The sequence below is a fragment of the Numenius arquata genome, chromosome 4 (genome assembly GCF_964106895.1).
Source record: "Numenius arquata chromosome 4, bNumArq3.hap1.1, whole genome shotgun sequence".
Classification (NCBI taxonomy): domain Eukaryota; kingdom Metazoa; phylum Chordata; class Aves; order Charadriiformes; family Scolopacidae; genus Numenius; species Numenius arquata.
The window spans coordinates 32,330,842-32,475,020 of NC_133579.1; the positions used below are offsets into that span (position 1 = coordinate 32,330,842).

At 42.5% G+C, this 144,179-nt stretch overlaps 1 protein-coding gene across 2 annotated transcripts; it reads right to left on the reverse strand.

The window, feature by feature from the left end:
• Nucleotides 1–31,988: 31,988 nt before the first annotated feature.
• Nucleotides 31,989–90,330, reverse strand: ZNF516 (zinc finger protein 516). Of its 2 annotated transcripts, XM_074146677.1 has the most exons (5): nt 88,428–90,330; nt 45,423–46,901; nt 40,394–40,498; nt 39,419–39,486; nt 31,989–32,940 (listed from the first exon to the last, which is right to left on the reverse strand). In XM_074146677.1, exons 1-5 carry the CDS (start codon nt 90,328–90,330, stop codon nt 32,881–32,883), a joined length of 3,615 nt encoding a protein of 1,204 aa, XP_074002778.1. In that variant the 3' UTR covers nt 31,989–32,880. The 2 variants fall into 2 exon arrangements, with proteins under 2 accessions (XP_074002778.1, XP_074002777.1); XM_074146676.1 differs by lacking the exon at nt 39,419–39,486 and having other exon boundaries at nt 32,102–32,940.
• Nucleotides 90,331–144,179: the final 53,849 nt, after the last annotated feature.

Below are 144,179 nucleotides of genomic sequence, written 5' to 3' on the forward strand. Positions count from 1 at the left end.
TTCCTCATGCACTGAGCTGCCCCTGGTTGGTTTGTCCCTGACATGCCATGCTCAGCAAGGAGGAGAAAGCAGCTTAGAGACGGACTTGACAGGTTTTGGTGCTATGCAAAGTTCTATGGTGCTCTTTGGGGCTACACTGACACCTACGTGTTGGAGGGGTAGGAGGGCTGTGAAGAAAACAGGGGGAGAAGATAAGGCAGAGGAGAGCAAGCCACTGGAACGGGGGGAAAATTTGGAGAAAGAAGGACTGCTCCATGACCCTCACCCATGGCTTCACTCTGGTTACTAGATTCCAGATGTAGACATGGTTTATGGGTGCCTCAGTTTGTGGATATCCATCTTGAGGTATTTGCTAGTATCCTAAATAAATAAACCATGTGTTAAGTAGAGGGTCTTTTTGTAGTGGTATCAGATTTTCCACCTAAAGCAAAGGACCTTACTTCTCTTGACATCAGTGAGAGTTTTTCCTGGTTTTTTCAGTAGGCAGAAATAGGGACCTCATTAAACTCTAATCATAGTCCGTTAAAACTTAGATGGACTTTGGGTAAGCCCTTCAGAGACAAAATTAAATACACATAGATAGACAGACAGATATAGACAAAACAGCAAGTTTTTGGCTGAGATTTGAACTTTCATTACAGATAGGCACTTCCAGGTTAAGCACATAAGCAAATGTCCTCCCCCCCTCCTTCTTCTGTGCAGCCCTGTGGGATAGGGCATAGCCTAACCTTACTCCAATTTCTCTGTTTTCAACTGCTGAGGGACAGTGAACAGATCAGGAAGCCTGTTATTCCAAATCTGAAATTCCAAGTGCATTACTTGTTCAAATTAAGCCATGTGATACTGTTTTAGTTCATTGATTTGACAACTGTGACATTTAAAACAATGTTTCTGATACAGAAACTGCTGGAAAAGCAAATGAAAAATGTCCCAAAAGCAAAGCATTGTGGAAAGTAAGCACAGCTGGACCCTAATTGTTTAATAAATTGGAATGAATATTCCCAGAACAGATTTTCAGTATTTAGCTGTGTTTTAAATTGCAAGACTTCTGAACTTTCATGACACCTGGAAAACATACCATCCTCACTCTCTCCCCAAACCGAATATTTCAAGACCTTTTCTTGTCTGTATGAAAGAAAAGCCTGTAAGTTCAAGCATGATTATCCCTACTTTTAAAGCATAAAGTTTAAAGCTATAATATACAAAACTTTGAAATAATTTAGGCATCTAGTGGTACAAACATTTATTTACTTAGATTTTCAAAACTACCAAAGCAGCTTGAAATGGCCCCAAAGGTGCCTTTTAAAATGTTCTTGATTATCTGCTTGCATCTCTACTTTCTGCCTTTCCATCTCCTGTCTTCTCTTCTTCCATTGTCTCTGTTTCCAGCCTGTCTTCCTTTATCTTCCTCCAAATGCCAGACTAAAAACCACTTCAAGTCTGCGTTCCCCACCTGTATCTCAGCACGTTGACTGTACCTTTGCCTGGATTTCCAAGACCATTAAAATACAATCGGTCAGTGAGGGGTGTTGTTGTACAGTTTGATCATGCAAGCAACAACGGTCTACTGTACCTGTAAGAGGCAAAGGCACCATAAAAATAGAATAAAAAAATATATTTATAACCGTAGTGCTTTCATTCCTCCTAGGTGAAGAGATTGGCACAGAAGCTCAGTTCTCACACTCTCTCCCTGCCCAATTTGTTGGCCATTCTACTCTTCCTTCCCCACTCATCCGTGAGGAGTTGAAAAGGGCAGAACCCAAGCAGCACGAAATGGGAGTGAGACTTGTAAAGGCAATGAAACAAAATGAATAGACATAGGTAAAATAATCCTAAAACAATGACAGTTCTCTTTATTGTAAAAACCGAGATGATAAAACGGATAGTAAAACTTTTAATCGCCTCTTTACCGCACTGTGCAAGACTGCTGCTGTCAGGGTCCTGCAGTCAAGCCGTGGCCAGGCTGAGCAGGTTTTTTAGAGTTTCATTCTTCATCTGCAGATTTCAGGAACGAAAGGATTGTTCCTAGGAGAGGACGTTAAAATTTAAATTGCCCGCTTTCTTCCTCAGGCTGGCGTAAATCAAAAGTATCAAATGAGCTAGGCTGGTTGGAAAATGCTGAAAATTTGGTCTGTAATCTTTAAAAGAAAATGCATTTCTATTGTACATTACTAGAAAATTAAATTTTGTTGTTTCCATAAGACAACCATAGGAAAGGAAGAGAAAATAAAAAGCTCAAAGTACTGTAGTAGGTCCCATGGTCTCTTTTTGGAGCATCAGTCAGTCATCAGTCCTAAAATAAGGTCCTCCAAGGCTGCAAAGGACTCCAGCTTTAAAGGAATCCCAAAACTGTGGCCAGAAGCCCAGGGTCCCAACAGCTGACCAGGAAAAAAGGGCAGACTTCCACCACAAACCTGTCAAACTTGAAACATTTCCACAAAGCATTTCAGGTTAAACTAATTGTCCCTTTTTGAGTTTTGTCTTGGCTCTACTCAGCTGGCCTGTAGTTGTGCCAGAAGACTTCTGTAAGTGAAGAACAGGAAAGCCTGAATCAAAACCTTCCATTTTTAGATACAGATGATCTGCGAAGCCCTGTCAGAGTCTGGCCTGAGGGGGGTTCCAGCTCTTCAGTTGCCATTTATAATTTTTTCCCCTACATTTATTTCAAAAACACAATCTTTCTCCTCTTAGTCTTGGCTACATTTCATGAACTGAATGCCAGCTGCCACTCCTGCTGATGGACTGATGAAGCCTGCATCTATTACTAAATTAGAGCTGGGAGTAGACTACAGCATGTCTGAGCCAGGCTGGGATGAGAGGGATGCTTGAATGAGAGGGATGCTTGAGGTAGAGAAAGAACAAGTTAGAGCTTTAGGCTCTATGCTTGTTCTCGGGTTGGTGATTTGGGACAGACCACGCTGCTCTTTACCAATAAAAGATGAACAAAACTATCCCTCTCCCTGTTGCTCCATGACACGGGAACAGGAGACGGAGAAGAAGGTATTTGTTTGGAGCATCCAACCACCCTATAGATCCTGGAGCCCACACCCCAGCTTTATGCCCAGGCCATGCTGCCACATCCCAGTAGCAGCCCTCCTGGGAGCTCAGGGAGCTCCAGGCTGCTGCTGTATGTCTCATAGAGCTGGTAGGCAAACTCAGATGGATTTGAAACTTCTCCTCCTAACACGGAGGAAAAAAGATTTAAAAAAATGGGCAACAGGATGGCTAATAGGACTGGTACAATCACTGGCAATAGTGGCTGTAATAGAGTCAGCCTTGGAGCGAGCTGCAGGGTGGTGATGTTACTTTATTCTTAGTAATGATCGGTGTTAACTAATATTTGTCTGCTGAATGCCTACAGGTCCTTGTCAAGGATCAGGCCCCCACTATGCCTGGCCCTGAATACAACCTAATAAAAAGCCGCCGTCCTCCAGAGCTTGAAATTGAAGCACAAGTCAAAAGACAATAAGTGAATTCTGCAAAGAAACAGGTGGACCCCAGGGTAAGAATGAGACAAATGTGTGATGACATGGCCTGAAAGTGGCCAAACAGTTACATGCAAGAGGATGAGAAATGCAGCTATTTCTGTTAATTTGAAGAGTCCCTCGGACAGTCTAGCCAAGTTAAAGTTGCCAGGTCTTTTGATGCTTTTTCAGAGTTGAAGTCCCCCCTCCTGGTAAGCAGCTGTCAGGGAGGCAGGGAAGAGGTAGCCTCTCTCTCGAGGTGACGTGAAGTGAATGTGGGAGCAGCAATGTTGATACCTAAGGCTAACTCTCTGCACATAGTCCATTTGAACTGCATCTTCCAGAAGCCAAACCAGACTTCTCAAGCAGCTAATAAAAGGGATTTGTCTTCTGTGCAAACTGCCTGCTGCCAAATGGCCACTGCAGACTGAGCAACCGGTCCTTCCGCAGGCTCCTGCTCTTCAGAAAATAATGATGGCCTTGCCGTCTCTGCTGACCATCTCTGTACTGAAATGGGAAAGGCTCCATACCTGCAATAGGAGCTCAGAGACCATGGTAATGAGTACGGTATAAAAAATGATAGATAAGTAGATGGACAGATATCTCTTTATCATTTCTCTGAGCCATCCAATTTCCCCAGGCACGGAGTACACCCTGGAGATTTGGGTTTAAGGCAGAGAAAGCTTTACACGATGGATTGAGTGTTGCGTAAATATGTAAATAAAGAATAGCTCTTTAATTTTTTATGAGGAGTGCATTTTAAAGCCCTGCTTTGGCCTCCTTACTCAGGCAAAATTGCCACCTAACAAAATGGCAGTCATACCTGAACAAACATAACTATGATCTGCACATAAAACATCTGTATTAAAAATTAACTAATGAAAAAATATTTGGATAATATTAAGAAAAGCAAAAAACTTAGGCTGAACATCATTAAGATTATCATGAAAAGATTCCCGGGGTATGAAGTGTATTAGGCTATGGAAGATTCCCTTCATAGGCCACATGCTGCATGCTCTCATGCTCAAATCCCAAATAAATGGGGAAGCTAACAGGGTTCAGGGGCAAGTAGAGTGTCAGAGCCACCCTACTGCCATGCGTGACGTGTCTCGAGGCAGTCCGTGCACGGCAGTGTACCAAGCTTTTCAACAGCAAGAAAGGCACCTAAGCATCCTGAAGCTGCTGGGCCCTTGATATGCCTACTGGGCAGGACTGTCAAGAAAGCCTTGAGACGGGGTTTAAGAACACAAACTCCCAAACTGGAAGGTGTAGTGCCACCGCGCCGGCAGAAGGAAGCAGAGGGCTAATCCTTAATAGGGTGCTGGGTCCCGGGTGGACATATCCACACCTGGTGTCTCCAACATACAGCCTGCCCCTCGGTATCTCTGGGGTGACCCTAGGTTTTGTGGTTAAGTATATCCCGCACAAGTGGTTTCGTCTGCCGCGGCAGCATCCCCACACAATCCCTCTGCCGGCATTGCAGTTGCAGGGGACTTGCCCAGCTCAGTTCCCAATTACGCAGACGAGGCAGCATGCTCCTGCCTGCCTGTCTTTCCCCATCCTAGTCTACCCGTACACACTGAAACCAGGAAGGGAAGGAAGCCCCCAAAGCAATGAAAGACAGCATTGCAAGCGATGTACATGGAGAGTGTAAAGGCAAAGCAATGTACCTGACTGGGAACAATCCTGAGCTGGTAGGAGGGCAGACAGGACAGTCCCTCATAATCACTCTATTCCCCCTCCAGGGTCTCCGGCAAGATATGAAAAGTTTCACTAATTGATCACCATCACACAAAGGAAATCCATATTTTTTTTTTTTTCTGGAGCTCTGGTTCTGCTTGCATTTAAGAAAAAAGAAAACTCAGAACTGTTTTCCTGCAAGAAGTCCAAGTGTAAATACCATTTATGAGGAGAGACTCTCTGCCATTAAAAACATCCTTGTTTTGTTCATACCACCAAAGACACAGTGTTCTGCCTAACTAAAGGTCACAAAACAGCAGAAATTTGAATGATTCTGTCCGCAATCCAAGAGATTTCACATAAAGCCTCTAACCCATCCAGTAAACATATATACATACATATTATATACAGATATTTATATACACATACATACATATAATGAAGGAGGAAATGTTTCCTTTAATACCGTGACCTTGTTGTTTGGTACCACTGTTTAAGAAAGGGGTTATTAATGAAGTCAGCAGAAGTGCAGCAGGGTTTGTTAAGGCAGGGAAAACACCCTTTCCTCCTTTTCCAGCCGAACTGAAACCCTCACATACCATCCACACTCTTGCAGTGTTTAGGTGTAAATAACACCCGGTGTGTACAAAGCTCCCCCTTTCATATTCATTACTGTCATAGCTTTGAAAGGAAAAAAGCAGAGGTCATTTATTAGAGGTTACTTTTCATGCAAAACACCCTGTGGTTGCTGTCATTCAGAACTACTTAGTCTACGCCCTCAGTCATCTATTAGCAGGGCTTCAGGTCATAACCTTTAGTGGCATTTGGAATCCCAGAACCTCTGATTAGTGCAGGATTTACATATCCTTCAGTAAAAAATGCTCGGCTATAGAAATGCATGAAGTGTTGTAAATTTGTTTGGCCTTTTGTCTGGAATACATATGAACTCTGCATTCAAAGTAGGGTGCATTAAACTATATTTGTTTGTCATGTTATAGCTTCTCTATTAACGTGGCATCAGTTAACCCATTAAAGACTAACTGCCCTTTCAAAATGGACTCATAATTGATCACAAAGAGGAGGTGGACGCTGGTGCAATTAATAGGTTCAGATTACGTGAGCCAACCGCTGATTTTTCTTTAGGCCTGTTATATTTTTCTTGGAGAAGTAGCCATGACTGTACCAAGTTTGATTTAATGGTCTCTGCTGGGATCCGTATCATGAAATTTTACTGGAAGGTGTAAGACTACTACTGAGTTGTTGCCTTGGCAGATGGGCAGCAAGGTGTAACCGATCATGCGCTTTTTGAGTTTCAGTAGCGCAGAAACATCATTCATTTGCAATACAGGATCAATACATGTTATTTTTTTGTTGCTGGGATTTGGAAATAAAGCCAAATTACACTGTTCTTCTAACAGAAATGTCATTAACAAGCATTAGCATGACTAATTGGTTGATTTAGCGCGGCAGGGAGGATTTGTCAAACAATACTAAGCTGGTTTCCCAGATATTCAAGTACTTGGGGTGCTCTTCTACATTCTCGCATATTTCAAGGAAAACATTTTAAAGGGTATAATACTCATGGTGCATGACTAGAATTAGTCATGTGTGCATTTGAGAGGACCTCAACTGAACTGAAGTTCTCTTAAGTCATACACAGTGAGAGACCATCTATGTTATATTCGGGTTGGTTGTGACTCTCTTACTTGGTCATGAATTATAATAGCAATAAAGTGGTAACCTGGTACAGTGTAGGCTTTTCTATACCATAGCAGAGTTTCACCAGGATGTCCTGACCTTTGAATCAAATGAGATTTCAGCTGGAACATCATTTAGCCTGTGGTCTTCCTGCTGAGGTAGTTAATTCGGATGTCAGTGAGCGCCAGTGAGTACACAGCAACCACAATACTTGACACATATTTTGACTTTGGGTGGTTATATGTCCCCTCTAGCTAAAGCTTGAGACATTTTTGCCCTAAATTTTCCAAAATATATATTTAGGCTCTACCTCCTTACACTAAATGAATACATGAGCATGAATGTAAGCTGGTGGACATCTTTGGCCCCCAGTTCCTTTCAATTTACAATCCAACTGAGAGGTGACATGCTGAACTAATTGAAAACTGTGAAAGGAGGTGAGAAACCAAGAGGCAGACAAGCCTGACACATAGCAAACTGGTGGTTAATGGTTTGAAGCATTTTTTGCGCTTAGAAGTCAGTCTCACAATCCTTTACTCAAAGAGTAACCTCAGCCACTTCCCTGCCAAATCCAGCGTTATTTCTGGATGTCTCAGTGATTCATAAACTCAGATGTGAGAGGAACTCCTTCGTGTCCTGCAAATATCAATGATACACACAGTCTGGAGGGATGCTCCCTGCTTGGACAGAGCTTTAGCAGACTGATTCGTGATCAATAAAGAGGACATCACATCTGGAGGTCTCTGACATGTCTTAACATCCAAACGATTGTCCAGTTCTGTTGGTACTCTCTGACCTGCCGGCAACAGCTTGAGCATGTCTGAATGGCCTGGCCTTCTGAGTATGAAACTTGATTTTTGATGTCACAGCTGTGCATTGTTTCATCTGGAGGCTGCAGTTCTGGAGGAAAGAGGTCAAGCATTTAAATATATCTCCTGGCTTAAGTTAAACTCAGTCATAAAGGGCAGAGAGACTCCACATTTGGGTGATTTGCTGCATTGGCTTGGAATCAACCCACCCTCCAGGGGAGCAGAAGGACACAATCTCACCATTAAATTGGCAGTGATGGGGAAAGATTGCCAACACATGAACTGTATCTCAGGTGATAGTAAACTTGACTTTTTCAATTCAGGAAAGTATTTCAAGGCACTAGGGGCTGAAATTGAGAGCACAGATCTAGTCATACCCCGAGAAGAAAGCCTGACCCTTTGGCTCTCTTTCTTACCACACAAGAGCAATACCTTTTCAATCATGAAAGACATCAAAAAGCCTACCTGTGGCAAGCAGAAGACTGAAGTACCAACTTAGGAAATGTCATTTACCTGCAACATCAGGTCTAGCATGGGCACCTTCATTGATCAGGCTTCATAAGCCCACAGGGTTACCAAGCTCAGCCGGGTGGAATCACACATACTCCATCTTATTTTACCTTTCACATATCCAAGTGCACAGTGGAACCAGACGAAAGGCAGATAGGAATTTTCCATTCTGCGGCATCAGAAAAGGGTATGACACAGAGCCAACAATCACATAAGCTCAGGAGCAAACCTGAGGACATTTTCTATGGGAATCTAAGGTGGAGAATGATCAACCACGGTACATATCCAGACTGCAAACAGCAACAAGGGTCTAGCAATGTCTCCCATTCATGTTTTGAAAGCCTGAAATGCTACAGATTCTCCAACATTGTACTCAGAAGTTGTGGGAGACAGGACACTGCCAGGTGAACATGGTGCCTGGTACACCTGATCCATGCAGAGAGAGCCTCAAATGCACAAGCGGGGATCTCACTATTCTCCTCCAGATGTGGCACTGCTCCAGTGCACATTAATACCTAAAGTAAACAACACATTGAAAGTGCATTGGTAGGTGTTAAGGTTGCTCTGCAGGGACACAGATGAGAGCTGGTTTTCTGAGCTTTCGTGGGATTTCAGAAAAAAAGTCATCAGTCATCCCCTGATGACAAAAGAAGCTTCGTGCATGGGACAGTGCTCACCACCCGCAGAATAAGAGCCCTGGGGGACGTATCAAGGGTAAGGAAGGATTAATAATGGGAAACAATGAAAAGTAATAGAGAATAGAAAGTAAGAAGCAGTAAAAGACATGGTGGAATGGGATCAAAGTAAAACCACTTTGAAAGCCAAGTTTCTTACATGGCTGGCTGAAAAGAACAGATGGCATAAGGCCACTCCTTAACTTATATAGTGGTTTGTCAGCACAAGTAAGAAGGCTAGCCTGTAGATACCTCTGAGCTGGACGACTTCTGGCTGCCAGTGGCATGCACATTTATTCAAATTTCAAGTGCACAAAGGGAACAGAATTCAAAAACAGAGATTTTTTTGGTAATATGAAGAAAGAGAACTGGACTGACACCACAAACTCTGTTCCACATGGACTAGTGATGGAAAAGATGACAAACAGTTTGTAAGAGAATTTGGTTTCTCCTAGTAGCTAGGCAGTTAATTCTCATTCATCAAAGCTTTTACACCAACTTTAGACTGTTGAACACTAACAGGCCTCTAGCCCACCTTTGGTTAAGCTGGAACACAAATATTTTGCTAAAATGAGACCCAAGATAACCATCTGTTTACACGGAAGTCAGAGAATGCTTTGTGACCAGCTTCAGCTAGAGAAGACTGAATCCCATGTTGTACGGTTACAAACTATATTAAAAAAATGAATTTAATTTAGAAATCATTTTATCAAGATAAATACTGTATTTGTTATCTCTTCCTCAAGTAAATCCTCTACCCTTTAACTATTTTCCTCAAAACCTAGTTACCTAAAAGTACAATATTCAGGAGTATATTTGATATATTTTTCATGTTTAAATTGAAGATGATAAATAAATTCAAGGGCTGATCAGTCCCTGGCATTGAATGGGAGGAGCCACTGTTGAGGTCAGAACTGAGAAGGGTTGCCACCAGATTCCTACCATGTCCCCTCTCAAGCAGTTTTGATGTACCAGACACCCACTGTGATTTAGTTAGATGAGATATTTTTAGCTTCTGTTGGAACTTGAACGTGAATCACATATTCTCAACTAAGTCAGGTAATAAATTAAATACCATTTTGGCCAACTTTCTAACATAACTGAAAGTTTTGGGTTTGTCTATACAGACATATATATCTCCATATGTGCATATGGTTTTTAGTGGATTATTCTGGTTATCTGCCTTACAGCTGCAGCACATTCACTGTGTTTAAGAACGCTGCAACCTTCCCCTGTTATAGGAGACTGACTGCAAGAGCACAAGATACACCCGTGTGTTCTCCCCTGTGCTTTTCCCTCCTCTGCTTCAGTACTCCCTCACATCCCGACACTTGCTCAGACAAGGAGGTCTGATCTTTTTCCCACTTCACGGGTTAACTCAATTTATTATACCACCATTCTTCAAAATTCGCTACTGCTCTCCGTGTTTGCAGTGCCTGTGCGCTACGGCTCCTTCAAATATAACTGTCGTCTGTCTTAGGTGCTTGTGCATTGACCTTATCAACTTCCCTTGGAACGATAATTATAAACAGCACTTTAAACACCAGATTTATTAAAAAATGAAGTGATCAAGTGAGCACAGCACAACCAGGGCTCAGGGAACATGGTTTTTATCCCTGGCTCTCCCACTGACTGGCTATTAAGACGAAGTTACTGAGTTTCTCTGTGCTTATGTTCAGCGCTCAGACACGTCTCTCTTTAAACTTCACAGTCTCAGAGACAAGGACTGTCTTTTACTCCAGATTTGTAAAATGAGTGGCACAGTAAGGCCTTGTTAGCAGCTGGGATCTGTAGCCATTATGGCAATACCGCAAATGCTGTTAACATTTTATAATCAAATACTGTACTGCAAATGTATTTAGCGCCCGACAGTCAAATAATGTAATAGGTCCCTGCCACATAATCAAGGTTAGATTTCACTTAAAACAATAACGCTAAAAAAGGCATTTGAGTGTGGAAGCTGGAGCAAACTTGAGATACAGCCTCTGTGATATTTTCCTGGCTTACAAAAGCATTTTCTGTCTTCTGTCTGAGTTCCCACGGCTTGACTTGCTTGCCTTCCTCACAGACCAGTGCGCAGGTGGGTTTATCAGTGCCGCACCGAGCAGTGGCTGACCTGCCTGCCGGGATGATGCGTTCAGGCTCATGGTAGCCACGGGACGTTTGGCCAGCCCAGCGCGTGGACAGCACGGGTGCTTCTGCCTGAAAAAGGTGTTGTGTGGAAATATCCTCACCCAGCAGATGGCTGAGAGTGAAGCAGGCTCAGCAGAGCAGGCTCTAGCATAGGTGGTCAAATGGAGATGGGGGGAGGAAATCACCATCTCCTAAAGCTGCAGTGCTGTGTCCAGCCAGGACTCTGCTGTCCCCTCCTGCAAAGAGGAGGTTGCAGTAGCTACGCAAACATTTACTGACCTCACTTCACGACAGAAACCTGCGGCAGAGATAAAGTAGGTGACAGACACCAAAGGCATGGTTTCTCAGATAGATGTGTTTATAATTTGTAGGCATACACACATACTGTAGAGCAGAACCAGGACCTAAACAATTTGTGTGCATTGATTTTTGCACTAGACTCAAGCTGTTCAGTTCACCTCTGACATCTCTTAGCAGAATTTTTTTTTAAACTATCATGTGACGCAAAGTGAAAAATCCCTGTTGAGTTGCCTCTGTCACAAGTGTCTCCACCTCTCTGAACTTTCCCAGTAAAGCGTCCATGAGAAACACAATAATGCCACTTTTAGTCATTGTCTCATTTTCCAGCTGTTGGTAATGGACACACTGTGCCTTAGCCTGTAATGATAAAACTGAAACCATGCTCTCTGTGTTTATAGGTCTCTGCTCTTTCCAAGTGGTGACATCTATGCCAGAGCAGCTCGTTTTGGCTACAGCTGGAAAAAATACACCAATGAGACACTTAGCTGAAATGTATTTTATCTCAAAGAAGTGAGAAGGATTATTTAAAAAATCCCCTAAACAAAATGGTGTACTTTTATGATTTTTAGATACTAAAGAAGCATTTGATTTATAAAGAAAAGCGAAAAACACGATTCTCTACTGCGTTTAGTCTTTCTGTATCATAGAGTGAAAATTCATAAAATCTCTTTTAGCTGTAAGTGCTGCTTAGTGAAATATCTTGAAAAGTAGTGGGGTTTGGGTTTGGGGTTTTTTGGGGGGGAGGGGGACTGGGGTGGGCGGAGAGAGAATGGAGCGAACCGAGCAAATCCAGCCAGAATAATGTATTCACATACTGTGCATGAGCAAACCACTGCTGCTGGGACTGAGACTGCCTGGTGAAGACCAAGGAAAAGGCCAGAGCCTGCAGCAGGGAAGGTCCCTTTCTCTGCTCCCGTGCATCTCACGCATTGCCATAAATGACCATCTGAAGACTTTTCCAGAAGTACAATCCTTAATTAACAGAGAGCCAAGACAGTGGGTAGCATTTCAAAACCAGGAGACTACATGGTCCCAGCTCAATGGACTCCAGCAACATGTGGCTGATGGGAGAAAGAACCCCCTGGGTTACTGGATCGCACATATGACTGCCCTAAAATATCCCAGTAATGAACTCTCTCTCGGTGAGCCAAGATTTGGGAGACCTCAAAGGAGCTACTGAAGTTTTTTTTGCTGTGTCCCCCACGGCCCCAGGCTGCCTGTCAAATGGCCCTTGGCTGGAAGCCCCCTACCAAACCAGAATCATTTGAAGGTGTGTTACCCACCAGAGTTACCTCCCACAAACCCTCTGCTACGCTTATGCCTCCATGTTTCGCTACCCACAAAAGCAAGTGCAAAGCATGCAAAGAAAAATCTTCCAACTCCTGTACAAAAGCAAACAATGGTAATTCCCAGGATTTACCCCTTCTGTTTTCCCATTATTATACCCATCACAGTCTGGATGACCAGGAGGCGGGGATGGGAGAACAGCAGATGTTTCCAAACCTCCTGGCCAAGCTGTCTGGAAGATGTTTCACATCTGGGAGGGAAACCATTCATGTATGAACTGCAGTAGTTACCTAATCCCTACACCCACAGAAAATTGGAGAAAACCGTGAAGGCTGGGGCAGTTCTGTTTGTTCCTATTGAGAGCCTCTGTTTTGGCAACCCAATACTGAGCCTGGGCTGAGATGGACTGTTTCCTTCTTACCTTGCCCCTCTCTCCACTCCCTCACCCCCAATTTAAACTGGAAACCAGTCAAATGTTTTTCTTAGGCCTCTAAGTCTAATTCTTTGTAGGTTTGGGTGGGTGTTTTTTTCAACTGAAAATGCCTAGTTATGTGTAACATATGGATTTTATAAAGGTAGCTGTGTATTAAAGGTAAAATAGAAAAAGAAAGAATTAAGTTTATTATTTTACACAGTGGAGTGGACACCCTATATGGCTAATTCTTGAGTTAAATGAGTTTTCCAAGAAAATGTTTAGTCTCATTGAACAATTATTTTAAATACTTTGCCACCAAGAAAGTAAGGTGGTGTAAGTTTTATGAACATATATTTTTTTCCTTTCACGGAAACATTTGCTTGACTGATCCCTTATAGTTCCAGAAACAAATATGAGAGTGCATTTGCTTAAAATAACAAAACCACACACAATACTTAACTCATTAGGATGATTTAGCGGTGGTTCAGTATTTCTTTTGGCTGAGTGCTCTGGATGAAATCCCATGTATACAGTCGTGTATTTTACACCAATACTTTTACTTCAGGTTACACAGTAATCTCTGTCAGATGCTGTGCCCCATGTACAGTATAAAAAGATATCTGCTTGTGGAATGTCTCTGTCTAAAGGGCATGTGCAAAATAGATTTTTAAAATTAAACTTGTTTAATGCATTACACTTTATGGGTGTTAGAACAGAGAATTAACTGAGGTGGTAAACCCATACTCCCCACTGCTTAAAAGATAAACACAGTTGCTGAGCAAAGGATATATTCGTAACTATGAGGAAAGAATTTGCCTCAGTTCTAGAAAAACTATCTTAGATTGTCCTCTTTCCTCTTCATGTCTAACACACGTAGAAATAAAATCTGTTAAACTGTAAATTTAATTAAAAGAAACCTCATAAAATATATTAGCACAATCTCTATGAGTGCTCCTCTGTACCAAACTTTTATTGGCTTCCCTTTTATGTGCCAGAATAATCCTTTGTGAAATTTCTTCTTAAATATCTTTAATTTATATCTCTCTGGCTGGTGACACACTTAGCATCCCTGCAGCACAGAGGCAGTTGGCTGTAGCCTAAGCGTTGTGTATCGAGTGTTGTGGCACAAGGTTCTCCAGCTGAAACTCGCCAAATGCCATGCTGTGACCCCAGACTGCCTGCTGCTCGGGACCATTTAGGTACCAAAATGTAACTTTGCCTGAGGAAGGGTGGCAGAATCCTGCCCTAAAGAGGAGCATGTGTTTATAGGTCCCATCCTGTAAACAGCCATCCTTCTGCAGATATGTCTCCTACTGGCTTATTTAGAGCTGCAGGCAAGCTTCTAATTTTTCTGGTCACACTTTATTATCTTCTGATTACTAGCCATTAGTCTTCATCTTTCTCCAGGTTTTGGGGTGGGGTTTTTTTGCTATTTTAAAGAATAAAAATTAAAAAATGGCCAGGAAAGCGAAATATGTTGAAAATCAATTTATCCTTTTGTCAAAGCAATTGCTAGCTGGGGATGATAATTTCTTTCTTCGAAGCAGATACAGAACTATTGTCTTGGCCTTCTAAATTGGTACGCCATACCCCATGCTGTCTGCAAGTATCAGTATGGAGCCATGCACAGTAGATGCTGAATATACTATATAACGGAGGTGTCCCTGTCTAACAAAAACTAACTCCCTTTTTTTTTTTTTTAATGGAAGAGAAATAATGAGACAACTGCACAGCATTTTAGTCCACATTTCTCTATTTCCTTCCCATAAAAGGTCTCAAAGAAATGCAAAGCACCATTGAAGAGTTCAAAGACATACCTCAGAATGTGACTGCACATTCAAGGCACACTGACATATTCAAGACTGGATAGCTCTATTGGAGGGGGGAAAAAAAAAAAAGAAAGAAAGAGAGAGAGAGAAAAGAAAGAAAAAGGCTCAGCATACAAAATACAATACACAATATCTAGTTCTACTGTGTGAAACTCACTGCATTCATTTTGCTCACTGAGCAAACTAGGTCCCAGAGTATAACACATACAATAAATCTAGCCATTTTTTCCATAGGAGCTGATTTCTAGAGAAGCTAAAAATTACTTGGTGTAAATGATGCAGAGGCTGATGCAGCTGAATTTATAAATCGGGTTGAAAAGTTTGACATGCTGAATTAGATTATACCGTATAATGCATCACTAAGTAATTGATATGTACATTACGTGCAAAGAAAGCCCCGCTAACTCAAGTGTAACTTTTTTTTTTTTCGTTATTGTGCAACTTGGCCATCAGCTCATTGTCAGTTGAACAAATTTTCAAAAGGAGATTTAGTCCTTTATGAGCTGAATAAAAATACAATTTTGCTACATTCTTGTATTCTAAAAATAAAATTCAGGATAAAGATATTTAAAAAGTAGAAAAGTAGAAATGCATCAGAGTGTTTAAAGCCCTTTTAGGAGGCCTTTTTTTATTTTTAGGAAGTTTTCCCTACATTTGTTCAAGAAATGTAAAAGTCCAGATGAAAGATGGGCAATACCAGCACCAACTGGAGAGATGATGGGGAGGGGAATGGAAAGAAATGGGGAATACACAATTTCCTCAGTTAAAAGCAAACAATGTAACACAGAGTTCACGGGGAGGCTCTGGGAGCACAATGGAATTTTAAAAAAATCCTACCAGAAAGAAATCTCAGTTTTATACTAGCTGTTCGGTATATTTCCAGTCTTCCACTGATGATCTGCATTTATTTTGAAGAGATGAGAGCATTTCCCTCTGCAATTACTAGCATATCTGCCCTGATCCAATGCTGATTACAGCACAGGGTCTTAAATCTCTGTAATCTGTCTGAAATGTTATTAAATATTAGATTTCAGTGTGATTTGTTTTCTTATCACTTTACTTGTAACTTTACTGCCATTCACCGCCAAGAGACCTTGAACTGGAGGCTGCGGCTTTAATCTCAATTTGTTATACTAAAATGCAAAATTAAAGAAAAATGAAGAAAGTTGAATATTACCAAGGAATGTGATTGATAACATTGTGTCATTTTTGAGTTTTAATATTATAAACTGAATTTTATGATACTCTACCCTAATAGTGACATATTTAACATTTTAAGACTGGATATAATAATTTTATGGGACAAAATGGGTATTGTTAGAAGATTATACAGTAGTAGTTTGTCAAATCCTTGTATATTAAATACCAAAACACTATGATAAAATAATGGTAAGAGTCTCACTTCTTCTCAGAGAAGAAAATCCGTCCTTACATCTCATCTCTGGTTCAAGACCTCCTGGAGGTCTCTGGTCAGTGAGAAGCACAGCGTGCAGCACGTGCCACCACACCTCTGTGCCTGGGGGTGATGGACAGCTAGGATTTGTAACATACTGGCAGTTTTAATTTGCAAATGTGAAATAAGGACTTTTTTATATCCCAACAACTTCTGATTTGCTTCCAGGCAAATCCAGTTCAGTAGATGCCAGCAGGACATATACCAAAGGGAACAGGCAAGACCATGCTTTCAAACAGCACAAGAGCAGCCAGGAATGGATCTCTTTGTTTTTCCTCCTGTGTTTGACCACCTCCCAAAAACAAAGTCCTCTCTTCCACATCACCAGCCAGGCTCAGAATCCCTTACACCCCCATCTCTCTAAAGTGTTTCTGGCACACTGCAGATACTGATGACTGTTGATTTGCATCACATTTTCCCCTCCAGTGTTCTTTTTCCCTGGCTTCCATCTACCTTCCAGCCCATCCTTAAGCTGAGGAGAACTTGGGATACAAAGGGATAAAAAACATGTAGAACTGCAAATCCATGCTCAGAGCGAGCTACCTTTCTGGAGTGTGGTAGGACATCACCAATGATTGTAACGTTGGTACACGTCTGTCATGGTAAAGGATGGTGACCTAATGGACTGAGAAGAGGGAATCATTCCCTGCTGTCAGGAGTCTGAAACTCAGACGATGTCCAAACCCAAAATAAAACCAAAGAAAAATATTATATTGATAACAATATTAGATGTTATGACTGCAGTATGCGATATACAAATGGCAGTAGCTCAGGAGATGAGGTACAATCATATGTGCAGGGTACAGATGTACGAAGAGGGAGGACAGCACAGGACTTGCAAGCATGGAAATCTGCAGATCAGGATGCAAACCGAGGAATTCCATTGTGCTTTGTCTGCCTGAATCGCTATTCACCGTCATCCAAGCAATGTTCCTTCTTAACAGTCTATCCTTAAAGTGCATATAATAAAATGAGGCCACTGAGACTTGTACAGTGCTGGCTCTCTCCACTGATTTTAGTTCTCTAAGTAGAAATGCTGCACAAGGTCAGTTTATGTGGCAAAATACATATGAGCACACACGTTGACTCTCCTTTCAGGAGGAAATGATATGATTTCAAATTGGATTTTCTGTACAGACGAGTAGGGTCCCACAATGAGAAAGGTGTCTATAGAAAAGAGTGGTGACTGAGATTTTTATACATACATATATAAAGGCTTTGAATAGAGATGTCACATTTTTGTTATTTATATAGGTCTCTTTGGGGATCTATAAAGATTGTGGATTCACAAATATTAAACATTTCAGAGCTGTCAAATGAAAAGTGTCAAATAAATGAGGTCTGGGGGAGTTTTCAAGTCCATTCTAACTGGGGGGACAAGAAAGAAAGAAAAGAAAAAAAAAGAAGAAAAAAAGGGCTTATACTTTGGATATCCCTAAATATGAAAAGACAATCTAGCCACATTTGATGTTGACAAAGGGGTTAGAGTTGACTGCTCTAGAAAGTTCTGTCCAACAACCTCTGCTGCCCCTGATGTAGCGCCCCAAGCATGATACTTTATTGCTTAAATTTGTCATCTCTTACTGGTGAGATTCAGGGACAGAGTTCTTTGCCTAAATCCTCCCCACCAAATGCAGGTCAACAAAGGTCTTACTAGCCTGTGTATTTTCCTGGCTTGCTTTCAGATTCACATCCCAGATGAATATCCTAACACCTCTACTGTCTTTTTCCCTCTCCCTCCCTAGTTTTTGTGCACTTAAACACAAAGTGAAACACTCTTCATTTTAGTCTGTTAGAGAACTGGATTTTTTTTAATTGTATTTATTAATTCTAGAGTATCCCGGGAGAGGAAAACTTTAGAGTAAAATGCAGGGAAACTCAGGGATGCCTATCCATAGCAGGAGAAATTAACTAGAGATTAGTTCCTCTATTGTATTCAGTTTAAACCTACTAGAAACCTTTGCAGATACTAAGGACAAACTTCATCCCAAACAGAATCCAAATAGATTCTCCCTCCATCTGTGGACAGTCCGAGAAAGAAAGGTCAGGACTGTCTTCCAAAGAAAAGATGATCACAAAATAATTTCTGAGACGTTAGTTTCAAAAAAGCATCGATGACCCTGCCTGCAACATTATCCCAGGGCACAGTACTGAATAGAAACATTTATTTAAACATGCCAGCTTTGTTTAAAGTGAAAGAGAATTCCCTTAAAAATACTTTCAAAACAAAAATGAACAGCAATTCCCCACAAAAAAAAAAAAAACCAACCAAAAAACCCCAAAACAGCCAACACTTACAGAACAAGAAGAGAAATAAAACCTGTTTGATCACACTGAAAAAGGATGTGCACATTTTGCAGCACAAAGCAAGGAAGTGAAGTTGGCTAATTTTCTCTGAGTTTTGCCTTTTTTCTTCTCAGAAAACAAAGACACACACACAAAAAAAAAAAAAAAAAAGAAACAAAAAGCAGGGATGAAAACGTGAAGGGAAAAGGCAACACCAGCTTGCGAGAAAACTCTCTCTAATTCCACTCTGAAGATGTCAGCCAACATAAAAAGCTACGGCGGCAGCAGGACAAAACATTACCAATATTAGGAGCCCCATATTTTGCCCCAGGCTGGCGTCCCTGGGGAGCCCTAACGCCTAACGAGGAGCAGCCGGCGCCACCACCGAGGTTTTACTGCCCACGGTCCGGGAGGGCAGAGTGGGCGCTGGAAGGGGCCAGGGATGGCACCGGGCTGGATTTTGCCCATCTCGGCGTAAGGGCGCTGGAGCCAAAGGAAGAGGACTCTGTGTACTTGCACGCCGTGGGGTGCTGGTCTAAAAATGACTCTTCCCGACACATGATTGCTGTGACTTGGCTCGCTGCTCTATCAGACTTAAAGAAAAAAAAAAAAAAACAAACCAAAAACCAACGCATCCATCCAAACCCAGTCTTCTAGAAAAATTCTGGTTACATTTCAACCTGGAGACATAAAAGCCCAGACACCCAAGAGGTCCATCCCAGAGCCGTAGCACCCCAGCAATAATCAAAGGCAACATTTTTATATTACGGCACAACACAGTCCTGGTGTTTGGACTTGTCAAAACAAACAAACCATATTCAGTGAAATCTGTGGCACAAAAGAGCTAAACAAATTATGGGGTAGAGGCAAACGTGGCCACACCATCAGCATTCAAGACCTGAAGAAAAGAGTGGAAACTTTCAGGGTCTGAATGCAGGAGTGGAAAAGCTAATTGAGCACAAATGAAAGGATCTATTACGGCTGAAAGAATAAGGGAGAGTACAGGCAGGACAATACTCTCATTTATGATTCAAATATCCATGGATAGTGGAGTACAGCTTTAAATACAATTTACAGCCTTGATTACAAATGACTATGTGCATCAACTTGGAAGGAATGTGAAGACTGTGAGCGAGAGAAAGAGCCTGCCCTGTCGGAAAGGAAGGAGAAGGGGATAAGTGAAGGCAGAGCTGGGCTGGACACTCAGAAGCAATTGGAATGTGCAGAATTATGAAATAGAGCTTTTAAAAACCTGAAGATGAACTGATCAGTGGGCAAGAAGGCTCACATTTAAAATAACTGAATTGCTCAGTGATAAGATTATAAAGGGAGATTTATGCTAGATAATCACAGCAAGATCAGGGGGAAGAGAGTATCATTCTGTCCCTGTGTCTTCCGAAAGCAAAATATAAAAATATGAATGTGGTAAAAATAATAAGTACTGGAAATGAAGAGCAAGGACAGGCTCCTACTTTTATGGAAAGCAGCAGCAGCTTTTTTCCTCAGCCTACAGCAGACCCAAAACTGGTCTGAAACCACCCAAGTTATAGAAAACTTTCTACCCAGAAACTGTCTGTATCCTCACTGCTCTTTTTTTTTTTTTTTTTTTTTAAACTGAGTTATATTTTATGGTCCGAACATTGGTGCTGTTAAATTAACAATTGAATTTTCCAAGAGTTTGAAAATTCTAAAAATCTTACGAAAATTGTACCATGATTCGGGTTGTGTAGCAAGAAAATTAGCACCAGCCTCTCATGGCTGGACACTGGCACCAAAGACTCTGCACCCTGAGGTTGCACAGACTGAATGTTCTCGTGCTTTCTATTCCACATCCATTCCGAGCTCCAGAGGACATTGCATACCACAGCAGCTAGCGATAGTCGGGAAACAGCCATCAGCCCTCCACAGGTCACAATTTCCCAGTTTTCCCAGAGCCTGCCTGAAACCAGAAACTCACCAAAAAGCGACTAGTGGGAGCTACACCTCAGCAACAAGGAGATAGGCACCACCAGAAGCAAACAGCTGGCTGAGGTTGTGACCTGCAGGACATCAGTACCTGAGAACTCTGCCCTGCTACGCTCTTTACTGGTATTGGCTATATAGTAAGGGTAAGGATGCATTTACCTCTTTCCCTAGGTGGCCCCAGGACATTGTTTCTTCCAAGTGGAAATCGCTTACTCAAAGTGATCTGTGCATCCATAACTGTCAGGCTTAATTACTGGCAGTGCACCATATGCTCAGGAGTGAAACCCAAATTTAAAAAGCCTCCATGCCTAGTGCAGTATGCAGCAGTCTCTCTCAACTGAATAAAATTAAGGAACTGTACATATATCCCTGCAATATCCCAACCGGCTCCCACCAAACGCTCTTCAGAATGGGTTTCCAGAATTTGCAGGTAGTGAGAATGATCAAACATCAGGAATTACCTCTCCTCTTGTAACCCAGAGCTGCAATCTTCATTATTATGTGCATGGGAGTCTATAACTGTGTAACAAGGAGGAAGAAAATGAGAGGCTTCTTGATGACTAATTCAAGATGACGGAGCCCTCATCTATGAGCCCAAAAAGTAACCGCACGAAGGACAAAACTGAAGTCACCTCTGTTTTCCTCATCATAAGCATTCATTGCAGAACACAATAATGCTGGGGCAAGTGTGTGTATTTTTACTTCTTTTGTTAGAGTTCAGCTGGCACCTTTTTTAAGCAAGGCAGTTAAGAGTGAGTAGCCGAACATAGTACCATTTCCCTACAATTATTCATTTTTTAAGGACATTGTTTTTGAAATGAAAAGAGAATGAAACTATATGGCATGTGCTCCCAGTCTCAGATTGGGTGTGGAAGAAAATAATGGCCACACACTGCTATACAATTAGGTCTGCCTTGGAAAGGAATTATACTGATGTTTTTCTAAGCAATGCCAGGTGGTTTATTCACCAAATAATGAGACACTAAATGATTCTAAAGATTCTTGGCAACTGGTAAATGCTTACCTTGGACTTCCTATTCCTCTCTTCAAGAAATGGTTTGCTTTTCCCAAGAGTTTTCTTAAGCAGCTCCTCAGCTGTGATTAAAAGCAAATAACAGTGGACTGAAGGTTGGTTAACTTATACTTGTTTAATGATACAGCTCAGGGAACTGCGAGTGCACATCAGATGTCTCTCATTGATTTAGTAAACAGCTTCAGCCATTGGAAGACCTTGTTTTCAAAGTCCATAACTCTCTTTAAAAAATCCCAAATCAAACCTGTTGTAGTTAATTTTTCTCCACTTGATCTCTGACCACAATTCTATGAAAAAAGATTAAAATTTTAGCTACACTATTAGCAAGAGCAACAAAAACATGCAATCCTTTTTCCCTACACTGCAGACAACCTCAGCAGCAGAACATTCCTGGGAGCAGGAGGTGGCCATGCGTGCACCTATGGTTAGTGGTGCAGTAAGGACTGGTGGTGGCCACAGCCCAGCATGGAGGACCGAGGGAGCTGGGCTTCTACCTGCCTTCAAAGCTGAGCAAAAAGGGAAAGGCCATATCTCAACAGGCTTACGGCAGCCTCACTGCTCCATGTTGACTGTGTAACAAAACTGCTCCATGTGGGTGAGGACTTGAAGGGACCCAGCTCCAACATCTGCCCAAGCCCAAGCACCGCTTATGGTGGGGCAGCCAAAGGCCTTGAAGACAATGGCACAGAAACTCTCAGGGTCATCCCACGCCCCCACGTCCAGAGAAGCACCAGCTGAATCATTCCATTGATCACTGGGAAACACGATGTTTCAATGGCTCTGTTCCCTCATATGTCTCCCCCATCTTTGAGAACTGGAAAGCAAGCGCTGTAGCTCCAAACAAAACGGACCTGGGGATGGTGCACCTCCTGTCTATATTCAGAGCAACATAAAGCATAAATAAACCTGGGGCTACTGAGATCAAGCTTAAGAGCAGGCTTCTCTGTTTCCCCTGCTGCTGCAGATGAGTACCCTGCATATGCAGGGGTGAACGAGGACTCATGGGCTGGGGTGGACACCAAGGTCAGAAGAAGCACCAGCACCCAGTGGGTAACAGCAGCTGGGCATCACTCAGGGGAAAGACTTTGCAGAAATGCGCCGTTTTGTAACCACCAGCAGATAGAAAAATCAGTTAGCTGATGGATTTTGCTTCCCTTTCTCTTTGTCAATTTAAGAAGCAAAGCACATTATAAAAAATATTAATGATTTAAAAAAAAATGCTGTGAATAATTCTTTGCTTATTGTTTCTCCTCCAAATATTTGGTATTTAGAATTAGTATTGCTTTGGCCATGTCTGTCCAAAGATTGCTTCCATTTCAAGAGATGACTATTCACAGCCAGCAATTCAAAATTTCATTTATGTGAATACAAATTGATATCTATGTAAAATCCTACATCTCAAATACATCTACTTACGAGTCATTTTCTAGAATATTCCACAAAACTCTAAACATACTGAACATTGCAAGGCTTCCCAAGAAGAACTAATTACAATGCCCAAATTAATATTTGAATAAAAACTTGAAGCAATAGCTCTGTTCTCATTTAAATATGTGACTACTGTCTTTGTAATGTGCAAAGCATTATAACCATTTATATATGTTCCTAGTGATATATTACTGAGTTGAACCTAGTTTCCCCTTCTTTTGTTCTGGGTTCGTAACCTTGCTGTATTATCTTCCATAACTCTATAGCTTGCTAATGCATAATTCAAGCCTCTCTTATTGACAAAAGGCGGCAGAAAGAAAGAATATTTCAATGCCACTTTCCCACGTAGATAGTATTGCTTTCACTTCAACTGGTATCATTTCCATACTAAAGCCAAATCTTTTAAAGTATATTAAGTATCATTTTCATTGCTTCCTCGCAATTGATTCACTGGGACAACTACACCTGTTTACCTCCATCTTCTGAGACTACTGTATTGCAAGTTTTTTGATGGTTTTTAGTATATTTTTTTTAAAGATATGTTCTTGCCAAAAGAAGAAATTTCAGTTAAAGCATTATGAGCTAACGTATGACATCATCTTCACACTAATCTCTTGATTTAACTAGAGCTTGGCTTTAGGACTGGTGTCACAGTTGCCCCAGATGGGTGTAGGGAGCAGGACCATTTTGCGCTCATCCTGTAATCCCTTTTCTAACTCCTTCCCTTCATAAAATAACTATGCAAATAGGCGTATATCAAGTTTCTGTGCATCACTGACTGGAGGTCAAATTCGTCCTCACAGTCAGCCGTGCAACTATGCAAAAATCCCACGGATGTTAATGCAGTTGCCTCAAATACACGCAGGTGGGGAGGAGAAGATAGTTTGCCCTTTTTCCATGTTGGAGAAAATGCCAAAGGCTTTCAGTCTCTTCTCAGAAACAGCTTGCATCGTTCCAACAGTACAAAGGTGACATGGACTCAGGGATAGTAGAATAATTAAAAACAATTAAAGGCTCTATAGAAACGGCGAAGTATCAAACTTTTCACATCATTATCTGAGCAGGTTAAGACTGTCAAGTTCTTGTGCCTCCACAGACCCTCAGCTTAAAGTCCTTCCATTGCAGCATCTTTTGGAAGCCTAAAAAGGATGCAACTTCTTTCTTTACAGATGGCTGTTGGGCAGTGAGCAGCTACTTGCATAGTATGGTATGCTGAGCCACAGACAGCAGGGAGCTGTGTGTGGAGAAGCTCCTCCGTTGCCTTCCTATGCATTTACCTGAGCTGTGAAATCCTGCTCTCTCACATCTGACCTGCCCTTCTGGCAAGCAATGTCCACCACCCAGCCAGCATTATTTGTTTCATATCTTGGTTGCAGTAAGAGCAGAAGTTCAGGGCAGACTGACTGAAACCAAGAGTGCCAGGGCCCATCCCCATGGCATGTAACTCCTGTAGAGGGCTGCCCATGTCCTCTGGGCATTGCACCTCACTTCTCAAAGCAGCAACTAGTTTGCCTCACAGGCAGCTTAAAGGCATTCAAGCAAGTAAGTGAGGTGGGCAGAGGGTGATTTTGCCCTCCAGCCCAGCTCAGGGTGACTTCCGTGTGGCAACCCACACACAGCTTTCGCATCAGGAAATGTCTCCTACCATACCATGCCCAGCACTGACAGACACCTACCTAAAAGGCCCTTTATATAATAAAAGAAACTGTAATCTTACAAAGAAAATTATTCTGCCAAAAGTAGCAAGAAAAACGATCAGAGGAGGGCCTACAAGGCACCTGTAGTCCTTGGAGTCACATTTACCAAACCAGCGTCAGTAATAACGTGGCCAAGTCAACATCTAGCTAGGTTTACAGCCTTGGTGCTTCTTCCCATGCCACCTCAGCACTCACTTGTTTCTTGCAAGTTCAAATTCCTGAAGCACTGTAATTCTGGCTACAGTCAAAATAATTTCTCTAAACTTAGGAGCTTGTTTTTCTTTTTCTAAAAAGTCTCAAAGACTCATTTGCTGCAAAATACTCAGAAAATACAATTTGAGAAGCAAAATTCAGGTGGGTTTAATGGTGCCTCCAGCTGTGCCTCATTTTAAAGTCACTGTTTATTTAACAGAACTAACGCAAAGGAGAATGAACTCAAGTTAGCAAATAATTTAGTATCATGCTCCGAAAAAGTAGCAGTTTAGGACAGCAACACTGCTGCTGCTTGGACTATTCCCCTTCTACTTGCCTCACCTTAAAAGCTACGTAATTTCTCACATCGTGTGCTGTCGGAGAAGGTAAAATGAAAATAACTTAAGTAACTTTGCAGGGAATTCCTTAGATGTTTGTAACCCTAAAAGCACTAAAACTTCCAGGGGCAGTGTAGGAAATGGAGCAGCCCATAAACAGTGTGCTGTGAAGTAATCATCAGCCTCTCCAGCAGCAAGTGAAAAGCCTATGTCATTTTTGACACTTGCTCACTACCTCTCCTTCCCCCTGCCCTCAACACTGTAAATGGCAAATTGCTTTCTCAAACATCACATACAACACTGAGCAAAGAACCAGATCTATAAAATCACCCATCGGATTACCTTCAGCAATAACGAATGGTGGATTCACTGGAATTTTGCTTGGGTCTGCTTGGATTTAACCCTAGCGCTGTACTCAACCTAGCTCAGGGAGTTCCCACAGGCTTCTTGCAGGTCACTTCTGCCCATAAATGACCTCTGGCCAAATGCTAGGCAGCCCTTCCTTGCAAAGGGTGAGCACAGAGTTGCAGTGAGCCTTTCCAGAAGTCACCACTCAGAGTGTCGGTCGCTCCTCACTCACAGGGTCCTCCAGGGTGGCCTGGAACATTTCCCCAGCTAAAGCAGCTCGGGGCTGCTGACTCCTGGGCTGCTCCCATTGCACGGTTGGTGCAAAACAAAAAAACTCAAAATACAGCTGAGGATACAAAACCCCAAAATACAGGGCTCAGACCAGTCCCAATTCCCTTCTTGACTTTGCCCTGGTGGATGTGGCTCATGGGATGTGAGCGAGCAGACCTTCCCCCTGCTTGCTGGCTGTGAGCTGGGGAAGCGGGCGGCTCGGGGAGGGGAGCCCAAGGAAGAGCCATGCATGTGTGTCACTGCCGGGGAAGCAGCAAGTGCACGTCCCCCCTCGTCACCCAGCGCCAATGGAGGCAGCCTTGCCCTCTGAAGGCAGCGATGGTCAGCAACCAGCGACCGAGCACCTGAGCAAGTTTCCACGTAATTCCACCTTCTAGTTTGTAGATTTCCACAAATCCACCACTGCAAAGAGCCTGCCAGTAGACTTAACGTTCCTACAGATATAAAATGTGTTTAATATCGCATCTGCATGAGGCTTCCTCCAGACTGTCTCTCTAACAATGCGGTTCAAGGATGCCCTCTACTCTGTCAATATTTGAAAAGAAAAAAAGAAATCTGGGGAAAACCCAATCATTCCCATATCCACAGCAGGCTTTTGTGCATTATTCAGAGCACTGATTTGCCGTTTGACAGGAGAGGTGGGAAGGAAACCCCAGCAGAGAGGACAGAACTCCTTGGCAATCCCCTTGATGTGTTCTTACAGACAGAAACTCTTCCCAGCTGCCTGTTCCCACCACTGCTCTGGAGATGTCAGCTCCTCCATGGTGCAAGCAACCACCTGCATCTGTGCTTTCTGAGGGAGGAGAGGAACACATGAAGACAAAAGGTCTGGGAAAGCAGTAGCCAGTAAACTGGTTACCACTGAAGTTCACAGTCCTGCATAGGGTGAGCTGATGGCAGTGACCTCCCACCGCTGGCTCCCATCTGGAAGAACAGACCCAGTGTCCCTGCAGCATCAGCATGACTTTTGTGAAAACTTGTGGTAAAAACAATAAATGGTTCAGTTCATGACCTGCCTTCGCCAAGGGAGAACCCTAGCAGAACTGTTTATTGGAACACTGCTCCGGCGCTCTGCGGCAAGCCGTAGGTCTCAGAAACCACTAGTGGCTCATTAATTGTCCCAGGCAAGGCACGACACTGCCCCGTCCCAGAAAAGTAAGCTGAATTCTGGGAGTAAGATGAACTGGAGGGCCAGCATTCCTTTTATTTTATGTCATACCGGAACAACAAATATTTAGAAGATAAATATATCATTTTTCTCTGCTTAAAAAAATCTTCTAAGATTCCTGTGGTACTTGGGTTGATGAGGATGAAATATGACACGCCGAGATTTTCACTTACAGAAAGGGAACATGGGTACCTCACATTTTCTAAACTCTTGACAAGTAACTCACCTTTGTAGATAACACTGATGACACAGGAACAAACAAATCAAGCCATCTGTACCAATCTTACATGAACTACAACTTAAATCTGAGATACAAAGGATTTCACAAAGGAGAGAGCCAAGTGTCTGAAGCCATTTTAACATTGGACATTTTTTCTTAACAGCTTTGAGCATCCCCATCTCTTTTATCCAATATACTACGAGGCATCTTAAAATATTCTGTACTAGAGAATGCTATCTGAATGCACCCTCTAGCATCCTCAAAGGATTGCTCCAGTTCAGCATCTGCTTAAAACACTATGCCTCCTTGCCTGCCTCGCTTTTTTTTTTTTTCCCTCCTGCTTGGGGCTAATCAGAGTCTGCTTGTTTCTCGAAAAGAGCAATATGCTTTTCAAAACCCCTTGGGTATTGGAGAGACCCTTCAGTCCAGCCTCAACTACTCTTAATTGTAATCCTAACTCTGGTTCACCCATCAGTCAAGAGAGTAAAGATCCAAAAAGGCATTCCCTTATTTTCTGTCAGAACGTCATTCAGGCTCATGCCACAAAAGAACATTTTTGCAGAATGAGTTTAAATTACACGCTTATTTTCTGAAGTTTCCAATCCCTCCCCCCTTTCATCTGAAAGGAAGCCCTTTGCAAAGGGCACAGACCTCTTCTTGTTAAGTTTCAGAGTTTCTGCTCCATCTCCACATCCTTTTGATCTCTCACACCATTGACTTTGCCCCTTTTGGCAACTTTTCCACTCTTGGTGAGTCTCTAAACCTCTTGCTCCGCTCCCGGCTTCTCCTTGGTCCTGTTCTCAGCTTTGGCCTTCCATCTACTTACTTGAATTGCCAAGGGTCAAAACTTAGCCCCTTACTGATCTTTCCCATGCTTTCTCCGTCTCTTTTTCTTATGGCCCTATGGAGAACACCCACCTCAGTATTCAAACCCATACAGCAGGGTCACGTTGATGTTCTTGACCCCTTTACCTAAGCCACAACAAAACAATCCCCTGTTCTGTGCCTGCTTCCTACTCCCAACACAACATCCTCTTCTCTCTCAATAGCAAAAGTGTCCCTCATTTTGACTAGTACGAGGTGACCAGTTTGGAAATACTTGTTTATGCCCAACACATACGGATTATTTTTTTTCCATCTACAGTTTGTCCTTTGTCCAGCAGCTTCAAAAGAAAAGCAATTTTTTTCTGGGGCTTTGGGTTGGTTTGTTGGTTTTTTCTTTCTCCTGAAAGCAGCACTAATGAAGAAAAAAATATAGTCAAATATATTTTTAACAGCTACTGTCTACCTTGAGACAGCTATGGATGTCATCACATGGTTATAGTCCCTCTCAAGGACACCAGCATACAAACATCTCCACTGCAAACAATTAATAGCAGAGTATGTTTATGCTTTCTCTGATCTTCAACTGTTTTACGTGCCTAGCTCTCCAGAAACAATAATTTCCTAGTTCATAATGAAAAACTAAAGTGAAAGGAAATTATATATATATGAATGCACTCCATTTTATTTGAGTTACTCTCTAAATATTGAGATCAAGCAGGCACTCCTTACCTATGATCTCCCAGTGAATCCACGTGAGCTTTTCCTCCCAACACTGGATTGCCCTGCAGTACGGGGCTGTCAAACACAGCAAGAGAGAAAGGAGAGAGCACGAGGGAGGAGGACTCTGCAATTCAGTGCCTTGCACAGAACTGCTGGCTTAAAAATCCTGGCTTGCAGGGAGAGCGGGAAATTTGACTTGACATAAAATGCAACCTTTCCTACTTTTAAACCAACACATTTTTTGTAGCAAGAACCTAATAAAGAAGTGATCTCTTGCTTTGTTCCAGGTCTTCTCATGACAGATTGGCTTTTCAAGGAGAGATCCGCAAATGTGTCAATGCATTCGAGCACTCCTGTTGGAGCTGCTGAGGTTATATGCTTTAAGCATGGGAATACAGCAAGGAAGGAAAACAAAAGCAAACACAGGCCTGGTCACAAACCATTTGAGCATCAAAACAAGGAAAGAGGGGGATACACTGCCACTAGAATGACACAATTTTGTAAAATGGCTCAAAACGTCACACATGCTCCAACGTGTCGAGCATGACCAATGTAAGCATGAGCTCCACGACATGTAGCACCCCAAAGTTCTAGAAGGTGGCAACACGTTTACAGGGATTACCATGAAATGCACATGACATCAATACCTGAAAATCCCTTCAGTGACACATTTTTATCTGACAGTCACTTAATAGCAGAACACTTCCTGGCACCAACAGGGGGATGCTGTTTTCCAAAGCGCAATTTTCTTAACTAGTTGATTTCATATAAGCAGAGTCTTCCACAGGATGGGGGCAGCAATTTACACTAAGGCTTTTCAACTTTTAAGTGGTTTTGAAATAACAAAACTTTTGTTTTGGCTTTCTAATTTGCTTTCCATTTTGCAGTATGTACCCATTTATTCATAGCATTTTAGACGGAAGGAATTTCAAGAATGCAAACAGCATGATGGCAATGCAGTAGCTGATTAGCTCCGTAGAAGAAGTTTCTCCAAGTTCGACTTTCGGTCAGCGCACAACATTCAGGGTACAAAAATACTCTGGCAAGGAATGTCTTCTTTCATTTTAGCTAGAATAAAAAAGGTCTTCTGCACTTTAGCTATAATAAACCGCACGAAAACCAGAGAGAGGGAGAGAGAAAGAGAGAGAGAGAGATGGCAGATACACTGAGAATCTGCAGCGTAGATAATCAAACCCTTTATTGTCTAAGTTACATTAGACTTGCAACACCATAAAAACCTGTAAGAAGAAGAAACAGTAGATTGGTAGAGGTAGTAGAAAGTCCCTGTAACAGTCATAAAAGGGCTTTACAGGAGAGCGTCATGCCAAAAAAAGTTATCACGTTGCTTAAAAGAGCTGATCAAAGCCCATTGACTAAATAAATAAGGAACACAACTCATTTTAAATACTATGGCCTAACTAAAATAACAAATCAATACAATACAATGATAAAGAAAAAAAAAGAAATTGTGGGATTTGCTTTTGAAAACAGATGGTCTTTAAGGTTGGTTTTCCCCCACCCACTCTTATTTCTTGTTTAATTAAGTGAAAATCTCATTTCTGTGCTATACACAGCATATAATTATTTAAACTGATTTCCCCTACTGTTGTTCTTCATGGAACTAAATTATGATTGTAAACTTTGCTGATTAGTACCCTGGTAATGGCAGTGACAGCACTAGTTTCTCTGTCAGAGATTCTGGAAGAAAAGCTCCAGAAAAAGCTTTTGGCTCTAAATATTAACTCAGATTTTCTAGATCAGCTTGCAAAAAAATACAATTAAAAAAAAAGAGAAATTACAAATGTACACTACACTTTTGTGCCATTTTGGGTACAGAAGAGTTTTTAATAACTAGAACACAAACAAATAGGCTAAGCAACTAGCTTTTGTGCATTTCTGAACTGCATTACTTTCACTCATGGAAAATATGACTCAGAAAAGCAACAAAACAGAAGCAAAACAAACAAAAAAACCCAACCCAAACAAAACAAACTGAGAAGGCTAGTGCAAACCCAAAATGATAATCATTAAGCAACACAGCAAAATATTTCATTTTTTCTTTTTTTTGTCCTTTTTTTTTTTTTTTTTTTTTTTGGTGTACAATGGAATGTGTCTATGCGACCTCCCTCAATATAACTTCACAGAACAGTTACAGTCACTTATAAGTATTTGCACAGACATTACTAACTACACCGAGACTTACAGAGAATTCTTGTATACATCTGGTGTAATAGCATAAGGAAAAACTAGTTTAAAAAAAATACATAAGAAAGTTAAATTTGCATTGTTGCAAGTGTTGCAAAGTAACAAAAACTGTCAAGTAATTTAAAACAAGTAACAAGTAGTATCCAGAACCAATTACTGACTAGATTTTTTTTAAAAAAAGCAACCCCCCGCCCATCAAAACTGTTGAAACAGAAAGATCACGCTTTTTTCTCTTTTTTTTTTAAACAAATCTTTGTGTCAGAAGCCCATTTCTACAAAAACAGCACTATTCTGTTATTGTATTAAGTAAACTGTTGCTCTCACCTGTATTAAAGGTTATCATCATTTCTGTACATGTAAAATTATTGCTTTTTTGAAAAATATATTTAGCATGCTAGGGTTTTTTTTTAATCCATTTCCTGCCTTTACAAAATGTTACAATTTAAAAAAAAACTAGTAAAGCTTTTGCAAAAATTTTCACAGAACATCTTCTTTCAAGGCAGCAGTAACTTTTGATAATGCATAAAATTATATGTGCAAAATCTGAAACTCTCAGAAATATTACTATCACACATAGTGTCACAGCAATAAGAAAAGAAAATATTTATATCTGTGGAATATATTTTTAATTGCTTACACTGCATGGTTTAACAACCTGTTATGTGCCACAATCCCACCTTGAAAACTTGCAGTTAAAGAGTTACTGTAGAAGAGGTATATAAAGCTTTTTTTTTTTTGTTATTTTTTTTTTCCTAACATCACCAGTGATCACCAAGTACAAGACATGACACGTTTATATGAACATTAACCTGCCACCACAAAAGAAGTTCCTTGTCTTTCCAAAACGTCACGTGGCCCAGGGAGGAGCGGTGAACCCGCTGAACCAAACGCAGGAGCAGAGAGTACTGTACGGGCCCACGGGCTGCCTGAACTTGTTCAGTGACACCTTTTCTCTTCTAAACATACAGATCAGCGGCGTTAGACAGCTGAGCGTTTTGTTTCATTTTATTATTTTTTTTTCTAAACATGAAGACTTCCTTTGTGATCAGGTCGAAGAAAGTAGCCCTGTTACAAAAAAAGGTCCTGAGAGTAAAACACAGAAGCCTGTTTTTTTTTTTTTTTTTCTTAGTGTTCGACTAGCTTTTCTTTTCCAAAGCAGAATAGAAGCTTTTCTCTGGAAGTGTTTCAATTTCCATATTCACATACTATTAATGGTGCGCAGTCAAGAGCAAGAGCACTAGAAATGCAAGTGGTCCCCAAACTGTAATGAAACAAACCATTGCAGAATGACGGTCTTTCTCTTTAGTCCCTTTAATCCTTCATCAAGCATTGCTTTCTCAGCACCGAATGCCACCTTTTCCCCGCACCCCCCCTTCTTCCTCTCCCTCTGTTTTTTTTTTTTAATTTGCTTTTCAGCATGACAGGCAGTGGCAGTTTCATTAATTAATACTTCTCCAGCCCTCGAATCCACTGCTGTTTTTCAAATGTATCAAATAGTCATTGTGAGCATCAGGGAGGTTTTTGTTACAGTGCTTAACTTCTTCATGCTGTCCAAATCACATAAAGTTTAATTTTTCCAGTGTCTCAAACTTCTCTTGATTAATACAGATGCCTTGTGCTGCCACAGTGCTTGCCAACTCCACTGTTTATTATAAAGGAAATAAGGAACCATGGGACTGATTAGTACGTCAATTTATATATATCTTGTGTAGCATCTTCATTTATTTTAAAATGATTAACAGCGCAGAGGCACCCCCCTCCTCGCAGAGCGCTGGTTTCAGTCCTGTGCAGCGGCTGCGGGCGAGGCGATGGCTGGCAGGGAGGCTGCTCGGTAGCCGCCGGGGCACGGGGGGCTGCCAGCTCTGCCAGTTGGGGTGAGGGCTGCTGGCCCGGGGGCTCCTCTGCCGGGGCTCTAGGTTCCCTTCCGGAGAGGCAGCGTGTGGGCAACCTCCGCACTGCCGTGGTCTCTCCCCTGCAAGAAGGACGAGACAAGGAAAAGCTCATTCTCGCCTCTGCTCCCACACGCAACCCCACAGCAAGCCCTGCTGGCGTTCGTTACCCTTTATAAGCATCATGTACATTCATTTTGGCCCACCACATCGGAAGGTTTTTTGGATTTTTTTAATCACCTCCACCAACACAAAATGTGTCAGGTCCATATAAAGTCCCCGACGGACTAGAAGAGCAAGTAACAGCGTCTGATGGAGCAGCTCAGAGAAGGCTGAGAGCAAGGAGGGGAAGAAGAGGCCTCCAAAAAGCAGAATTTTGAGCTAGCCCAAAGGGATTCATAACTAGACTAGCATTTTAAAAAGGCTGAAGTTTGAGGTCACAGAGGCAGCTAAAAGAAGAAAAACCAAATTCTTGTGCAGGTCTGTCAAATGCTAAGGCGGCTTTCCCCCCCTCCTTGTCATCTTCATTTTTTTTAGCCCATTTTCATGAATAATTACCATGTTGAAAAAAATAGCAGGGATATTCTAAAATCAAGTGAAATTAAAGATAACATCATGAATAAGTGGGAGCCTGCAGCTCCCAAGAAAAGCTTTAAAATGACATTTAGAACATCACTGTCGGAACAATACAGTTTACAATCCTGATCCTAAAACAACATGGCAAGATTAATCTTACATAAATGCATTATCCTTAAGCTAAAGTCTTGATGAAGTGAAACAGACCATTTTAAATTAATGCAACATAAAATACGGCACCCATGTAAAATCCAAGCAAGTTTCAAGCTGTGCCTATGGCAGCCCTCGAAATAGCTAAAGAAAGCCCAGCTCTGGTTGACATAATGTATTAAGTGCATCTCTTTTGTTAATAGATTTAGAAAATTCCTAATTAAACCTGGCCTGAGATTCATGACATTTACCAGTCAAAGTTTGGTTTAAGTCGGAAAGATTTGCAACAAAATTAAAGAAAAAAAAAGCTGCTGTACAGATGGCAGTATATTTGAAATGTAGGAAACAGTAACTGAATGAGAGATGTGATAAAACTTCCTTAGTTGGATGCTGAATTTCCTGCAGTAAACCAAGAAAGATGCTTTACATTTTTGCGCAGCTGCATCATGCCTGAGAGACAGAGCCACAATTCCAGGAGGAGGCATTCATCATTAAAACGTCTCATATCGAACCGGCTCTACGTACACCGGGGAGCACAGCAGGGTTTTGCCGAGCCGGGAGAGAAGGGAGGGAGAAAGGGAGGGGAAGGGGATGGCAGGCGCCTCTCCCCAGTTTCCCTGGGTAAGGACTGAAAAAAAGGGTGTCATTAGGGGTGCTTTTTGGGGATGGATAGCCTGCAGGGTGCTGGGTGGCAGAGAGGTGCTCAGCAGGTCCAGGGACCACCCACCCACGGACCTATGAAAGGGGTAATCGTCCTTCTCCCACCTGGCAGGGCGGCGCAAAGGGACCAGGGGTGGTGGGTGAGTGGGTGGCTGGACCCCTCTGATGCTCCCAGTTTCACCAGGAAATAGCACCTGAGCTTCACATGTGGTAAAACCCACCCAGGGGCTCAGCCCCTTGTACTCACACCGGCCCAAGGGGGCTGAACCAGCTGACACACAGCAGGACTGCATTCTTCCCAACCATGAAACATTTACCAGTCTAAAAAGTAGGCTTCCTTCACTTTCAGCATTTTAAAGGGGAAAAACAACAGATCTGTTTTTAAGTGAAACCTATAGCTTCCATGCCAAAAGCTGCTTTTCACCACTTAACAGGAAGAAAAATCAGTGTGCGTGTATGTTAGTATACTGGAGACAGATTATTGCGTGACATACTGAAATAAATTGCAATGGTCAGTTTGGAGTAGAGACACTGCTCCAGTTTGCTGGCAAGGGGAAAGTGTTGGGACAAGAACTACAGTTGCTAATCCTATCTATAATGCTCATGAACTAGCGGACATACAGTACATGGATATTACTCAGATGCCGGTACAGCAGCCTCCATGATTCCTTGATTGTTTGCATTATAATCTCCATATGTATGAACGAGACAAATTAGGTTGCCATTTATTTGTTCATTATCTATTATTTTGATTAATGGAATTCTTGTTCTCAGAATAACTATTTAAAAATAACATTTGCAATAATGAGGACTGAACTATTAATCATGATCTTTAGCAGAAACTCTGCAAGGAACTGGGGCAAAACATTTCATATGAACAAATGTCATAAATAAGACTTCTAACAGACAGTGCTAAAATTTCAAATGCAAAAAGAAAACCCCAAACCCAAAAAACCAACCAAACTCAAACCCAATGGTTTAAAGAACTTTTAAACCTGTTTTTATTCTTTTTGCTCCTCCTCTTCTCTCCAAAGTTGCTTTAGGACAACCAGGGCTGTAGCACTGCTGGACTATAAAAACTTTAGAGGTAACAGATGCCCCCAGCCTTTCCCCCTAAGCTCCTTTACAATTTGTGTATTTATGTAGTGTTTTCTTGATGGTTCTTTCCAATCTATCACCCAAATTCTGACAATTCACATTTATGCTCTCTCAAGTACTGAACACTACAAGAAATACTTTAAAATACTTATAGTGGAGATAATTAAAGCTTATGGACTCCTTAATGAAGGTAGTTTACTCCTGTCACGCAGGACCTACTGCATACCTCTCTTTTCAGTGAATGAGGCCCTAAAGCTGTGGTGTCCACAGTTCTTTTACAGAAAAGGACCATCATTGCCTTCTGGCATGGGGAAAGCTTCCGCCAGAGATATCTATGATACCAACAGTTCATTTTTTTTTTTCTGGGCTGTAGCTTTTAATTTATTTTCTGTGAGTAAAAAGGTGTTTTTCCAGAGAGGGCAAAGGTTGGAGTTTGGGGGATTTGCTTGTTTCATTCACACAAACGGCAGAGAACTTCGTGTCTCTGGCTCCAGCACTGCAAATATGCTTCATGTATTCTCAATTAGACAGAACTCTTCCTCCTTGCTAACCAGTAAGTCATGCCTTTTGAACACCCAATAACTTGTCCCTTCACATTTTTAGAGCATATTGTAGCACTGATAGAGGATAAACTATAATTCCTAAGTGGGCCAAGTTTTTATATGTTTTTAAAAAGGCAGAAGCAGAAGTTAAACGCAAGGCATATGTACTAGAAATTGCTACCACTGCTGTCACCATTTTGCAAAAACAGACTAGAGACTGACTCCTGTGCCACTGAAAGCACTTAGGAATTGGGCTTCTGGCTGCAGTGCTGCAGCATCAGGCAGGGTCTCTGAAACGACCCCATGCTTTAGGAGAGCTTTGCTTTGAGAGCTGCAGCGGCTTCAAGATACACGTGGTTGCAGGGACCCTTCCGAAAGGGAGCCAGCTTTTGTCTTGCAATGTATAAGCAATTGGAGTGCGCTCCCCGAATTCATGCCTACTAAATCAGGTCTTTGGATGCTGCTTAGTGTATTCCAAATTAAGATACATATTCATTGTGGATAAGCAAGTTTAATTATGGATATATTGGGATATTTAGCATTTATAAAAATATTCAGAATATTCAGTATGTCTAATATGGCAGCATTTCAAGAGAATCTACATGACTTTGCACAGATGGGATTGACTTCGGGTATGTAATGAGGATTTTCTGTCCTTTAGACAAAGAAGAGTAGGAAATATTCCAGAGTTCATGGGAAATTCATTTGATGTAACAATGTCCTCCTCTGTTTTTTTTAAAGCATTCAGGTAGAGGTAAGAAACCACAGTAAATTATGTTATGAAGGAAATTAACATCTTATTTCCTATGTTCTGTTTATATTTCATTTGTGCTGATAACAAAGTGTGAAACACAGCCCAGTGCTAATATTATCAAAACTGGGTGTGTATGGTCTTCTTTACGCGCCCCCATAGGTGGCCTACTTTTCAGTGATGCTGAACACCTGCATCTCCTGTTGGTAGTTCACTACCATAAAGTAGGTTTCCTATTTAGACATCTAAATATAGATTTAGCTGGCTCATTTTTAAAAAGCCTGGGTGCAGACCCTATTTTTAACACTTGGAATTAGAATTATTCCGTGAGAAAACTGCTATATAATGTAGCACTGTTGTAAGCTACTATGCTGGGGGATTTTAAAAGCCCTACCTAACACTCTTTCATAAAGGAAACCTTTAGAGATGATCTTCAGGTTGACTGCTGAAGGGAATGGGGGAAATGTGAAATACTAATGTTAATATTTTTACTCTTTAGCAAACTACTCAGGGGAAGATATTTTACCTGTGAGGAGGAAACATTATGTAAAGTGAATCATTTCCACTTAACATTAAAAAAACCACCTTTCATTCTCAAGCTACCGTACCTGGCAACTATTGTTTCTTGCTTGGAGCATGTGCATGGCACTTCTGTAACTTGAACTGACTTTACACCGTAAACTCTCATGAATAGATCTGTCCCCAATTAAGAAATGAAATGAAGACACGGAGTGACAATGTTTAAAGTGGGAAATCCTAACGTTACCAGAATGCTGCAGGCATCGTTCTCAGTGCAAGCTCGTTTCTGCGCTTCTAAAGGCCCTACAGCTGCAGGTAGAAATGAGCGTTACCTCTCTAACGCCCAGGGACTGTGCAGGTGGAGGAGTCTTCTGGGGGAGCACAAAGCTGCTCGTGATGAGAACAAGCGAAACAGCACACAACTGAATAATCCTTACCAACACAGATGCTGACAAACTGAGACAAGGGCTGATACTGAGAAGCAAACAAGACAAAAGAAAGGGAACTATCTCCTGCAGAAGTGATCATACTGCAGCTTCTGCGGAAGAAATACTGACTGGCAAGAGACGAAGCAATTCATGAAGCTAACCCCTACCCAGTATTCTGCTGTATTGAGAGATGCTGTAATTTAATCAAATACTTTGAAGACAGATTGACATGGACTGAGACTGCAAGAGCAAACTACGTTTGCCATGGAAGAAGTTAAGTCAATAAATTCTGGCATGGCAGTAGTTTACAGAGACAAGATTATGAGTAAATTTATTGTGCAGTAATATAACCCAAATTGCAAAAAGAGTCCAGATGTGGACTGAGCTGCCACATCTCTTTCTGGATAGATACAACCATTTCAGATTTCTTTGGAAATGTATTTCCAACTTTGACCTTACATTGACTTTTAGAGGAAAAAAGCCTAGATGTCTTCAGAATCCAATCTCAGCCACACGAGATAAAACCACGAGCATGAAAAGAAAGAGCATTCTAAAGATGCTTAGGTTTACTAAATCTACATTACTAAACCAATAAGAACCAAAGACTAGCTGCAGTGTTTCACCCTGTCACATACTTCTACTCAGAGGTATGTCCTTGCATAATTGTATTAGATAAGCATCACAAACAAGGAGAGCACTTCCATCTAGTTCTCTGACTATAGCATAACTTTGCTGCTGCTGCCCCACAAAAGCAAAGTAAACACTGCCCACAACAACTATTGAAGTGTTATGTCATCTTGAACTCTGAGGCGAGTTGTTGGCCACAGGTACTCCTACGTCAGAGGCTGGGTTCCCTGCATAGCCTTTGGGCCAGAAAGATGCAAGTGCAACAGAGAAGTTGCTAAGAGTCTCCATGAAGGCTGCAGCATATGAATTATGCGATGTGGTGGTGTGAGGATGTGTACTGAGCAAGTAGAAACCAACTCCTAAACTTCACGAAGGCAGAACTAGCATGGAGATGCATTCTCTAAGCATAGTGAAGCCATCTGCAATCATTTAGTATGAGACAGGAGGACAGGAAAAGTGCTGTAGTCAAAATTAAACTGAAAACATGGATGAAAGGAAAAGTGAGTGATGCTGGAGGCAGCTTCACAATGAAAGAAAACTGCCCATGAGAAGGCGTGCCCTGACACCCACCTGCCAAGCTGGAAGATGGTGTGGGAAGGTCCAGGTGATGACACTGGTCTCCAAAGATGTAAGATACATGAAATAAATTCAGTTTAATGGTTTTCTATGTAACAGCTTTGTCATGTGTAATTCAGAGCGCTGAGAAGTCTTAGTTAAGACGGGAAACTGTACACTAGAAACAGTAAAGCACACCACCACACAGAGTGCACAGAAATGGGAGGATGAGAGCCTTTCAAAGGCCAAACATGGGATATCAGGGTACGAATACTCTTCAGAAAAATACAGCCTAAGCGTCAATTGTACTGTTGCAGCAGAAAATGTCTTAGTTGTAATAGCAAATGATTTCTAGGAATTCTTTATGTACTATCTCACTATTGCATATCACTGTGCATTACAGAGTTACCTATCCCACCCAGTCCCCAGTAACATGTTTATTTTAACACCACCTACCTGCTCTACAATTAACTGACTCCTTATATAATAGACTTTGATAAAACGCTTAAAAAATTTAAGAGCTGAAAATCAAGCAACACCGTTATTATTTATACATGTTATAAACCAGTCAGTGCTTTAGTGATGAGTATCACTGTGCAACTTTTTCCCAGCTACCACATTAAAAACCAAACATCCAATTAATTGTAAAACATACTTGTTTTGGGGCATCTGCGGAGGTGGTGTGAACTTCAGTACCTCGGAGTCCATTAGACTCAAATACCACTGTGGGAACAAGGGGGCTTGTTAACAGATGAACATTCAAGCTTCGTTAGTGTGTGTACATTATTTGAGACCATTACAGATTAACCACGTTCAAAAAAAGACACCAGCTACTAGCCTGTGGCCGGAAAATACCAATTTACCGTAACACTTACTGTAAGAGAGTGTGCTAATGGCAGCCTAGGGCCACTGCCCTTTTTAATTCAGACTTCGGCGCTGAAGAAAGCAATCACTGACAACATTAATTATCAGTGTATGTGTAAAGGGACCCTCTTCTTGCATTACTTACCATTTGGCCTCTGTCATTTTGCATCAGACTGGCTTATGTATGCATCATTCACACTTTTCAGGAGGAACCCACTAGTCTCACTGTCTCGTGCAATGCTCGGGAGGTCTCTCGACACTGGTGGCTTTAGCCTCCTACAGCCTCAACTACAGACCACGCAAGGTTAAAAATGGCTGGCAGGGATTTCCCATTTTAGGGCTGACCGGTCTGTGGAAAAATCTCCTTTCCCGCAAAAATGTTCCTGTCAACAGCAATGATGAGGCAAAACAAAGCCTTATGTTGTGCTGAAAGGGGTACTTTGATTTCAATTTGTGCTGGTGGCAACAGAATTCATTAGCATATTCATTTCTGAGTACCCTACTCTCTAATTAAAATAAAGCATTTGCAAACAGACTTATCTTAAATGCATTGCAATTTTATGGAGTTCGGGCAGGGATCAGGTAAGCAATATCCGGAGAACAAGAGCAATAGTCATAAAAATAAAAAACCTGTCTATTAGATTTAGGTACTGGAATTACTTAGGTTAGCATGGTACGTGCAATGTAATTCTTGGCATTTTGTTAGCCAGATCCGAAAGCAGGCAAGCGGGAAAGGGAGAAAGCAAGAGGGAGTGTGAAAAGGTACCTGTGTGGGACCTTTGATGAGTCCTGAGGTGACTGGGTTGGGTAAAGCATTTTCCACATTCTCTGCAGACGCAGTCTCCTTGGCGTGTTTGTGTCCTGAGCATCCCTGTAGTCGGGAGGGAGGGAGGGAGGAGGGGGTGGGGGAGAGAGGAGAGAGGAAAGTTGAGAAGAAAACATTATGCCAGAAGAAAACATCATTAGTATGTCTAATGTGTCATTATGTGAGGCTACCTTCAGGCCCTGGATGACAACTGTCAGCCTTCATCTAGGCAGTGGCTGACAGGCCAGGCACACACAGGACTGCAAGAATGCATAAATTACATTGAATTAAAAAATGCTCCCCATGATGTGCCCGCACCAGGACTGGCATGTCAGGTGTGCGCTTTTCAGAGCAGCTGGATCCACTTCTCAGCCATCACCCAGCTTTGTCAAGCAGTACATCAGGCAAATCAAAGTGACTCCAGCGTGGCGGAGACAAGTCACATGGATAATAGGAAGTGAGTAGGACCAGAGCCCGACTGTCCCCCCCGGGCGGCAATACCTCAGAGACAAATGCAGAGCGAGCGGAGCCATCACAGACTGATCAAACCTTTCGCCCCTGCCTACCTGCCTGCCGGTGCTGCTTTGACCCTGGACCTCTGAGGCACAGACGAAAGACATCTGTGAATGAAAGTGTCATTCCGGACATTTTGAGCTGGTAGCAGCGCAGCAGCCTTCCCCCAGCCCTGGGTAAACATGTTTTCTAGGCCATTAGCATTTGTGGAAAACCGCTCAAACCTCTCCTTTTTCTCCAAAGGTCAGTTTACAGCATCTGACTTAAAGGGCTGGTCTTTGTCTTTTTGCTGCTGATCAAAAAAGACACATTTGACTTTTATTGGGCTTTTTTATTATTAAAAAAAAAAAATATGTTTGAACATCATTTTTTCTATTTTGGTAAAACGCCCTCCTCAGAAGGAAAGAGCTGATGTTTCCATTCGCTGCTGAAATACTTTGGCTTTCAAAGAAATTCTCGGGGTTGTCAGCGGAAGTGAAGTTTTTGCTTTTCCTTCATTTCTTCCCCCCCGTTACAGCATTTAAAAAGAATAAAATTCTGAACAAAAACGTGGCAACAAAAAAACCCAACCAACAATTTAAAAAATCAACTGCAGGATGCCAGAGGACTTATCTGAAATACAGACGCTGTATTTGAAAACAAATGGAAAAGAAGATGGGCTGCCATTTACCCGTATGGCACCAAGTGTCCTGCAATGCTTTTACCATAGCATATATTGAAAAGAAATGTCTGGCTGACAAAAAAAACCCAAACAAGCTCATAATTTTTTTTCTCTTTTTATAATAGCACCTCCTGCAGATGGCAGCACAGTCTGCATAATGTAGCTGAACACACACTCCCAACAACTATGTTCCTGGCAGTCAAATACAAGATCATGATTTAGGGGCAAATCCAGATCACGTATACCCACACATGCACACAAAAGGAAAAAAAAAAGTCACATAAATTTCAATGAGAGCTTCAATGTACTATAATGAGACAGATTTCCCTTGTAAGGCAGTCAAAATTAAAGCAGATTTTCTGGTCTGTTACTAGCCATTTCCCCTCACTGGCCAGAACTACAGCTGCAAGCTCAAAAGCAAAGCTGTGTGAAGTGTGTTGAGGGACTAGACATGGCCTGTGCTGGATCGCTGTGCTGGCCACCGAACCGGCAGGGACAGACAGAGCAGGGCTCTGCTACCAGCAGAAAATCTTCCATGGAGCACGGGAGACCTGGGTTCCTCAAGTGGCTTTCTGCCACCTCTGGAAAGACATTTAATCTCTCTATACCCTAAGTCTCCCTCTGCGAAAGGTGAATATGTTCATCTCAGCAGCCATTACGGGCCTGATCCGACAGCCTTCATGGAAGCACTGCTCCCTCCTGAGTCATGCAAGAGGGAAGGCTGAAGATGCTGTTGTAAGCCAGTGTACCCTGTACAAACACCGAAGATGAGCAGGTTAGGACTTTCATCTAACCCCTCCCTGGCACTCATTTTATTAAAAAGCACTCACTTATTTAAAAAGCAGGTGGAAAAAATGGATTGCTTCCAGGTATATTTGCCATTGTTGCATTTCCTAAGCAGCACCATAAGGCTTTTGATAGTTCAGAGCTTTGAGGGATGGGCATCACTGCTGCAAGGCAATACCCCTATGCATCATCACTCAGGTTATCCTATATGTGAACAAAAGAGGGTGGATGACTACAGGTGTTAGCAAATTAAGGTAAATGAACATGACCATCTGAATGGGAGCTTCTGTGAAACCGATGCTCAAACCTGGCCTCAAAGGAGCCCATGGAAAGAGTGCATCTGCTGCCATAACCCATCCTTTCCTAATCTGGTGATTCATGCAAATATAATGAATAAAATAAATAACCACTATTAAATATAACGGTAAGATCCTCTCTACAAGGATTTGGGAAGATTGGGCAGTGTGAAACAAACCTACCCTAAGCACAGCAAGCTTTGTGTTTGCAGCTGTGTCACAACAGTACATACAACTCTCTTTTCCAAGGACACACTGGAATAAACACAAATGTAAAAGAAAGGGTCCCATAAATAAATCCAGCCACTCTAAAGGAAGTTGAACACTGCACTACCACAGACTAAATATTCTAGTGTGATCCAAGATGAAGTCGTATACCAAACACCCAAGTAAAGCATATTGGGAACGTTCAATTGGAAAAAAAAAAAAAGTGACAAATAGTATACCCAAGTGGGATTTCTGGTTGTCGTTTATGTCATGATTGCCATACTCACATTGCCATATTAAGACTCAATTGTATGATGCATACTGACTCAGAGGGCTCAGTCTAGGGCCATGTGTTATTTCAGACAAGGTTCATTTACCCTCCTCTATCTGCAGTTGGTAGGATCTCGTTCCTTTTGCCTGCAGCAGCTTTTTATTTTAGTGCTATGAAAAATAGCCATCATGCCAATTGGTTTGGAGAACCATCAACAACCTGGAAGTTGTATATAAAATGAAGACAAGCTACATAAAAAAAAAAAAAAAAAAAAAAGGTTCCAAATTCTGAAAACTTGATTGCTATAAAACACTCGGAATGAAATAAGAGATTTCAAAGCAGAGATGGGCACTAAATAACTTTCAGTTTAAGTGTCTCTGGAAATCACTGCCCAGCAAAAACATTTTGGCAATAAAATCCCTCTTTTAAAAAGCAGGTAAATAGCGACCTCCTTGGAAACCCTGCTCCTGCTTTACTTTGCCCCAGTGGTCCTCACGGTCTTTCTGGTGTCTGCATTCACTAAGCCAGCTTCTAGTTCCTCACTTCGGAACATGGCTTAATATGGCTGGGAGCTCACTGGACCAGTAAGATTCCTCTGAGCAGGCTGACACAATGTAGTATTAAATAACATCAAGGAAGGCACCCACGTGCAGGTACCCCAAGTTGATGGTGGAACAATTAACTGGTATTTAGAACAGGAAGCGGGCAGGGAGAAACTTCAGACAACATTCCTAGGCGCTGGGATGGCAAAAGCAAAGCTGGTTGGACAAAAACAGAAATGCTGACCCTGCAGTTTTAGAAACCGAGCATGTTCTCCTCTGCTTCCTTAACAAAAAACAGGAGGCTGATGTTAGTTACAATCATCCCGCAGCCTCTAACCACCTGCAAAACAATCTACTCAACAAATAACAGTAGCTCCTACCCAGCATAACTTTTGAAATGATTGAGCAAAACTGACAACAGAGTGGCTGAAAGGTGCACCTCACGGACCATTTCAGATAGATTTTGCCCTCTTGTCTTCTCCAAATGGCCTTCCATCAAGATCTGACCAAACACTACGGCTCCTGCCTTGCCTCCCAGCTGCCAGAGCTGTCAATTTGCACCCACCTTCTGGGCACTGGACCATAGCTGTCCTTAAACTACCAGCTTCCAAATGTCCTGTGTTTCATCACACTTGCAAAATGGGGTCAGAAGCTCTATTTCGCATGTGCTTTTGGCAAAACAGGGAACACTATGTCAGGTGAGGACGCTAGAACACCGATCTGGAATGTGTGCTCTTTCTATGTGGAGTTCAGTTCTTGCACAGCTTCTACAAAGAGAAGCAGTTTATAAAAAAATGGGATCGTTTACAAATGGTGAGAGCTGGGACTATGGCTCCCATTTTGCCCCCCTACACACATCCTCATCTCAAGAATAATAAATCAGTGCACTTTTCAGTTTCCACTGAGACAAACTAAATCTGGCAGATCATCAAACGTATGGTTTCAAATGCAAATACCTAGGTTTCCCTTTTTTTTTTCCCCTTCTTCTTTTTACATGGCAGTCGACTGGCAAGAGGCAGAAGAACTCTGATACTTTTTTTAGTCCCTGAACTTTTAAACTGGTTATTTGCACAACTGCCTCCTGCTTACGTGAATTAACAGGCACATATTTGGCCCTATCTCTTTTTAATTATAAACATACAAAAAGATCAAAAGAATAATTTGAAAAATAGGATAGCAGTCTTTGATATGGACAAGGAAGATCTTAAGACTTTTGTCAAGAAAGACAAAGGACACTGACAAGTGATTATCTATCTCTATTGTTGGAAGACTTGTTTGCAGACAAAATTGAACAAAACCTCCAAAATAACATCACAGATAAGCCCCAGAGGATGTTTATTTTGCCCGAAGCAAAAAGATGATGATGTGTGCCAGCACCAGCATATCAGGGGGGATCTTTGTGACAGCACATCTGTGTAACTTGAGCCTGCTTGAAGGGAGGGGATAAAGGAACAGTAATACTCCAGGTGGAACCAGATACATTTAACCTACGACAGAAATGTCACACGGTGCATGAGGGAGAGCTCTGCAATGTTAGAGATCGGTAAACAAACCTATTCAAGCCTATCCAGAAATGATAAAAACAATGAACTTGTAATCCCGACCGTTAAAGGAAAAGAAGGAAGAAACTGTGAAACAGCATGTCAGGACTCCAGACGAAGCAGGAACAAGCAAGCCATGTCCTCAGCTATGGAAGGGCCTGTGAAAGTCTTACCTGTGTGATCCAGGACAGGGCTGTTGGCACCACAGGTTTGGTACAACGAAGCAAGGTCCTTTGGAATGTATGTTTTAAAGATATTTAAAACGTCCAAACATTTCTCATGCCCGTCTGATCCCAGATCCTGTTTGCTGGAGTGTAAAGCCGGAGAAACTACCGCGGCGCTAGGCAGGGGCTGCAGCAGTGGACTCGCTCGTGCTACCGCTGTGCAGTTTGCCAATGTCCTCATCTCATTCCCAGCCTTCACATGAGACTCCCTCTGAGGCACCAATGGCTCTTCGTGTTTAGTGTACTGCTCGCTTTTACACAGAGGATGATACTGCGGCGGTGGGCTGAATTTGGCCTTTATGGAGTCAGACGCACAGTGCTTACCTGGAGGGGCAAAACTAGCACTTCCTTGGGGAACCATGTACTTTTCCGCTTGCTTACTGTTGGTGGGCTGTGTGCTAGGCCTGGATATGACCGTCTGAGTAGGCGTTATGCTTCTGCTATAGGCTCCCATTTGCATAAGTTTGGAATTTGCTTCATATTTACTTTTTTGTTGTGCTGCTATGCTGTATTGCTCCTGGGAATGGTTTAACTTGGGCTGTCTGTACCCATCTAGACCTGATAAGCATGGACCACAGTGGCCGAAGGCATGACCGTCCTTTGACTGATGCGTACTCCCGGACTTCGCAGTCGTCCCAACAGAAAGAGAGCTGCTTTTGGACCCTGGCAATGCACTTGGCACTTGAGTGCGCATAAATCTGGCAACAGGCAAAGGCTGGCATTCCTTACCGCCAAGAACAGGAGGGGGCCCAGTACGCCCACTCCTCGCCAGGAAGACCAGGTTGTTTTTAATACTCTTGAATCCATTCTGTTGAACCCAAGGGGGGACCATCGAGTTACAGCTGATTTTGTGCAAAATTCTTTTGTGCATCCACAGGACTTCAGGGTAGTAGGTCTTGTGACTGCAGAAAGGACACGGGTAGACAATTAAAGCAGCCTGCAAGGACGTATTTAGATTTTTATTGCATGAATTATCCCTTGTTGACTTTTCACTCAAATCGAGTGGAGCTACCTCTTGAGATTCAGCACCTTTTTCTATCAGAGGATGCTCCCTGTTTAAGTCTAGCAAATTTCCTCTTGAGTGACTAGCTTGCACTTCAAGTGACATTTTCAAGTCCATAACCATGTTTGAAGATGTCTGGCCCACACCAGAAGCAAAGCTAGCAATGCGACTGGAGCAAGGAAGCCCTTGGCTGTGGTGAAATGCTGGCATCTTGACGTCGGCAGAACCTTTTAGATCTTGGTATTTCGAAAAGGGCTGCTTGATGACACTCTCCAGGGCTGACACCAGGGCAGGAATCTCTGGTTTAGATTCCCTGACCTCATTTTCTCTGGCATTGCGGCTTCCCAGCTTCGGGAGTTCATCCAACTGAGATGTTACCATTGGAGTTCCCTCTTTGGAAAAGTTGCAATGGTATGGCTTTTCATCTGAATGGGACAAACAAAAAAACATCATTGTGATTTTATGCAGAAAGGAGCACAAAAGACACAGAAAAATTCAAGACTAGAGTAAGACAGCAGGAGAAAAAGCAAACTTTGGTATTAGTATCATAATGACATGCTACAGACTGAATGTACTGTATAAGCAAGAAAATCTTGAAATAAGACACAACAATTCAATTTACTTTTAAAGATGACTGCAAAGTCTGGATAAACTCTCCAATGCTGCATGTTTACGACATTTTGAAGAAAGAACAATTCAATAATATACCCATGCTAAAATTCTGGGACTTCAAGAAAAACCAAACAAATATGCAACCTTTTAATGCTTTAACAAAAGCAAAGATAACGGAGCCAGATCAGACTGGCCCAGTTAAAGGTCTGTCAGTGCTTCCATTACAAGCTCCTATTCTCAAACGGTTTATAACTCAGCAATAATAATTGGCTCCATACAGAAACCAAGCATATAAGCAGGTAAAGCATATAGAAGAAATAGCTCACTTAAGAGGGACTTTCACAGTGGCCAAGTATAAAAGATGAGTTATGGAGGATGTAAATTTTGAATTTTCCATCTGTTAGTTGAAAGCTGATACTTCTTTTTTTTAACATATTTCTACGTTTGAATCAAACTTTAGGAAAATTTTATGACCGTTCAATCCACTGAGAGATAAGGAATTCAACATTTTCAGCAATTTAGATTACAGAATTCAAACCAGACTTTTGATTCTTCCACATTTTCTTCTTCGCTTCTCAAGTCTCCAGAATAAATTTATCTACCTAACACATGTCCTGGAGAGAGAACATACTGGGCAGTAATTAAAGCCGTTTAGGGGGAAAGAGAAGAGTAGCATTTGTTTCACTGGGAGCACAACTACCTCTGCTTGCTCTCCCGATCTCTCAGAGCCGCTGATGAAGCCATTGAATCCCTCCAAATCAGTTCACAAATCAATTCCACAGAGATTTTCATCACAGCAGTAATGCTTACTGCACTGAATCCATTTAACATGTAACTGAATTGAATCATCTGACAAACTTTCAGTTTCAATTAACATGCAGTTAATGAGCCACTGCCAGGCAAGTGTAAGGAGACCATGTTCCATCTAAAATGTCACCAGCCCAAAGTGATCACTGCCTCCGTAGGAGGGGCGAGAATAAGAAAGGAGTGAACTGCTCTAGAGCTGCATATCCTCTCGCATCAACTCATAAAAGCCAGCGCTTCAGAAAATCAAGTGCTGTTCGTTAGTGCAACGCAATGCCATGGGCATTATTCTGCACGGTGTAATGGAAGAAGCATGTCTTCAGCTGGAGTTTCACTGCAAATAAAGTCTACTTAGCCTCACCTTCAATTCAAGCAAAAAATTCTTAAGCTTTTGTTTAATTCGAGGTAATTAGGTTAAAAGTAACCCACAGATTTGCAGCCTTGCAGGGCTGAGGGATCACTCTGGTAAGATCGTTTTCCTTTCAAATTCCTGAAGTGGGTAAACTCAGAGGGAAAAAAACCCCACAATTCAGAAACTTGTTTTTCCTGTGTTGCAGGGGGCAAGGTTTTGGGAAAGCACATGCCCAGCACTACTAGCCAAATTTACAGTTTATAACAAAGACACTGCATGCAGCGGTGAAATCTGACACTGCACATCTGTGTTATTTTCAAAGCACATCTGTCAAAGCCCAAAATATTTGTGCTCTTAAATAAGATTTTAAGGCTTCTCTTTACGATCACAAGGAGTGGCTCCTTTGATCATCGTAGTAAATAATAAAGCAAAGCAAAACCAAATCATTCAGTCGTTGCAGTACTCAGCAGAGACTGAACCGACCTACTGGCTAGGCTGAGCAGAGCAGGCAGAGGAGGGAGGTGGGGGACCACCACCACCACCCCCGCCTCGGGAGGCTCTAGTTGCTCCTTGCTCCACCTGTGCAGCTGTGATGAAGGGGCGCAAGATGCTTTCTGACTTGGTCAAAATCTATGTACCGTGCTGTTTCAGCAAAGAGGACAAAGTCGAACAGAGTGTGAGGTGGCGTGGGTTAGGTCTGGGCTTGGTCTGGACTGTTCAGTTTAGAGCTGTAACTGGGGAGGGGAGGAGAAGGAACAAGCAGAGAGAGAGACCACAGTCCCATGTGCCTCGAGAACCATGGGTATAAAACTTGGGACTGCAAACCTAGAGGTGGCTACAGTCCTTTTAGCCCTGTTGCTTCAGTGCAGCTATCAAAGAAAAAAGGATTTTCCAAGTGGAAAATGTAGCACGGAGTAGGAAAATGATGAAGGCATTTCTGAGGTGTATCTAGGGCTGCAGTTGCCACAATGCTGAAGGCATGTGCTGTCAGTGCAATATATGAAAATTTGTAAGGTTATTACGAAACATAGCTTCTAACATCTCTTTGCAGCATCTTGCTAGATTCAATTCCTCTGATGTCTCACACGAACAGTACTGAACATTCTAGGAATAATTTTAAACGCTTAGATCATGAGTCTCAATAGCAATATTTGTGTTAATTGCTCAAGCTACACTTCTAGTAAAAAAAAACAAAACCAAAAACAAACCCAAAACCATACCCCTATCCCCCTCCCCCAGGATTTGGACAAACACGCTTTTCACCTGGAGGCCAACTCATGCTTCTTCACCAGCACAAAGCACAGCATAAGCTTTTCCCTAGCCCTATCCTGCTCTCCACCAGGGACCCGACACTCCAGATACATCAACACCCGGGCTGAAATGCTGCCATGTGCCATCCTTCCCCTCATAAGCGATGGTCCAGGCTGTGCTGCAAGCAGGTAGCAGAAGCTGGGGGGAAAGAGGAGACGCAGGCAAAAGCAAGAGGAGACAGTATGCAACCCAACAATATGGGCAGAGCCTTTTTAGAAAAATAGATTAAATTTATTTCTGCCTGCTCCCAGCCGTTTGCCCCAGCTGAAAAGGGGTACTAACAATCCTTTTAAATCACTGGTATAAAATATTGCTCTAACCAGCGCAGTGCAGGCATTACTGTCACCAGAAACTTTCAAGATTTTATTATGGCTAGGTCAAAGCAAAAAGCCATGAATGGGATGCCTTTTGCATGATCTCCAGGGACTATAACTCACATTCCCTATTGCAAGAGTTCTTGGCTAAGCATGTTCTCACTTTTTATCCTACAGTCCCTTTCATGGACCCACGGTTGTCTCAATTCCTTTATTTCTTACCCAAAACAGCCATTTACCTGTTGCATTTAAGAGTGAGAAAGGTCCTTTTATCACATCCCTGAAATGTTACAGTTCTTCTGTGTCATGGGTACCTGGCCAACAGCTGAAGTAGACGTAATTTACAAGGTGCCCAGCTAGGAGGTGGCTGCTGATGCCACCTTCAGTTTGGCCATAGCTTCAAAGACCGATGGCATCCCAGACCACAGGAGAGCAAAGCAGGACAGCACTGAACACTTAACTATATGGGAAGCCACAGTCTAGAAACACGGGATTTCAACCAGTTCCTCAGAAATATAACTAATTGCCATCACTTAGTTACATATCTAACACAGGCAGATAAAGGTGACTACCCTTCTTCCCCCACACACATATTCCTCTTCTCTCTTTCATGCATAAACTCTCACATGCATAAACTCTGCTTGTTTTCTCCTCTACTCTGTTTCTCCACAAAACAGCCACACAGCTGTTTTAATTCATGAGCCCTCCTATAAAGTAAACCAGGCTACAAGCCTGAGGACAATGAAACCATGATTTCTATTCAGAAGAGCAGAACAGGCTAGAAATTGGCCCCTTTTCTGGCTAGCATTACAGCACTAGGAGTCGAAGGAAAAGGAGCAGATGTGATGTGTTTGACTTTTAGTAAACATTTGATAGTGATTTGCACTTTGAGATGAATGCTGTGGCTCGATTTGAAAACTGACTGCAAATAAATCATGATAAAAGCAAAGGATAACATTGGAAGAAGGTGTAATATTGCAAAGACCCGTATTAGGTCCTGTTTCACTTGGTATTTTCTTTAATGGTCCAGAAGAGACTCTAGACAGCATGCTAACTTAAATCTCCAGGAAATATCGCCTTTGGAGGAGCTACAAAAATAACGGGGACAAGGAAATAATGCACAGGGATTTAGAGAGAATAGAAATGCAGTCTGAAAATAACCAAACGAGATTCATTCTGGGAAAAAAAGCAGGCTAAGACAAGTGAAGGGAAACAATCCAAAAAAACTCCATGCAGTGGGAGGGCAAAATCCGGGAAGCAGCAATGTTGAAAATAACAGATGTTACAATAGACAGCAAGTTAAATATGAGTATAGTAGGTAAGGTTCTTCAGCTTAGTTTTCACAAATGAAAGTATTCATTATAAAAATAAAACTAAAACTACCACTCTGAAGAAGATGCTTACATGATGCCCATGCTGGTTGCATTATTTTTTATATATATATTCATATATATATATATAAACAAGATATATATACCATAGTAATGGGCACTATGTAAAGCCCACACGAAGCACAATACAATGGGACACAGCAGGGGAAAAAAGGCAAAAAAGCAGGTTTACAGCAGAAAATTGAAGTCTTTTATCCTGTGAAAGGATGGTCCAATAAAAATACTCCATTCCTCCAGAATATCTGTGCAGATCTGCAAATATGGAAAAGTCAGAAGGAGCTCTGCAATAGAAAAGTAACCAACCAGAAAATAAAGATGATGAGTTAAGTGTCCCGCACATGACTGAGGGAAGATGGGAGGGTGACAGACTCCTGCAGCCTCCCCAGGAGTGCTAAATTCCAAAAGAGAGAATTATGTCATCCTGAGCACTGGAGTCTATCACAACAATCAGATATAATTGCAGGCAGGAAAACTCACCATGAACAGGAAAAAAAAAAGACCCAATTATGTGTATTTGCAGCTTGCAGAATAAATGCCAAGGGAAGAGGCAGAACACTGCTTGGACTGTAAAACCTGTATGGACAAAACATGGATTATCCAACGCATGACAGAAATCCACCCTTCTCACAGGGAGGCAGAAAGCATGACTTTCTCTTTGCTCTACCAGCACAGCAAACCAAAACCCAGTATCCCCACACTACAACTGCTTTGTAGTCATTGTAGACAAACCAGCCTTCATTTCATACTAATTCCCTACATGGTTAGCTAAGGAAAGGACTCTTGGAGCTTTCAACAGTGAGCCCACGACCCTCCTTAGCAGTGGGTTTATCACCTGAGTGCAGGTTGGGCTGTTCAAAGAGACCCGCTATCTGTTTTGCAGACGATAATTTGTCTTACACCAGCCATGCCCCCTGTCCTAGCTGCTTGCACGCCTAGTTTTTATACTCCACACGCTATCCACCACCTCCCCTGCTTTCTGCTCTGGCTGCATCACTCAGCAGATCCCAAATGCAGTGGCAAAGCAGGTGTGAGGTGAGCGACAGCTCCTACAAACCCTCTTAGCTTTTCTTACAGCACAAGGCCACATGCTGCAATGACAGAGGGAAGAAAAAGTTACGCTGTTTTGGTACGAAATCCAGTTTCTCATCTGCTTCTCATCTTGCTTTGCATTTTATTAGATATTTTCACATGCAGCTACACCAGCTCTACAATAGTTCAGAAAAAGAGATGACCAAGGATCAGACTGGAAGACTCAGTACCGCAGGATGGGGCAGGCTAGCAGGTAAGAGAGTGATGCTGAAGGGTAGAAACACACGATCAACTAATATCCCCGCTTCCTCTTGGACTAATTTTAGAACCGACGGTGTTTTTGGCTGAGGTTTGAGGTTTTTAACAGGGCAGAAACCCAACACAGCTCTTGAGATTGAGATGCTGCCTGATGCAGGTGGTTTATCAGTCAGCCAGCTCAACCCACCCTGCAGAGGTTTCACTTTGGCTGCGCAAGGAGGAACAGGGAGTAACGCCGTCCTGCGCTGCAGCCCAGGAGCACACAGAAAACGGGTCCCAGGCCCCCCAAAAAGTCCTGCCTTTGGTCCCGAGCGAGATGTTTCTGCTTTATACCGCACTGCCTTTCCTTATTATTTTTCAACTATATCTTTTTCCCCTACCGTTTTCGTGACTAGAAGTTGGGGATACCTTTTCACCTCCACACCATCCACCCTTCTAACACTATACTTCCATCTTTAGCAAATAAATCCAGATCATAGGTTTACCAATCCGAAGTAGCAGCCCTTTGGTATAGTCTGCATTCATGGTCTCCATTCTCCTTTTCTAAACCTTACAGGTCCTAAAATGACTGCTTATTGACTTTTTAATCTCACGGTTGGCAATTTCAGGACAAGGCTGCACGATGGCCACTGTCAACTTGCAACCAAGTACTCTTGGGAAACGATGCTGACTATGAAAAAGCATCACCTCACAAGCAAAGAGAGAAGAACTGCAGTTTTATATCCCTGGTTTTGGGGAGTGGGGCCAGGGAGGGGAAATTACTGTCCGACCAAATCCACGTTAAGGTTTTTAGGAACTTTACAGTAACAAAATTTAGCTTTTTTCCTTGTACTTTTCTTCCCAAACAGTACTACCACTGTTGCCGTGATGATTAAATGACTAATGCTTGGAGCCCTGGATTCAACTTCTCTTATGACCATGCTATTTTTCAGCTGTTTTTCTTGCACATTTGTTTTCAGGCTTCCCTCTATTCCCGGAACTACAACATACAGATTTATTCCGAAGACCTGTTTGCCTCATTTCACTAACTTTACCTTCCACAATTTCTAACTTTACCTGCAAGATGCTTTTTTGCCTTGCTGTTAAACGCTTAAAACACCAAACCACCATGCCCTGAGTGTGCAAATAGCTGAAAGGCCCCATTATATTATTCACCTCCTTCCCTCTGCAGAACTGGGGAACACTGCAGGGGATGAAAGCGGGACAGGCCAGCAGAGAGCACAGCTCCTTAACACTCCCCAGTCTCCATTTGACTAATCTCTCTGGCATTGTCTGGGAGGACACCTGCTGCTTGTGAAAACAAAACCCACTGAGCTCTTACAATCTGGGCAGCAAAAAACATGAATAGGCAACCATCAAACTAATTCAATAAAGTTTGTTCAGTTCTGGACTGCACATGTTGAGGTTTTTGAATTATTTCAGATTATTATTGTTATCATCATTGGAGACAGATAATGCATAATTTTGCATTTTGGAAAGAATCTGAAAGGTCATTGAAGTGATCGGGGAAAAAACCCACAAAAATTTTAGTTGATTAAATTTGAAACTTAACCTTTTAAGATGAGTGAAATCCGAGTCTGAGAACAGTTACGGTATAGCACACAAAAGACCCCTTTCTACAAGGTATTCCCTAGCTCAGTAAAATTACAAATTCCTTTGCACGGCAGAAATGCTTTAGAGTTATGTCACACTTCAAGGAACACTTTTTCTTAGTTGGGTTTTTTTTTTTTTTTAAAAAGGCCTGAAACCATCCCCCATCCGCACAGCCACAGATGCAAATGCCAGCAGCGTTATTGGAATTTCAAGCACAATCAGTGAATAGGCACCAACAAAGTAACTGAGGAGCTAGGTGGAAAAGGGTATCAGGTCCAAAATCTATCAGGCTCAACTGCATATTGTTAGGTATCGGAGGCATGCTGAAAAACAAGCCTGAAAGTTCACAGTAAACTTTTTTTTTTTAAGCTACTTGTATGTAACTTCTTCTTAAAGAGTATTTGGCTTTGTTATTATCTAGGGTACCAATGCTACAAGCCTTCCAAAGGCCCACTGGCTGCAAGAGCAGCTCCATGTGTAAATTACTCCACTCTTCCCTCACGTAGTATCTTTTCATCACCCTCAGCTTTGCACAGGTGCACATCAAGCGCAAAAAGCTTGGTGCCGAAGCCCAAATGCAAACTCTCTTCTAGCGCCAGGTGCTTTGGGAACTGTCTCCCAGGTATCAGCCCTTCCAGAGCCAACGCAGACTTTAAGCGAAGGTGAGGGAAGGAAAGCATCCACAGCAGAGCACGCAGTGAAGTGGAAGTGCACGTGTGGGTAAAATGGCTGCTGCTGGCAGCGTGCCACAGACACGACATTTCCAGCGTTCATCACGTCTCTCTGTACGTCCTCAGTGGGATTTCTTTTTTTTAAGTCATTATATACATGGTGCATAGGAATTCTGGGCAATGGCAGAGCTAACGACGATTTACCAATCCTTTCACCTCTGTTATTTCTCACAGAGGTCCATGAGGGTAATTCTCCACCCAGCAGCAGGGGAAAAAAGCCCCATGAAATAACGTGTACTTATCTGCAGGCGAAGTTGTAGCTCCCGTTACCAGAGTATTTTCACGAGGCTTTATCACCCTTCATCCACACTACCTTGACCCAAGGGTACTCAAGGCTTCAGCGGGGCTTTTGCTGGTTGAGAAGAAAGCTTATCCTTTAAATGAAGAGCTGAGGGGAGGTGACACCGGTCTGTCCAGCCTCACACAGCAAGGCTGCAACTAATGCATCCCATCCCCATGTTGTTGCTGCATCCCGCTGGCATCCCCAGCACAGCCACTTCTGGGACCAGGGGCCAGACTTCCCAGTCATGCCCCACAGCCCTTCTTTGCCCTGTGAGCCTCAAGAGCATCCCAATGTCTTCCCATCTCATTCAGGGCTGCTCCAGCTACAGCTGGGCAGAGCACAGTACCGAGAAACCAAGGTGAGTTGTCCACATCACCCATGGTTTTTGCAACTCTGTCCCCACCTCACAAAACTTCAAACCTGCTTTTCTTCCTTTAGGATACGTAACATCAAAGTGCCCGGGTGGGTGCAGAGGAAAGGGTCCTCCGTCACTCCCACACACACCAAACTAGAGCGAAGGCACTACATCGCGTTAAAAATTACAGGCACCTTCACAGTCCCACATCACCGTCTGGATCCTGGAAGGTGATGTGGGAATGGTACATACTTATCTATAAATTACAAGTAAAATAAAGGCAGAGATGAATACATACACAGGACCAATACAAAAACACTTGCAGGGACTGCTTGCCAAAATGAAAACTGTACAATTTGGCATTGCCTTAAATGTTGCTGTTCATAATATACTTAAAGAAAATTATGGGATATAAAACCCCTGGAATGCTCTGCAAAATTAGGAAGTGATTAGGCCAGATGATACCAATTTGACTCTAGCACAGCTTTGTCATAATTCCAGAGTTAATAGAATTACTGTATGAACTGGTCTAAAACCTAAGAAGAGTACTTCCAGCACACTCTGTAGCTGCTAGGCATTTCTGCACGTGTGGCCCTGCCTGCTAAGTTTGGTGCAGGTAGAACGAAGAAAAAGAAAGGGCCTAAGACCATTAACACAGCAGGATACATAATTAAATTTGAGAGGGTTGCATTTGACTAGGGGGTGTTATGTTTGGGGGGTTTAGTTGGGTTGGGTTTTTTTAGCTTTTTTTAGTTTAAGGCATAAAAAGAGAAGTGCAATTGGTGCATCAAAACTACTTGCAGAGAAGATGGAAAATTATGACTTAGATTTATTTTTTTTAATTTTTTTTTAAGCAAGTGGCAGCCTGCCTGTACAGACGCTCCAAACATAGGCCCAAACAGTTGTAAATCTTCCTGGAGATTTTCCCTTTCGTTCCAACAGTCAGACTTGCCACAATCTCTGCTCCAGAGCGCCTTCTTGACCACCACCTGTTCCTCTTCCTTCAAGTACTTTAAGGAGAAAGGCTTTTCAGGCCAGGACTGTGGACTGGCAGCCACCCCATACAGCTTAACATTCCTCATCCAATATTTCACTTCTCCTGTCATTTGTTAAGCATGGGTAGCATATTGTCATACATCATAAAGCCCTTTAGTAGAGCTGCTCAATCTAAAAACAGAGGCTACAGCTGTGCTGTGGGCTACGGTTCTGCAGAAATACCTAACCACAGCCAGCAAGCCCAGCGTGGTAACAGAGGTAGCACAGCTATGGAAATAAGGAGCTCTGCATGACCTCATTTACCTTGTTTCTCCTGCTGAAGGCCACACTACCATGGCTGGTGGCTCTGTTCACAGACTTAAGGCAGTCAAGGATCTCTAGTCTGCATGTCAGTCAGTGGCACATCACAGAAAAGTGAACTTGGATTATAATTTTAAAAGCATTACGAATATTTAAGGATTCTCTAGTTACACAGTACTTGCGTAAAAAAAAATATCTATTTCCTTGTCTTAACTTTTTTTTTTTTTTCAGGCTTTCAGAGGAAAGATGAGTTTGGAAAGAGAATGGAAGTAAGTAGGGCTGGAATAGGAAAAGAAGCAAGTCAGATCAAATCCAAGACACAGGCTGGGCAGACTGAACTATCATCACTGGAAACTGGATGGCCTCGATGAGGGTGAGATTGCTGGACCATAATTACCACCACTACACAGTGCCACAAGGATGTGGCAGGACAGATGAGGGGCTGAGCCTAGCAGGGTGTGGGATGTGCAGTTTCCTCGAGGTACAGGAAGGCTCTAAGCTACTGACAGATCAAAAGTTGATTAGAACAGCTCTGCTCCATATGGACCAAAGGGAACCAAAGCTACCAGGGAGTATGTAGTTGCAGCCATGAGGGCAGCTTCTGGCCACTTGGCCAAGGCAACCATCTCAGCACCGACTGCACCTGAACTGCACCAAAAGCGTTGTACACGTGGCACAAAACTGGCAGCTCTGAGCCGAAGGCCTCAACAGAAGATGCTTGAGGTCCTGCCATCCAGACCCAGCTCCCCTCCACCCAGCCTCTAGCTCATCATCAGCGATGTTTGCTCCTATCCACCACACAGGGCAGCGGCATTTGCAGGTTAGCTAATTGCTAGGTAAGCAGCCTTTCCTTTTCTCTTCCCTTTCTTTCCAGTGTCCTCCTTTGCTCTTTTGTGTAGGAACAGAGGAAACCATAACAATAACTATGGGAGGCACTTCCAGCAAAGTAAACGGCCTTTCAGACCTGGCTTGAAACAACCCTGTGACAGCCTTACGCAGATCACTAAAGACATTGGCCATTTACTGGCAACTTCCATAATCCCCTTGAAGAGCTAATAGACAAAGCAGGCTGGAACCTACCGCCACCAGCACGGCAGCAGAAAGGGCAGCTGCCTGCGGCCGACCGGCGCTCTAAAAGGGATTGGAGTTCTAGCATTTTTCCTGACACTTTTCCTTTTATACTGAAAGGTAAATTTAAGAGCTCATGAGAGTACCAAAGTTCTGGACTTGCTTAAATTCTTACTTTTTAAAATCTGGAAAATTAATAAGGGAAAAAATAATTTTCAAGATGTAATTCAAAAGATCTCAGAAATTCCAGCATCTATTCAGCTCTGATGTGTAGGTTTCCCATTTCAAAAAAGAGGAAGCCTTCTGTTTGGGAAGGAAGTCAGATGAGAATCACCCCACGGTGCATGATGTGGCTCAGGAAGGTCAGGAGGAGACAAGGGGATGTCTCAAAGATGTACTGAAAACAGCAGAACCAGCTCTAAATGTGTTTTAATGAATCATTCAAATAATAGAAACATTGTTATGCTAAAGGAGGATGGGGGGGAGAAATCAAATCTATTTGAAAAATCGCAATAGCAACATATCGCTTTTAAAATAAGCTTCAGAGACAACAAAAGAGTAATTCTGCACCTGTGAGTCATGATTATTTATATCACACACTCATTTCAATAAGAGCTCTGTTAAAACGCTAAAACGTTACGAAACACTGAAACTAACTATTGTATATAGCGCACAGGAAGCTTCCCAACTTTTCCAATTAGCACCAAGGCTTAAGCTTTAAATGCAGCAGAAGCAAAAGAAATGCTGAAAAACACTGCCACAGGCTGGCTTAATGTGGAATTTCTCCTTTTCAAAAGGATTTGAAAAAATACCCAACACACACACACATCCCAAAAGGCTAAAGAGTACTGTAGATTTTTTTCCTTTCCCCTGCCATCGTTCATTACAAACCTCACAAAAAAGTAGGAAAGTATGGTTAAGGGCAATTCACAAATTTGTTTGGGTAGAAAAGAGCTTCTACACGTGTACCTGAAGCAGCCTACAAACACCATTTTGGGCAAGAGGCTCAGTTAACCTCATTGCCATCTTCTGCCTCCATATTGAGAGCAAGCCCAGAGAAAGCAGCATGAAAAATCCCTGTGTCTGCCTCAGGATTAACAAAGGGAAGATTTTAAAATGTTGATGATTGGCTACGTACATGAGGTGTCCTTAAACAAAAAGATACCTGCCACTTCAGCATAAGCTCTCCTCCTCAGATGAGCAAACCTGGTGGGATGGAGGGAACAGGGAACAAGCTGCATTGTTTCTGTGGCCTGGTGTATTTTTGCAAGAAGTAGTACTGACACCTCTCTTCCTGAGGAGCTCAAGTGTTAATTATTCCCCTGTGTTCAGGTCTTACAGGGACCTGATTTTTTGGAAACTCAGGAAGGCCATCTGCTTTCTCAGCAGCACACGACGGGTCTGGTCAGAGCAACTCCAGCAGGGTTAAACAATGCACTGGGGAGGGACGAGGGGAACTGAGGTAACCAAACCATCTCCCCACCCCATCGTCTGAGCTGCGCATCAGTTGCAAGGTCTGTTCTTGTGCACATAAAACGCCACAGAAAAAATAATAATGAAGGATTAAGTCACCAGTAAAGACAGAGCTCCTCAGATCACCCACGTCACTTGCCATTTATCCACACCCTCATGTTACAAAAGGCAGGGCACCCCCCCCCAATCCCGAGCACAGTTGACTCCTTAAGACAGCTTCCAGACAGAAATAAAACTTGCCTAAAGAAGAATGGGCTTAAGGTATTAATCTGGTTAATTCAGATTCTTAAATAGCAAAATATCCTACAGAAAAACAGATGTTTGCCCAGATATTTCCAAAGAGAGAAGTAAACAATTGCATGGTGTGTGCATATGTGTGTGTCCCCAGCAGCATCACACAAAGAAGTACTTACTATCACAGCTACTCTGTGATACACAGTTAGGGGACTGTCAGGAAAACAAAAGATTTTGAATATCCTCCTCGAAGTCAGAGTCATTATAAATCTATTTACTAAGACACATTTAATCCGTGACTCAGTCCACCTGCACACCTGACTACACACGAGGCCCAGGTGGTAACCAGTCTTTACAGCACAGATATTGCATCAAGCCGATTTCAGTTTTAGCTCTTTCATCAAAAGAAACAGATAGCTTCCAAAGTGACTTAAAGCAGTTATGAGAGAGGTTCCATAGCTAACAGTTACCTATCCCCATCGATTAAGTAATATGCTCTCAGCACTACTAAGGTGTACTTCACCCTGACACCTTCATCTGCATACAGGTAATGCTCTCACTCGAAATCCCACCCTACTAATTTATTATCATGTGCAGCACATTTGACCTTTCCCTGCCACAAACACACCATCGTAGCTCCTGTGTCCCAAAGAGCACGGCTAAACCAAATTTTTACAGTGCACTGCCTACAAGAAAACTCTTGGCATTTCCACCGCTGTTATTTCCCCTGCGTGCCCATGTCAGCCCCTGGCTCAGCAGCAAGCAGGCACCGGGCAGCTGCGGAGTGCAGAGCTGGCGAGCAGGAGAAAGGAGGAGGAGGAGGAGGAAGGGGAGGGAGGAGGACTCGGCGCTGGCCGCTCCGCCCGCGGCCGCCAGGTGGCGCTGCCGCCCAGCGGATGAGCCCCCCGCCGCCGCCGCAGCCCGCCGGGGCCTGCAGCCGCTTTCCAAACCCCCCCCATCACCGCCACCCCTTGCAAAAGCGCCTCCTTGTCTTCGCGCCTGGGCTAGTCCGGGTGCTGCCTGGGCCTCCTGCTCCAAAACACTACCCACAGCGCAAAAAAACACCCCCAAACAAACCCTACCCACAGTGCAAAATTACCCCCGAACCAAACCAAACCAAACTCCTCACCAAAAAATCCCCACAGGTGACAGTGCTGCCACAGCTGCTGCTCAGGGCCACCAGCCCCAAGCATGGCTAACCCAGTGCAGGTGGCAACCTCCCCTCCATGCATATGCAAACCCTCCAGTCACCATCAGCACCAGTGGCCTCAGACGGGTCCTCTGCGGAGGGGAACACAGACAAGTTGGGGGGGGGGATAATAAAATAATAATAAATATATTAAAAAACTAAACAAAACAAAACACCACCAAACAAATCAACCAACCCAAAAGAAGGGCTCACCCTGCAGAAGCATCCCCAGGTGACAGCAGCGCCACGCAGGACACCACTCCCAGGAAAGGCAGTCTCCCGTGGGATTCCTCTCTGCTTCACCACCCGCTCAGGACAGCCCCGTTTCCTGCCCTGCATGTGAGCTGATTCCACAGACGGTGCTGGTGGAGTCACTGGTGTACCTGTGAGCGTCCACCACCGCACCTCGGAAGCACCTCACAGTGCCAAAAGAGAACTAGCCACTGGACCGGAAAGGGTCAGCCAGCATCCCATGGGATCTTCCCATTACACCTTTCACCAGCTGTGAATCTGGGACACCTGGTCCCCACTCCAGGGAAGTGTCTGAGCTGAGCTTCCCCTGCCATCCATAACCAAAACCATTCGTGCCCTTATGCCTCTGCATGATGGGGACACAAGTCATTCCTTGACCAGGCGCGGGGCGGAGCGGGGGCTCCATCCTCTCCAACGACAAACGCTTCCCGCAGGACTGAGGTCTGCCGACGTGTTTAACAGCGACAAGCAACTCACCCTAGGTCAAAGTGTTTGCAACCACCAAGAAAATAAAGAGAATAAAAACTTTCTCACAGCTGAAGCTGTGTCTGGGCCAGTGATCCGGGCTGTAATTAGAGAAACGCCAAGAACAGAGACAGTATTTTGATGGGCTTTTCTACATAATGTGCTATATTACACGTTCTTCTTCTTTTTAAAACCAAAACTCCCTTGAAATAAATAGACCCCAATAGGTTAATATAAGTTACTTTACAGGAAGCACCATGTTTGCAGATGGTAGAAAAGCATCCATTTTAGGGGAAACAAAACCTCCAACACAGGGGGTTTTGACTGCTCCTGCTATGTAGAAAGATCTCCATCAAAACAGGCTGGAGTTCGGGCAGTCAGCAGTAGGACGAGGTAATGCCAATCTCTTTCTTTTCCAAGAGTCATTCTTGGTGCATGCTAATCAGTTAGCCCACATGCATCTCTCACAGGAAAGGATCCTAGCGCAGCCACTGGGGAAAACACAGAAATGTGGGAGAAGAAAATACAAAGCCCTCACAAATGCAAAAGCCTTTGCCTGCCGAGTGCTAATTGAGAGAACATTCCTGCAGATTAAAAAAGTGCTGCAGGAGTGGGAGAAGTTTCACTTACATACAGAACAATGTGGAAAGTAAACCGACGAGCAGTAACGTGCACAAGAGAGCAGGTATCTATAGAGAAGGTAGCCAACATTTGCAACCAAGTCAGTTTTAAACAACTCCGGACTGCTGGTTTATGGTCAGAGGAGGAAAGGCTAAGATGCTGCAGCAACACATTATTAAATGTAAAATATGTGGAGAGAGCACGCGAATAAAAAACTTCAGATTTTGCCAAACGCAGTGAGGAAAAAAAAAATAAGTACGTATTTATGTTCCGAATTCAACTTCAAACCTAAGACAAAGACCTGGAGTAGTATAAAGGGAGACAACCGTTTATTCTCAGCAAAAAAAAAAATACATCAATGATTTAGGGGGAGGAGTCTCTGAAACAAAAGCCTACATTTGTTAAAGCAGTAAAGGATTTCAGGTACTCCTATTTTTTAGCACTAAAACATGCTTCATATGCTTTCGTTCATAGGGCATAGCTTTCAGAAGACAAGTATATTTCATCATGTTCTGAAAAACGTGGAAACGCTACCTGTCACTAGGCACCCAAGTGCACCTGGTACTTTGATTGGCATCTATTTTCCATTTCAGCCTATCAAGGAACGAGAGCAAACCACCAACTCTTCCCTGATACTACACAGTTCCATTTGATTCTTTGGGAATTGAAAGCAACAGCAGCAAATGCAGAACATGCAGTTTAAGGATGTTTTATGAAAGTTTAACAAAAAGCATCACTTTCAAGCTACATTCTCAAAAATTGCCTGGTTTAAAGATTTAGGTTTAATTCACATAATAATTCTTCAATTATTACAGAATGAAAGTTCCTCCAAAAAGTCAGAGCGTAAATGAGCAGAGAGCTTACCAGGGACTTTCCAAGGCTCTGGCTTAATTTTGCATATTTGTTGATGAAATACTGGCTTTCCCAAGCTCACTGTCAACAATTTCTTTTTTATTTTAAAAAGAGCCTTTAAAGTTTTCTTTTGTCTATAATTAAGAAATTCTATGCTGTGAGGTACCTCTTTTCATCTTATTTGGGATTTGCCAGCAGGCTTCCCATAAGAAGGGAATCCTTAGCATTGTTTCTAGATTTCAGTGGTCTGTGTTTCAGGTCACAGGTGTGAAAGCCACCCTCTACTGCAGCACGCAGAGTTCGGCAGCAAGCGCCTTCCACCAACTATGAAGCTGAGTCAACTTTTCAATCTCCACTGAGTTCCCACAAAAGGATTTTACCCTAACGCTTTTCTCCTTTGCCCTTCTTGTTTGAATCTTCCCATCTCTCTTTCTGTATTACCCAGGCCCATGGAAAAGCTCATTACACCTACTTTTGCTTTAGTCAAAACCATAAAGATGCCTTCTGGACCGCTTTCCCCCACACCCTTTCAGTATCTTGAGAACACATCCCTCTTGCTACCCACCAGTAATCTTTCCCTGTCCTTTGTCTTGCTTCATTCTCTGCTTCACAAGAAAAAAACTGAGTCTCAGAGGGTGGATGGTTTTGTAGTTAAAGACATCCAAAGACATTCCAAGTTACTGTTTTCAGTTTTACCACATACTTCAGTCTCATAAAGGACCATGAGAAAGTTTTCAGTCCCTCTGAGATTAAAGTTGTCTGTCCTCTGGAAGAGGAGCACAGTTACTCAGAAGTGAGAGTGTCTCTTCGCTCCAACTGAGATCTGTCCTCTACACGACTCAACTCTCCTCGTGAAAGTCTCTGGCTTAAGTTCAGTTGTGGTTTCTTGACCACCTGCCCTGGCCAGGACAGGGAACTTAATAAGCTGGTACACCGCCAGTTTTTGAAGATGTAACACATTGAGAACAGCCATACAGATCCTAACACCTCGTCATATCCAGTCTTCATCATTTACTATGACGGAGTATTTAGATCTGAGTTTGTAGCCTGGTTATTCCTTCTTTCAGCTCAAGTTAACTAGTGTCAGTGAAGCTCTGAGTAATTATGTAGGGGGAAAAAAGTCCCAGTCATTGTAAGAAAAAAAAAAAAAAGTAAATTTAAAATAAACAAGCAGCATTTTACATTCTCTGCCTTTCTCCTTCCCCCAACATCTCTGAACACCACTCCAGTATTTCTCAACTTTTATACTTCCAGTGCATTATATTTGTGCTATCGGAAAGTCAAAAAACTTCCTTTAGGCAGTAACTCTTGCCCAAGAAATTCATGCTTCCTCAACCTAAACATAAAATTCAGACTTCACTTAAACTACTAGGAATTTCATATGGCTGAATATCACTGGCACTTGCATTGTGCTAGATGTTTTCTTGCTGCTTAACGTCAGACTTCAAAGTGAAGTCGAGTTCTACCCTGGAAATCTTCTCAACAGAAACAAAACATTTAAGACTGTGGAGTACTTTTAATATTGTTGTAAAACACAATCCTTGTTTTCAAAATCAAAAGTGCAAGTACCACAGCAGGTCTTTTAAAAAACTCTTCACTCTGTTTACCTAAAAAATGCATTGTTACTGCAGTGTTGCACTCCTGTACTTACAGTGTGAAGTGACTTTAAAATGGAACTGAATTTTTTTATGTATACCTTATTTTGGTTCAAAATTGATCCACTACTACTGGTAGCAAACTTAAACTGTAATGTTAAGAACATAGAAGTACATTTTTAATAGAAATTGTTTCTAAGTAACCTAATTATCCAGCTTACTGAGTCATCTTGTTACTAGGCTGAAAAAAACCCACAAAAACCAAAGCAATACTTTGTCTAACAACATTACTGGATCACAACAAATGAATTATTTTCTGTGGAAAGAAGTGATTTAAACTCTGTAATATCACCCTGCTACAAACAGTACTTTCAAAATACGCATATTTGGATCTTAGACTCATTTTAAGTAGCTTTCATGAAATTTTTCTAGCCTTCCTTTTAAAATTAAGTATGAGAAATTTGATGTATCAGCATAAGCTCAGTTAAAGTTGCTTCCAAATTCTAGGCTGATGGGTTTTATAATCCAAGTTGAAAGGCACCAGGAGGGGTTGTGAAGAGTGTTTCTATTCCTCTGCCAGTCTTTTCAACCCCAAATCCTTGCTGATTTAGTTTTCTCCATCCTGCAGATTCTCTCTGTAAGCGATGGCTGCACGCTCAAAATGGAAATCCACCACTGAACAAGCTTCACCTCGCTTTGAGACACCCTCTGAGGAGGTTTTCCATTCCCCCAAAGCCAGAAATGCACTATCAACAGCTCATTTTACTGTCATTATCTAGTTAACGGTGGGCACCAACCTACCTCTTGACCAAGCTCCTTCCTGCATCTAAGAGGATATAAGAAATCCCTTATTTGGTGTGGCCTGTCCTCTAAGACATGAAGACTCAGAGTGATAATGGGTCAATACAGTCTAAAGATAGATCAGCCTGCCCTAACAGCTTAATAGCTTGTTACAAGGAGCTGTAGCACTTAAGAAGGCAAAGAACAACAACTCAGCTCCTGCAAGGTGCTCCTCCCAACTTCTGGGAGCAGCACTTCCCAGCTTGACAAAAAAAATAAATTAAAAAAAAAAAAAGAAAGAGACACAAAACTTGTGTTCATCATCATTTTACTACTCATCACTAGGTCAATCTTAGAGCTGATGAAAATATCTGCATATCCCAGATGCAAAGCCCACATTTACCAGAGATGGAAAGGATAAATCACCTCTGCCTACTGACTCCCTGAACTAGTACCAGGACAGGCTCTCCAGCAAATTGCTAGAAATGGATGCCATCTCCACATCTCCTGATCTTCAGTTTAAAGGGAAAACAGGAAAGCTTTTGGACTGGCAGCTCTTTCCTTTTGCCTTGCTGAACTCCAGCACCGGATCACCAGCTTGGCAGACGGTTACAGGTCTTCACCCAGTCTTAGCCTACGTGTCTATCAAGCACTGCCAAGGAAGAGCCCTGACACCACACTGCAGCCTCAGGATACACAGTTTGGAGGAACGCAGAAGCTCGATCTTCTTAATTAGTTAATTCCCCAGAAGGAGTTCATTCCACGAACATCTGCTCTTCCAGGGAATGTTAAGTTTTGTTGGAAGAAGTAAAACCAGTAACAAATCCACAGTACCCACAGGACTGACATTTTCAAATAAAACTTGCATGACAGTTACAATAAGGGCCTTTTCCTTTAAGCTACCTTGTCACAGCCCATCAGTTTAAGACCCCAGAGGAGACCCACCTCTCCTATCCCAGGTTGCTAAATAGGCCCTCTTGATCCATGCCATTTCCAGATTTGAAAAATCTGCAGGTTTATATTTTGAAGGGAAAAAATTCTAAAGAAAAATAAAAGTTTTTAAAAAAATCTACTACTGCTAGATCACTCAGATCACTGGAGAGGTTGGGTTCCAACTTCTTTCCATATTAAAAAATATGATGATATTTTGGACCTGATAGGAAATAACCAAAATTGCTACAGTGCTCTCCCTGTGAGCAAAACAAGTCAGGAATAGAAATGTATGAGCCACTGCCCCAAGTGCTCCAATGGTACTTTGAGGCGCATCAGACTGTGCTGAGCAGCGAAGCGTCCCTGAAGCGCTATAACTTCAGTTAGAACTTGTAATTCAGAAATCTCCCAGTGACCCCATTATCAGCGTAGCATAGAGAAAACAGAGCTGGTCTCAGTATATGAAGGCAATGACTATTCAGGGAGCCTTAATCAGAAAGAATTTAACTGAACAAACAGCCATGGCTCCCAGAGAAGGGCTGAGTACTTTTAAAAATTGAAAGTAGCTGACCGTATGCTTTAGAACAATAAGATAAAATTGTTACACTAAACTCCTTTAATTAATGCATGTGATAGAAGCTGTGATTTTTAAACCCTAATCTCCCTGTCATTTCAGTTTTTAAGAAATAGAAAGAAGCACCCATCTGCTCAAGCTGCCACATGATGCCCAAAGTTCTGTTCTCACACCAGTTTTGCGCCGGATGTCTCAATAAATTTACTGCTTATTTACATCAGCCAAAATGGAGAAGAAAGCTGCTGATTTCCTAAGTTTGCCCTCCTGCAAAACCGGCCAAAATACATTTTGCTGCAACGCACACACCATTTTTTCCCCCTAAAAGCAGGGGCTTGTTCCCCCCTCCCCCAAAATAAAACCCATAGGGCTTTTTGAAAACCCTGACAGATGTTTAATTACAGAGGCACTAGCAGGCATTATTTTGAGAAGGTCAAACACAGAATGACTGTAGCTGACGACCAAATGGCTAAAGTGTCTGCTGTACCACTAGAGAGGCAAAAACTTTGCTAATACACATTTTGCTAATTCAGACACCTAATAATTCACATGCAAGCAAAAAGCTGCTGGTAGCACAACACGTCTGAATAACGATTTAATAGCAGGAATCTGTGGTGCGATCTCATATTACTAGGGGTGCATTACAAAATACAGCAAACGGCAGTCAGCACTATGTTATGAAATATCAACCCAAACTTACTCTCAACATCTAAGTACAAAGTACCTTTTGTAATGCAGGTTTCTTTCCCCCCTGCACTTATTAATTCATGAAGTTCATTCATTTAAATAGGTCCTTTAGTCACTGATATAAATGAACAGGGATCTACAGTACATCTGTGGGCTGTGAGGCAGGGAGAGAATAGAGATGGCACTGCCTTCTCCACTGTTATTTCCAGCTGTTTCTTACAAATTTCTCACTGATTCCCTGGAAGTTCTCACACTAGGTTCCAATTAAAAAAAACTTTCTTCTATTGAGAAAGTTAGAAAATTCTATTTGATGTATTAAAATATCAAAACAAACAAAACCTAAAAATACAAACACCTGGACCTGTGGCTAAAATTTCTTGGATGTGCCTCTGAATGGAGCAGGACCTGCCCCTTCTTTGCTGAGTCAAATTCAGTAGCAATTAGTCTTCATCCCTTATCCACCCTCACAGCTGAGAGCAAGGCAGACGCGCTTTACCCTGTTGTTCAATTGTGTACTGGGCATGCACCCACACGAAATATTGTCCCAACAGATTTAAGCATGCCTCAAAGCACATCGTTCTGACAGCGCCTGGGTCTCCGTCATCACTCTCGTAACTATCAATGATTCTGGTTAATTTTACAATCACAAGAGGTACAAGCCTCCATCTGGTTAGTCTACATATTATTGCAGAGTTGGAATCACACTGATCAACAAAATATGTTGGCCACTAACGCTCTGTTAAGGTGGACTGGTGACTGGAGAACAGCCCTACTTTCAGCTACACTAAAGATCCACCGCGAATACAAGGGAGCCGAGCACAAGGACTGGCGTTCTCTGAGGACAGGAGCCAGGCGCCCTAGGGCTGCCAGGGGAGGCACAGCAGCTGGATCAGCATTCAGGTGTGCCAGCAGGACTGCTTGGTAACCTAACACATTGAGTTCTGTCTCCCGAACGCCTGCAGTGCGTATGGCCAAAGACTGCCACAGCTCCTTCCCTGGAATGAAGCTGAAGGGAAAAGACTTCCTGGTTTAATGCCTGTGACTGAAGCGACGTCGTGAGCACAGGTGGCAGGCTTTCCAGATGCTTTTTGTTCCCTGCTTGCTCCAACGCCAAGCACAACAGCACCCTCACCCACAACAGAGTAGTGGCGTAGCTGTTACTGCAACACAAGCCACCGCAGTTCCTGTCATCCCTCACCATGAAGCCCTGCCTCATGGGTCTGATGGAGAGAGCAGCCATAGTGTCACTACGAGAATCCTCATGTCATGAGTCCCAAGGCTACATCTGTGCCAGGAGCCAAAAACGGACACCCACGGGACTGTCAGCATGGATGCAGATAACCCAAAAAGGCTGCTATTTGTGTTGTAACAGCCAATATCCCCTTCCTCTATGCAAAACTCAGTTAAAAGTGCCACTTGGCCGACATCGCTGCATCTGCACTAGGGGTCCCTTCCACCAGCCCTATACTGGTAAGGGGGTGTGACATGGCTGTAAACCCTAACACAGACAATTCTGCTGGCAGAGCCTGCAGCACAGAGTGCACCTAGGTCTCCTACAAAAGGGATGTTTCTTGCTTATCTTCCAATTGTGGGTTACTTTTGGCTGTTGCCATGGACTAGGACTCCCCCTCCATCCTATGCCGTCTTCCAGTACAGGGGCCAGTGTTGATTTCTCCCAAGTCTGGCTGAATTTTATTCTTATCTTCTAAATATGCCCTTCGTGTGAACTCCTAAGCAGCACGTTCAAATGCAGAGCTAAGTCTCTGTAGATCTGTACCTACAGCATTCTCAAAAGAAATTAGCAAAAACCCAAAATATTGTGCTTATAAGCAATGTACTCTGTAAGCAAAACAAATGCAAAATTAAAGAACCTTTTCTAATTTTGGACTTTAGAAAACACTTCTCCAGTAGGACACTGAAGACAAATGCTCTTGAACTTCAGCTTATTCTGTAATGCTAAATTTGCAGCTGAGGCTCTTCACAGCACAGAATACGAAACGTATGGATCATACAATGCAACTGCCTTACACATACAGGTAGGAAGCTAAACACCTCAACCCTCATATTGTTTCAATCTGTTTCTTTGTATTAACCCACCACACAAACAGAAGCTGGCCAGGAGCAAAGGGCGAGCATCCTCTCTTTTCTCTGCTTTTCCTGAAGAACTCCCCACAGCTCTACTCACCTCTACTCACCATCAGCCACAGCACAGAATCCCCTAACCACATTTTACTTCATTCACCTAATATTATTCTAAATATGTACAATCCCACTGAAGGAACCGATGATACAACTATTAACCTTAAAGGAAGGAGAACTAGTCCAAAGAATATAAATAGATAACAAGCAGTAAATTCTGAGCCTCTCCCAGCTCTGGACAGCTGGAGGTTTAAAAACCCAGTGGCTCCACAGCATAAGCAAGGAAAAGCAGGTTACAGAACTCAGCAACAGGAATTAATAAAAATGACCAAAGGTCATCTGTAGTCTATCAATCACTGTATCATTTACAGTTCATATTACAGTGGAAAGGTATGAATGTTGTCAGTGTTGAACACTGGCTACTCTGAGATCTATCATGAATAATTGATAGAGGTTATCCATTTGAGTCCCAGCCTATTATTCAAAACTCTAAACCTGCCGTTCACCAACAGCAAAGAGCACTCCAGATGAAGGATGGAGGAGCACTATAGGGAACTATTTTCAATGATGCAAGCAGTGATGACAGAATGCAGATTATCTGAAAACAAAAGCTGATTTTTTCTGAGACCCCGGGCACTCTCCTTTGTGAAACAGCAAAACAGCATTTCATGTCTACCTCTTTTGCACAATTTACTGTCAGAATGAAATAAACCAGCTAAATCTGAACTTGAGGTTCAGATTGGTTATTTGGTTGGTTGAGCTGAAGGCTGAGAAATGCATTTGCCTCAAGTTCCCTTACATACTTTGCACTGAGCATCTAGTATGCTCCTGATAAAGTGACTTTGACCTACAATCAAAGACTAAAGAGCCTTACTACCATGATGGACCAAGGTTTTGATGTTACTTTTAAAATAAATAAGTAATAAACCAGGAAGAGCTATATTTACAAACTACACTGGTCACCTGAGGAACTATGATCTACACTGCATCAATCCTGACACAGCCGTTACCCAAGTAGCTTACTCCACCGATAGCGTTAATTCCAATGGTAGCAAACGCCAGCACACCTTTGAAACGTGGAGTAAGGTTAATACACCAAATAAGAATCTGTTACCTTCTAACGGTCCTACTAACTACTGCCTTATAAGATAGGGAAATTTATCTACAGTTCACCATGACTGAACTGAAGAATCACCATCCCAGACTCCGTAAGTCTGCACTGCAGGGTGCAAAACAGATCATAATTTTGTATTAGATTTAAGAAGGTCAAGCTCACTGAGCCTTCTTTGTATGGTTTATAATGTCAGCATAATCCTTTACTACAATGACAGCCTGAGACATTGAATGGGATTGTCTAAGAACAGCAGCCCCACTGTTTACTCCCTACAGCAGCAGCTCAGCAGCAGCACTCGAACAAGCCACGAAATAGCACGTCCTTTGACGAGCAACACCTGAAACACCTTCCTTATCTTCACACATCCCAGGACACAACAGAAATGTAACATTTTTTTCATTAAATATGAGAGGCAGGTAGTCAAAAGAAATATTTCTCTGCAAATTTAGGAACATCGGAGACTGTTTTTAATTCTCTTTGCTGAGGCTCTGTCTAGACACCAGCCTTAAGGCGCTCTCTTTGCATATAAGGCAGGCCAGGGTATACTGGAAGTGTAAGGATTGTCAAAAAACCTGTTTGGGCTTTGGCAAATTAGTATTATATATTCTGGAGAGAGCACAATTCTTAGGCTTATGTCTGACAGAAGCAAAAAATGCTACAGTCTTTTTGACAAACTCAAACTTTCCTTGCCAAAAGCTGTCCTCTCTCCAGCTCAGCCTGTTAGGAAACTGGCCTGGAGAAGGTTTTGTTCAAATCTCCACTTTTACCTACCAGGATATATATTTTATTTATTTTGACTGAGATTTGGAGCCTGCATACTTTGTAGAGTCCAAGATTAGTAACACTGGTTTTGTACTCGACTTCTTAAGACTTCCCACTCATCATTTCCACCAACTCCATGGTGCCACTTTTTGACCAGAAACTAATTAACATTCTGCCTGAACAAAACAGCAGCACCCCTTCTGTCACACGTCATGTAAATAGCAAAACCCAATCCCACTCCCATCTTCATTTTAAAGTATTTTTCTCGCACCAAGATCCTGTACAATGGCTTGCATGTAGCAGTCAGGCTGTAGACACACATGTACAGTTGGTGGTTGCTTTTGATGAGGTGGATTCTCAGCTATTCCACTCCTGAGCGTTACGGATACAGGCGTCCAGGCAAGTGGATGAACCCAATTTGAAACATTATTTTCATGACAGGACAGTTGAAAAGACCGAACAGTTTTCACTAAGAAATTTACAGCTGAGCCCTTGGTATGGTGGCAGGGTGGGGAGAAGGAAAGACATAGAGGGAAAAAGATTATTTGCACGCAAATAATTTATCACTAAATTAACTCTGTTGCTTCCATATAATCCATATAATCCCTCAACTAGTTACAAAGTCAAAAGGCCAGTTAAGGATTTGATGTGGATAGGCAAATACAAACAGCAACATTCAGTAAATCAATTATGAAGATTAGCTTTGCCTTACAACATCTAAGCAAAATACAAGATCTAAAGCTCAAATGAACTTCATAATGTAGGAAAAAAACTAATTGCACTTTAAAGAAAGCCTAGTAAAATTACTGCACAACCAGAAAGCAGTCATTTATTAATATGTGATGATCATATATTTCTGTTCTTTTTAGTTAGGCTTAGATCTGAAATGAGCCTTATATGGAAAGAAGCTTTGAAGACAGTCATTTATTTGGGAAAGCTTTTCCAGCCTTTTTGTTTTGCACAAATTATTTGAATGTTTAAAGCATTTAAAGAATTTCATATTTAGGTATTAATAAAGAGATGTTGTCTTTTCCATGTTCTATATTTTTATTAAGCTTTTAGTGAAAATGCAGCTGCTGATTTATAAGCGATTCAAAAATAATATGTATACAAGCAGGCAGCCATTTTCACAATCTGGCAAGTAACACATTTCCATAAATAACAAAGAATACAGGGTCATGGTATCAGCTGTTCAGAAATTTTAAAAAGTCACAACGCCTCTAATTTTGCAGTAATTATTTGCTGGATTGTTTTTATTTATGGCTTGAAACTGGATTTAGAAATGCTTTCCCTGAACTTGAAACACTATGCTCCCAACTTACTGGCTGTTTCTCTGATGTTTTCTCACTTGACTTCCACGTATCTGCGTCCACACTGGCCCACAAGCTGGGCTTGCAAAGTTTTATGAACCTCTGAATCTGCTTCTCTTGCATTTGTATGCAGACATCGCATACACATATTAGGTTGCTTGTTCATATACATCGTCAGCTGCCCTGTTACCTGGCTCTTCAGGCGCGTAATATTAATTGCATTGTACAGCAGCTTTAGATAATTAGACACAGCTGCATGTTTGAAAATAGTAACACACAGTGGGAAATCCTGCTGGATGATTTTGGTCAGAAACACTTTCATAGTTCTCAGATATACCATTATCTACTCCTTAACCCTCTATTTTGATCCCTGATTAAAGTTTTCTTTTACTTTTCCCTTGGGGACTTTGCCAAGCATTCCACTTGAAAATGATTCCGTGACATTGTCATTCATCTTCTTTCTAATAGAAAAAAATCATATAGATAATTCTGTGAAAATGCAAGCTGCTTCCTTAAAAGAACCAAGGCAAAAAAAAAAAAAAAAAAGTATTTTTAACCAACACAGCTGATGGACATGAAGGGGTTGTTCATTTTTTCTTTTAACTGGCATGTGAAATAATGCATTTCACGTATTTCTCCCCCACCCCCCCAAAAAAGCTAACATTTTTTCCAGAGAGAGACAGGAAGCTCCACTTCTGGGAAAAACAAACAAACAAACAAACAAAAACCCAAATCCAACACTAAAATTGTCTCAGATCTGCTCAATTAATCTTCTTCCACAAACATAAGTTACAAGCCCTGTTAGCTTAGAAGCCGATCTTGACAATCTCATTACCTCATGATTCGGGAGACTAAAAAAAATTCCATGTTACATTTGTTCATAAAAGTTATGAGACTATTCTTGTTATTTCTCATCTGAAAATAAGCAAGTCTGGTCTCAGGCATCTTGAAAGAATAGCTTGTTTCGTTTTGTTGTATTGGAGAGGGTATTTAAAAATAAAGGGGGAAAAGATTATACTGGCGATTCTGAAAGCGTGAAAAGTTAACAGGTACAAAGGCATCCATAGAAACAAATACAGCAAAATAAAAATGAACCAGTTTATCTAATCTGACCGCTTCTCTGGCATCCCAGAACCAGAGTACAGTATTAGATTTAAGAGCACAATCAATCAATTTCTTCATTGGTTTCAGGGGTCCAGATGCAGAAGACTCTATGAGAAGAGCTGTGATAACATGTTAACCCCAGAAATTAGAGCAGAAAATATAGCCCTTTAATTTTTATTCATGCACTAAGATTATTTTTTTTTTTTCTTCCTTATTTCTAACTGCCACCAACTGCCTTTCTGGTCTTCTGCTTCAAGTGAACAGCAAGTTACTAGGGGATTTCCTAAGTGGGATTACCCATGTTTCTTCAGTTCCTGCTAGCTGCTTACAGTTGCACCTGTGACAACTTAACTGAGCTGGCTGTCAACGACCAGCAACCAAACGTGAGGAAATAGAGGGATTTAAGCTCTCTCAGAAGCAAAGCGCGTGGATGAAACATAACCTCAGGGTGAGGTTTCTTCTTTTGGCTGAAACTGGTAAGGACTTCTAATTCCTAAAAAAGAAGAGAAAATCTAACCTAGCCTTAAAACTTCCGCCTTTTCGTAGGAAGTCTTGTTTTTCCATTCAGCTTTTGCTGAAGTACAGTCGCAGTGCAGAATACAATTAACCCCTGAGTAAGGGAAGAATGGGAAAATGGTTTCCCTTCTCTTCTCAGGAAAAGCCTTTTTGGGTGGGGGGCGGGGGTCAAAACAGAACAGTACTGCAGTTTAAAGTGAAGAGAGGCAAAATTAAGCTTTCATACAACATCTGTATGACGTTTGCACATGCATTCACTTCCAGGGAAGAGAACAGACATCAAAACTAATGGAGAACATCCTGACTCTCTGAATGCAGGAAGAATGCTGTAGCCTTCCCAGCTGCACTCTCAACTGTAAATAAGAGACTGGTAAAGAAGCCTATTTTCTCCCGTACTGTTTTTACTGTTGTTTTTGGCCAGGTAGTGTTAAGAAGTTCTTAAACAGATTTATCCCACTGCTCGATGTACTATGAGAGACTTACGTACACCGAGACTACTAGAAAACAACAGCTACAGAATAAGCCTCATCATCTTCTGGATGTTATGCACAGTAATTGGTTCCAGGGTCAACACTGTGATGCCGCAACAAAGGGCTATAGCTTAAGGGTAAAGAATAAACAGCAGGAGCTGATGGAAGTTCTGTTACTATATAAATACCCCCAAAATGAAAGAAATGAAAGAAAATAAAATATTCCATATAAGCAAAACTGATTATGAATCCAACGTGCAACCTTAGCTCTCAACAAGCTGTTAATTTCATTAAAGGAAAGAAACATAGCAAGTACTTTCAAGTATCTGTAACAAGAAAACACATCAAGATTTTGAAGCTGGGTTGACAAACAGTGCTTGCCATCGGTGCCAACTTACTTGTGTGAAAATATAGGCAAAGAAAGGTTCTGGAATTACAGTATTACTCCTAAAATACTCATTACTAGGGTATAGGCAACTTTGTTCAAAACACCATGTGTGATTGCTCCACTGAATCTAAACATCTGGGGCAAGTTATGTATATGGCTTTAGTGCCTTTGAAATGACATACTATGTTTAAGCCAAGAGGTCCAGCCACACCAGTTTTAACAGTCATGCACTTTATAAATGTGCAATGATAAAGTCCAGCACTTTATAATTTTGAATCTTCCCATTCAATGACACTTTTGATAAAAATATATTTATTCCCTTTCCCTGCACACCAGGAAAGTGAGACAGATGTAGAACTGCAAATGTCTTCTTTCAAAATATTTCTCCAAACGTAACAATTATCTCCCGACATTTAAGCACTCAGATGAAAAGGTACAAAGGAATATAGTCATCCTTGTGTTTTACCAGGTGAAACACTAAGACGCACAATGTGTCAAAACGGAATCCCTCATTTGTACACTTCACTGTTATCACTTCTCCTTCCCTTTTCAGTTTCTGCTGTTCTCGGGACCTGAAAGAAACTTTTACCTGTTTTTCTTCCACCTGCTCTGCTGCTGTGCGCAGCTTCAAGCATTGGGACTGCTGGGTTGAGGCAGGGGCACCGTGTAACCTCCTGCCCCGATGCACTCCCACACACAAACGTGAACAGGATGACGCTCAGACACGGCGCCTCCTTCCTTGGTGCCCCACTTTCTCTCCACGTGCACGCCACGGTCACTCATTTCCTTCCTTTAAACAATACTGGTTTTCCGAGCACCAACTGTGCCTGTACAGACTGGCTCCCCGCAGCGTTCCAGCCTCCCTGGCACATGCTGCTCCAGGCCTTGGCCATCCTCCTGGCCTGCCTCCCATTAGTAAGCTAACGCCATGTCATCACTTACACAAACATAACACGCTTACCTCCAGCTTACTTATGCCATTTATTTAGCTCTTTTTCCAAGGCTGCTCCTAAGGCTCCCACTTGCTACCATTCCTACATAAACCATCTATGGGTTGCAGCCAACAAGAGCCTGAATCCAGACCAAGCCCTCCAAGACAAACGCTTCTTACCACTTCCTTTCGGTCCACAACTAGCATGACCATCACAACAAGCTGGATCAAAGGGAAATGTCCCCAGCCAGGACCCATCCACTGCCCCACTACCCACAGCCCGAGTGCCTGGTTTGCCCATAGCACTGCTGAGGTATGTCGGGAAACGGCACTTTGTCTCACTCTAAATTCAGGCCTTCAACAAAGGAAACGCAGATTGGTTATCTTACAGTGTATATGCTGCGTGATACTTTCAATACCAAACGTATTCACCTTAGAAAGCAAATTCACAGACAGGGCAGTTATTGCAGACGACCACACTTCTGGCTTGCGCTTTTGCATGACCTCGGTTCCCCGCTACGACAGGGGTCTCTGGAGGGCTGTCAGCATCAGAGGTCTGCTTGGAAGTATCAATGAGCTTCCAGGAGAAGCTGTTTACATCATTTGGATGCCTCTCTAATAGTAACACATTAGTCATTTCCCATTTTTATATATATTAATCTATAACTTGTTACATACACTCAGAGGCTTTCTGAATTTTTGCCTTGCCTTTCTCAAACATTTTTCAGCTTGATGGAGTTTTTAATTATATTACGTCTTTGGGCCACTCCAGCCTTCACCTCCCTAGGTATCATGTTTCTTTCCTTTTGGCTTCTAAAGGCCTCAAAGAAAGCTGCAAAACTGGAATTTGAGTAAATACTGTATGAAGAGTACTTTCCATGATGCCTTGGTTGAGTGAACTCGTATTTCAATTTACTGAATACATCCTAAGAAATTATTTTTTTTTTAAATCTTGCTCTAATATAACTGATCAAGAAAGGTCAGTCTAGCAGAAAATTTTACCAGTACATAAAAGTTTCATTATTCATTAATAACACCTCATTTCCATTACGAGCCTTAATATGAGGCACTTGCATGCTGATAACACCAGCAATAATAAAACCTAACAACTTCACTTACAAAATATAGTGATTATGTTTGAATTATAACTAATACGTCATGTCTGTGTATATAAACTTGGAAAAAACAACACTCCGTATTTCCACACAAATAACAGCATTGAGGCTTCCCTGTCAAACTGTATTAGCACTACAGTAGCAAGTGAGTGATCCTCACTTACACGCACTCATTTTGTTGTCCCAGAACAATCCAAGTAAAGATTATTTTTTTCCTGTTACAGCTTTACTTGCCATTCTGTTTGACTGGTTTTTTTAAGGCTTCTCCAGGCTTCAACAGTACTTAAGGTTAAGATGTTTCTGGGAAATTGCTGTGTGTGTGGATACAGGCATGTGTAAGGACAAGAAACTTCTGCAAAGTATTATAAGGGGGTTTAGGATTAATGTGTTCCATGTGCAGTGTAAGCTGTACTTCCTGAATTCTCTGTTAAGGAAAGAGAAGGATCTATTTGCTTCATTATCTTGCAAAAAAAAAAAAAGGTTTTACTACCTACTGAATAAAGGCTAAATTCCAGGCAACTGAACACACCTTTAGTTCGCTACACACCAAGCAAAACATGCAGAAGGCAAAGCCCACACGCAGCATCAGCTCCCACTACCTTGGGGTAGAGTGGGGGTGGGAAGAGATGAAGAGATGAAGTCTTTTACATCCCGTTATCATCCCGACTCATTGCACTCAGTCTTTCACCATCATGACACTGGCATGCAACCTCTAGTGTTAAAACACACTGAAAATGTTTCACGGAAGGGGGGGAAAAAAGGGGAAAAAAAAAAAAGCCGTTTAGACCCGAGGTTCACATTTCCGAAAGAACTCGTATTTCCCTTGTGGTTTTGCTTCCCCCCTCCCCAAATATTTAGTTTTTGCTGACAGCAGCTTGCCTCAAATGCTATTTAAGTAGTAAGACATCACAAGACATATGCTATCCTGAGATAACACACACCTCTGAAGTGCTGTTAGGTGTAGCTGATGCCTTCAACTGCCTGATGAATTTGTTATCTCAAAGAAACACAAGGTTTAGGAGTGTCTTATATTACAAACTAAACCCAAATTTAGGCTTAAAAAAAAAATAAAATAAATCTGTGATTTTTTATCCATTCAGAAAAAAAAAAAAAAAAAAAGATCTGACTTGGAGTAACCACCCCTAACTTATGGCTCCCAAACAGGACTAAAATTACAGCTGTGATATGACAAAATTATTGTAATGGCTATTTATTTTTCTGTTAGTTGAAGTAACACAGATAATGAAGTAACATCTGAAGTCTGAGATTACCAACCCAGAAAACAAAGTTCTAAAAAGTAGGAGGGCAAATCTTCTCCCATGGGTCCTGTACGAGGAGGAGTATCTCATGCTCTAAATCCATGTTAAGTAAGCACTCATATCCAAGTTACAATAAGCATCAATTGAGGGAGTACTTTTGTCTTTCACACGGACACTTTCTCAATAGCGATTCTGTACTTTAAAAGGATAAAGTGTTGGATTTTTGCCCTTAGCATCACTAAAGCGTAACCAAATCCATTAACAGAGTATCCACAAAAGACAATTCTGAGACTTGCCCCTCCCCTATGTCTTATCCTGTGTAAAGTCTGTATGCTACAGTACATTTCAGGATATGCAATTTACACTGGCATCGATTACAGAAAAGAAAGATTTCTCTATTCTTCTCTAACCTCAAGGCATTAGGCGCCAAGTGGTTCAACAAAGCAGTTAACAATGATTCCAACCTGACTGCTCATATGCTTAAAATCAAGCCAGCAGTTATGAGTTTTGCTGGATCAGGGCCAAAGCACTCAGCAATTTGCCAGTTCAAACCCATGCTGTCTATAAACAAGGAAAACAAATTCACCATGAAAATAAGTTGCCTACACATTTACAAATCCATTCCAGGCATTGAAAACAACATCTAGATATCAGTCACAAAATATGGCACAACAGCAGTCATATACCAAGTGCAACAAGGATCCAAAAGTCTCATTCAAGGACTAGAGCACTGAAAATTATAATGAAAAACTCAAAGTTTTCCTCCACAGTTTCCATAAAATTCACTATATGCTTTTCATCTCCCCCAAAATCCAGGTTTGCTGCAGATAAACCTTGTAGGCAATCAAGAGAAAACTGAGAATAAAAAGAAGTTATTGATGCTCTCACAGTGAAGTGTTGCCTTGACTGCAGCTAACTTGCTCTTGACTTTTCACCACTACAACTGGTACCACAGTCAGGCCCATTCCAGTTAAAGCCATACAGTGCTTGAATGAGACTACTGGGCTAAAAATTAACAAAGTGAAGTCAAGTGACCTGTAAAACTTGTATTTGTAAAACACACCTGCAAAAAACAAATTATCTACCAACACTAAGCCAAACCGCACATGACTTCTATCCCCTGCGCAGCTCCACCAGGTTTCAGCTCCCACAGAATTTAGCCCACTGTATCCACTGGGAGTATCTACTACCAAACCTAACCTGTTGACAAAGAAAAAGTGATTCTCAGTTTAAGATGGTTGAAGGGCAAACTGTGAACCATAACGTTAAGAGCAGCAAAAAGATTTAACATCAAAGACATCTAGAAGTCCCTCGTTAGCAGTCCTTTACAGATCTGTAGAATCACACTTAACACAGCCACAGCGCTACTGAAATATTTGGAAATCAGATTAAAAACACTACCATTGCAATTTTCATTGCCTGAATCTTGTTTTACTAGCTGGGGGGAAGGGAGTCTTCACTCACTAATCAGAAACTGCTAGAAAATAAAAGCACTACACAATGTGATCTTATGACTATAAATGTCACAAAGCAGTATTTCACATGCTATAGCTCGATGTAATAGAAACATCCAGTACTAAGAAATATCAGAATTGCTAAACTGGCTTTTACAAGGCAGCAAGGACAGGGGAGGTGTCAAGAAGTGAGGGTTTTGAGAAAGCTGAGTTACTGTACAGCTGGATTCCCAAGTGCATGTTCCTATATGCAGTTGTTTACAATAGCTGCTGAAAAAAAGCTAAAAGTCAACTACGGAAACTGGAAGCCCTGTGCAACTGACATAAAGATGTATTTTTGAGTGCACAAACTGAAAACAAGATGGCTAATAGCTTTCCACACCCTTGGAAATACTTTTTTAGAATGCAACTGTTTGGTAAGCATGGAATGGAGAATGGCAATTTAGGAAGGACTAAACATAGACACAAGCAATCCTTACAAACAGCTCTTGTGACAACATTTCCAAAAGCTGCAGAAGTATGAAGAACTCATCTTGCTTCGGGTATCTTACATAAGCTCCAGGGCAAAGTTTATCCTACTATCACCTACCTTTAAGAAACCACACTCATTTCCTTGCTTTCTAACTGATAAAATAAAGGCTGTGTAAACTTCTCTCTCCCTTAGCATCTTGGTACAAATTTTCTTCCAAGCTGAGCTATGCTTTGGTCACTGATATCCCAGACCTACAACTACAATCAACTGTCTAAACAATCCTTTCGTCTCACTGTGTCTCTTGTTATTATATACGGTTATCTGCAAAAAAGAAACACTAACAATTAAAGCTAAATACAGTAGAAGTTTCTTTGACATGCTGTATCAAAATACCCTGCACAAAACTCTTCGGTACTGAAATGTTTTAAGACCTTCACTGAAACGTTTGCAAGGAATAAAAGCTGTGCAACAGTTGGATTAATAACTTCAAAATGCTGCAAAAGAAGTTCTCTCTGAGCAGCAACAAAGGCGATCTCTGTCATGAGAAATCATTCATCTACTGAAGTATCTCAAGCTCAGCCAGCAAGCCTTAGTTCTGACTTGAGCTGTGTGTTATCTGTTCCCTATCACCCTGCCCTGTTGGGAGAGGAACTTGAATTACTGTTTTAACACTCTTGCTGGCCACCCACATTACATGAGACCAAGTAAAACAGGACCTAGTAACGCAGAGCATGGTAATCAGGCACATAGTGGAAATTACCCAAGATGCCTACAGGGCAATCGTTAAACGTTCCTTAGTTGGTATGATGTCAGGGCAATGTATAGCATTAAAGGGTACCAACTGCATTATCCCGAAGCATCGCTGCCCTGTCCCAGTCAAACACTTTTTGCATGAGCTTCTTGAACTACAGCTCCCACCATCAGCTAAGCAACTTCATGTGTGTGAGGTACATGTGCCGAGGGAGGTTTCAACCACACACCCTAGATATTCTATCGTTCTTCTGTCTTCCTCTCCCCTCAGCAGAATCCCCTCAAAAAAAAAAATCCCTTTCAGTAATTCTGGCTTCCAGAATTTTTGTTATCCATTTCCTTGGCATGATCAACATAATTTCTGTTCTGTTCTGCTCTCTCAGTTCTTCTTCCCATTCATACCAGCCCACAGTTAGAGATAAATGAAAGCAAAAAGCTATTCCTGATAGCAGCACCACAGGAATATACTCACACATAGGAGATATCCTCTGCAGTCCTGAGGAGCGTACTAGAGTCCAAAGAGGAGGGAAGAGGTAATAAAGTGCTGCTGTGGAGATACACACAGGCCTGTACTGGTCAAAAATTATGCTCCAACCTGCAATGCTTTGCAGAGAAACTTCAGATCATGAGAAAGTAACACACTGCATGTGGCTTTGCTCCGCATATCAAGATTGGATTATGTGCATTACAGCAAGGTAGATATAAAAGAGAAATTTCTGACTGGTATTATTCGACACGTTCAAACTAGGTAACTGATCTAGTCCTGATGCACCAAATTTGCTTTAAGGAACAGCTCCAGCTTTGCAAAGTCCCAAACGCCTAATGGCTCTTACTTCTGCAAGCGCAGGGTCCTCGTCTCTGCCCAACTTCCCCAATGATTTAAATCATCAACCTGCTATATTTTAAAGTCATGGCATTAATCCCACTGGCGTTAAAAACCAAAACAATTAATTGAGGTTGAAAAGTCGAGGGGGTTTTATATTCTAACAACCAACCACTCCTCGGCAATGCAAAAATTAACTGGTGGAGTGTGTAATCACAGTGCAACATTTTTATCTTCACAGTAAGGATCTAACAGAAGCCGCTGAGACATTTTTCTTCCTTGGAACTACCTCACTTCTTGGAAGCCTGGGACAGTAGTTACCAATTGTCCAGCACTGAGATTCTTCAATTTGTTGTATGCTTTTTCTGCAAAATAAATATGCTTCCACATACTTAAGACTGTACATACAAAACAAGATCTTCATTTGGTGTAAAATGTCCCAACAGCACTGCCATCAGTGGCATTATACTGTAGGATTTATAGTAAGTGAGAGTCTGGCATGAGACGTATCTAAAGTGTAACTATTGGATTAAGACATATAGTATAAATGTTTTATTTTTAAATAGTGGAGAGGACTTCCTTTGCACACAGAGAAACATTTTGTCATGTAAACAGAACAATGAAATCCTGGTACTGGGTACCAGCAGCTGTGTTTCATGCACTCACTTTGACAACAGAAAACATCTACTAGGACTATCTTCCTCTCCTCTTTGGAGTTACTATATATTTTTATTTTTCTATTTTTACTTGCTTAGCTATTTTATTCTTACTGTTCCTCTCCTCCCCCAAATTACAGCCTCACTATTTTACTGGAAAATTAAATCAATTCTAGACAGTTTTTACTTTTGATTTATTTTAAATCAAAAGCATGATGAAATTAGGTAGTTTTCATTAAAGTTACAGCTTTTTATATCTGAGCAACACGAAGCCGAAATTTATGCTTCATAAATCTCTCCTACTTTTCTTCTTTCAGAAAACTTACTAATGCCATTATGTTTCTATTCAAGCATTCCAATTTACATATAGGATTTTCTTATAACATGCCTGGGATAAATGTGTTACATCCCCCAGTTTGTATAACCTGTAAGCAATTCACAGGCAGCTGTCTCTTCTCCTTCATTTTACTAATAAAGACATTAAATCAGTGTCTGGCCATGGATTTCTAAGAGCTTTTAAAATGTAACAAGCACAAACAAAACAGCTCCAAAACCAGGCATTGCTCCTCTTAATTTTGGTGGTTTTTTTGTTTTTTTTTTTTTCACTTACACTAGAACTGAGGAAGGTGCTGAGAGTTCAGACTTTTAAGCAGATCAACAACAAGCCAGTGGGTTCCCTGGCAGGTGTGGACAAGGTGAGCTCCAGCTGCTGTCTCCCCTTCATATGACTGCTCCAGATCTTCTGGTTTTCATGTGGAAATCCTTTTGGGAGGATGCACCTCCCAGGGCCCTCAGGGCTTCAGTGCAAGACACCCAGCACCCTGGCACTGCCTTGGAGGGTTTTAACCCCAATGCCATCCACCTCTTTTCAGCCTCCCCTCCTCCTGGAAACCACTTTGCATGGCAGAGCTCCCTCCACTGAGGTCTCCTCACTCAGGACTGTCCCTCCAGCTTCTCTCCGCCTTCCTCCATCCCCCTTTCTCTCCTCCCTGCACCCTATTCCCATCTCTTGTCTCACCCCTTCACGGAGCTCATCTTCTTCTGAGCAAGTGCCACCACACCACCATTCCTGAAACAAGCCAAATGAGGTCAAGCACCACTAGTTTTGTATTCACTCCTTTTTTATATTCTGTGTGGTCCAGCAACTTGTGTCCGCCTCACCTTGTCAGACTATGAGCTCCTTGGGCCCAAAGCTGTGTTCGCACAGGGCACAGCGCAACAGGCCTCGCTCACAATCAGCCCTTCCTGCATTAGCCAGCATAATAAAAACAGCATGCGTGGAATAAGAGTGAATCAGTCTCTCCTTAAAGCATTTCAAAAATCCGGAGGAGTCTGACAGAAGGAAAAAAAAAAAAGGAAAAGAAAAGGGAGAGAAGAGGCAGGAGAGAAAGGAAACAAAATGGAGGAGATGTTTCTCCCTCTAAGGTGCAACACCCCCTCCTTCTCCTGCCATCCTTCCCTGGCAAGATCAGGCTAGAAGAAGCAGCACTCTTCTCCTTTATTCCTACAAAAAAAACGTTTTTCTTTCCCCCCACCAGATTATTTTTAACATTTACTTCCTGTCTAATCTGGAGCTTGCATGCAAAAGACCTTTATGGCACTCCCTTACCGACTGGAGTGTCACAGGCCTCTGCTCTTACTACACGTGTGCTGAGCGCCAAGTGATATTTAAATCATTTACACTGTTCTTCATCTTCCCACCTCAGTCTCAGCCCCCAAAATTATACTTCCTTCTTCATTTCAGGACTGAAATAGTTCGTAGAGCCTAATGTAACAAACGGTAACACCCTCACTGCGAAACACACCATGACAATGAGGGGGCCAGCGTTGAGCCTTAAAAATACTAACCACCGAATGCACACAGCCTGAATTATTTCTTTGGAATACCTAAAACTATATTTTAGCCGAGGAGCTGAAAGATCTAGAAAACAGAGTATTTGCCCTTCCACTTTTATCAACATATGCATGATTTCCCTTTACTCTCTCTGTCGTAACTCCGGGGTGTTGTGGGGTTTTTTTTAAGTTAAAAATGAAAATCACCAAAAAAAAGCCTCAGGTTGGAGAAGTGCTGAGCAAAAACTCACAGGTGGTTCAAAGAGCTTTGGACGCAACTTAGTGGAAATTCAGGTACAGTTTGCTAGTGGCTGGAATGCCAAATAAAAATAGAGACTCATCTGGGGCAGGAAGATCTCAAAAATATTCAAAGGCTGCTCTTAACAGAAGGTATGTGCTCTGTGCCACCTTTTCCCACATGGCTGTCACACAAAGCATATATACCTCATGCATATACCTTTATGTGACAGGTAGCATGCAGTACACTGCCTATGTGACTCTAGAAAACTAATTTTCACCCTCCTTTCAACAGGATAGAAAGCATTTTGTAACCAGCTAGCTTACTCCCTTGCAGCTGGAAAGCTAGGTTTGCAAATACTATCCCCGTGCCTCAAAAATCACGATGTTACTCTACATAAACAGCAGAGACAAATTACCGATATATTAAGAGCAAAAAAGGTGCCTACCCTGGAGGCTCTCAATCCCATTTCACATGCAAGGTGCAATTCTTGCTCTTTTCCCAATAAAACCTATCGGTACTTCCCCAGCCCCAGTCACCCTCAGCCCCAACATCTGCCAGCACTAAGTAACCACGGAGGGGCATTGCCAGCTTCCCTGCTGCAAGACACTGGGTCAACTGGAATTCTCACATTATTAAGAATGAAACGCACAAAGAAGTACTTTCAGCTGAGTCAAGGCCACAACATCCAATACTTGGCAGTCTCAAGGCACTTTTCTGACCCAAGATAAAAGAGTAATATGTCAAAGGGGGGAAAAAAAGTAAAGATATGAAAGTTAAAAAAAAAAAAAATACCGGTATTGTATAACCTACGTGTAGCACAAGATTTTCCTAATCACAGCCTGAGTAAAAATAATACCTTAGAAGGCATGTCAGGAACAGGAACTGAGAGCTCTGCTTGCTCTCACCCACTGGGGAGGGATGCTGTCCATGGGGCTGGACCACAGCTCTCAATGGAAACGCTTCACCAGCAAGAGTAACTGTAAAAAGCTGCAGCAGAGGATAGTTAACCGCAGCACTTCTAGGACAAAATGTGCTTCAAGGCCATACCAGAACACCTGATTTTAGCAGGAGCGTATGTGAGGGCAGGATTTGGCCTATATTTTGTACATCTTAAGTTTCTGTTCATATAGGAGGGAAAGAAAGTCTCTCGAGTTAAAGCAGCAATCTGCAGAAGAGTAAAACTAATCCTACAGCCTGCTGGGCAGAATAACCCCAGTCCCTTACAAAACTATAAAGGCAGTATCAGTAAATCTGCATACCAAAAGGAGAAAACTGGAAAACTTAAGTCTTGGACACTGACCTATGAAAACTCCTTAAAAAAAAAATTCCAAACAAACAAAAAAACCCAACACCAAAAACCAACTTTCTTTTGAGTCCAAAAGAATCTTTGTCACTTGTAAAGAATGTTCTCTCCACTGACCCAGTGATTTGATTTACATAAACTCTATTAAGTAGCAAGGGTAACATTTCTCTTGGCTGTAAGATTAAAATGTTTCTTATTAGCCAATTAACTAATTGATCAACTCTTCAGCTGTGACATTAGTAAATATAAAATGCAGCCTCCATTCTCCCAACCCATCAATGCAAACACATCCCTTTTCCAAGGTGCACCTTTACTTAGGCCCATCAGTTTGCTGCTTCTTTACAACTAAAGAAGATAAAGACCAATTTGGCACCCAAAGAAACAAGTTTCCAGGTGTTAGCTAGTGACATTGGTTAAGCCAGTCACCTTAATTCCTGGGAGAGAAACTGCTGTGTGACTTTAACTCTCCTTTCACTCCTGCAACACGGGCTCAGAGCTTGAGTTGAGGCAAGAAGTGGGACAGGAAGAGATGAGACGGCTCCTCTTGTTAAAAATAAAGTGCTTAATACGGAGAGTGCATAAGAACAGCTTTCCTATTTGATCATCATGTGCAAAAGTGTTTCAGTGTTTTCAGCATGTCTCCAGAGAGATGATTTTTCCATCACAGCAGTTTCCATAAGGGCACTGTACATTACACCAGTAAAACATAGCAGCCCCATTTAACTCCAGGCAAAGCTGCCATTTTATCACTACATCTTGTGTCAACTGCACCGAGGTGTTTCAGGTGGCAGCTGATGGATTTTCACACAAAGTAAGGATGTATGCTCCCATAAGGAACTTTGTTTAAGTGTCCAAAATCCAACAGTAGATGGGAAAGCCAAATTTTGAATCTTTTAAATGGGCAAGTAATCATAGCGAAAATATTTAAGTCAGCTTGTTGCTAGGACTTTTTGGAGTTGTGGTTTATGGAAAGGGCAAGAAAACATTAAAAAAAGTGGAGTTCTTGGTTTAATTTATATTTCTGTTCTAGTGTGCACCCAATTTGTCCATCAGGGACTTGATCCAAGTTGTAGCAAATCAAGTTTAGGACCATTCTTCTAAGTTTAAGGACAAACAGATGGGCTGAATTTTTTACAGTTTCAGTCCTTTGGAGCTCTCTTCCGTCTATGCCTTGCATTTTGGGAGTTGCACAGCCAAGCAGTACCAGCCCCAACTTTAGTTGTCCTAAAACCACGGGATTTTCACCACAGGATTTCAGAAGCTTAATGACAAATATATATATATGTATGTATCTCCAACACTGCTTCAAAACTTTACGAAAAACATGTCATACACAACTCTGGAAAATGTTGCTTTGCTGCTGCAGGGTCTGTAGCCAGGAGAAAGCGGAACATTATATAAAATCCTGAAAAAAACCCAGCTAATTGAATAAACCCACTCTTCCACAATGGTGCAGATTACTTCATCCGCGATGGTCTTGAAAATGAGTTTAACTCTACAGATAACTATGTTCTTCACAACAAAAGGAATTAAAAGAGAGAAAAACGTTATTGTTCGCCAAACAGAAAACAAACAAAAAACCAGCGCAAGGCTGGTAAGGAAAGAATGGCTAATCTCGTATTTCTAAGAGGGTATTATAAACAAAGAATGGTGAACAACAAAAATAAAATATTAAAAAAAAAAGATACAAAAGTGCTTAACGGTGTTCTTTTAAATATTTACGTTGCTGCTATTTGGAGAATAATTTGTTCCATTTACTAGTGTTGGGCTCAAAGGACCGCTTTAATCCAGAGAGATTAATTATAGCCTTTGGAGTTATAAACACAATTTGGGAAGCAAAGCAGAGAAGAGGAGAGAGACGCCTCTCATGCTGGCGATTAACAAGTTTAGGCGCTTCGGGGCTACACCACACAGGCCCTCACTACACCTGCATGCTACAGGCAGAACGGCCCATAAATCGGGGAAAAACATCCCCCAAGAAGCCCAGGGAAGACACTACCCTACCCTACAGCATTGATATAGGCAACTAAGATGCTTCTTGAGTATCCCATCACCCAAATACAAGTTCACCTGCAGCTTATGAAGAAATCCTCTGATCTCACTTTTATTACCCGTGCCAGAAACGATGAGTCGCCACACCAAGACACTGCCTTTAAACCTCTTGCGTGCTTCCACGCATCTCTCCCTCTGATCATCACCGTGTCCCACACCAGGAGACATAGGGACCAGCGAAAGCGAGCGCGACAAGGCTGGGAGCCACCTTACCTAGCGAGGGGTCGGCTGCTCCCTCCTCTGAGCTCTCCTCAGCCCCCTCCTCCCCGAGGCCAGAGGTGGCTGAGTCCTCTGGGGCAGACGCTGAGCCGGGGGTGCTGGGCCCGCTGACGGACCCCGAATCCCCTTCCTCACTGCTGGAACCGTAGCGGTCGGGCTGGGCAGCCGTCCCGCCCTCGCCACAGCTCCTCCGCTCCTTGCGGTGCACCCGGGAGTGCAGCACCATTTGGTGGTAGGTGCGGAAGATCTTCCCGCACTCAAAGCACTCGGTGGACTTGTTCTGGGGAGCCCGCCGGCTCTGCCGCGAGGCAGGGCGGTAGTCCAGGTCCCCCTGGGCGAGCGGGCAGCTCTCCCCTGGCGGGGTGCTGGTGGTTTTCTCTGGGCGCCCACTGGTGCAGCTCTTCTTCTTGGGGTTGCTGGAAGAGCTGGGGGAATCCTGGTCTCGCTTGCGCTTCTCCTGGTTGACAAGGATATACTCTCTCTTATCCTTGTCGTAAGTCACGTCCGCATCCGCCAGAGCCTCGTCCCATCCCACATACTTCACATACTCGGAGGGCTCCACTACTTTTCCTTTGGTGGCCAGCTGCCAAGCTTGGTAGCTACTGACCGGATCCAGCTCGGCTACTCTTTTCCCAGGCTGTCCTCTTGTAACTCTATCCAGCCCTACAGATGGCCTTAGATTGAGACACTGCAAGAAAAACTGCTTCGTTACGGAGGAGCTTAGGCTCCCGTCAATTAAGTCCTCGGCTTTATCCCCGGCGCTGCCCCGCTGCGCTCGGTAGTGAACAGCATTATGCGCTTTCAGGCTCTCCATATTTGTAAACAGATTTCCACACTTGGAGCAAACTTCATACAGAGACAGGCCCGTCACAATCATCTCCTCCTGTATCACATCATTGATAGTGGCTATGAGCTCCAAATCATTTTTTGGTTTGTTTTTGCTCCCGGTCCTGGGGCCGTGCGACTTCATGTGGTTTTTGAGAAACCAGGGCTCTTTGAATCTCCTGCCACAGATGTGGCAGCCATGGTCAAATGACCCCCTGTGCTTTTTCATGTGAGCTTTCAGGAACCAGGTTTGACTAAAGGCCTGACCACAGACTTCGCAGGGAAACTCACCCGTGGTCAACTCGCTCTTGCAGTTCTCAGTGTAGGCCTCCCCGTTTGGGACCTGAGCTGTTATATGGTCCTTCTCTACATGGTTTAACAGCGTCTCCTCCCTCAGGGTCATGTAACTACACAACCTGCACTTGAATGGTTTGTGGACCTGGTGCAGGTGCTGCTCCAGGTCCTTCTTCCTTTCAAACTTGTTTTTGCAGAAGGTGCACTGGTAGGAGGTCGGCTTGCCATCCTCCTCGGCCGGCACCATCTCCGTGACCTCCTTCTTGCTGCTTCTCAACAAGATCTTGCTATCTACCTGAGAGGTACCGTTCAGGATCTTGTTGCAGGCGGACGTGCTTTTAGTGGGGCTGGTGCATCCACCCAGTCCCTCTGAAACTCCCATCTCCCCGAGCTGCGCCTCTCCCATCTCCGCCTCGTGCCCCTGACTTAAAGTGCCTGTTCTGTGACTACGGATGTGGATCTTCAGGTTGCCCTTTTGGGAAGCTCTGTGATCACAGTAAGGGCATTTGTAGGGCTTCTCGCCCGTGTGCTTCCTCATGTGCTGCGACAAGGAGCTCTGAAAAGGGAAACTTTTACCACAGATGCAGCAGCTGTGGCACATGGTCTTGTCAGCATCCATGTCATTCTTGCTTAGCTTGCCTGGGCTAGAGGATCTCCGTAACTCCATTTCTGCCTCTCTGCTACGATCCATCTGTATTACTGCAACATTGGGTGAGCAGGGCAGGAGGACAAAAGCATGTCCGGCAGCAGAGGAGGGCTGGACCGTGTTTTCAATCATACGGTTCTGCAGAGAGATGTTTTATTGCTTCATTCTCAGAGTAACGTTTCTCCTCTCAGCTGCTCGAGAGAGTCCGAAGCACCGATTTATTTCTGTGCGCTCTGTAAGCGGATGGCATAGATCACCTGAAACAAGAACAAAATCACACAGATGTACAAAAATTCTCTAAGTAGATTCTTAAATATAGTTAAACCCACTCATATTTTTAATTCAACAGCTTCCATCACTCGCCCCGCATTCAGAAGCATGCCATACTACAATTTATTGCACCAAAAAGCAGCAGCTTCTCCTTCCGCTGATCTTCTAGACTTCAACGGCAAGCATTCAAAGCATCATTAATAAACAAGTAAAATCCCAAAAAAAGGGTATTCATTTCCATACACAGACATCACAGTCTCTTTAAAAAAGTGACAAACTTTAAAAATATTTTTTATTTTAAAACCAGGCGAAGTGGCTAAATATACACCTTAAATGAGGAAAACATTTCTTGAGGGAGTTATTACACTTTAAATCTGTGGCTTTACCATCATGTGTAATTTCATGTAAAATACTTACTTGCCAAAGATAAAAGGCTTTCCTAGAGACTTTAGCAAGTATCATATTCCTGCTGGCAACTGCATTACTTTGCGGCTCAGACAGCTCTGCCGTGCTTGATGTGGCATGCACAGAGCAGGCGCAGAGACTGAGGATGCTCTGTACTTTGATTAGAGAGAAAACAAGAATCTAGACCCTGACAAAGCATTCAGGAAAACTAAAAGTTATTTCCTGATTCACAACGAAGAAAAAAAACAAACCTCGAATTGTAGTATTTAGTCTCAATCTAACAAAGTAAACTGATAATGTGCATAGGTATCAAATGATCTTAAAAGTGATTGATTTATGTCAACAAGACATACAGGAAACCACAGCACCACCCACCTCGGTGAAACAGAATCATACCATAAGCAAACAAACAAAACAAGAAACAACTTTGACTAACAAAACAGATTAATGGAAGTTTAAAAGCTTTTGTGTCTTGTCATGATTAAATACCAGGGCCAGTATCTGCCTCAGCAATGCAAGATGCAACACACCAGTAATTCTCTACATTGTACACAGCGAAAACCAATGGTTAAGATCTCCATAGACTGTTTCTTTTCCAATTACCACACTGTAAAACAAAAATCTTCCCCCCTTCCTATCCTCATCAAGTACTACAAACACCACATGACTAAGATCAAAGAGTACTGTATTGTCTAATAAACAGAACCAATCTACTACTACATAAAGAAAACATCAGCTTCTTAAAACGTAGCTAAAAATATGCAGAGCAATAACAGAACTATATATTCATACATCCATCACTTGACATCTATGACTCAATAAACAAAGAGCTACAGATCTGCAGTTGCAAATTTTAAGGTTTCTCACTGTATTCACCTCTGAGTCTCTTCAATATATATATAAACAAATAGTCTAACCACATTACCAGCATAAGCCTAACAGAAAGCAAGATAAAACTGATGCAATGCTCATCTCAGCTAAGCACTATAGAAAAACTTCATTATGTTTAAATTAATCTAGCCCTCTTATTTGCTACAAGGCCATTCATTTCTGGGTTTGATTTTCTGCATATCTAGTATCCGTTCAGCATGTTAAGTTATCAACAGTATCTATCCAAACTACCTTTTCCTCAGAGAGCTGACAGTAATATATAAGGGACGTCACAAATGCAATTTCATTTCTTGAATGAAGCATTTTTACATTATGACTAATTTATTATGACTGGAAAAAAAAAAATCACATCAGACCACAAACTCAGAAGTCCATATGAGCAGGAAGTTTACAAACAAGATTATCTACATTCATCTCTGAAATTAGCCATTTAAAACCAAGTTGAGGGGCAGCCTCAGAAGAAGCTCTTTCAGTATGTAAAGGATGGCAGCCACTGAAGCTGTGGCTACACCAGAAGGTACAAACATGCCAATCAGCAAATACAAATGCAGTTTACACTGCATATTGATGGATGAAACGATTCAGAGTAACATCCTATTTATGTGATCCGTAATCTAAATCTGCAAGGTTAACAACCCATATTGCCTTATAATCAAGGACTTAACCTAACACTCATTAAATCATAAAAAGAAACATCAGGGTAGCTTCTTGCATTCAACACAATAGTATACTTGAACAAGCAGCAGCTTTTTCTGAAATGTTCTGCATCATTGTTGAAAAAAAAGACAGCAAGCTTTGGGGATGGATTTTTCCAAGGTATTTTATACAATGTTTTCCACATTCTGCATTTACTACAGGTTACACCAGCAAGAACACTGCTTATTGGTAGGCTGACTTTTAGACTACCAGTTTGTTTTTTTTTTAAAGGTAGGTCCCATTTTAACTCAACTTTCTACAGTGTTTCCTGTCTGAAAGTTCAAAAGAGCTTTAAGAGCCAAACTTAGACATGAATGCTGTACGCAGCAGTTCAGGCACATATAAATCCAAAGCTTCAGAGTCCCTTTGTTTACTTGGCCACAGCTTCCCTGTGTTTAGTCTTGACATACATCCCTTTAATTATTTATAGCATTTTCATTAATGAAACTTCGTTATGAAAATGAGGATATGAAGAAAGCATTACTTATAAGACGGATATTAGCCACTCACAGGAGATCCCCCTAGCCCTGTATTAAATTAGGCCTGAGGGAAGGACAAGTCAGAGTTAAAAAATTACCGAATTAATTTATTAGTCTAAAATACTTAATGGAAATGTTATTGTCTTCACCATAGTATTCTGAGAAAATGTTTTCATCCTTATTACTTTAGCTTGGCCAATGCACTGCAATTTATAACTTTAAAAGTTGAAATAAGGTATTCCTAGATTTGAATTATTTGAATTCATGCTCATTTAAGACTCACAAAATTTCAAGTCTGATCTTCCACAGACAGAAATTCCAGGGGGAGGAAGGGTGTTCATCCAATCTGAATTTGCTTTACGTGGTGTGTGGAGGTCCCCATTAGGCTTTGGTAAATTGACTGACATATGAAAACAACTTTGAACTCCCTCTTCACATCATTTGAGTACCACTTAAAAGTAATTCTTTTAGAGGGGCTCTTTGTCGAACAGCAAAGCCAGTGTTCATCAGAAAGAAGCAGCAAAAAAAATAAAAATGACAACTTTGAAAAAAGCTTCAATTCAGAAGACTGAACGTACAAACTGAGGAAAACAGCACTTGTAAAGAATCCTACCGATAGAAAACAACATTTTGGCTTAACAATTTCCACCTTAATATTAATTATTAAACAATTATTTCAACATCAAAGATGGCACAAGGGATTGAAAACATCAACTCGTAAATCAAACCACACTGATTACTCTTCCACTGTGATTAAAATTTTGCCATAGCTATTTTTGCTTCTTTCTGTCTGACTGCAATAATAAAGACATTTGTATTTTGAAATAATTATGAATTTGAAAGTATTCCGAAATAATTCTCTTTCAGCATACAGTGAACATGGCCACCTCCAGCTACCCTAAGGCTATTAAAAAAATGTTTCAACTCTAACTAATTTCAGGCAGTAACCAGTAACCTTTTGTGGCTTTGGTCCAAGTTCAACCTGCAGTTCCTTAGCATCAGCTTGTCACACAGAGTTCATAGCAGAGTCACATCCAGCCTGCAGATTTCTCCCAGGATGTCACAGAACAGAGATCCCCACTAGCACAGAGGCAAGCCATAAGAAAATGCAAGTGAATGTAAACTGTAAAGGAATATGTGGTCTTCAAAAATATTTTGTATGTTTTAATGGCATTGCAGCCTATGCTAAACACCACACTTTTTTTGGAGGGGAGTTTGATATTCTGTTGTAAGGAGCATATGCACCGGCTCAGCTTCATTTTGTGAAACTGGGCATCAGTGGGTCACGTAAGAAGCCACTGGCCAGTGTCACAGAGGCATTTTCATCCCCTATAAAATACACCAAGGCACTTATCATCATTGTTTACATGCAGGTTTGGTGTATGAAGCAAGGTGGAAGAGAAACATGAACAAGGACCCCAGAACAGGAGGGGTGGCACACCGGGAGATGCCCTTGCTCAGCCGAGTGTTTTAGTTATAAGCCTTGTTCCAGCACTCACTGCCCCACAGAGAGTCTTTGCCTTAACCTGCATGGGAACAAATATAAATAACGTTATTTTACTCTCCCCCTGAAGGGAAAATAAGCTTTCCTCCAAGTTTAAACCAAGCACTTGTCAGAATCATACAATATCTCAAGTTGGAAGGGACCCATAAGGATCAACGAGTCCAACTCTCTGCTCCTCACAGGACTACCTAAAACTAAGCCATGTAACCAAGAGCATTATCCAGATGCTCCTTGACCTCTGACAGGTTTGATGCTGTGACCACTTCCCTGGGGAGCCCATTCCAGTGACTGACCACGCTCTCAGTGGAAAACCAATCAATTATTTCAAACACTTAGGCATCAAAACTTCTCTGGTTTTGACAGAGTTCTTGGCTTGAGAGAAAATGCATTTGCCCAGAGTGACCCACCATGGAACCCCAGCGCCTTTCCCAGCATCAGCCACAGCTTCCCCACCAAGGCCACAGTAGCCTGTCCCTGCCGTAGCCGCAGCAGTGCACCATTCTCACAATTTCTGCAAGACCCTCACACAGCCTTGAAGTGAAGCATGGGTAAAAGTACAGGGTAACAGCACTTTAAATAAAACAGGAGCACTCTGAAATACCTGTTACTTTTCTCTTCACGCCACCTGCATGTTCTGGAAGAGGACCAGATATGCTGTGAGGACTCCCTGCAGGGCCAGAGAGACCCTTAAAAGGTCTTAAAAGCTTTTTGTGTCTCTTGGAAAACAATTAATGAAAAAATTTAAAGTACACAAGAAAAGTGAAAAATAGAATGCAAGGGATGCCACACTGAAAAAGTAATTGCAAATTAATTTCTTACATACAAATATCCTGTGCAGTGCAGGAAGAGAGAAGAACATAGAAGAAAATTATTCCTGTTCCAACATACAGAAAACTATGCATTCTTTTTTTTAGTTTCTCTTCAGTTAAACCAGACTTTAAAAATCATATTGCATGGGTTGTAGTAGCAAGAAGGTTAAACGCTTCAATAGGTCATAAACAAGAATATACAATTTGGGAAGCTACACAGACTTATTCAAATAGCACAATGTATATTTTAAAACAAACTGCTTTCAGTTTGGGTGTGAGTATTTCAAGTCCCATCTGAAAGTTAAATGCACTGGAGAAATATTGCTTTTCTAATCTCCAAGAGGTTTGAATATACACTGTAATCACTCCACTGTGTTCCTCCGCCAAAAGTAACACTGACTTTAGAAAAAAAAAAAGGCAAAAAAACCCCTCATACCACACTGTGAGGTGTAATCTTGGGGTAAAAGTATCTTACTGAAATTCCTTCTAGATAATGAAATGATGGGACATAGGACATAAACATCTAGGTGAATTTGAGAAAGTTGTACCTTTCAAAGAACAGCAACCTGGAGAGCAAATCTCTCCTGATTTGAGAAGGCTCAGGTTACCCCAAAGCCAAACAGACTTTGCTGTTCACAGCGAAGAGGCCAGAAGAGAGGGAAGTGCAGGAAAAGAGTGGACGGAAGACAGAGAATGTTTTACAGCTGCTTTTGTGCTCACTGAACCACAGAGACCTTTCTCCCCAAGCTGCAGAGACACCATCCTCCGCACACACCAGCCTCGCTCTACCTGCACACCCTCCTCCTCACTTTGTGAGGGGATGTGGCTTCTTCTGGACACCCACACCCCATGGGGGACACCGGGCCACTGCCTTGATTAAAGGCTCCCCGCTGTCCTCATTTAGGCAGCAGTCCCACCAAAATGCCTCTTACGGACCATGTCACTAGCCTATAGACCCTTTACTGCTTTGAGCCGACAACATCCTTTAAACTACACCAGAGGGTAGATAAGCAAACGTATCTTTAAATAGTAAGCCCGTACTTGAATTTCCAGGAAATCCTGGCATTCTGCAACTTACAGACTAAACTTGCCATTAGGTAAAGGTCTGAACTGATTTTCTGAGAGCAATCCAAACTAACCCAGTAAAAAGCTATCCGAAAATACCGAGCCCGTTGTCGAAGACTGTCAAATTTTCAAATGTATTCAGTTATTAAAAGCAGCAATGTTGACAACAGACCTCCTGAAGTTTGTTTAAGCCTGCCAAAACTGACACAGGACTGGAAAGGAAAAATAAAAAGCTCCTGGAAAAACAAACAAGGAATTTCTATTAGTCTATTTCCGCTTAGGCTTTGTAAAATCCTTCAGCAGCATTTTGCAATGTATTTTTTTTTGTTTAATTATTTTAAACCAGCCTTTCCAGGCAGCTGGGGAAGCTCTTCCCGTTTGAAAAGTTTGCTGTCTGAACCCTGAGATATTATTTTGAGCTTCTCCAAATACATCATGTGTTTTTGTGTCTTCCTCCCTCCGTGAGATAGTGACATTTTGCAGCAGGCTTCAGAGCGGCAGCCAGGGCTGCGAAAGCAGAGTCAGGCCTTTCTCCAGCGATGCCACACCCTTAGCAGGGGTAAAAATACACCACAATAAAAATAAAAACACTAATGCTGAAAAAGCTGGAGGTAGGCATCTGCAGTGGGTGATCTGTCTCAAAACAAAGTCAGCAGATTTTCGGCCAGAACCCAGCTTTTCTGTGGCTCCTGAAGAAGCAGTTCAGGAACAGGGGGCGGGAGTTTGCTTTTGTGCCGTTAGAGGGTATGTTGAGAAACACAGAGCTGTCACCCACTCAGTACATATTTTGTGTTTTAGCATACTGTGCGTGTTTGTCTTCCGGGAGACAAAGAAATGTACTTTATTAGTTACACTGTAGTATTCTCAGCAATGAATTGAAATATATCATTAACATCCAGGACAAGCTTTATCTTGCTACCAAAACAAAGGGACTATTATTTGAACAAATTGAGGGGGAAAATCCCATAACGACAATGAAGAGTTCCTCTCCCTAAAAACTGCGCTGCACAAGAGCAACAATTACGGGCTTATATTCTACAGACTGGGGTTGCGAATGGCTGCATGAAGCGATGCATTCACTATTGGGAGAGTAAGTACCATTGATGACAAGGCCTTGGGGCTTCTGCTGTTCGCAGACCAATCAATAATCCATTATGAACAAACTACATTTCCCCTCTAATATGAAGAAATGAATAAAAGGGAACCAGTATCACTGGCACTTTCATGGGAAAAAAAACAACAATGCAGAAATCACAAAATGCCACCATCACAAGACTTAAACCAGTGGGGATGTCTAACACTGACAGAACTACCCACAATAACCCTTTATTTTACAGTAGTTGCTGGAGATCGCTACATTATAGTCCAAAATAAAAAAAAAAAGCTTATTTTAAAGGCAAGATTCTTTCAAGACTACTTATTCTGGCTGCAGGACAGAACAAAAAAGGAACACTAACCTTTCAAGGCAAGGAAGAGAAAATGAACTAACTTCATCCAAATATCTACCAGTTTGCTTCAAACTATTTTCTAACGCAACGTAAATAAGAACTTCTAATCAGAAATAACTGTCCAAATGTGACTGGTCAACCATAACAAGACTTTACTGCAGCAGCTGTGTTACCATGCAGACATGAGGCCCTGAAATTGTTGTTCTCCCATTGTCACTGTCACATGCCACAATACAATCAAGAGAAGATCCATTTAAATAGCAAAACCATTGCAAACCTCAGCATCCTCAGTCCAGTTCCTACCTAGACCTCTCAATACAGCACTATAAGGCAGAAGAGGAGAAAAGGTCTCCTGAAAAATGACAGCTACAGTATTTAAATTAAAAATAAAAAAATAAAAAAAGAGACATTACTGATTTTTTGATGGGTAACAGCAAATTATATCCAAAGGAAACACTGAGTCTGATATTATTAATGCATAAGGCAGTCTATGTCCTTTTTCTGAAATATAAAGGCTAGTAGTTAAAGTTGACCTCGCGGGGTGGGGGGCTAGGGAGAATGAATACACAATGTGATTATTGATCAGCCCTAGAAAAGCCAAGAACTGCACTAATGCAGATGCGATTTTTTTTTTCCTAGGGTCATTAATGATATATGTTGGAAAGTCAAAAGCTTTTATTTTGACATGCTGTAATAGCATCGCTAATTCTGAATATAAGCATCACCTTCGGTTCAAAAAAATCTTTAAAAAACAAACAAAAAAAGGCCTCCATTTTACTTCAATGTTACAATGTTGTTTTCCTATTTGGCCACACCCACCAAGTGAGTTACTTTAGCATCTTGGCATTCTCAAATACTAAAAATTAAAATAAAAGTCAAAGAAACATCCACAGTTTTGACAGTATCAAACCAAAAAATAAGTTAGTTACAGATACAAAGTCACCTCAATACTGTATATTACCTCCTTATTCAAATCGATGGCATTGACGCTGTCTATTCATGCATGGCTGCGGAGATGCACATATACATGGGCAGCACAGTATTTTCCCAGCATCCAACAGTGCTTTTATATTTAATCATCTTGGTTTGCAGTGGAAACCCTAACAATTCACACGGAGTTGTAACATGGCCATTTTAAATCTTCAGCGTGGGGGCTGACTTCAAACTATATGGGCAGGGTATTTTCCTCCCAACATGCTCTGTTATGTGCTCAGTTTGTATCCTAAAATGGGGTGGGGGGGATGTATTTTTTTTTTTATGACAAGGGAATACTTAGTTTTATAATTTTTGCATTATCTGCAGAAGAACAGGGACTGGGTCATCAGCTGGCAGAAAAACATGGGAGTGCAGTACATCGCACACATATACACCCACCCACCCACCCCTGCACCCCCCCTGTTCTCGCTGCCTCTTTCATCTGCCCCATCAATGCAGGCTGCACACAAACCACATCCTCAACTGCCGTAAGTGCACCCAGCGCCATGAGATCAATCTGTATCAAATGAGAAGCTACGCTGCTAGCTACAACTGGAATGCCTTTGTGCTGTGTAAATCAAGGCTTGAATGCAAGAAAAACATCAGCATAATTAAAAGTAAATATTTTGAATTGTTGATTTCCTACCCCAGCAAAAATCATATGAAGCGAGTTGTCCAAAGTGCCCAAATTCCTCCATCTCATAACTAACAATTAAACCAGTGAGGAACAAACTTGAGTGCTTCAGTACACACATACAGCGCTGTAATGACTTCCCCATAGCAGAACTCACTCTATGTTTAATACCAAGCAAATTTACTAGCTACAGCTACGCGTTCAGCAGGTCAATGGAAGGTAAAGAGTATTTCTACGGTACACTGCTATGAAATGAGCTGTGTGGAGAATTAAGAATGTCAAGGTAATAAATTTGTTTCAATTAAGAAATTCAACGTAATAAATTTGTTTCTCTTATACCTAATATATCCTACTGCTCCAATTGCTACAATAAAATCATTACCTTATAAATATAAGTATTGCCAAGCGTTAACCTGTTAACAGATTTAGAATTACAGCACTGTTGTTTGATTAACTATTAAAGCCTTACCATAATAAAAAAAAATACTTCTGAAGTAACACCAGCAAGTTGTTTGCTTACTTTTCCCCACCACCACAGTATTATAAAGGAATTGTAAAACACTGAAACAAGCTCTTGGACTATACTTCCTTATCTCTTTTCAAAATCCCGTTTTTAAGAGAGTAAAAAGATTACATTTAAAAAAAAAAAAAAAGTGAAAAAAAAAAAGACAGAAAAACAGACAGAAGGAGAGAAGAAGGGCAGAGGGGAAAGGAACTGTGCCCTGAAATACAAGGAGGGATAATCGTATGCAATAAGCTATAAAAGCATTTGGTTAAACATTAGCTTCTGAGGTAACACTGTTTAGCACTGAGAAGCAACACAAAACTCACAAAACACACACCACCAAAGCCTCATTTTCAGTTGTTGGGTTACAGATATACGTGTGTGTGTGTGTATATATATATATAAAAAGTATTTCACTCTAAGCTCTTGCAAAGCACGAAATGTGGACGAGCTCTATTTTAGGAAGCTTTCTTAAACATTTAAGAACTTAAGCAGGTAATTAAGACTTTCAATCACAGTTTTTCCATTCTCTGCAACATTTCTGAATGTCAAGCACGCAGACTATGCCCAGGCCAGGTCTGCACGCAGACTATGCCCAGGCAGACCCTCTGCACTTCAGAGATCCCAAACCAGCCCCGCTGAAGCTCGCTTTGCACCAGCTGAGGCTCAGGACCTGCCACGCTGCTTGGACTGCACGTGCACAGATTTGGCTCAGTGACACCAGCCCCAAAACAGCAGAAGACAGTGCTGGAGGCCAATCTGTGGATAGCCAGTGTCTCTGAAATACCTTTATTCCACCTTCTTTCGCTAAGGTACACAGTACCCCTGGAGATCACTTCATCCACAAATGTAATTTGTGATGATAAGCAATAAGACAGGTGACTGCTAGTAGTTTAAAAGAGGAATCACAAGTTTCTAAGTTCACCAGCAGTTTTAAAGACTACCTGTCTGCTGTTGCTTCATTACTCCATTAAGTCATTTCGGGGTTTTCTGTCGTTCTCATCCTTAAAAGCTACTTCCGTTACACATGTGATAAATCCAACTTGGCAATATACCGAACCTTGTGCTGACCCATCGCTGTCAGCATAGAAAAGACAACAGGTATAGCCAGTACAACAAAAGTGACATTACCATAAAAGTAAGTTGACGTATGCTTTTTTTTCCTCCTATTTTAGGAGAAAATTAGAGAACTACTTTTCTTCTCTATTTAAATTTTTAAACACAAAGGGAATAAAGCAATAGTCCTGTGTATCAAGTGAATACAAAGCACAAGATGACTTTTTCTGGATTTCAAAGCTCCCAGCCAAGAGAACAGAAACTAAACCCAAAATCAAATCTTTCAGCTGTCAGTTAGTCCAGCTTATTTTGGTATGAAGTGCTGAACTATCTCTGTGGAACATCACTGCAATGTATCATCCAAAGAGACAAACAGATTCCATCCGCTGCTTATAAATACAATTTCAAGGCACATTTTACCAACCTGTTAACTTTGCTCTCATTACCGCACAATGCAAGGCATGCTTCAGATTTTGGCAGGTCAGGACATTGTGGATATCACAAGATAAACCCTGATGACTCTGTTCAGAACTACTCTCTCCTCACATATACAGGTACGCGTACTTCCCCTCCTGCTGCCATGAGACTTCGAAGCTTTGGGCCAATCCCTTACCTACAGCATGCATAGCACACATGTTGTTTCCCCAGAAAAGCAAAGACAGACAAGTATTTACCCAACTGCAAAAAATTTTTCTATGGAAAAGAGGGGCCTGGGTGGACATCCATCCCAAAAACAATTCCTGAGCTCATTGCTGGCCTTCTGCAATCGGCTTTAGCCGCCGCAACGAGAACAGGAAGGTAGAGCTAAGAGCAGAAAAAGGCAAAGGAACAAAAACCACTCCCCACTTAGGAACTCTTGTACAGCCTCAGCACACAAATGCTCAGCAACTATTTAAAAACAAAACAAAAACCCCTGAAATTATCACTCACAGGATAGCAAGCTAACACACACTCCTGCAAGGAAGAAAGGTCTGCTGCACAGGCTGTTGCTGGTTTGCTTATTTTTCCATAACACTACAACTTGCAAGACAGATCTATCAACTGGTAAGACAAACATGAATTATACACAACAAGAACCTAAATCTGTTTGCATCACCCGATACTGTAGTTAGACTTCATTTCTCCTTACAAAGACATGTGTCTGTGTACCACATATACACACCAACCATGCCCCCCCTCACACACACCCCCCCCTCCATGACAAAGAACCCAACACGCCGTCATTACTATATACGCGTCACCTCATCTCCCGCCACGATGCACGTCCCTGTCCACCCCACTCGCTCCCACCACCACTCCTGCGGCACTGACCTCCTTAATTCCACTCTCCTACCCGGCTCCACCCCGCCTCCGTCATCCACCATGCCTGCAAGCCCCAGCTACCCAGGCACACCGCCTGCCTGTCAGATCCCTTCTGGATCACCTGCAGGCAGCTGCCAGGCGCTCGGTCCCTCTCCCCGGCCGTCGCCATCCCGCAGATGCAGCTTAAAGGCCACTTCTTTTCCCCACTCCTCCCTTTCCGTCTGCTCACTCTTCAGCCTCTGCTTTCTCAGTTCTTCCCAACACTTCTGCTTCTTCCAGAAGCACCTTTACCACCTCCTCCTCTCTCTCAAACCTGTTTGGGCTCTTCGTGACTAATTCTTCCATTTGGGCTCTCCCTTGCTTGCACAGCTTCGGTCCCTGCTCACTGGCTCCCTGTTTGCCAGGACATTTCAGCACGAGGTTAAGTGCCTCCTCCTTGCCCCTTCCGTCCTCTTCCTCAGAAGACACCCATTCTTCAGGCTTTTCCATCTTCAGTTACTACAGAGTCACCTTCGGCCACCAAGCTCACAACTTGCTCCCCTCTGGTCTATTCAAGTGACTCTGCTGCTAACAGCACAGCGCTCTCCCAAAAATCAAAGGATGCCAACACCCAGGGCAAATGCCTTGCGTGTTAGGTTCAAGTGCCATTCTTCTCCTTCAAGGACCTCCACAGTTCCACCCTACTTTCTTTTGTGTGGGCAGTGACTCACTCTCCCTAATGCATCTTTTGTATTGTTTCCCACTTACGACCTTGTCTTTCGAAACTGTATTTCCAATTAGTTTTTCTTTTTTTTAATTCATTCTTAAAAGTATATTTTTCATAAATGACTGAAAATTATTTTCCAAAATAAAACCCATCACTTGGTTTTGTTGTTTTCGGGTTTTTTTCCCCTAATGCATAATAAGTGTAGTGCATATTGCTATGTTCTAATTGGTATTTATATTCCTCAAGGCAGGGACTTAAGATCTTTTATATACACTCTTTTATATACTTTTATACAGTGCCAAATGTTCCGACTTCAAATAATTTCTAAGAGTGAATTATCATTATAAAGCCAAGCTTCACCTTTTCAAAGCGTCAAAGTCCTTCTTTTCATCAGAGGCACAGCCAGAAACTGAGAGACAGAGATTCTTTCCCGTGAGCCCCAAAAGTAAACTAATCCCCTCTTCTGCCTACCCAGAGTTCATCTCTTACTGAACCAAAGGGACCATCAGATAGTAAAGACACTAACAAATCACGTCACTAACCTCTCATGTCTTTGCCATTCTGAAACATAGGTTTCCAGCCAATTTTACCCATTTGCAGGATATTAACAACAACAAGAAGCAAGAAGCGTAACGACAAATAAGTTTCAAGTGCCACATACCACCAAAGGAAACACACCTCTCTCCATTTCTTCAGTTCACAAAGGAAACACACCTCTCTCCATTTCTTCAGTTCACAAGCAACTGGAAAAGAGTGGGCTATGCAGAACATCAAATTAAAGTATAAGATCCTTATTGGTGAGTCTCACTTAAGTGAAGCATTCTTCTTTCAGGCGTTACTCTTTTTCTACACCTGGGACTATAGTCTGATTTAAAAGCTTTCCAAACTCACTTTCCTCCAGCATGTGCACGCTGCTTCGCATCACACATTTTACCATTCTGCCAATACAAATATACTCCTTTACTCTTCTGGGAGATGCTGAAACGAGTAGAATTTCCACCAGAGAAGCACAACATAACTGTGACTCTAACTCCTGAGAGCAGAATTTGAGCCACACTGTTAAGTCCTGAAACCTGTTACACAACAAATAAGCATGGATTATGGCGTGACTGGTTCATTATGGGATGTTTTGTGATGCTATTCCTAACACACAAACACCGTTTGTCTTAGCCACACACATAAAGACCATTCTCCTATTTTTCATTACGCATCTTTTTTATCAGTCACTTTTCCACATTTCACCCATTTATTACTCACCTACTCCCTATTTAATATATTTTTACACCATAGAGAGTGCTACATAGTCATGGTGTAACAGTATTATACTTGCTCTGTGTATAAACGACTGCTCACACTATAGTTACTTGACACTTCTTACTATCAAAACAAACCATTTATAACTATATATTATCTTTAGTACTCCACAGCTACTCCACTTGCAGTGCTAAACAGAGAGCATACAAATAAAAAGAAGTAATCTACACTGAGGAGGTTTTTATTTCAATAGAAATATCAAGCAAAACTAATGAAAAATGCCTGACTAAAAGCACATTTTTAGGCAGGTGTAATCTAATTTTGGCAGGTTTACAACAGTCAACTACAATGTTTGCTAATACTTTAGATGATTTTGGATTTTTTCTTTCTTTTCAAACAGGTTTAGATAAGCACACCCGTATTTACTTCCTTAGGTAATGGGTACATTTATCAAAGACACTGCTTATAATCTGAAGAGAAAGTTTCCTCACAAGAAAAAACTTGCCATACAGGGAAGAAAAAAAAAAAAGAAGAATCCCAGCCTCACAACTTGACTAACTGTAAAAAACACATTCTTGAAGGAAAAACATACATAGCATTATTACTACTGTGTATGGGGTCACAAGTATAGCACCTTATTTATAATTATAATATATTTTATTAATAATTAATAATATTAATAATTAATTAATAATTAATAAATAATTAATAAATAATTAATAATATATTTTATTAATAATTGATATTAATAATATTAAATTATAATATATTTTCTAAACATAAGGCAACTTTTTCATAAAACCCATGTATTACGCTTGTAACCAAGTAAGACAACTCCTTTCAACATCACAACTCTTAAAATACTTCTTTACTACTAAACGCTGAAATTCCTTCCTCATTCTATCGCGTTTCTCTACCAACAGACTTTCAAGTACCTCCTGAACTTCCCACGTGTGATTAATTCAATTAACAAATAAAGTCAAGGTGTTACTTAAAAACACTATCCAAAACTAGCAATGGTCAAAAGTTGCACAGAAAGCGCAATAAAAATGATGATGATCCTTATTTTCCATGTGCCTTAGCAGAGATTCCAGGAGGATCTGCTCCATGATCTTGACAGGCACAGAGGTGAGACTGACTGGCCTATAGTTCCCTGGGTCTTCTTTTTTTCCTTATAATGCCTCCACAATACTCATTCAGCAGATGGTCAGATGCACAGAGCATGCAAAACCTCCACTTACTCCATGGGATTTACATGTAATAACAAAAATTAGGCAAAAGAAAACAAACTATTTTATTCGGTTTGGAAAAAAATAATATTTGATCTAGGTATATAACATTTAAGATCTAGGTTCATAAGTGTTTTTCTTAATGCTTTTGACTAGACTTAAAATTAAGAACACTAAAGATAAAATACAGTGTTTAAAACCATCTTCATTTGATGAGCCTGTATAACCATGAAAAAATCAAGGCACCCGCTGACAGACATCCAGTGCCATATCCTCCTTGGCCTCGGCTACTTCTCTTGCAGGACACAAGTCCTTTGTTAGATCTGCCAGGTGCCTTGTGGTGCAAACGTGGTACAAACACTGCAAAACCTTGAATGGTACTAAAAATACCTTGATGCTCTGCCAGAATGTTTCTAGTAAGCTATAACCCTGAATATAAGCACAATAGATGGTGATTATACTACTGTAAGAGAAGACAGCTCTGAGGGAGCAGACAAGCCCCAGTGTGTCTCACTGGGTCTCTCATTTGCAAAACTGGTTTGTCTTGGATACTGCTAAAGGCAGCTGCAGCATCTGCTAACACCAAAACTAGCAAGAGGAAAGGATTGGTTTTTTTTGACCCAAATTATTAGGTATCCTGTAAAAAAGAAGTCAACAGGCCAACCCTTTGAGACCCACCAATAATCCTGGAAAACAAAAGTCTGGATTAACATCCATTTCACCACCTTATTCTCTACCATATCACATCTTCAAACTTGTGAAGACGACATTCCTCCATACACTGCAGACTTCAAACCAAAGGTACAAAGGGTGGTCTCACGCTGCTACCTAGGTGCCTCCTCATGCTGCCTTCTAGATGACCAGACCAACCGAGGCTGGTCCAGCCATCTGAAGCAGTGTTTGGCCACCACGGGGCCTCGCTGTGGAGCAACACGGTACCTCTTGCATGAGGCAACTGCTCTTTGGGAACGTCGTTACAGCAGTTTTATCTAGCTCTTCCATTCCACAAGGATCCCTCATCTCAGGGCTAGCGGAGAGATGGCCAGCTCACAGGAGGTTTAGGCACGCTGAAGGCTTTTTTGGTTACAAACTGTGAATCAAATTCTAACCTGAATCAGATGGGTGTCCATCCTGACTTACTGCACTGACTTGAGCAGTCACTTCACACTTACACCCACACAAGAAGGGAGATACCAGCCCTTCCATTTTCAAGTGCAAGTCTGCTGTTTATCTTCCTTATACATTTGGAACTATTTACTTTTGCACCAGACTTCTTTTTAAACCCTGCTTGAGCCTACGAGGTGCAGACCAGCTAGAAACCAAAGCACCCAAAATTATGAGAAAGTTCTCAATTTGCTTAGCGCTTCACCACCACTGGGCTGATTCAAATGAGGTTCAGACTTTGGAAATGGACAAACTCATGAAAGAAAAGCCCATCCAGGGCTAAGAAACCAAAAAGACACAGACATGACCTATAGCTTGGGAAGTCTCTGACATGAAAACTGGTCAAACTGGGAGAGCACCCCAAGAGAAGTTAACCACCAAAGGCTTGTCCCACTTCTCACGCTCCTGCCCCAAGCCCCTGCCAACCCAAGCGCGATCAGAGGGAGGACAGTGGAGCACACAAACCTTCAGCATGACCCAGTTGAGACCCTCTTATGTTCCTTGTGACGATTAATAACAAATCTCAAGCCATCTGCTGCTGCACAAGAAAGGGCTGAAGGCCTCCCTGCATTCAGATCTTACAGCCCAGCCACCTCCAGTTGAAGGGTGGGGAGTCACTTTTGTGTGACTGGAGAATTTCAGGCCAAGCCTTATCTTTCACAGCAAGTTGCAAAACCGCCGGCGCCACAGGCCTCACTGTGCACAGCCAGCATCTCCGGCAGAATGGTGGGAACATACCTCGCCAAGGTAAAGCTGCCTCCCTTCCCTGCCTTCTTACGAACATATGCAAGAGGTCAACGGTCTCCAGAAAAGCTGACAACGCAACTTTCAGGCTGGGAAGGCAAATAGTGCTGGTTTCCTGGGATGTAAAAATAAAAAAAAAAATTAAAAAAAAGCTCTAAAAACACACACATCTCCTCCCACTCTGCTACCTGCTCTGTTTCTGTGTCACAATGTCCCACCACGCAGGCTGTCAGGAACACGGACACCTTCCTTACTGCAAACCAGGCACCACCGCGGCTGCCTAGAAGGAGCTTCAGAGACACCCTCGTCCTGCCTCCATCCAACGGAGTCGAGCGAACAACTCAAGCCAAGTGTCTTGCACCCAAAGAAAAGGAACAGTAATCAAGGAAAACACGTATGTAATTAAGAAAACAAAATCCCTACGATTAAGGAATAACATTTTGTAAAGGAATAACATTTTGTAAAGGAATAGCATGTTCTAAGCTTTAAAGGGCTTCTGTACCCAAACACCATTCAATTTCTTGAGTGAACGGTACGCTACTACAAAGAGAGGACATTATCAGTGTATTTGCACACTCACACCCCAGCCTTCCCAGCTTTCACTGTACGACCAATAGTTTCTGTTTGAAACAGTGAAACTCATCTGTAGAGATTTTGTGGCTAACAAGCATTTGATTTCACTTTCCAGCAACAATACAGCCACTGTATTACAAATACCATCAAATGAAATTTTAATTATTTTCTAAGAGTCACTTGGTAGCTCTTAATGAAGGCAAACTGTTAGGGAAATCCTGCCAAAACAAAGTAATGACCAGATGTGTATCAGTGCAGCAAGGTCTAATTTAACCGAATAACAACTTTAGATCACTAAAAAGAGTCAGATTCATCTATTATCAACGCTCATCCCAACAATGATTTTAAAGTATTTCTCCTAACCCAGAATCTTTATCAGCCCTCAAAAAAGTAGTTGAGAAACCATGAAATATATGTAAGTGTCTGAATAAGAGAAAGAGGAATAATCTTAAAGGCTTTCCCATTTATATCTCAAATTGTTTTCAGTAACTTCTATTAACCTTTCTTTACAGCTTTTTCAGAGTTGATAATGCTACCTGCAACCCAAAATAAAACAAACCGCACAGACTTCAGAAAGTTAGAGACGTAGGCTGTAATCGCCCTACGCTAATAACGTTTGCCATCTACATTAACATCGTAAATGAAAACGCCGCGTGCAAGCTCGGGGATCTGCTTGCAGTAGCGGGTACCCTGTGCTGCCAGGGCAGCAGCTCACGACGGCGGGGAGCTGAGCCGGTGCCGAGCTGCTGCTGGGCTCCGAGATGCCACCTTCTAACCACTTGTACTGCAAAAAAACCAGGCAGTTCGAGTCCGGCTTAGCTTAAACTGCACAGCGGTGGGGGGGCTTGAAGAAAAGACTGACATTTCATACTGATAATTATGAGACTCGTATTTTCCACAAAGCTGGGGCAAACTGCGTTTCCGTAGATACTAAAGAACTGGAAAGCGCAACTGAACAAACAGCATGTATCACCTTACATTTCCTCATACGGGATTTGCAACCCAAAAATATTTAAACTACTCCGATAGCCCTTTGATATAAACATACTAAACTCCAAGGCATAAAACCACAACGGATCTTCAGCACAGTGCAGAAAAAGAATTTAAAAGCTATTTCATTTGTAAACGCTTCTTTATTAGAAGAATGCTTATTGCTTCACTGGTTCATATTCCCATGTCTCTGGCCTATTGAGCAAATAAGTGAAACAACATCTATGCATTTTATAATTAAGTTATCTCCACGTTATTGTTCTCGTTCTCTACTACTGAAAGCCCTAAAGGAAGAAATGCAGCTGCCGAGCACTGAAGGCACTCCTCATTTAAAGTACCTTACAGAACAAAGGCTGAAGCCAAAAGTTGGTCTCATTCATTCAGCACAATAAAATCTTTCCAGGGAGTGTCTCTACAATGATCAAATATCAATCATCAAACACGCACTAAATCACAGTTCTTCACCCATCAATTCTAGCGCCCACAGGAAGATTTCCTGGGAGTGATACAATTATTTTTATTTATGATTATTTGATTCACTTCTCTAAAGAAAAGCAACCAACACTGAAAAACTACATTCAAGGTTTTAATTATTCTCTTAGTGCCTTGCCATGAAGTTTGTTCTAGCATTTTTTCAGCTGGCCAAGAAAAGCAAACACGTGTCAAGGTCAGAGAGAAATAGTTGGGTTTTGCTTCATCTGAATTCCAGTTCTGGGCAACAAAAAATCCAGCAATTTAAACAGGAAACTGGCTTGATAGTTCCGAATTCGTCTTTTCCATGAACGGAGAAGCAACATGCAGCGAATCTGTCTGCTTCTGCTTGTTTCATCATTGAGAGAAAAAAAAAAAAAATCAAACCCCACATATTTTAAAAAAAAGCCTCCCATTTGGTCTTGCTGGAGAAGATCTGCAAGCAATGGCTGGTTTAATAAAGCTATTCTTCAAGGAAGCACGAGATGTAAATTGCAGAGCAAAGTAGTGTGTTGCTTTCCTAATACTAGAGTGTTAGTTTCTAATATGAACTGGAGTCTCTCGTACAAAAAAATTCTGAAGATAATCAAGCGCAAGTCATTGCCATACAAGCTAGTGTATTTTTGGTGACATTGCAAGCGCTCTGTGGCTTTACTTTGGCTAACCTAGAGCTTAACTCCTGCACTATTTTTTAAAAAAATCAATTTTATTGGAATAAAAAAGCCATTTATGATGAACTCTGTTCACATTTGGTACCAAGATAACACAGCATGCACAATCACAAGAACATTCCCTTAAAATCTGAGCTACTATAGCAGTGATTCATAGGGGGAAGAAAATACTTTTCCTAAAACCAGCTCCATCACTTCATTGTAAGAACAGCCATAGATGAGACCAATGCCCCAACTTCAGAAGGCACAAAGTAATTCAGAAGTAGGCAACAACAGCACCCTTGTTTGAAAGGTGTCTCCTTGAGTAGCCCTCGTGCCATATGCCAGAACCTCTCCATTAGTTAGCCTGAGCTGTCATGTTTTACTCTGATAATATCTTGGTATAGAGAGGTCCATAGATGAAACGTCTTTAAGTGGTCAGGTCATTCTTGCACCCAGCCACACAAAGACATCTCTTTTCACTCAAGCATCACTCCGACTCCACAAACTGTTACAGGCAATACTGCTTTTGAATATAACTTCAATGTAGAATATTGCTAAAATAACCCAAGCCTAAAGCAACCTTTCCTCAATGCCTGCATTTAACTGGAAAGAGGTATTAAGCCAGTTTTACAACACAGTAAATTTTATATACTTGCATGTGCGCAGACGCACAATATAGACAAAGACAAAAGGCGTAAACTGAAATTTTTGAAGTAGGCAAAGAGACTTCAGCATGTTATTTTGAAGGTACCTTTGAAAACTTCAGCTGTGCTTTTTGCAAGTCTTTCCATTTGCTTTTTTTTTAGAAGGGTTAATCAGATAATTTAGTCATAAGTACTCAAGAATGCATACCCAAAAAGAAAAAAAATCTCTTGCACAGAGAAGGAAGGAACGGAAAAAAAAAAAAAAAAAGAAAAAAGAGAGAGGGGGGTAACAGAGTGAGTTTTTGAAGGAAGTACTTTTTGGTCTACCCTTTCGTGCATGGGGGTTCAGTATGCTTTAACTGCTACTTTGAAAATGCCCTATTTTGTCTGCAGAGCAAGCCAGAGAACGTCTGAAAGCATTAAACTTACAGGTATTGCGCAGAACAGCTATTTAAAAGGACACATAGTGAATCCAGTTTAAAATTTAATAAGAAGTATTTCATATTGTCTGAGGAAATCTATGATGTTCTGAGCCTCGCAGCTTGTCCATACTGTACAAGACTACTACAGGATATATTCATAAACTACCAGTTTTAAATGCACTTTCCTAAAAAGTGTAGTCTGCATGAATAAAAATATCTGAATCACATAATTTATAGTGTCCTAAAGTGGCCTGCATTAGAGAAAGCCTCATCCGTCTCCTCGTTCTACATAAAACCATTAAACTGCTCCAAATGGTAAAGTCAGCATTTCATAATTGTAACTTCAAATTAAGGCTTTTGTGTTGTTATTCTCCAGGAAAACTTGCACCTACGTTTTACAATGAGGGGAAAAAATATCAAAATACATCTTATTAAAGGTTTATGAATGAATCCATTGTATCATCGACGAAACACGCAAAAAGCCAAAATCCGTTCTATTTCCACGTTACTTTTTCCTTTCTGCAGGAACAAAAGTTGACCTAAAACGATTTTCTTTTCTGAAACCAAATGCAGAGGGTGGACTGTGCTGTAAATACAGGCTTTTCAGACATCTTAAAAAACAAACAAACAAACAAAAACACCAAAACCAAGTTATTAAGAACGGAGCAAAAAGAAACTTAAGTCATTAACTGAAACTTTACACAAGCCCCAATTCTGCAAACACTTACGCAACTGAGTAACTTCACACACACAAATCATCTGATTAAGCCCAGTGCGGCTACTCGTATTTTCAAAGCTACCCATACCTATTAAGTGAGTACAATCCCATCACAGTAGATTTAACAGAAAGTGAAATCAGAGATTTGTGTGAAACTTCAAAATTTCTTCCAAAAAGGCAGTACTTAAAACACTTAATCATATTCTACTCATCTTCTCTAAGCAAAAACCCCAAAATATTTAAAATTACTTAAAATTAAACCTAAAACTTCCTAAACAACGCGCAAATATTTTTCAAACAGCTAATCGGCTCTGGAGATATTAACTAGGTTACTAATTTAGGCAAACACTTTTCAAGTCTCAGGTATCTCTATAAACCATCATGTTTAAGTGCTTAACAAGGACAGCTTGCTTTTCAAAGTGCTTATTACTGCAGTTCCCGTTGACTGCAATGGGATTTCTAAGTACTCAGCTCTTCTGAGTAAGGGAATACTTAATACCAGGACACAGGAGTGCAAATTTAGAAATCTATAATTAGGTCATCCAGATTTTACAGTTTTTGTCTGAATAACTCATTTGCGCATTGTTCTAGAGGTGATAAACTATCATACACACACAAAAAAAAAAAACCCAAAACGCTAGAAATTATGACACAGTAAAACAAAAAGCACACTCCCTTTTAAAGAATTGTAGGAGAGGATGCCAACAGAAGACTGGAGCTTTGATCTCCTTTTTAACAATCACTCATACAGTGGCAGAAACATCCTTAACCCTCCAAAATATATTCAGCCAACACTACGAAATGCCAGTGCTTTCTCAACAAGCACTAAATAGAGGATGCCTTCACCCAAGAAGTCCTTTAATCCTTCCCATATTACTTTGTTGTCTAAGCACACAGCAAAAACCTCCCCATCGTACCTCTCCCTGGATCTGCAGACAGCATTCTCTACAACTTGGATGCAATAAGCTGCACTTCATTTTTCAAACGTAGAATCAATATTGCTACGTGGGAATCTGGGAGTTCCCCCCCCCGCCCTTGTATGAATGCTTGTAACCATTATTGAATCATTTCTCATCTGCTATCTTGCATAACGTCGGCGTTTGCTCTTTCAACTTTTGCCTTTGTTTCTGCTACACCTCCACTTTCACAACCTGCTTCCAGACTCATTTTGGAGACATTTAGTCATAGCAGGGTGGCAAAATCACTTCCTTGAGATGCTCACTTTGTGCTGTGCTAAACAAACAAACAAACAAACAAAGCACACCAAACATTAAAAAAAGAAAAAAAAAGTCACTTCCTGATACTTGCATTGATTTTTCTTCTCCTCAATTTTAGGGTGTTAGTGAGTCAGCTCCCAAATGAAACTGATGCTGGAAAGCTGTCAGGAAACTATTTATATCTTGCAAGTTATTAGTGTTGTGAACGTTTACATTTTAATTTACAAAAATTATCTGTTACCAATACCTCAACCCTCTCAATCACCGCTTTCCTAAGGTAACACGCCCATAACCAAAAGACAGATCAATGCGCGGTTGATAATCACCAAACGTAAACTGCCCATTTATAGTATTGATCAGCGGCTTTTTTTTCACACGTGCAGTAGTTCGAGGGAATAACAGGCACTTGGCAGTATCAACACTGCGCTGACAGGAAGAGAAACTGGCTGGCGCTCGTGCAACATCATGTCAGTAGATACCGCGTCCATCAAACGCTGACAGTTTGGCAGATCGGGCGCTCCCTGCCATCATGTCATAATGACTTCAATTTACTTCTCCGCAGCACCCAAGGGCTGCGATTTCATCAGCCATCCAAGTCTCTTCTCTTCAAGAACAAGACTCTCTTGCTTTTACATCCTTGACAGCTCCATATATTTCCTTCAAGTTTCCTAGCAGGCATAACCAGAACAGTAAAAAACATGAAGCTGTTACCGCCTCTCTCATATAATTTATATGAATAACTGAAGTTTTATTTAGCAACTAAAATTTCACGCTCAAAAATTCAAACAGTGGCAGGTTTCAAGTGCTGAAGAACAAACAGAAACAGAAGAAGGAAACTCGAGTGATTTTTTACAAGCCTGAGGTAGGTAAGGCTGCCCATGCTTCTAACTGAAGATTAAGATGCTTGCGTTGGACATCCAGAGATGTACTTCCATCCAGGGCGAGGAGGTCCTACCAGTTGTAATGGAAGATGGGCACCAGCACAGAGATGAAGCCCATCAGTCGCTCCTCTCCACCTGTGGATGGAGGAGAGCACAAGCAACTGCAGGCATTGAGGCCCCAACGGGAGCAATCAGGTTCATCATGGCATGAGGTCACCAAGACATCGTCAGTAGATACTCAGGTATTTCCTCACACAGTTAGTCAGATGCTGCAACAGGGGCAATGATCGTGTCCATCAACAGTTGAAATGAAATTGCCATCTGAGTTTTGGCATAAATATGTTAAAGGGTCCTTCAACTTCACTGCAGCACTACTTTTAACTAGGCAGGTATCTTTGGCTCCTCTTCCTTTCCACCTCCCAACTCCCTCAGGTATCCTCTGCTCTCCAAGATGATCAGCTAAACATTTTACATGGTCTTGAATAGTAAAACGTGAATCTTTCCCTTTAAAACTTAACAAGTGTAACAAAAAAAAGCACATCAAACATTTTCTTCTGAAAGAACAGAGAGACTCAGAATTGAGAAATCAAACAGGAGCTTCTGTATGCAATTTCTGTTTGCCACAGGAAACATTTTCTTCTTGTAAAGCACAGCAGCTAAACCTACGCTTCTGGTAAAGCGGAGGTAGAAAAACCTACCCACCTGAAAGTGAAGACAGGAGGCAAGGAGGCAGTCTTTCCACCAGAGGACTTCAAAGCACTCCCCAACTCATACAAAACATCTCAATGCTTCCAGTGGAGGTGAGCCACCACCTCCCGGCCATATCCCTGCCCTCCCCGCAGCTGCGGCGTAAAGGTCCCCATGGGGCCACTAACACTCCCATGAGACCTCTTCCATGGGGGAGAGGTCTCCATCTTTCTCTCCTCTGCCCTCCACTGTGACAAACCAAGACACCATGCCACGAGGGACAGGTGGTCGTCTTCATGGAATTTGGTTGCTCAAGAAGCCTGGGCCATTGGGCTTGAAAGGACAGGTAAGAGACCCACACAGCATGAGGCATTCCAGCAAGAGGCAGGACTTCCATGTTGTTGGGTCACCATAAAGCAAATGATGCTTTCATTTCAGTTTGCACCCCAGCAATGGTTACATCCCACGCACAAAGGGAAAAAAAATCAGCTTGATCTTATCTTCAAATGTTATTAAAAAAAAACACAAGCAACTTCTTATTCACCTAATAGCTTTTAAAAATGAAGTAACAAGAAACAATCCTAAGGAAAAGTTTATATAAGCTTCCTAGCATACACTACTACAAGGGATTGTTATATAAATACAGAATAATTACATCTTAATCCCCTGCTTTAAGAGACAGATCTTGTTAATCTGAAGAAGTATGCAAACTCTTTTTGTCATGCTGTAAGACCTCTCCAGGTGATTACATCAGTCAGATCAGGTACTGTATGACCTAGCTCAAACAGGCAGAGGCCAGCTACGGGATAGGATGCCTCACCTGGCAGTAACCACGAGAAGAGTCACGAAGAACAGGGCGACCGAATCTGACTGCACCCTGGTGATTGCATCAACTTGGCCTCACCACATTTTAGCGTTCTTGCCAATTGCTACATCCCAACCAAATCCCTCCCTCCTCACCCCTGCAAAGCTGCATAGGACATCTAGCATGTTAACGATTCCTCTCAGCAGACCCAGTTCTTCACAGGTATCAGTGTCACAACCACAAAAGAAACAATGCACACGGATTTAAAACAAAACAAAACAGAAACAACACCTCTCTTAATATCAACTCAGCCATTTCACAGTAACCCTTTCCTGTAAGAAGGGGTTCAGCAGGCTGGGAACCGGCCTGGCCCACGACCTCTGTTAAGGTCACCTCTCCACCAAGAGTCACGGGGAAGTGCCATCTCCGTGCCCAAGGGCATCCATTGTTGTGCTTAGAAAAAGAACTAAAAAAAAACCCCACACCTCTACTTTTGGCTGGACAAGAGGGTGTATTTTTTTGCTCTCTGAAGATGACCTTGGAGTTTGAACTTTGCTTTCAAAGCCTGAAATTTTTTTCTCCTTTTACACCACGGGGAAGATTCCACATCCATCCATCCATTTCCAGATACCGACAACAGGATCTAGTGAATACATCAGTCTTGCTTCTTAGCATAATATCTGCACATTTCTACTGAGACCACAAAACTAAGTAGAACCATGTAGAACTCTGAAAAGTAGCACATTTGGGGTAAAATGGGTACACCTGACACTGCAGCCGAGCACCTTCTTGAAAATGTTAAAACACCATTTTGGACTAGTCTAAACTTTTTAAACTTGCTGATATGATTTCCTTCACCTGCAACTTTCTAAAACAAACATGTCATAGTAAAACAAATCGCCTCTCCCTAGATAAACCCAATGTTGATACATCATTTCCTAACATTTATGCTCTTTTCAGGAGGATGAGTTAGTTACTTTTTTAAGAAGAACCAGTAATTCTCACTGATTTCTTTGCCTTGGAGTCTTCCAACCACATACCAGAGAAGAGTCTTCTTTGCAGTGACACCTGCAGTGACTCCCTGTAAGAGCATATGCAAGCAGTCAGTGTCAAAACATGCTTCCTAGAGTGATGCCTGAGAGAGATTTTTGGCCAAAAGACATCCGTATAGGGGTTACAGCACGAAAACTCAGGGAGGGGAATGGCAATGCTCTTCCCAGCTCAACTACTCCTGCTGTCACAACGGTGCACATGGAGCAACAGCGCACAGAGATCTCCCCTATGCTACATCACCACTGCATTTATTAAATTGTTTCATTTACCCAAGATGGCATTTTAGCCTTCCTAAACCTTCTTTCACCTTCTCCTCATTGCTTTTAGAAAAACCCACAGGAACAAACACTCCCGGTGCTCCTTCAGCTCCCGACCCTGCACCCGTAGCAGATGCACTCTGCCATCCCACAGGTATCCAGCTGGAAGTGTCAGCCGGGACCCGAGCCCCCTGACCTGCAGCAGCAGCAGGGTAACTGCAATCGTAGAATCATGGAATGGTTTGGGTTGGAAGGGACCTTAAAGATCATCAAGTTCCTACACCCCCCCCGCCACTGGCAGGGACCCCTCCCACTGGACCAGGTTCCTCAAAGCCCCATCCAGCCTGGCCTTGAACACCTCCAGAGCTGGGGCATCCACAACTTCTCTGGGCAACCTGGGCTATCGTGTAGGCTGCCCTGCAAGCCCTCTGACTGAGCACAAATTACAGCTGACTTGAAAAAGCAGCACCTGAATTCTTGAAAAATACAGCCAGCAGGGAGTTGTAAGGATCCAGACACTTTATAGATCTGAAAACTACATCTGAGCATCAAGTGCTAAATCTAGCGCTCGGGGGCACTGTGGATTTGTGACACTTCCAGGAAGACTCTGAATCCATAAACTAATGGATGGAGTATGCTGACACATAAATAATACAGGGGTTTCATGCCAACGACAAACTTTCTCCTGCCATTTAACATAAATTACCTGTTTTTACACTCTAGTTAGGAACATTTCAAAGAGAAGCACTGTTTCTTCTCTTGAATGAGCAAAGCAATTATTTGAGCTCTAAAATTAGGCAACAGTGAATCGTTAATTGCCTCTGAAAACTAAACCCCAAGTTGTACAGACTGACCCACATGAGCAAATCTTTGCAGTCAGCTCAATAGGTTTCCAAGTGGCCACTAGCATCTGCCTACACGGATCAGCTTTCCAGACCAAGGACGAGTGTTAAATTACAAACTTTGTACTCATGGCAAGTATGTTTATTGAATAAATAAATAAACATAAATCCATTTTATTATTGGCAGCATGGCAACCCCATGCAAAAACTTCAAAACCTATTTGAGTTCACTCTAATATTAGTTTAAAAATATCAAATCAATAACACCCTTTAATGTTTAACCAAAAGGCTACATTTGTCCCTGGTTAAACTCTGCCAACACTGGAAATGAACCAGAGATTAATTTGGTTCAATGAATTTGGCTTTTAACCTAGACAATAAAATTTACTTGTATAAAAGCTCAAATCCCAACTGGCAATGTAAGGATGCCTTAGGGTACACCCTGGTTCTCGCCAACACCACATATCCACTTTTATAGCTTTAAAATAAATCTGTGACTTTTGTTTCCACATGTATAGGCATATACTATGCTTACACTACAAAAAGATCAACTTGCAAGGGTTAATAATAATATGCTTGCTAATGTATGATCTCAAAACTATAGAGGACTACTAACAACCTACTTCTGCAAAACTGGAAGTAGAGGAAGGGGAAAAAAAAAGGAAAAGGAAATTTTTTGCTCTTTACCCAAGATAAGAGAAGCAGAAATACTGAATGACTACAGGATTCTGAAGCCACTATATTAAATTGCATTCTTACCTTTGGCATTAACATTATCATACACTTATTGCTATTCTAGCAAACAAGTACGGTTTTTAACAATACTTAGCTAGGCATCTTCTGTCATATTTCAGGAACTACAGAAAACAATCTCTGTTTCTAAAGTTGTCATCTCAACAATATTACCTTTGTTTTCCCATTACCTAAAAAGTCATGTACCGTCTTCTCTTAACAACTGACCTGTACTTTAAACAAGTTATATTCACAGAGCGTGCAGGTGTACGTCCTGTATACACAGAGGAACAATTTGGCCTGATCTGCGCCCCTGAAATTCTCCATGTAAGCGCGTAATAATGCCAAAGAGTCAAGGAGAATTCTGTCCGCGATGCCAAGGAGGTGATACCAAGGGGACAGAAGCGCATCACAGCACTGTCATCAACGCAAACTGTTCTACATCGTCATGCGCGGCCAAGGAGGCACTTGTACCTACAAGGCTGCAGGCATTCTGTTTGCCTGGTTTTAACCAGATGGCCAGCATCAATAACAGAAGTGAAACCAACAATTTCGCATTTTTCAAGTCCTGGCCTGGTAATACCAACACCTTTTTTTGTGCGTTTGTGCGCCCAGGCACTGCCAAGCTTCGGATGACTGAGTCATAACACCACCCTATGGGGCCAGGCTGGGTAACCATTGCTAACACTGGCAAACTCTTTACTCACGAGAAAGTGCCTCTGAAGTCAGCGAGACTCTTCAGATGAGTAAGATGTGCTCACTGATGTCAGGAGAGATTACTCACTGAGGGCTTTGAAGGTTTTATTTTGTAGTAGTGCATGTGCATGTGTGTGTACATGCACAGGAGCAGACACGACTACCTAAAAACCATGAATTCATCATCAACCTACAAGGAAGGCAGTATGGGTTACAGAGAAAAGCAGCCAGACAGAGAGATAAATAAGCCTGAGCCATGACCTCAAGGTAGGAGTAACCTCAGTGTAGGTTGTACTTACCTAAACCAGGACTAAACATGACTCGGGGAGCGCAGGGTTGAAGTTAAGTACTCAGAGGCACAAGATATACACCATTAGCATCTCTCCTTCTGCTGGCTCAAGCCCCTGCCATCCTGCTACGCTTTTTATGCCACAGTGCATAATTAGCACACCAAATACTAACCTCCAGTCTCACGTATGCTGATGTAACTTTAAATTAACATTACTGAAATCAGTGGAAAAACACAAATGAAATGCAGAGCAACTGAGCAAAGCTTAAACTCTGGGGTCAAGTTGATAGAAGGTCCTAAAGCAACAGAATTTGTATAATTTTTTGACCAGTGTCTAGAAGAAATTACAAAGCCGTTTACATGACCATGGGATATGGCACCACTTTACTCCCAGCTGCACTGCTCAGAAAATACATGAAAGTGAGCTTCGTATCTGTCCATATTTACTACGCCATGCAGCTCTTACAAATAAGCTGAACTACCGAAACCAAAAAGTTGCTATTACTGTTTGCAAAAGCAGAGGGTCTTTGCAGTGAAGGAAAATTGCATAAGCAATACTTTACCCCACGGGTGAGGGCTGTACTCATATGAACACACCCATGCTATATGGCATGCCAAACTCTTCCCTCCTTGGCTGCTGTCATCTCTGGTGTGACTTTTCACTGTCATCTTCTGACTTCTACCCTTCTGTAAAAGGTACACAAAGAGAGCTAACATACAGATGAACCACCCTCATTTTTCCAGGTAGCCGGCAGGCTAGTTTCTGGGATGACCGAGGAACATTGGCACTGACCACATTCCTAGGCACCCACGGAGCGATGCGGAACCAGAGCCCCACTGTACTGTTTTCCTGCAAGCCTGGGGCAGGACCGGTCCCCGCACAGAAACCACCCCGGTTTGGAGGAGAGCAGAAAGCACGTCCACATCAACACACAGGCAGCCTTCAGTACAGGGAAAACCGTCGCCAAATTTTTGCCTTATAATGTGGATACACGTCCAAACGCCAGCTGAGGATCAAACGCCAAAGTTGGCTTCCCCCCTACTCTAATAAAATGCATGCTAAATTCAATTCTAGTAACTTCTTATTGTGAAGAGGGCTGTGAAAATTAACAGACATTTATTAGCATTTAATTTGACAGCAGATTTGCTTTGAAGAACTTTAATGACCCATTAATGAATCCATACAACCACATGTACACAGAAAAGATGCAATCAAGTCCCGGGACTGATTCTTACGATGTGTTTGTACACATCGCGGAACAACAGCAACAGATCATCATTGCTACTGGGTGCCACCGTATGACAACAGCTATAATTATATTGTCCTGATAAATCATAATCTTCTGTAAGCCTAAACCGCTGACTTTGTGTCAGATAAAAACAGATGCCTGCCATGTTGCCACACACCTTCACCTGATCATCACACTGTGGTTTCATTTAGAGGATCACAGTTAGCAAAAGGAACTGATCAAAACTACAGAAGCTTGGAAAAAGGAACTGCTACGTGTTCTCATTTTATCTCCTCCCTCCATAATGCTTAAAACATTATGTTATTACTTCTTCTTAAGAGACCAGAAACATTATACCCAGCACATTGTTTGTAAAAGTAATCAGAGTTAAGGTCGTAGCAGTAAAAGTCACGTCTAGAAAATGTGCTTTCAGGACAGATTCATGAGTATGCACAGAAAAGACGGGGGATGAACAACAGACTTCCCAAGTGCTGCTTTTTTTTTTTTTTCTAATGGCTGGTTTTGCTGACACGCATCTTTCACAAACCTAGCTAGTCCTAACAAATTCTATTCATTCACAGCAATTTCTTTGTCTCCTTTTTTAAGGAAGTTCCCTGCCAGGACTAAAAATTAATCAGCCTTAGGTGGCTGCCACCCTCCCAGCCCTCCTGTGCCAACAGCCTGGTTTCTCAGCACAGCCTCATCCTTCTCACGGGCCCCTTGCAACACTCGCATCGCTCCCGTTCTCATCCTGAACGCAAACCTGCTCCGCTTCATATTCCTCCTCCAAAAACTCTCATGCTCAACACACCACATCCACCCACTCATCCCAAGTCTCCGCCACCTTCAGGTTTTGAATTTTGACACCAGCTCAAGTTCAGAGGCAGGCAGCAGCCGGGGAACGGGGACTGCAGAGCAAAACAGATCTGGGGGAAAAGAGGCAGGAAAAGGGTCTACAATAAACAGTGATTTGTGCAGTGGGAAGCAAGTCTTAAGTCCCTTAAAGTAGCTACACAAAAAAAAAACAACCCTCAGTTACTTCACACACGTGCAAACACATGTGCTTGGCCAACCTCCTCTTCTCCTTCTGGTTAACATCTCCTCTCCATAACCACCCCCCCCACCATTCTTTACACTGTAATTTTTCCCAGGACCCTTGGTGCTGTAGCAGGACCGCACACACCAGGCACCAAACAAACATCAGGTATCTCCATATCCTGCTCCTACACTTCTCTGCACACTCCCTGTCTCCTTCTCGTGCTGCTGCGGGATGGCAGAGACCACCCAGCAGCCTGGTGCCATGGGAAATAAAACAAGTAAGATCTCAGTTGGACCATGTTAACCCATCCTGGACAGTGACATCCAGCAACTCCGTGCAGGGACGTGATGACTCCAGCCGCCACCTCAGCCTCACCGCTCATGAAGAAAAGCGCCACCAAGGGACAATGATCCTTTTACTACCTTAACACAGATAGCGCCAGATTCCTGCCATGGTGATTTCTGACGAAACAAAGACACCCACCTACAGAAACCCAGTGTCCCTAGGTACAGGGGAAACTGTTTTTCCGCCTGCAACACTCTTCCTGGACATCCACGGCTCCTCCAAACACCCGTTTTCTCCCCCTTTATTTCTGTATGGTCTTGTTACGTTCTCCTTTCCTTTAAGGCTGCGTTCAGCTCCTCATGGCCTGCATTTTCCTCTCCTCCAGCCTTTGCCACAGCTGCTGCTCACACCAGCTCTTCACTGCCTCTGCGGAGACCAGCGCTGATGCCAGCCATGAAGCAGCCGAGAGTTCTTTACAGGTCAACCAGCTCATCTTGGCACAGCTCTACTATCCCGAACGCAAGGCGTAACCTTGGGGGTGGAATTACACAAAGGCTAATGCTGTGTATCTGGTCTTCAATAAACGTTGCAGATCTGATGTAAGACTCCACAGGAAAACTCTTGAGTTACACTACTCGAAATCCACCAGACCCTAAGAGCATGAAAGTAAAGCAGGGATGACTAGGTGAAGGACATTTTTATTGCTCCTCCACAAAACTATTTTTCATGTTTTTTTTTTTCCACATTCACGTACCCCTGTACCCACACAGATATTTTCTTTTTAAAAGATTAACGAGAAAGTTCAAATTGAAAACTTCATTTTGCATATTAGAATGAGACACTGGGACTTCAGCCCTTCAAATACTGTTCTCTTCTCCGAAGTGTAAAATACACTAAACAAAGCAGAATAAACCGGGTTTGTAAGAACAACAAAAATCTGTTTCATGTCTAGCATCTTCCTAGCTGTCAGACTCACACTTATGATCATCTTGTCCTTTTTCTTAAATATGTTGAAGAGAGTTTAGTTTAAGAGAGAGTGTGTCCTCTTCCATGGGGACAACAGAGGACAGAGATGGGTTTTTTTTCCCTGTACAGGAGAAGTACCAACTCAGAGGGCAGTGTTCCCGACCCTACTGGGCCAGCAGGACAGCCGAAGGGTCCCTACACGCTGCAGAGTAACCTGTGCTGGTCTGCACAAACACCTGGAAGAGAGAGGACTCAAACCAAACTTCAGACAAACTTCTTGATCCTGCCACTGCCCTGGGCTGCTCATCCTTCACCACGTCCATTACGTGGTCCCTCCAACATCCCATCCTCTGGGAGCACAAAACTCAGGCACAGAAGAGCCACGTTAAGAGCCACGTCTTCCTCCTCAGTGTGGTGTTGCAAGCCTCAACCCCTGGACACCAGCCCCAGAGCCTGCAGGAGGCTTGGACAAGCTTTTTGCAAGGGGAGAAGAAGACCTACGCTTTAGAAGGGTAAGGAATTAGCCTGATTTCTTGTATCTCGAGGACCACATTTCCTTCCCTTTCCTCAGCCTGACAGACCAGCCAGTCCCCAGTGGATTCCTCTTCAGCTATTACCTTCCATTCCTCTTTCAAACCAGGTCAGCATTTCTCTTAATTTGTTCTCCCCCTTATTTTCTGTCAGAGCCAAAGAAGCGAAAACATTTACAAGTCTCTCCACCAATCCTCTCCAGTGGTCCAAATCCAGCTAAAAAGTTGCAGAAATCTTCACCCGCCATTTCATTTTATATCACTTGGCAAGTACTGAAAAGCCAATAAATGTCATTAGGTTATCTCCAGCTGCACACCAGGACAAGGCAGAAAAGGCTATGAAAGCCACAGCGTCTCCCGAGCTAGACAGCAGAAGATAGGAGCAATATCTAAAGGACTCCATTGTGCCTCTCATCTTCTTACAAAGGCTCAGAGGGGATGCCTGGTTGATGCCTAGGTCTGATGCCTAGCTCAGAGACGGTGGAGTGACCTGCAATATACAGGTGGGAGCTGAAAGACTTTGTTAAGCAGGGGTAGACACGAAGACCATTTGTTTGCAGGTTAGGACAGGACACACAGAAGTCATCAGTCCATTGCATAGACTGCACATCATATACATTATCGTGACTAAAAAATGCCCCAGGTTCTGCAGTGAAACTGTAGGAGACATAACAGCAGCCAATTCAGCAACAGGCATTTAAAATTTCATGCTTAGCGGCCTGCATGAATTTCACAGACTACCTTACTGCTTTCACTTTGTTTTTCAGACTTTTAACAAGAGCCAAGCCACCCCTTTACAATACCCAGGCTCCTCAGACATCCACTTCAGAACACCAAAACCTGGGGGAAAAGTCTGCCCACAGTCTAAAAGACGCTTTTGAGCTCCAGACACCCTCCTTTCAAGTGCATGAAACTTCAAAGTGAAATATTAGCAATTCTAGCCTTTTGCACTGCGTGCTTTTGTGATACAAATACTTGGCACCCTATAATCCCTAATCAACCTAGAAAATAAATGACTGATAAACCAATCTGCTAGTAACCCCATTAACAGATTCTGGCTTCAGTATCAACAGGGTAATTTGCTGAGACTATTTTTAATCCCGACTGCTAAACCATTAATCCCACAATTTCCACATAGTATTTCCACACACACCCCCCTCTAAATTTACCCAAGGTTACCAACAATTTTGCAACTCATTAAAGGAGCAGATAAATAAATAACATTTGCAAATATACACCTCCTGGCACTGGAGAACTGAGAGACTCCGATTACTCAGTTGATCCCGTTAAAGCCATTACTTTCTAATTGGAAAGAGTCATTCAGAAGCAAAGCTGTGTGTCTGGCATGTCACTTGACACCTGGTATGTACCGTTCATGATAAGATGAACTCTCCAATATGCTCGCCACAACTAGAACAAGTGGGTTATTTCATCATACCACTGACAGTCACGGCTCCCTCTACTAAAATCTGTCCAAATTTAATGGGACCAGAGTTATCAACATAAATTGCCATGTTTTCTCAAACTGGCGTTAAAACATTCTCCAACTATCATTATTAATGTCAATATAAATTATGCATTGAAGATCACAGCATTCATTACAGAGGTAAAATTTTTCTGGGGGCAAAGAAAAAAAAGAGACAAACGGAGCAAATTAATTAAAGAAAGTATTTATAGATTTCGTACAGCTTTTCTCAGTAGTGATGAAAACAATTCTCTAAAATGGTCTTAAAATAAGCATTCACAGAGCCATTAAAAACAGTACCAAGGAAGTATTGTGTTAATCAGCTAAAGGTAGAGTTATACACAGGGTGTTGCAGAGGGGCTGACGTGATAATACACAAGATGGGTAGTTTATCCAAGGATGTATCAACGTGTTAGCACAGCAATCTGGAAGACAGACCCTTGGTTGCACGTAAACAGCTACACAGAGAAGGAAAAGCTGTATTTAGCGTTGGAAGGGTGGTGTTTAATGCTCCTTTCGACTTCTATAAATTACAACATCAGCCATTCCTAATTGGTATACATTAGTATTCAAACACCACGTCGAAATTAGAAGCTTAGCAGTTTTTGGGTACACTTATAGACACTTCACAGAAACACGTGAATAACCTTGTTGAAGTATTTTTTGTATTCCAAGGTTAAAAGAAACCGACTTTAAGAGACAGATGGTGAGCAACTGGTACCTCACCGAGAAGCGCCACCGACTTTTGGAAGTTCTCACGCGATGCACTGTATAGGGCAAACTCCTATTTACTGCACCCCTCGGGACTTCCGAGGAGAGCCCCATCTCCTGAAACCCTGAAGATATGCATAGCTAGGATGGCACGGGGGAAAGCAAGCCTGGAAATACAACTCCCAGGGGCTCCAAATCCAAAGGGAAAATAAGAGACCTTATTTCCCTAATTGCAGAGTTTAAGTCAATCCCTAAGCTGCCTGATTCATGTTTTTTTCATACTTGTGGCTGCCAGTACTGGTAACCAGCTCACCAGTACAGGTGCCTCACAGTCTACCACAAGGCAAGCCAGAATGCATCCATTAAAATAGACAACTAAGCAACCTCTGTGCAAAGACTGGAGTGGGGGCGGGGGGGGGGGGGCGGGGAAGAGAAAGTCTTTCCAAGCACATCCTCAACCATCAAAGGAGCAGCTCTAGTTTCAGCCAGCAGAGACCGAAACACCTCGCCCCGCGATCCTTTTACAACACACTGTGTCACTGGCTATTGTTCATAACTCTTCCCGCAAACCATTTCAACATTCAGAGCCCGACTATTTCTTAAGGAAATTATTTCAGAAGGGGAAAAAAAAATGAAATTTAAAAAAAAATTGCTTACTCATGAACCTGGTATCATTGTAACAATGAGGCAAAACAGCTAAAGACACAGTTACATTGCACAATCCTAAATGCATCATTTATTGTACCAGATTTCAGAAAAAGAACATTCTGAAACACTAAAATAAATCAAAGCATAAATGTGACTTCTTGTCAGCTTATACAATATGGGTTAAATGCTACCATATGGTGAATGCACACGTTACCCCTTTAAAAACAAAGAACATGGCTAATTTCTTTCCCAAATCTATTTTTAAATAAGCAAACGTGATTATTTTAAAACGAGGCTACAATCGTGACTAAAGCACCTCAATTTCCACCAGTCTCTCTCTCCCTCTTTACTGAGAACTAATGCCACTTCACTGCTCACCATCTTTTTTAAAAAGACAAGGAAAAATTACTATTAAGTCAGCTTTATCCCTGTAATAAGCCAACATGAGCATTTCCATGCAGTGTAAAAACAGTGACAAGCCAACTCACCGTTCTTCCTTTATTCTACCTGCCGGAAAAGCAAAGCATGCGCGTGTGTGTGTGTGTGCGTGTGCAATACATTAAAACTCACTGACATATGATCCGATTTTCAGCAAACACTCCCAACAGGACCTGCCCGATAGAGCTCTCGTTTTCACTGCACCCTCCTCCCCTTGCCCCCCCCCAGCCATGTACAGAAACATACAGTTTCAGTACACTCCCAACCAAAATGAACAAAACAAAACAAAACAAAACAAAACAAAACAAAAAAAAAAAGACCAAAGCATAGATGTATGAAACACACGCAGGGGAGCTGGCGCCGATGCTGCTGGTTTGAAAATTGTCTGTCCAGCCTCTGTGCTGAGTATTTGTTTTATCATTACACTGTAAATGAAACATGTCAGGAGTCTAAAAATAGCTACAAATTGTAATTACACATGCTTTGTAGTTTCTGTTGTACTTGGAAAAGAAGATTAAAAGCTAGATCTTTTTAGAAACTGGCCTTAAAGATTTGGGGAGCCACAAAATCATTCTACTTTGCAATTTGGAGTACACGGCTGGAAAACATTTCCTTTGGGACGTAAATACGACGGCCCCAACATGGAGAAGCAAGCTCCCAACGCCACACAGTGAGATGGCAAGAAAGAAAAGGGAGAAGCATGGACAAAGAAAAAAAAAAAAAAAAAAAGTAATTTCTTAGAGATTCTAAGAGTGCCCTGATTACGGATGTAATACTATAAGCTTTAATTAGGAGCTAAGTGCTGTGTGCTAAATTCATCCCCACACCACGGCCCCGTAAATTCAGAGTCACTCTGCCAAAGTTACAGTGGGTTTACGACGACTGTACAACAGCAACGCCCGGCCCCTGGCTTCTGTAACAGCCCGTAAGGAAACATGGATGTCATTGAACAAGCGTTAAGCTAGGCAATACCCTGCTGATACGAATTAAATTCTTCTCCATAAGCAATCGCTTTAACGACAGGTCAGCAAAAATGGATTTTAAGTAGTCATCAGGAGGTAGGCGGGCGTGAATCCGGAGTAAAAACCCTCTGTTCCTCTGCGACTTAAGACTTAAAATGGTTTAGACCAGCGTCTTCATTCGCACGTGACTTTGTCACCCTGTAAACAGCCGCCGTCCCCGCAACAGGCACTATTTGCAATGTCAGCTCACAACTCGGGAGCGGTACACAAACAAACTGCCTCACAGCAGCCCAGTGCCGCCGCTGCTGCGGCTATACAATACCTGCTACAACTTATTAGGCAATAACAAATAGTTTGGCAGCAACTGAGGAGATGCAGGTATTGTCCATCCGGGCGCTAATTTAATCTCAGAACAGGGGCTTAATGCCCCGAGTCCGTTTGCATAAGGGCTTGTTGCCGTTAACACAGTTTCAGGGAGGCAAGGAGAAACTGCTAACCCAACGTGTGTAACAACGCTGACGGGCCTCCACAGATAACCAAGATGTAAACAACATAAAAAAAAAAAAAAAAAAAAAAAAAGAATAACCGATGTTGAGTAATCATCGCATCAAAAAAAAAGAAAAGAAAAAAAAAAAAAAACAAACCAGAGCTCATTGGCTTCAAATAGCAAAGCAGGTTCAGCAGATCAAGAGGGCGAACATTTGCTGACTAACAGTTAGGTAATGAAAGTAAACATTCGCAATGAAGTCATCACCCTAATGAAAGCCACGGCAATGTCAACTACCTGGACCATAATCCACTCGCATGCTGTAACGCGGGCTCACTAACACAATATTTACTAGAGTCACGCCTGCTGGAAAAGGAAAGGAAGTCTCATTTTCTTTTAACACAGAAGTGACAACTAAGAAATACTGCTATTTGTTAGCTCTTCCCAGCTCCCCAGTACCGTTCTGATGACGCCCAGAGTTACTGTGCAGTTACAGCGGGTTACTGAAAAACAGAATTTTGCCTTCAGTGACTGAGTCACAGCAGCTTTATCCTAGCACTGTATAAACATTTGCAGCGTGTAAGATGTCTGCTTTCAAAAAGCAACGTTCCTCCAAGGTTCAAATATTTATATTGCAGATATCTAATCAAATAAATGTGACCTTTTTTTTTTTGCTGTTTTTCTGCCATGCAGTGATTAATTATTTGGATTAAGCTTATGGCTACAGAAAAAAAAAAAAAAAGAAACAAAGAAAGAAAAACAAAACACCGAAGGAAGTTTTAGCTGATTAACTGCCAATATTGTTAAGGATTTCGGAATCACACACAGAAACTGCAATTCCACCCAGAGACACCCTCATGCACCTCCCTGTACTCAATGGGAGCGGCAAGTGTGCTCATTCAGGGACAGCACTGGGCTCACAAGCAACAAGTCAATTTACAGGATGGTTGTACGCTCTCTTACCCAATTGAGGAACATCACACAGCTATGAAAAACAGTCCATTTCCCCTTTCTGCCCAGAAATCTAATGCCCATTCAGGCTTAAAAGGTGCGTATCTACAAATTCATACTTCTGTCTCAAAAACTTAAACAGGCACATTTTATCTGTAAAAATCTGCAAGCTCGGACAAGCTGCTTCCTGTAAAATGCCATCACTTTGTATTTTAGCTGTCTATTTCGATGACTTTAAGAAACAACCCAGTCAAACCCAGCTTTCCAGTTTGAGTACACAAATACAGACTTCGCCACTGGTCTCACAAAAGCTTAGGCACTGGCTCGTTTTGCGTACCCTATGTAATCCCAAAGAAGTCCTGGAAGAACTTGGCATGAATTCAAGTCTTCACCAAAGTGAGGTCTTTCAAAGTTGGAAGTTTTGGATCATACTAAATAGAGATCACCCCATTAGGTGGGATCTCAGTGTAAAATTCTCCAGTTAAGATCACAGCTAACTATAAAGAACTCTGTTGAAGTCACCTGCACGTAAAGATCTTTAGAAAAAAAACACAGAATAAAAAGACAACCCAAAGTTCGCACAAGTTGGTGACTACATCCTTCATCCGACGGTACTCTTCCAGGTGTCCCCTCTAGTACCAACTACACAAGCACTCACAGCAAGGTGCATTTTAAAGGGTACTCATTTTTCAGTCAACCGAAGCCAACATCCCTGCTTCCGAAGCGGACCCGTAAAGCGTTAAGATGTAAACATCCCTGTTTGCTAAAACGAGGGATGGCTGCAGTTACGGCAGTTGAACAAGCAAAGATTCAGAACGATGGCACAACCGCTTTCACCCCTTCGGTGAGCACCTCTGTACTGATAATTATTAAATCTTGGTGACAGCACGATACTATGACCAACTATAAAAACATATGATGAACCTAATTTTTAAAGCAAAGACATTAGTCACTGTCACGGGAAAACTTTAATCTACAAAAGCTGAATGTCACCGCTGTTGCTCCATGCCAGCCGGCTAAACTGTTACCCAGGTCACTTGCAAATAACAATAGGTACCTTTCACCTTAGTGATGTAAACTGTTTTCTTTTCTATGATGCACAGAGAAGCAATCGTTCAGATGCACGGAAGGACAGTGTGCAGCTCTTGATGCATATTGTTTTAGTCGCGTACAGCAATTCAGAAGGTGGTGCCAAGCTTAGATAGGAGCTGTGCTAACAAATACCACTCCCCTCTTTAAGTGTGTTTTGGATAGCCTTCTGTCAAATCACTCCTTAAGACAACATTATTCTCACCGATGTTTCATTTTCCTCTTTTTTCCTGTGTAAGCATTATCTTCGCATATTAAACTAACAGGTTGGGGGCGGGAGGGCAGGGGGCTATAATGTCCATACAGTCCGCATAGTACACATCACTAACTAGATGTCACTTCAACATCACTCGGGGGTTTTTTTATAGGAACTAAGGGCTTGAAAACAAATCCCAGGCACAAATTATCAGAGATACCTGAAAAATATTTTACACCGGGAACTAGCGAAGGTGCGCACCGTGCCAGTCACACAAATCGCTTCACTGTGCAGAGCCCACTCAAGGCAGATACAGCAGCTACTCTTGTGAAACTGAAGACGTCTCCTGGAATAAGTGCATCCTAACATTAATTACACCACAGGCACGCACATCTGGCAATGCAACTTACCCTATCCCTGGCCCTGCAATGCACACACACCCCCCATCCCACTTGCAACAACTCCCCTCGGCCCCACATGCACCTGCCCCACATGCACCAGCCTGCCCCCCAGCATCTACACACACACACACACTGGCCCCATCCACGACCCCTCCACGGGGTGGAGAGGGAGACAGCAGGGAAGCAGTGGGGGGGGGTCACTGCCCTCCCTCGGAGTCAGCATCCTCCCACCTGGTCCCCTCCAGGGCAGGAGGGGCCTTAATGCACCACGGGAAAGACACGGTCAAAATGAAAAAAAAAAAAATCAAGACACACGCACCCCACAAAAGAAAACTCTCAGCTATCACCCACCTGCACGCAGGGAGGGGGGCACAAAGGAAATCTCACAGAAGAGCTCAAAAAACAGACACACACCCACCTCCAAAACACAGGTTTGGCCATTCAGTTTCTGCTTAAAATTATGCTTTTCTCTCCTCCTTTCTTTTTTTTTTTTTTTTTTTTTTTTTGGGGTGGGGGGGGTGGGAAGCCAAGCAAATACACGGTTGCCAAGTCGAGTTAATGAAAAACCCTTTGGCTGTTAACTCATTTAGTGCAGCGAGCATGAAATAAAGTCCGTGGCACGGGGCCAAAGCGCAGCGGCCCTTTGCCGGGCGGGCTTCTGGGACCCACCGCCCGGGAGCCAGCCCGCGGCACAGCACCCCCGCGCTTCTCAAGAGCTCCCATCTTCCCTTGGAAATCAGCGAATCCGCCTCAAAACAAACAAAAAAAAAAACCACCACCCCCAAAAAAAAAAACACCACAAAAAAAAAAGGGAAAAAAGGGTGTCCCCCGGACACCCCGCGGCCGAGGGGGCGGGGCCTGGCAGGGCCAGGCGGGGCCAGGCGCTGAAGGGGCGGGGCCTCGGGCTGGGACCCACCCCCCCGGCGGGGCGGGGACCGCCAGCGGGCGGGGGCTCCGCGGCCCGTCCGTCCGTCCGTCCGTCCGTCCCCGGCCCCCCCCCCCTCGCTCCCCCGCCGAGGAAACTTCTCCGGTCTGGCAGGGAAAGAGTTGGGCTCCTCGGGTGGGGAGACGCTGCTGGGGGCGGGGGGGGACACGGGGCGATGAGGAACGGAGAGGGGGGGGGAAGAAGAGGAGGAGGAGAGTTGCACCTCTCCCCAAAAAGGGAGTTTGACCTCGCACCGCTCTCCGGCGGACCCCGAATGCCATATATTTTTATTGTCACAGGTCGGTTCCTAACGCGCGTCGGCCCAGCGTCTAATTTATGAACTCATCAGCCTAATTTCATTATTTAATCATGCGCCCAGCAATCGTGTTTCCTTAAGAAAGGACTGACCTATTTTTGGCTGGAGATAAACGATCATGTTAACAGATGTTAATCTTGTAATCTGTTTTTCCTGTAAGCACTTCGCATACCCGCGTTTCAGACATTAAAAATAAAATACCAAAAAAAAAAAAAATCTTTTCCAAACGACTTGACGTCACGATTCAGTCCTTAATAAAAAAAAAAAAAAAAAAAAAAAAAAATCTCGCAATGGTTTCAAAGACATTAAATCTTTTTCACTTTATAAATGCTGATTTGTTCTGCCTCAACTCCCACAGGCTTTTATTTGCATTTCAAATTCCACAGGTTACACCAGTCGCCTTTTCAGAAAATGTAAACCAACAATAAGGCAGCAAATGGGGGGGGGGGGGGGGGGGGAGGGGAACCCTGCATCTGGATTAAATAAAGACCAGAATTAATGTTTAGAAAGTAGTCCGAGCAAAATTGTATTTGCGTCTATAAATATCGCGTCTATAGGGGTAACGTAAAGGAGAAGCCGTGGGCGCACACACACACACAATGCGCATTCCCCAGAAGATCCCTGTCTGCTGCTGGGAGCTTATTAACGCTCCCTATAAATGGTGCTGACTCCAAACCGACACTTTTCGGCTTAAAACACAGGGTTTGTCTCCAGCAGTTAATTGCAGAGGTTAGCTCCTTCGCGGGGGGGGGGGGGGCGGAACAACGGCCGGCTGTCATGCCCCGCACGCCTCCCCACACGTACCGCTGCCGATTTTAACACCCCACATTCTCCGCTCACAGCAAAGTTTACCCATCCAAAAAAACTTTCCTCAACTTACCCCGAGTACTTAATTCGCATTAGGATCGCGACTAGGCGCTATGCTAATTATCACCGAAGATAGTAGCGGGGGGGGGGTGGGGAGGGAGGGAGGGAGGAGGAGGAGGAAAGCTTTTATAGCACAAAATGTCTGGAACTGCATTATTTCTATTCTTCTTTTCTCTCTCTCCTTCCCCCCCCCTCCCTCCCCGATCTCCCCCCCCTGTTTTTTTTAAACATATACATTAAACTCCCTGCCTCTCTTCCCCACCTCAACCGCATCAAATGGGCTATTTTCCTCTTCTGGAAATAATCGCTACGGAGACATTGTCCTTCTCCCTGTCTATATGTGAATAATTGTTTTCTCTGCCCGCCCACCCCCAACTTCCTTTGATAAACTGTGTACTTCTGTAACGGGGATCGCGCAGGCAGCCGCTCCGCACGGAGCCCAGGGGGGCTAAAAAACATGGGGGGGGGACGGGGGGGGACACAGACACACATCGGGCATTCCACGCACACACTGAATCAATATTATCGGGGGGGGGGGGGGGAGAAAAAAAAAAAAAACAAAAAAAAAAACCCATTTAATAATTTAAGTGGCTACTCGGGGCTGGAAGACCCATCACCCATCGTCATTAGCCGAAGCATTTTACTTTAAAGTGAGGGCAATTTGCTCTTTGTTTCTTAAAGGATTAATATCGCAGTCCACCCCACCCCCCCACCGGAGTGTACAAAGCCGAAAGGCACCCAGAGCCCCCCAGTTCCCCCCCCCTCCCCGCCAAGCTCCCCCCTTCCCCCCCCCCCCCCGGCACCACCACTGCAGTAAAACCGACCTCTTCCTTCTCCCCAAACAGCGCAAAGTTACCATTTTGGAGCCGCTCCGGTGACCGGGGGGACAGTCCCCATTCCCGGAGGGCGGGGGGGGGAAGTTTATTTTTTTCCCAGGGGTGCAACCCGAGGACCAACCTCCCCCCCTCCCCGGGGGGCAGACAAACACACACACCCCCAGCCCCGCCGCCCCTCACCTCCTCCTCCGCCGCCGCCGCCACCGGCCAGGCGTGGGGAAGGGCGCGCCGCCCCGAAGGCGAAACCCCCGCGCCGCATGCGAGCGGCGACCAGCCGCACATGATCCGCCGAGCCCCGCCGCTCGCACTGGGGCGGGCGGGCGAGCGGGCGGGGGCGGCCCCCGCCGGCCCCCGCCGCGCCCCGCGCCCGCGCACCGCCCCCGCCCGCCGCGCCCGCCCTGCCCCGCCCGCACCGCGCCGCACCGCGCGTCCCCCGGCGGCAGCGACGACCTGGCCGGTGCGGAGCCCGCACGCCGGCCCCGCTATTGTCTCCGCCCGAGAAAAAGTTGGGGCGCGGGGGTGTCGCTGCCACCGAGGCGGCGGGGGGGGGACGGGGGGGACGGGACACGACACGATATAAACCGGGCGCCGCGTTGTGCGGGCGCGGAGTCGCGCTGCTGCCCGCCGGCGCCCCGGTTCCCACGTACCTCGGCCGCGAAAGGTGCGGGGCTGGAGTTGCCCCAGATGCATTTCTATTAGAAACTTTCTTCTGGGTTTGTTTTTTGGTTTTTGTTGTTGGTGGTGGTTTTTTTGTTTGTTTGGTTTGGTTTTGGGGGGCGGGGGGGGCGAATTCCACCGGTAAAATATTTATGGATCTATTGAAATGCGCAAGAAGAAACAACAACATTAAAGTCCTCAATCAAGATCAAAGCGGCATACTGTTCAACAGCCACGCTGGGGAAGTTGAAAGACCTCCGAACAAATCAATCTGCCATATGGCTTTTTTTTTTTTTTAAAAAAAAGAAACAAACCAACAAAACCCCACCACCGCTCCTATGCCTGAAAAGTTCGATTCTTGTTTTCCTGCGTGTTTGCGAAGCTCGGTTTAATCACGCCAAATATGTGTGCCATAGGCGAGGGGAGTATGTTTAGTCTATGGCTGGGAAGCCTAATTTAATCTGCCGAAGCCGGGTACTAGACATCGAGGGTGTGGAGCCTTTTTTTTTTTTTTTTTTTTTCCCCTCTTTCTTTCTTTGTCTCGTAACGTGCGATGACGTAGAATTGACACGGAGGACTTTTGACGGAGGATCGGTGTTATCTCGACGCTCCGGAGCTCTCTCTGGGCCGCCGCTCCCCTACCCCCCTCCGGGCACCCCGGCTCCCAGCCCCCCCGCCGGGGCTGTATCTCCCCCGCTTCCCGGCCCGGTCCGGGCGCACCGGCCCCGCTCCTGCTGCCCTCCGTCACTTGGGTCTCAAACCTCTCCGGCACCGCTGGCAATGAGATGGAAACAAAACGGGGAGGGGGCAGGAGGCTTTAAGTCCTGCCCTTTCCAGTGCTTATTACCAAAAACCCTCGGAATAAAGGAAAGGGGCGGGCGCGGGGGGGGGGGGGGGTGGGGGGGGTGGGGGAGTCAGCGAGCGAGAGGGAAAGTTGGTAATGAAGGATACACGAATCATAAAATGTAAGCTATGTGTGATTAATGATCTGCACTAATTTGAATAGCAGGCGTGTTAAAGGTCATTGACAATTGTTGCTGCTTTCAGCATGAATGCCTGAGTGGGATGTATTTGGGACAATCAAATTTAATTCTAATTCACGGAAAAAAAATTATCAGACGTGCATAGCAGCTGGTCAAAATATAGAGAGGAGACGCTTTAAAAAATGCTCTTTGCCCGTCTTTCAAAGGCAGCTTCATTATATTAAGGTAGTGTTTTTAAATGCCTACATAGTTAGTAAATAATGTATCTGGAATGTCTGGATTTTGTTCCTTATGCATCAGCATCTTTCCTGCACACTTTTTCAATTGCAAGCCAAATTGTGTTCCCAGTTACTCCAGACTCACGGTGTTTTGTGGGGATTCCGGGTTCACGGATGCTGGATTTACCTGCAAGTGGACCCAAGCAGATGTCATCTCTCTAAGCCTGAAGAATTCATCCCTGGCGCACGCCTGTAATACAAGAGCGTAGATTCTCTAATCACAGTTTATATAGTAGTTTAGCATTTCTTTACACAAAGAGTAAGAAATCCATTATAAATCAGCATTCCTGGGCGGTATTTAGAACTACAGTATTAAGCTAATAATTTCCATATGGCGAAAATTGACAAGTCAGAGCAATGAAAGGTGCATGAGACTTCCCAACTCCTCTACGTAAAAATGTGATTTTTACGACCTACTCCTTTTCTTTCAGAGTCTGTATAGATTCTCTTCCTTAGACAGTAAAATGTGAGAGTACACAACACAGTGTTTGCTCTATTACTTGACAGAGTAATGCTTAAAGTGCTTAATATTTTCCATGTTTGCTTCCATAGGGCCCAGTCTGGCACTCCTTGTTCCCATAAAAAAATAGGATCCTGAGCCTACGGGGGCGAAAAGACTGGAGAACCTATCTCAAGCTTAGTAAGTGAGGGGTATTCCACTTTAATGGAAAGGCAATTAAAAATTCAGAAGATGCAGAGACTTTAAAAACAATCAAGCGGTATATTAATTTCACAGAAAGTCACTAGCAGAGTTCCTCTGTCCATGTAATTTTAAATAGGAGATTTTCTCACATTTCTTCTGCTGAGTCCAGCACTTCTGGGTTTTAAAAGCAAAACTGGAACACTATAAGAATTTGTAGACTTAAAAGATATGCAAAATGTATTTGCATAATATCGTTGGTGTCGTAAGAAATTTCAGGTAGAAAAGATATTCTTAATTTTCAAATCATTAGTAATGTACCATTACCATGGATGATTAATCTGTTTGCAGACACTGTTTACCCATTTTATCTTTGCCAGATATCTTCCAGGAGATGTCCTCCCGTTTCAAATTCTTTAAATTACAGCATTTTGTATGAGAATGTCAGCGATATTAATGGCTCAATACGTGTTTTGCTATTTATAGACTCGCATGTATAATAATTCTGGCTAATGAAATACTTGGAGCAGGAAAACATTTATTTACTTTTGCTACGGTCTAATAAATTATTTGTTCAGCATTTGGGACCAAGCTTTCTCAAGTTAAGGAAAATGGCATTTTGATGAAAATCTGTGCAATGACTTGTCTGCATAACTTAGCCTTAGGAATGATTGGTGGAAGTTTAGATAAGAAAAGGTTCCCGAGAAACACCATCGTCTAATAGCAAGGAAAAGAGGCCGTCTCTCTAAAAGCAAAGCTGAAAGCATATATAAATACTTCAAGGCGGGCAAAACAAGCCAAGTTGGGATTACATTTTATATATATGTGTGTGTGTGTGCATGTGTGTGTGCGTACACGTGTCACATACACAGATATATTCAGTAAAATGTAATCTAGAGGAGTCAGTTGCTTCAGCTTTCGCTGTATCTTTGCTCAGTTACTCAGGTTTTGTGCCGATGAATATTTTTCATTGTTACGAATCTATCTGAAATTTAGAGAATGTGTCTAAATGATGCTAATCCAAGATGAATTTAGGCCCTTGATTTTTTTTAAGGAATCTGTTTCTCCACCTCAGGACTCAGACTAGCATTTTCCTTGGGGTCTCCCATCATATCTGTCTCTCAACGGCCCTTTCTAAACACAGCCCCGAGTTTTATAGTTTGTTCTCCAGTTCTGCCAATAAAACAATATATATCTATTTTAATCCAAACCAGAGATTTTGCTTTCAAAGTCTGCTTGGGTCAGAACAAAAGAGCACGCAAAGCCTGACAACAAATAATCTTGTAGTGGTCTTTACGTTCTAAACCAGACTTTTTCTTGGTATGTTTGGAAAGACAAAGAGCATGCGCAGAAGTTACAAACTGGAAGGCGCGGGCGGCTGTAATACCCATGTACATCTGCAGATCACTGCACAGAAACATTCCCAGTGATGCTTTTTAACAAGAAACTAGCGTTTCTGAGTCCAATTAAAACAGGCCATTCTACCACTGGTGCTCTTTCAGAGTTTATGTGGGTGGCACAAATTTCACTCTGAAACAAAATGGTTTCAATCAATACCGAGCGTACACTCTTTGATAAAACACATCCACTTCTCATGTGCACGACAAAAATCTTTCTCTCTTCTTTAATCGTGCCTCGGTAGCTGTGCTGCTTCCAAAGTTTGTACGATGAGAATGCACCACGACGCAGCGGAGTTTTTGCACGCTGGGGGTACTCTGGGTCTGCGTGGGTGGAGGTGAAGCTCTTGCGCCCCGTTAATTTAGTCAGGCATAAATCTAGCAAACAGATTTGAGAACAGTTTTCCATTCAGAGAGCTGCACGCATTTTGGGATCTGAAGAATCTATTAACATGTAACCACAATAAGCAACTTGGGCATATCTGATGACAAATTGTATGGGGTGTCAGGATGTGGTCATATCCTCTTTACCTTCTACTCTTACGAGTTGTCCCCTTGCTATTAATGGAATTGCTTTAATGATAAAAGATGGTCGGTGTTTGTCTCCATCGTCTCATTTATGGCATGTAATGAACTTCTCCTTATGGCAGAAATAATCCGGAGACTTTTCTTGAAAAATCAACATTTTTAACTCTAATGTCTTTCATATTTGCTCCTACCGTCAACACAGTTGCTAGGATATAGCCTGATTTTGATTTTTGTGCTTTGATCCTCTCAAAGCCACATTTTTTTGCATCGCGTTTTTCAACGTCACTTTTACAATGACACTGAGGAAGAGAGCAGAAAAAGTTAATATTGCGAAGTAAGGACAGCCTCAGTGTACGTGGTTATTTTAGCTTCATGCTAAATGCTGTATACAGTACCAACTTTTCCAGCCCTGGCAGTCAGATTTTCTCACCCATATGTAATTTTATAAACTACATCACGACTTCACAGCAGGTAGGGAGCCCACAAACCTGTTCTTAATTTCAGCCTGACTGAAAGAATCTCAGCAGCAGCTGGTTTCAGAATAGCTGATACAGACTTCCACAGATGTGGCCCATAATAGGTTCAGAAATAAAAAAGAACTAGGCCACAACGTAGAATTAATTTCAAGGAAGACAAATTCAATAAGGATGGCACTTTTAAGAGATTTATTTATTTTTTTTTAAGAGATCTTTGGGAGGGCATATTTCTGCGGCCTGGGTTTTTTCATGCTGTCTACCGATCGTAGTACTGCAGTACGCGGATTTTCTGGCAGGCTGGACCTGGCTGTTAGCGGGCTGCTCTCTCTCGAGGCAAAGAAACGGGCTATTTCTGAGTTTGTTTCGCCTCCCCTCCCCCTCGCCCTTCTTATGTTCCTCCAAGCATAACTGATAGTACTGGAGTGCTTGTGCGCTTTTCTAACTGGACCAGACAAAGAGGTACAATGGCTAAAAATGACCTCTGATGAGACGGCGGATGCGCTGCTCGATACAACTGGGGAAACTGGTTGCTAGCTCTAAAACGACACGTTATTTGGTGATGTTTCACAAGCTTGAAAGAAAGGAATGCAGGAAAAAATAGTTTCACAAATGTTCGTTTCTGGAGTTTAGTGAGGGGAAGGCTTTGAACGGTCGCTGTAACACCATGGTATGTGCATCGATGTACTATCATCTTCTGCTGAGTAAAAAATACCTCAAAAGTAAGAGTGGAACAAAACAGTCGCTTGTTCTCACTAACAAAATTTCCCTTGACATTCTGTGCAGTGGTCTAAGTGTTTGAATAATCTTGGTTTATATGGCCTTTCAGCTCAGGCATGCGAGGAAAAAGGAACTTCAAAAAGAGAATATTTTACCTGATGTGTACTATTTTAAGGCTTCAGTAATTAGAGAACTGCAAAGGTCAAAATAGCCATCAATATCACGAGCAACAGAGTAGAAGTAACATGTTTGAGAGGAAGTTCGTTGGTTGGCTGTAACATAATATGCTGTAAGCACTAGGATGTGGATCTGCAATGAGGAGCAGCCGAAGAAACAGCGAAACTTAGCCAGCGTCAGATATTTATTTTGCTGAAAGCACGTGAGAACTTTCAAATAAGAAGTAGAGATGCTTTCAAGTCTAAATCCCAGATTTTATTACCTCTCTGCAGAGATGCTGCAACCTATACTGAGGTCCAACTGCACGGATCCATTCACAGGCTGGAGAAAAAGTTTGCCAGTGCTTTCTAACCTTCCAGTGAGCCAGACAAAAACTCGGGACTCAGAAGCTCCCAAACCCTTTTTTTCCACCTTCTGGACCTCATTCAAATCATAAACGTGTGGCATTAGCCTATTTTTAGCGTAATACTGCTCACCTCTTAAAGTCAAATCATGAAATACTAGATCGGAGTGGGTAGGTGAGATGACGTTGTGTATCTGCTACTCCTGAAACTGTGCCTTCCAGCCTGTATTTCTGAACTAGCATAAACTAAAAATGACTAAAAGTACAATGATTATGTCTGAGGGTGCAGTAGTTTACAACAGTATAAGCCCTAATAAAGATGTACAATTCTGGGGGAAATTATTTTGAGAATGGGAACTCTTCCAAAATCTTCCCACTATTTCTTTCATTGCTGATAGACCATTTTTCTTCCTTGTACAATTTTATGCCAAATTGGCTACTTTTCTAATTTCCCCATTAATCACGCAAAATTCATGACTCCCTTTTTCCACATTTGGACCCACAAATCACCCGAGTGGATTCGATCTACTGAGAGAAAGAGGCTGAAACAGACACCCAGGATCATTAGCGTAAAATGATCTGCATAAAATTATCCTAACTTTTAACAAAAATTTGCAGAAGGCTTCTCGTTTGTTGCTTCCATTGGGTTTGAAAGACAGAAGTGAGTTAGGGAAGTCGGTCTGCTACAGACTTTGCGAGGCATTTGCCTTTTTCCTCTGTTAAACTCCAAAGCTAATAAACCCGGAGCATTCAGTAACAAGTGAGGCACTCATGTCAACAAAGGCCTTACTTAGAGACGGCGAGGTTTTGAGAAACTTCTGTGGCGAGGATTTGAAGATATTTTAGTCATATGCACCGTACTTTGAACACGCACTTTTGCTTCTCTGTTTCCTACAGTATAATCCCCTTTGCTTTCCCCCCCCTGTGTTTTAAAAGGAGCACAGAAAAGGCTGAGTGTTAAACTACATTATTCAATTGTCCAGTAAGTACACAAATTCTGTTCAAATCAGAACAAACTTTCAAGTAGACAGAAAGGGGTATTTGGATTTCCATTTTATCCCGGAAACCCTGCTGAACACCAGTGTGGCAGGGAGTATAGCCATATCAGACCAACAAAAGGCTCCTAATGTAGTGAAGACCTCCTCCTCCCCCCTCCTCTCCGAGGAAGCCGGCTGGCATAGCTTTCGCTATCGGAATTGTTTGCAGAATAACCAGACTAAAGCAGCTCCCTACGTGGGTGCCTTGTTCGGGAATAAGCAGCACTTTTATTCTAAAACATTTATCTCGCTTCCTAAAGAGACGAACAAGCTATTTGGGAGATATTTCTTCATTTTGAATGTTCTTGTGGAGCAATACTTCATCTGTTTTTTTTTCCTTGTAGTTTACATTTTCATTTGCTTCTTTGACAAAAGCTGCGATGTACTCACTCAATAAAGCAGTTATCACATATGCCAGCAACTCTTAGATTCCTTCTGCTCTGCAAAAGATTCCCGAGTACCGTTTTTATTGCAAAAGATCCCATTAATATCAATGGTGCAAGAATCCTGTTCACTCCTAGGGGCTTTATATAATAAAAAGGTTACGCTTAATAAAATCAAATGCGGTAGGTCTGCTCTTCACATCACTAGTACGACAATGTTCTTGTAACACAAGATGTAGCACTAGTCATATTTTTATTGCTGTGAAGTATGTTGCCGTGTAATGTCCCACATATTTTTCCCTAAGACATTAGGACATTTCATGCCAGATCCCTCTATCATCTAAGGAGTCCAGGATCCTATTTATTTTGTGGGACTTGGTGTAATAAAAATAATACATTGCAAAGTAAGTGTGGTAGCAATGCTGCCAAAAATGCTCACAGAATGATGCTGTTGGTACTGTCCAAGCCAATGTTTTGTCTCTCCAGAGAAGAAGGATGTGTATGAGTGTGCACTGGCAACTCCATTTGGTGTGCCTGCAGAGTCACTAAAGCTAAAGTTTCTGTTTGTTTGTTTGTTTGTTTGTTTGTTTTACAGAATTAAAGAGAGTTGGGTTCACCATTTGGTGCTTAACTCCCTGAAGGCTCTGCTAGGTAGAACTGACATAACACACTTCTGTAGTCCATGGGAGAAACAGCATAAATGGGAAGAAGAGGTCAAGGGACTGTGAAGAAAGGCCAGGAGCCCTCTGGCAGCGCTCTCTCGACGTGTAACCCCAAGCACCGTTATGGTGGTCCCAGTGCCAAATCCATGCGAGGTCAGCGACTGGAAGCTGGTGTGAACAGCTGAACATGAACCCCTGCTCCCCCCGCTGCCCTCAGCTGCAAGAACCAGTGTCAGGGTTTAACCCCAGCCGGCAACTAGGACCATACAGCTGCTCGGTCACTCCCACCCCCCCTGCCCGGTAGGGTAGGGAGAAGAGAGAGAAAAGGAGGGGAAAGCTAAAAAAAAAAACCTTGTGGGCTGAGATGAAGACAGTTTAATAGAACAGTAATGAAAAATAATAATAATAATAACAATGGTAACAACAACAACAATAATAATGATAATAGCGGTAAAAGAATATACGAAATAAAGTGATACAACACAAGTCGCTCTCACCACCCAATGATCCATTATCCAGCCTGCCCTGAGCAGTGATCATGGATTCCTCCCCCCTGGCCAATCCTCATTTATATACTGAGCATGATGTCTATGGTATGTAATATTTCTTTGGCCAGCTTGTCCTGTCCGTGCTCCCTCTCAGCTTCTATGGGAAGCTGAAAAAGTCCTTGACTAATGTAAACATCACTTAGCAACAACTAAACCAATATGTGTTATCAGCATTATTCTCCTACCAAATCCAAAATACAGTAGCTGCTAGAAAGAAAATTAACTCTGTCCCAGCTGAAACCAGGACAACTGTAGATGGGCAGCTGGTGAGTTCTCAACCAGGAGATGAGGAGTTGCTCTGCCGCAGGATACAGGACAAAACCGGCTGGTTTTGCAGACCCCTGCCCACCGCCCGGCTCAACATCTGCTCCTGATGCCTGCTCTGTTCCCACCTCTGCCTCTTGGAGGAGACAACATGGCAGAGCGTTAACAGTACCTCAGCACACTCTTAATTTCAGTGTGACCCCTTCTAACTGAATGAAAGTGAGCACAAGTGCTTCTGCAAGGAATATGTAACCATATTAGCTTTACTTTCAAGAGTTTTCTACTCAGTCCACACCACTCTGCTGTAGGGCAGGCATAATAGCCATAATCTGGTTATAAAAAAAAAGTGCTGGTGAATGGATATTTGCATGAATGACCTCATTTTTCACTTGCTCACTAGAACATTTTTAAAAGGAAGTATTTGCTTGGTTGGTAGCCAAGTGTTTTCTCCTTAACTACCAAATGTGTTTAGTCCATATTAAGGGTAAAATTCTCTCCAAAGCTCACTGGTGATTTCCAGACCCTGTAAGATTTGCACGCGAGAGACTGACAGCAACATTCTTATTTAATCATTTCCCACCATATTTCAAAAAAATGTGGTTTTCCAGATCCTCCTGACTTCCAAATGTAAAGTGGAAAATGTCCAAAAAAGGCATTACTTCATCTAATGCCGTTTATTTAGCACACATACAATTCTGCTGTCCTCCTGCTTTATCAAAAGCAAGGGGATGTGTGACTAGTTTATATAACCTAAAGTTTCTGCTTATCTGGGCTCGCATAAGTGCATTCAGCAGCTTCCTCAGATGTACAGTTAATGGGAAATTCCGTGAGTTTTGCACTTAAACTTAATCAGAGATATGAATGGAAGAATGTAACCATCAAAGCTATTGCAGAGTCCTCCACTCCCTGACCTTTGGGCCCATAAACCCATGAATGGGTTACATTCATCCACATACTAGCGCATTTTTTTCATCTTTAATGCAAACCGGGTTTTTAGAACTCCAACTATTAATCTAAGTTGAATTTCTCTCGAGCTGCTCACAAGTAAATACTCAGTCTTTACTAAGGGTTTTTAAGACTTGTGCTCTTTTCATCCCATGCAGCTTGGGTCCCGGCACAGGGGCAGGCCTGGTCAAAGAGCCCAATGCTGAGCAGATGAAGAAGGAGAGAGGAAGGACTGTTCCACTAGGCAAAGCTGAGGTGCCTGGTCTGGATCCCAGGTGATTACTGGCTGGCTGCAGCTGCACCCATGCCTACCTGCCTACGGTAGGGCCGTGCACCACGTCCCCCTCTCCCCAGGCATCGCCTGCAGCCTGCCGCAGTGTGGGATGCAGGAATAGAGCATCTCTCCCCTGCTCGCAAGGCGCTGGGCTGGGTCTGACCCCTGGTGCAGCTGCAAGTACTGGGGCTGGGTGGGACACCCCACTCACTTGCTTAATTAGTCAGTTTTGCTCTCTGAGTCTCACTTTTTGTAGCTGCAAAAT

What these genes read in the sequence shown, in the direction of transcription:
- ZNF516 (XM_074146676.1), bottom strand. Translation starts at nt 90,330, where the DNA reads ATGATTGAAAACACGGTCCAGCCCTCCTCTGCTGCCGGACATGCTTTT. An exon ending in CCCTGTCCTGGATCACACAG is followed by an intron (nt 40,499 to 45,422) that starts GTAAGACTTTCA and finishes TCCCGACTACAG; the next exon opens with GGATGCTCAGGACACAAACA. An exon ending in TCATCAAAGGTCCCACACAG is followed by an intron (nt 32,941 to 40,393) that starts GTACCTTTTCAC and finishes TCCTTCTTGCAG; the next exon opens with GGGAGAGACCACGGCAGTGC.